The sequence below is a fragment of the Thermobia domestica genome, chromosome 2 (assembly GCF_964235325.1).
Source record: "Thermobia domestica chromosome 2, izTheDome1.hap1.1, whole genome shotgun sequence".
Taxonomy (NCBI): Eukaryota; Metazoa; Arthropoda; class Insecta; order Zygentoma; family Lepismatidae; genus Thermobia; species Thermobia domestica.
Window position 1 is genome coordinate 341,599,534 of NC_137455.1, and position 133,070 is coordinate 341,732,603.

The 133,070-nt window shown below is 36.0% G+C and overlaps 1 protein-coding gene and 1 long non-coding RNA gene across 6 annotated transcripts; both read left to right on the plus strand.

Annotated features, from left to right (window-relative positions):
- Positions 1-28,022: 28,022 nt before the first annotated feature.
- Positions 28,023-43,581, plus strand: LOC145678737 (uncharacterized). The gene is made up of 3 exons (XR_014130427.1): positions 28,023-28,108; positions 33,302-33,518; positions 43,237-43,581. It is a non-coding gene; the product is annotated as an uncharacterized LOC145678737 (long non-coding RNA).
- Positions 43,582-60,139: 16,558 nt separating this feature from the next.
- LOC145678738 (mitochondrial glutathione transporter SLC25A40-like) lies at positions 60,140-121,616 on the plus strand. 5 transcript variants are annotated; one of them, XM_081749189.1, is made up of 8 exons: positions 60,140-60,435; positions 68,932-69,101; positions 76,327-76,627; positions 85,192-85,290; positions 98,502-98,599; positions 104,189-104,270; positions 110,890-110,973; positions 119,297-121,616. In XM_081749189.1, the coding sequence occupies exons 1-8, from the start codon at positions 60,330-60,332 to the stop codon at positions 119,530-119,532; spliced, it is 1,176 nt and encodes a 391-aa protein (XP_081605315.1). In that variant the 5' UTR covers positions 60,140-60,329; the 3' UTR covers positions 119,533-121,616. The 5 variants fall into 5 exon arrangements, with proteins under 5 accessions (XP_081605315.1, XP_081605319.1, XP_081605316.1 ...); XM_081749190.1 differs by lacking the exon at positions 110,890-110,973 and adding an exon at positions 112,782-112,856 and having other exon boundaries at positions 60,141-60,435; XM_081749191.1 differs by lacking the exon at positions 60,140-60,435 and adding an exon at positions 66,370-66,448.
- Positions 121,617-133,070: the final 11,454 nt, after the last annotated feature.

Here is a 133,070-nt window from a genome sequence, read left to right on the forward strand (position 1 = left end):
TTTTTTTATTATAAGATCAATAACTTAAGTATCAAAAGATGCCAAAAGATAAATGATTTGGGAATTCTTATCGAATAATAAATTATTTTAACGTACATGTAGAACAAGTACGTAATGAGTCTTTGAAGCTTCCAGAATTCGTAATAAGGAACACCTGAGATTTCCTCAAATTTCATGCTTTAATAAGTGTATTTAACAACACCCTTGTTAGAAGTAGACTTTATTATCCCTCTATTATTTGGTCTCCTTATATTAATAAGGTTAAAAAGTATCCAAAATAAATTTTTGAGATACCTGTATTATTAGGTTTTTAATATCGATATTAATTCTTATGAAGCAAAGGTATCGTACCAAACTCTTCTGACAAGAGACCATTCCGATTTGATGAATTCAATTGCTAAAAATGATTGCTAGTACTGGATTCAGTATCAAAAGAAAGAGAGAAAAAGAGGGTGTTTAGTGGCAGACCGTATACAGGGTGGGAGATAAATGCGGGCAAAGTTCGAAGATAGAACGTAGAAAATGTCATGTTAATTTTGAAACAAGTAGAGGGATTGAGGTCAAATGTTGGATATGAGGAATACATGTGGAGTTCCACTGAATAGCACTGAATAGGTGTGTGTGAATCACGGAGGACATGTGAAAAGTTGTCATGTTGGACTTAGCGCAAGAAGAATATACAGGAAACGGGTCATGTGACATATGGTTCACACCGTCTATTGAAATCAATAGTGTCCAATACAGTTTGAGACCTTTGTAACAGGAGGCGTTCCACGCTGTGGCAATATATCAATATTTTCGTAAAGGTGATGTGAATGAGGAACTAGAGACAATGTAGTACGGTCCATGAGCACGTAGTATCCACGAGGGATAGAGAGAGATAGAATTCAACCTGGAACATCAAGAAGAATGTTTACAATCTGTAACGGAATGAGAAGTAGTACCACTGGTTAAATGCTGGCGTGTACCTTGCACAAAGACAACTGTCCTAACGTGCCGGTTGTAACACTGGTGACTCTTCTCACAACCAGCTACATATAATTGGCGGGTAAAACATTGTTCACATTACGAATATTCAGTGGAGTTGTACATGCATTCCTCGTGTGCAACATTTGACCTCAATCCCTCTACTTGTTTCAAAATGAACATCATATTTCTAGACATTTTCTACGTTCTCTCCTCGCACTTTACCCTCATTTAACTTCCACCTCTATACGGTCTGCCACTAAACACCCTCTTTTTCTCTGTTTCTTTTGGTGCTGAATCCAGTGCTTACAATCGTTTTCAGCAATTTAATTCACCAAATCGAAGTGGTAACTTGTGAGCATTTTCGGTTGTAGTTCATTGGCCACTAGACACAAGCACTCACTGCTAATTTTCCTTTGCAAGTTAGTGAGTGGAATTGTCGGGAGTTCAGAATGTCTAAGACCATTGAATTTTAAAACAAATTTCAAAAAATAAAGAAATCGATTACTTTTTATTTGCTACAGATCTAAAACTATTTCACATTTACATTCGCCTATCATGTGAGTTTGTCGTCTATATAACAAGCTGGTACAAGAAAATGTGGACTTAGATTTTGCTATGCCTTATTCAACTTAGGTAAAAACTCTTATAAAATAATCATAAGAGTAATCATAATAATCATAATCATAACAATCATAAGAGATTATAAGAGACTTTTAATTCCAACCCGACAATGATTGTGGTATTTTGAATAAAAGAGTGTTTCAATCACGGTTAAATCATTTGTGCCTGTAATTTACGGCTTTTACCCGAAAAGTTAAAAATACACACACTTGGATTTTTTTCTGGTTACATTCTATTTGTGTTTCTTTCATTTATGTCGTGAAGGACTGGGTTTATACTTTCACAAGATTCTATTTGTATATTTGTATATCTTACGAGTGGAATTACTACAGATACATCTTTAGTTTCTGTTTTCTCATGTTGGTACTATAAATAATATATTTTTTAACTTTCTTTTATTTCGTTGTATGCCTTAATATTTATAAAGGTTGAATTTGTGTAAGCCTATTGTAACTTGGATTGTTCGTTTCCTGTGATAGGTGAGCAATAAATAAATAAATAAATAATAAACTTCTTTACCATGTATATATATATATATATATATATATATATATATATATATATATATATATATATATATATATATATATATATATATATATATATCAGGGATGCAAATAACCAAAATTTTATTAACCCAAGAAAAAAGCTACTACCCCACATCTCACAATAGAAATCATTTGCTTACTTTCGGTATGATATTAAATACTCGCCCGCACCGATGAACCACTCGTCCTGGGCTAATGGGCGAGTGCTTATTTGCATCCCTCATATACTAGGTGTTTCAATAAGAACGTACCAGGTCTATATCGCAGCTAATATTGCACGTAGAGCCTTCAAACAAAAAATTGCTGTACCAAATCGTATGTGTAGAATGCAATAAAAAATAGTAGCGAGACCAGTGGCGTCTCTTGAATACCTCCAACGGGGGGCAACTTTAAAATTTGCAATGGAAAGTGGTACAACTGGTGGTATAACTGTATCTGTCTTGTATCTGACTACCCTAGCAGGCCTTTATCTCAGCTAATAATACATATAGAGTCGTCAAACTAACAATTGAACTACCAAATCGTATGTGTAGAATGCAACAAAAATAGTACCTACGCCAGTGGCGTATCGTGAATATCTCCAACGGGGGTCATCTGCAAAATTTGATATGGAAACTTGGATTGGTTGTGCCTCCATTGAAACAAGCGCACAATGGGAGAAACGTCGAGAGGAAACACCTTGGATATGTTTCTCGTTGGCAACAACACGGTCGCATTACTAGGTGAAAGTCAGATGGTGCGAAGGTGTTTCCTCTCGACGTTTCTCCCATTGTGCGCTTGTTTCAATGGAGGCACAACCAATCCCTGTTTCCATGTCAAATTTTGCAGATGACCCCCGGTGGAGATATTCACGATGCGCCACTGGTGTCGCTACTATATTTATTGCATTCTACATATACAATTTGGTAATGCAATTTTTTGTTTGAAGGCTCTACGTGCAATATTAGCTGCGATATAGGCCTGGTACGTTCTTATTGAATCAACCGGTATATAGACTATATAAACAACATTAATACACTTTATTTCGTCAAGAATGTTAATAACTTGAAACAATAAAAAAATAATGAATATTGAAGTTATTCAAATGAAAACATACGTAGTGCAATTGTAGAGGTCGCCGTACTACCCAATATCACAGTGATACACCTACTATTGTTACATCCAAACACCAAGACTATACTTTGAAACATCGATGGAGGTCGAAGTAGAGTTACTATTAAATGTGTCGTAGGCAAATGTCACGAAAAGAAGATAATTCGAGGTAAATTTATGACATTATTTTCGTCCAGTAAAAAATTCTGGGTCCGGTCAGCCTGGCTCCTGGGGGGCCTGGTGCCCTGGTCCCGTCATTTTTTACTATGATACGACCTAGAAGCAAACCAGGGATCTTTTCGCTACAGAAATGTACGCATTATCACTGCGCCACCTGAGATACTAAAATTGAATCAAATTATATACAAAGTGCGGTATGTGTATCTTGAAATGAAACTACACACACAATTGATTCATTTATATGAAAGGACAATTGATGGTGAGGTAAATTGAAAAATGAGGTCAGAGCAGAAAAGTATTATCCCTGACAATGCGTTTCAATAATCCTTTTTCTCACGCTAGATGAAGAGGATTTTTTTTTTTTTTTTTATGTAGGTTTCCATTTTCTTGGCCTGGTGCTGAATCGTCAACTAAGCTTCAGTCCAGTTCCAATCCTCACGTTTCACAATAGTCTTATTTGCTCTGTTCGTTATTTGACTCCATGGCTTGTTCTCTCTCCCAAAAAGCTAAGTTCAAACGGAAGATCACCAACAGCAGCGTATCTCACTATACATTTTTATTACCAGACTTAGTGCCTTAGTTTTCAAAGTAGAGTTATTTTATATTAAGTTTAGAGAGATTATTAGCATTTAACGGGTTAAAAAATACCCAAAAATTATATATATACATACATAGATAGATATAGATAGATATCAACTGATAAGCCCTATTGAGCTGAACAAAATCATATGGTTAGTATAAATCCTCATGCGCAATTTTCGAGAAATTGATAAAAAATTGTAAATCCGAAAATTAATGTATGTGTGATAGCCACGCTATCTATAAAAATGAAGCTGTGTACAGTATGGTTAAAAAGAGGTACACAAAATTATATTTAACTCTTAAACTTTAATTTTTGTTTTAAACAGGGGTAAACGTGAAGGGGGACGCAGGGGGTCGCCGTTTCTCGATTTCCAATATATCTATGGCGTCCCTCTACTTCCTAGAAATTACAATGGGCTAAGATAGGCAACGGGGACGGCCTGATGTCATGCGTCCCCTTACTTTTTCAAATCCATTTTTACCAATGCTTAAAATATTTTTTCGAAAATGACACAGGCATCACTCGATAGACCACATTAGTGTGACCATAATGGCGTGCTTAAAGTTAAATTTTCATGCATAGTTCTCAAGGAAAAACAAATTTTCTTGGCTCTGAAAAGTTTGTCGTTCGTCCCCAATAATAATATTTTTCGCCGGAACATATTGTTTATTTATTGATCTATTATACGTATTATTAAAAAATATATAGGCTACTGTTAAGTAGCTTATTTTGTATTTATTGTTGTATTCTAATTGTGACATGCATAATCGTAACAGTGATATATGTCTTCAAAAAGCAACTTGCCATAACAGCCCATTCTGTGAGGCTGAGGAGCTCCAACGCCATCTGTTAGCGACCGGTTGAACTACCAGCCTATTGACGAGCACGTGATGTCGACCTATCTCTAACAGGTGTATCAGGACATTCCTAGACCTAGTGACCGTCACGTCTTTGACTCACGTGACTCCCCAGTTTGCCTCACAACACTTTGGTAATCACAGACCAGGACCATGTGGACATGAGTCCAACACTCTAACCATTAGCCTATGGCAGGGCGCAAAATTTCCGGTCGCCAGATAGCCATTGGCGACTAGAAATTGAGAGCTGGCGACCAGTAGGAATGGCTTCTGCCTAAAACTCTCAGGGCTGCGCAGTTTGTTTCGCACGAAAATAATTGTCACTGAGTAAGAGAAAACGTGGAATGTGAAGTGAAGTCTTCACAACGGTCTTTATTCCCCGATGTAATAATTTTCTTTGTCAAACCAAAAGTTGGCGGGGGAGGGGATCTCTCATAATTTGTACTTGAGAGATACTAGCGACCATCCTTTTTGGATTGACGAGTGCATATGACTTTGAAATTTTGCGCCCTGGACTATGGTGTCCCCGAGACATATCTAACATGTAATAATTATTGCATCTCCCCATTCTTGTTAACTAGTGAAGAATTCAAACATACCATCGAGTTCCCTCGTGGCTAAGCTTTAAGCGTACTCATGTGGTTTAGATCCCATGTTAAGCTGAAGATGCTAAAAGGGACTCTGAAACCAAATCAAATCTAACAAAAACCTGTCTCGGTTTTCTATCAAAACTATTTGTTTTGTTTGTTTGTTTGTTTCTTCTTAACTTGTTTGGAAATGAGTACTACAAGAGGAAGAACAGATATCGACTTCGACAAAAATCACTCTGGTTTCAACAAAAAAATAAACTAAAACTCTTTTGTTGAAAAATCAGGAAATTATATTGGTGTAAATCGAAGCCGGTTTCGATGATAAAAACCGAAAGGTTTTTGGCGAAAACCAATATATTGGTCTCTCGGTTTTTATTTTTAAAAAATTGTTTTGGACTTCCCTACTTTTACACTCAGTCACTCAGTCCAGAATATAGAAAGAGAATGATCCTTTATGCCGAAATGTTTTATCAAAAGATATGAATCAAAAGTATAGCAATTAGGTTCACTCGTTACGTCTTTACTCCTCAAGTTTTGTCACTAGCTTTTTATAATTAACACTGAGATTTACAACCACTACTGCATATTCCACCAACAGTCAATATTCAGTTTCTTGCATCACATTTAAGAAAAACAAAAATATTAAAGATAAGTGACTCATTCCCATTTTTGGCCTGTCACTGCTAAGGGTATGTGTATCACTGTTGAGAGTAATGGATCACTTAGGTGAAGATAAAAAACAATAGGTACAACTTACTAGCTAGCAATATTTTTATCTATTTATTTATTTATTTATTTATTTATTTGTTTTACATATACAGTAGATAAATAATTAGATAAACATTTTGTCCCAGCAGAGAGAAAACTATCGGATATTTGGGCAATGAGCGACACATTATTTAGCCCCTTACGTACGCCACTGACTATAATAAAATGATGTGTTCTTCAGATTATACATCAACACTTCAGCGCGTACTATAATTTGTTCTCATTGCTGGCTTTTATTGTCTCCAAGATAATGTCATCTATGACGGGTAGCTTGTATTTCTTCATATATATTCAAACCATAGTTTCAACCTCAACACAGTAACATTGAAGCGCTAATGTGCTTCTTATTTAGAAATTGCAAACGCTGCTGTGGTATTATTGCAGTTAAATATCAGTTTAACTTGTTCAAGTGTGTCCCACTACACCACTTCGGAAATTTTCGCCTTTTTTAATGTAGACGAAATTATTTTACGAAATCGTCACAAAAATTTGGCATGGATAGCAGAAAACACAACTGGATTCACTAGATTTCGGCACGTGAGAAAGTAGAACTACTGATTATGGACGAAGTTCCTGCAGTGTTGCTGATAACTATCGCTGTGCAGAATTTTCAGAGATTCCATCTCTCTTGCGGAAAAAATCGTTATATTCAAATGTGTCCTGTTCTCACGTATCTTTTCAGCTTTATTACGATCAACGTTGAAACCGGAAATGATTAATTTCTATCATTTCCGGTTTGAATAGATAGTTAATGGAGTATGTCACCGTATTGTTGAGACGTTGAATCGATTCCAAAAGCCGATTATAGATTATACTTACCGTTTTTGCTCTACTGATATCAACATTGTAATGATTTTGGTAGAGTCAATCATGGACCGAGATTTATTCCCTTCACCAATTTATTATAAAATTTGATAAATACAAAACGTCTTTGATTACAAAGAGTACAATACTGTTTTCTCGTTAATGTCCAAGTAGAGGAGAATAGGTGTTTTGCACGGAGCCTCTTCCCTCACGGCAGTCTCCAAGGAACCTGCTGGAGAGACTTGAAGGATAGCCCCCTCAGCTCAAGGCAGCTTCGCGAGGCTTGGTTGTAGAAAGGACCCCTAGTCCAGTGCGACCCCGGGGAGGATAGGTGTACCCCTAGTCCAGTGCGACCTCAGGGCGGTGTAGGTGATTTGATCAGTTGGACGACTGATGCTGGTCCCTCGGTGGTCCTCCTTTTATTTGTCCTCCTCGGGTCCTTCCATGAGGTCCGTCTGCTTTCGGTGTTCCTCGGTGTCTTCCGTGTCGGCTTGTTGTCTGCTAGGTTGTTTATAATCATTAGCACGTGTTGAGTTGACACGTGCGTTTGTCGTGATGTGGGGATCCTTGCAATATTAAAATCGAAAGTAGCAGTGAACTTCTACTACTTTTCGTTTTAGTAGAGTGACACGAGTGAATATGTTATCCACTCTGCATATGTTGAATAGATTCCAGAAACCGCTTCAACGTTGAAACTGGAAATGGTTAATTTCTACTTCTGGTTTGAATAGATTACACGGCACACAAATAAAAACAAAAGTTCTGTGCAGCGGACCCCAAGATATAGATTCAATGTATTTTGATACCCAAAATCAAAATTTCGAAACCCTACGACGACTGATCGTGTCAATTTTTTTTAATGGACGAAAAACCTTTGTCCTTCCTATCCAAAATTCGCTCAAGTTTTCCGCCCATAAAAAGGAATTGACATGGGCAAACGTCCTGGAGTTTCGAAATTTGGATTCTGTAACAATATACGTCGAATCCATATCTGAGGTCCGGTGCACAGAGCCTTTATTTGTGTGTGTGTGTGTGTGTGTGTGTGGCTGTGTTATTAATGGATGATTGGAAACTAATCTCCAGGCTCTGACACGGTTCCATTCAGCCGCTTCTCGTACCGTTTTTGCTCTGGATACTTACGCGTGCATAGTTCTGGAAGCCTATAAAGATACTAAAATTACCTAGATAGATATATCAAAAATGAGAGAAAATATATTGACTATATGATGGGTTAAATATGGTTCTTATCTTCCTTTATGGGCAAGAAAGAATAGTTCAGGTTGGATCTCAAAGAACTTATTCAAATAAGATGGCATTTCTTTATTAAAAGAATGTTGATGGAAACATTACGGACGACGATAATATACAACGGACATTCTAGGCATTTTAGATAAAAATTCGGACTTCTTCCAGCGAATACTTAACAGTTCTCAGATAACAAAAGCTTTTAAAAAATACTATCTGAATGTACGCTCTCTACCCAGGGCATAATTCTCATGAATCTACTTGTCATTCCTCACAACATCTGTATATATCCCTTTACAGACAAAAGGCAAAGGCATCTTCATAAAAATCATAAAAGGCACATTTCTTAATTATTTTTTCAATATTTCACACCGTTTGCAAGATTTGAGACTATTCCCGATTGGAGTTTCTAATTCATGTATGATCAGTTTTTTCTTTCTTCTTGCATGCAGTGTGTGATAACCAAATACATTACACACACAATTAATTATATATGGTGTTCATTGGACTAAACATTCCAAACAATAAAGATTGATGTTAGACTGGAGAAATGGTTATCTTTCGTTTTTCATTATCATTTGCCCATGAAACAACGCCAGAGAGATATGCAACCCATGCATGCATATATGTGGTGTTTGAATCTATGACTCTTAGAATATAATGTTTTACTTTTTAAAAATTTCAATACTTCCACTCTGCCCCTAAAAATGTAATAAAGAAATAACGGCCAAGTTTTTTAAAAAAAATATTCAGTTATAACTAAACAATCTACACAAAATTTGCAATTAGTGCAAACGCAACTTTCTACAGCCTATGGTTAACGAGAACTCATTTTCGAAAGAATTAGCCACAAACGTATAAACGTCCACAAACATATAAACTTTTCTAGCATTTTAATATATAGATTAACGGACTTTAACAAAAGTGCTAAAAGTAGAAAATAATGAAAGTGCTGAAAAGCAAAATAATAATACTAAGCCTAACTTTGGATGGTAACTTTATGCGACATTAATTAGGTTGTTAGGCTTGGCACATATTTCAATTTTTAATAGATAAAAGTAATGAATTATTTTTTGCTTTTTAGCGCTTTTATCGAAGTCGGTTAATGTTATATATATATATATATATATATATATATATATATATATATATATATATATATATATGTGTGTGTGTGTGTGTGTGTGTGTGTGTGAGTGTGTGTGTCTTTGTGTGTGTGTTATGCTTTTAAGTGCCTTCTTGAAGTTAGTTATTTTTAAGTTTATTTAATTTTTCCAGTTTTTCGTTAGTTAGTTACCAGTAGTTAGTTAGATACTTAAACTATAGATAAGGTACTAACTTCATACAAAATGGCCTGACCATATATATATTGTCTATTTATTATGTAGCCAAAATCAACTGGTGAAATTCTCACACCTAAACAATAAAGTCCATATGAACGTAAGACGAAAAACGCGTTGTTTCCAAATTTACGAGATGCAGAAATCGAGAAAATTGTTAACTTTGAGGATTTTCAGTAGTGACCTACCATCAAGACGCAAACTGAGGAGCTACTTAACTCAAATGGTACTTTTTTTTAGCCTTTTGTTTGTACAATCATGCTCCGAGGCTAAAGCAGACGGTGATGTTGGGTAGTAGCAAAATGGTTGAATGAAGAATGGGGAAGGAAACGAGAGAACCCTAAGAAAACTCACGCACATTGTAGAGATCCGCTACAGCTGACACTACAATTAAAATTGCCTACACTACAATTAATATTATTAGTTATGTTAACACGTCCATTTTATTTAAATCTGTGTCTGTTGTTATTTTAATAGTTGTTCATTCATTATTATTTTTAAAATATCTGTTATGTTTAAAGTTATGATTTTACAAATGGAAAATCAAATTGCGCTAATGAAATAAATTTGCACCTCAAAAAGAAGAGGAAGTTGTAATATAAAATAAAACAAATGAATAGATATACCACAAATAACGTATGGAAAAAAGAATATTAGTAGGGATGCGTGGGTGAACATGGCGGCGATTACAATGGAAGATGCGCTTGGTCATTAATTAGAAAGATAGTTATTGATTCATTGTGCATAGGCAGTCATAGTTTACACGTTTATTAGTGAACGACAATCCACAATATGTGTTCTATTAAGAAGTGAAAAATTGAAAACAATTAAAATGTAAAGTGATATTTTTTGTTGTGCGCTCAGTTACGTTTGATAAAACGAATTGGATTGTTCTAGAAACAATGCAATGCAAATTGTAGGCTTTAATCTAACGGGCCCTCTTTTTATATAAAGCAAGCTGCCATATTTTAAGCTAAGTTAATAGTAGTAAGATTTTATAGTAAATAATTTTAGATATTGTAGGTAAGGGTTGTAAATATAGTAGTTAAGGTATTAGGTTTAGATCTTTTCTTTATTTCTTGTTAGTGTTAAGGCTTGCATGAAAATGGAGTAAAGTATGCAGGTAAATAATAAGCAATCGACTGGTACACACTTGGTTAGCTCAATAAGCAATTCTTCTAGTAAGGACAAAAACAATACCATTAAAGAAACAAATATGGAAGTTTCATATGAAAATGATAACGATAAATCAAAGAATAGTAAGTCAGACGGTGAAATACATACTAACTTATATCAAAGACACCTTCTCGCTCCGTATTTTGTATTCCTCAAATCGAACGATAAAGACTTGAGAAAAGTGCACCCAATGGGAATGATATTATAAAGAATAACAATTGGTCACCGACACATGCTATGTCATCAATGGGGATAATTAGAAATGTAGCTCCAGATATTAACACGGACGAACTATTAACAAATATTGATTGCTCAATAGGAATTTCATCTATTAGACGCATATTTAGAACCGATAAAGACAAAAAGAGGGTCCATTCGGGAATAGTAGTGTTGACTTTCAATACGCAATAGCTACCGAGAGACTGTAAACTTTATTACCAAAAACTAGACATAGTCCGTATATATCGCAAGTAAGACAATGTTCTAAATGTCTCTTATATGGCCACATCCAAAAAAATTGTAAATCTAGCAATACACGTTGCAAAAAATGTGGGGAGACCCATGACATTAATACTTGTACTTCTTTATTAAAATTCTTTCATTGTGCAGAAACCCACGAGGCCGACTCTAAAGAATGCAGGGAATATCAAAGTCAACACAATATAATTCACTTAATGGCTACAAACCGTATCTCATTTAATGAGGCAAGTAAGTTAGTACCAACAATTTCATATCGAAAAATTACAACTTCCAATGTATCGGTTAGGGTACAAAGTTCTGTAAGCGGCATGATTCAATCCACTAGTAATCAACTGACAAAACACAATTATCCTTTCTCCAACAAACAAAACAATAAATTCACTCAAAAAACACAATCTTCCTTATAATCAAACAACATAATTTTTAATACAGAAAGTCAAAGCACTAATACCCAACTCAAATCGTTTAAAAAACGTAAAGTATTAGAGGAGGACAAGGGGAGGGAGATTCTAATTCAAACTGACACACTTTGGATGGTTTTTAATCGCCAAGGCCGCTCCACTTCCAAATCTCTAAGACAAATTTTACTTCGCAAATTAAGAAAAGAGGGCTACACACTTCCTATAGTGAAAAATACAAAAAACAAACATTCGCTTTCTAAAACAAAAACAATGATCAATCTTCTTATTACAGTGTAAGTAATTACTCTAAACAATCTGATAACTCTTCTCCTAGTACAGAAAAATTAAATAAAATTAAAGAAGGCTTATCAAAAATTCTTAACACTTCTTTCTTAATACAAAATATAAATCAGTCCCCAGATCACATTCAAAATATAATCGAACAAATTCTTCTTTTGGTTACATAATGGCAATAAAGTCAAATAAAGTCTTAACTTTTCTACAGTGGAATGCACAAAGCCTAAAGGGGAAATTACACTTATTACAATTACTTATTAACATTTATAATCCTCATTTAATTCTTATCCAAGAATCATGGGCAAAGGCAAACTCCCCTCTAAAAATTCTAGGTTATATTATCTATGAAAATTTAAGATATGATGATTATGGGGGTGTTAAGTTTGATTAAGTATTGGTATTAAGTTTGATATCCCACACTCGAATATAAATTTTAACAATTTAGTACTACCACAAAACACACAAATTATAGGTATAAAAATATCAAATATTTCCTTTATTAACATATACTCTTCACTTAATGTCATTCCTTTAACAAAGGTCTGGAATTATATTTTTAGACAAATACAAAAGCCATATGTAATAGTGTCTGATTGTAATACTCACTCGATCTTATGGGAGAGCTCACATACAAATTCTGCTGGACGAAATCTTCAAACTGCATTAGTTCAAAATAAATCAATTTATCTAAATGATGGTACACCCACTCGACTTACTTTAAACAATAATAGTGTCCCTGATGTAACTCTTACTAGCTTAGATTCATATCTAAACTGTAACTGGAGTGTTTTCTATAATTCTATGAGTAGTGATCATTTCCCTATCATTACTCAATTAACATGTAATAACAGCACTCAGTTATCCCATACCAACTTGGTACCCGACAGATTGCAAAAAGAAAAACTTCATTATATATCTCTTGCCTTAAATTGGTCCATATATTCTTTTAATTCCGAATCTTTCTTTAGTAATCATCATACAGCTAACAGTAACCAATCTATAGACAAGAGTATTAATAAATTTAATGACATAATTAATCATATTGCAGATACTCCGGAGAAAAATTCTTCAACCTGGACTAATAAACGATAAACATAAACAAACAAGAAATATATACAAAAAAACAGTTTGGTGGAATTCTCAATGTCAAAAATGGATAAATTTGTGTCATCTACATCTTCGAAATTATTTTAAGGCTAAAACTAGTGAGAGCTTTGCAAAGTACCAAAAAATTAAAGCAAAAATTAAACAGAATCTATTAAGTATCAGGAAAAAACATTGGGAAGAAATTTGCAACAATCTCTCACCATCAACATTTTGGCCCAACATTTGGAAATACCTTAAGAAACAAACACATCCTCTTCAATTAGCGATAATCTCTTTTGATGAAAATAATAATACATGGATAGATGAGTTTCACAGGAAAGTAACACCATCTTATGTAAATCCCGATAGGAACTTAATAATACATGCTCTCAAATAAAAATCATGATATAGATAACAAAAACGTAACGACATCTTTCTCGATGGATGAAATTCTCCTTGCACTTCAGCAACAAAAACGGGTTTCAACTCCTGGGCATGATGGAGCGAGATACTCACATATTAGAAATCTACACATTTCAGGTATCAAAGTTCTTTTGAATATGTTCAATAAAATTTGGGAATCTTCGTTTGTCCCAAAGTCATGGAAAAAATATTAATAGTACCAATAAGAAAACCAAAAACCTGTAGGTCAGGCTGATAGTTACAGGCCTATAGCCTTAATTTCTTCTATATTCAAATTATTTGAACAACTATTATTAAATAGACTAATGTTGTACATAGAACTTAATAATATATTTCCTCCAAACATAGTAGATTTTCGAAAACATTTTTCTACTTTGGATGCAATAGGTTCATTAATATTAGATGTTTGTCAGCATTTCAACAAAAACAGTCGCTAATAGTCATAAGTTTAGATATTAAGGGAGTATGACAACGTAATTTTAGAACATTTAATTAATTGTATGCATAAAATTAAAATCCATCCAAAATTTGTACGTATTGTACACAATTTACTCATAAATAGAGATATATCTTTCAAATTAGACAGATATTGTAACGCTCCTAGACAGATATCTAAAGGTGTAAGCCAGGGTAGTAAACTTAGCCCTTTACTATTCAATATCTATATATTAGAATTAATTAATCCTATAAAAAAACACATTAAGGTCTTTGCTTATGACGATATCGTCCTTTACATAACTACGTCTAATATTCAAAAAGACTTGAAAACATTAGAAATAGTCATGAAAGATATTATAGGTTGGTGCGATAATAATGGTTTCACCATAGACGGGAACAAAACAAATCTTATTGTATTTTCAAGGGAAAGAAAATTCCAAATATCGGTATAAACATAGCTAATATAGAAATAAAACAAAAATCTAATATCAAATATTTAGGACTTATTTTAGACTCTAGACTTAATTGGATGTCGCACATCAATAATCTTAAAGTTGATATTAACTATGTAATTAATGTGATTAAAAGTCTAAGTTACAAAAAATAGGGTACCAACCCTACAGTTTTACAAAAAGTTTATAAACTATGTGTTGAAGCAAATTTATTGTATGGAGGCATATTTTTGTCACCCCGTCCATATAAGAATGTTTCGTCTATGATAAAAATTCAATATGATGTTCAACGAATAATCGTATTACAACCTAGAAATACTCCTCGAAATGCACTCTTAGAAGAATCTGATACTATTCCCATTGATTTGATTATACAAAGTATGGCAACAAAATTTATACTTTCTCGTTTAGTGAACAGCACAACTATAATCAACATAAGCCTATTGAAATTGGACATCTTAATCTCGAAGTTAACCAATAAAAAAGGGAAGAAAAATAAAATAAATGAAAACTACTTTAAAAACTACCATGGATCTACTTGGCATACAAGAAAATTCATAATTTAGCATCTTCAATCCAAAAGTTTCCTGTACTTCCATGTTTTTCGGTAAATTATCACACTAATCTTCAAAAGACAAAATAATCATTCCAAAATATCCTCCGACCATATATAAATCTTCAATTCCTTCAGCTTTTTACTCGGTATGGCCCAATTATATACATAAGTTACCAGGATATACAACATTTATATTTACTGATGCCTTCAAAAGTAAAGGACTTCCAGTAGGCGCTGCTGTATATTTACCTCAGAAAGATATTACACAAAAGTATAAGCTTCCGTCTAATACATCAATATTTCAAGGTGAGGCTTTTGCAATAAGACAGGCATTATTAATTGTATACAAAGAAAAATTAAAATGTGCATGCATCTGTTCAGACTCATTAAGTGCACTAAAAAGCCCAAAAAATACGAAATGGAGCAAACAAACTTCCTGGATAATTTTAAATTGGAAATCTCTTATTACTAAAATCAATAAAAACAAATCTTATGTAACTTTTATTTGGACAATGGGTCATACAGGGTATTATTTTGCATAATGAAGTTGATAAATTTGCAAAGGATTCATGTTATAATGAAAAATCCACTAATATTAAATTACCATATCATATTTTTTCAATTTATTAAAAAATCATGCTGAGCCATGTACTTAAGAAGAAAAACCTTATATCGTTCAGGCCCAGTAAACATTATTGGTCCATCAAATCTCTTAATTATATGCCATATATCCCAAAACTAAAAAGACAATGGAATAGAACAGACATCATACAACTAACGAGACTTCGACTGGATACTGCATTGACACCAGTAAAACTTTATTTGATGAAAAAACGGGATTCCCCATTATGTTTACTGGAGACTGATTCGCTCGAACACATTATTTTAGAATGCAATCTTTTTAATGAATTTAGAGAAACTATGTTCAATCTATTCTCTATTTACTTACCTTAAGGTCCTTACAATATTAAATCTATACTAGCAAGTAATAAATTAGAAGTATATAAGATTCTCACATATTACCTTAAGAGGAAGAATCTAAAATTTTGAAAAAAAATCTTACTACTATAAAAAAAAGCAAAACGTAGGGATTATATATAAGTTATATCATAAGTCTAGGAGGTTGTCTTTTGTATTAATTATATAGTCTGAGATACACTCTTAATTCATAGTATAAAAAGGGTCCTTCTTATAATCCCTACGCAAGGAAGTGAAAAATCTTAAATTTTAGTGCAAAAAAACAAGAGAAGAAGAAACGTTTGTTTAAGCAGGTGAAATGGATCATTCCCACACCTACTACCCTCTCATTGTATGAGAGGGACAAGAACAGAAAGAATATGAATAATTTTATTAGTGTATAAAATCTGTTAAAATCGTTGATTGCATCATAGCGAAGACTTTAAACTACGTGTGGACTAGTTAAAAGAAAGAATATTATCCAGGGAGTAACATAATTATGTAATATTAGAAAAAGAATCAACGTAAGGTATTATTACTTTTCCTATACACATTTCAATCTAGATTTTGGAAAGAAGATTGCTATTAAAATGCAAGTTCACTAGAAGAGTAGGTTCGGAGGGTGGAAATCTTTCCCCCTCATAATTCATTAGTCACTCAGAATAAAGATTAATAGTTAAAAAACTTAATTATAAACAAAATTCGCAGTATAACTCTCAATTTGGCATTACTTGTTGCAATCAACGTCACGGCAATATGTTCATTCTGAAAGAAATTAATATCTAGCAAAATTCAGGAACTGGCGTAGTTTATGGCATACTTTAATCAAGTACGTGCTGTGATATATGTGATATCATGCATGCAAAGATGTTTATGTGGGTAAGATAGCAGCAATCGTAGTATGCACTACTTATAGTTTCATCTGTTTTGTCATCTCATGATCACTGGTTATGTATTAAGTATAATCAGTAATCTCGTGATGCAACGATGTATGTAAGCATGCGTAAGCGTTATATAAAATAGAGTAAAAATTATATAAATATGACGAAAGTTATAAAGTATAAAATAAGTAGTAATGATGAATATGTAAAAGTAAAGAATAAGGGAAAAGAAATTACGTAATTAATAAAAATAAAATGATAATATTAATATATAATAGTAATAGCAATGCTTATGTGTAAATAATTGCACGATTGATCGAGTCTATTGCCGGGAACTAAATGAAGAAACGAGTGAATAAAGTGCGTTTTTAGAGTAAATAAAAATTACAAATAGCAATATGTACTATGAACAATTCAATGTTATTATAACCCATAAACATCTCAGTTTTCTTATCAGGCTATTAATGTGATTGTTCACTATTATGTATTCCACTGTGACGTTATCAACTAATTTTGCAAGTAATACAAACATTGATGAATGTTGTGAAGCTATTGTCAAATGCTATTTACTTACCAAATTTTTAAAAGACGTTATGTTATTTATCTTTTAACCTATTGATTTCTTTTGTTCCATGTTAAATGTACAATTTTGTCATATGATTTTAATCTATCGATAATATAATATCACATGGAAGTTTGTTGTTAAGGTTATTTCAAAATTATCAATTTTGTGTTTAGAGTGTAATATTGCTTTCATAGAATGTGCCAACGATAATAATTTACAAGTATGTATGTTCTAATCGGAAAATCGAATTCACGTGACGCATTTATCCCGCAACAACGGATTTGGATTGCTTTAACAACATCTTTTCCGCGGCGATCGCTGCGGTGGCAACCTTACATCTGGGCTACTTAATTTAAGTTTCTCTCCGGAGATGCAGGTGATGGAAGGACGAGACTGTTCAGAATAGTTTTCAACGTTGCGCGAACAACACAAAATAGTTTTAGTACAACACACGGTTTGTCCACCACAATGTCTACTTGGAGCGAACTGGAATCGAACTAGGGATCCTATACACAAAAGGTGAAACTGAGACATTGTGGCCAACATTGAACTTCACTCTGCGAAGATAGATATATAAAACATTTTCAGTAAATTAAATAAGTACCTAGGTATAACAAATGTATTTTTTAAAAAAATCGTGACGATCGTAAATAACTAGAAATGAAAATGATTAAAGCCTTTCAGTTTAACGATCCATGTCTGTGTTCTTGAGGCTAAGGGAGACGGATGAATAAGGTAAGTAAATGGTGGTAGAATAATTAGTAGAATGAGAATGTGAGAGGAAACAGGAGTACCCTAAGAAAACCCACGGACACGATGTTGTCCGTCACAAACTTACTTGGTAGGAGATCGAATCGGGGACTCAGGTAAGCACTCTATCACTGAGCTACCATGAACCCGTAATTAACTATAAACCTTTCAGACTCTTTTTCCGACAGCTGCAGAAAAAAAACAGTTCGAGCAAGTTTGTTTTGACTCAATTTTTGAAAGATTCGCACACAAACCAAGTTTTTAAAAAAGCGGTTAAACGCAAACATTTCTCTTAAATTTTCTCCGAAAGAGAAATATTTGGTGCCGTTGGTTGGCAACACTGACACCTCACAAAAAGTGTAATGTGAGTAGTTCCACCTTACGCCAACACCCAAGCAGTAATAGATAAAGTTTAACAATGTATTCTGCTTTTCCATAGGTTATAATGGGAATGGTAGAATCCTTGTTTTGTTCTGGAAACGAGTGGTCACTACAGTTAAATGAAATTCATTATTAAAGTTTGTTGTTTATTTCAACCCTTATCAACAAATGAAGCAGATCTGTTATGACAGAAACAAAGTAAGAAATAATACAATTTTAGTTTTAGCATTAAGTGAAGTTAAGTTATAATAAGGTTTGAAACAAATTAAACTAGTTTTCTTTCATCAAAATGTCTAGCTTAGCTATTGACTTAAAAAGGGAGTTTCACCGCATCTGCTAAAATTATACCGTAATTATCTCTTGACTGCGTGTTTCTCCATAATAAGGCAACCAATTCACTTGCTTAACATAACTCAATGGAGCCACAAAGTCAGCAGAATAGGGGTAGGGGTATTCCATTTTTTTTCTTTGTGTGGTTCAAAAGGGTACATAGAAACAGGAAATTGGATAGCTGGAGTGGAGGTATGGGCTGAAAATTAAAATAAGGGATACGAGATATACAAGAAATAAATGACTGTCTTTACTAACTCTTTAACCTTTCTACGCCAGCCAGGGATTTCAAAAAATTGTAGACTCTTACGTTAGGGACTCTGGTGAACCCCCTAATTATCACAGAGTCATAATTGATATAGCATTGGAAAGTTTATGGAACATAGATTCCAACAAAATAAAGATGTGTTCAAATTATTAGACTCACGCTCGAAAAATGCAAAATTGATATAGGAGTCCTAATTCCAGAGTTCTAGAACATTTAATTTAGTAGTTAAACCACCAATATAGAATCCTTCATCTGTTTACTGTACAGTTAAAGTGGTGATACCACCGTTGAACAGCAGATGGTATTAGTGAGGGGGGGGGGGAGAATTCTGAAAGTGGTGTTTCAGTTGTAGATAGCTATTGTGGTTCCTATCAACAAGTTACAGTCTGAAGTGTTGTGGTGCTTTCGTAAGAAGTTAACGACATTCAAAGCGTTCAACAGTTCGAATGGGCCAGTTTAAAATGATCGTGACGTGTTTCGTGTCTCAATCTTTTATTCTGTGTAGTTCTGTAATTGCAGCATAATGAGAAGAGCAAAAGACCTTTCTCCGCGTAAAATGGAAGTTGACAAAATACTTCTGGTGGACATAAGATATACAAGGCAATATATTGCTAGTAGAGTTGGGATAGAACAAAAATCTGAGAATACAATCTCTGTTGAAATTAACAAGAGCCAAAATAGGGTTGGGAAGTGTGAGCGAAAAACAAAGCTATTGGTTAGAAATATTGGAAAACTAAAAGATTGGCTCTGGGAAACAGAAGTGCAACTTCTAATAGACTTAAGTATAAAAATAGCTGAGTATGGCGCAGACATTTGGCCTGAAAGTGTTCGAAGGACTCTTTGTGCCGAGGGAATAAAAGCACACGGTCAACAAAGAAAACAAAAAATAGAGTCTACTCCATTCATAGCAAAGAAGCGCCTCGAATGGACACCAGGCCTAGAATATTGGATTGCTAACGATTAAAGAATAGTGTGTTTCAGTGATGAATCATGTATCTTTGTGATGAAGAATGTGTGCGACGTTGACCTGGGAGGAATCCAAGTTGGAATGTCTTTAATAAACCGTGAAGCATCCTACTTCAGTCATGATCTGGAGTGTGATCTCTGTCTTCGGGCCTGGAAGACTAAATAGTAGAGAGGACAATGAAGCACGACCAATACCTACAAGTTCTTCAAGAAGAACTGCTTTCCCAGACTGCACTCTGATTTCATGACGTACAATTAATCTTTATGCATGGTGGAGCCCCATGCCACCGGGCCAAAGCCATGACAAAATTCTTCGAGGACAACGAAATTAGTGTTCTTCCGTGGCCAGGCACTAGTCCTGATATAAACCCAATTGAAAACTTTTGGAGCTTCATGAAAGAAAAGCTAGAGAAGAAGCACATTAGAACCAAACTTCAATTGATCAAGGAGATCAACAATTTGTAGTATCACGATGCTGAATTGAAGGCAAAATGTGCTAAACTCGTACATAGGATACCACAAAGGATAAAAGACTTAATAAAAAAATAAGGGATTTCATAAGAAATATTAATCTTTGTGTGAGAGATAATTTTCTTGTAAGTATTCCATTTCATTTTTTGTTTCCAATTTGGATATACACACTTTATAGTAATCATATTTGAATGTTACGTACGCATTTGTTTTATTGATATTGAAAAGCATATGCCACACCCACTAAAAATTAGGACAGAGATACAAAGTAGTAATTTGGACTAAGTTCGAACGTATTTTCTCACGTAATATTGTAAGAACGGTAAAATATTCAGAAACTGAATGTTGAGTCTAATAATTTGAACATGTCTGTAATTTGTGCAATTTTCCTGTTTGTCTTTCCTAATACAAGGTAAAAAATAAAAATGTATACTCTTAAAGAACGGAACTGCAAAACTACTGTATTAGACTAATCCTCACTGAATGAAATATGTAATGCTGTCATTTCACTCACAGGCGTACCAGAAAGAACTTCAAATAGACCTAGACTTAAGTTTAGCTTATTTATAGACAGTATAGGTTACATACGTACGTAGGACAGGAACTACAAACAAAGGAAGAACTTTCTTTAATCGGAAAAGAAATGATCACAGACAAAACCTTCTTTCACACATTTCTTGAAATATGCCCTCTCGTCACAATCCACGTACCACACCCACTCCCTTCCATAATCTTTATATACCATGAAACATATTAAGCAAGAGTACACATCACCATCCGATGTAATTAGTGTTATATCCTTTCGATGCGAGATTTCTGTCCTGATTCCCTTCTGGGTATTTTTCCTGTTTCCTCTTCCGAGTTTGTCCCCTGGTTTCTTCAAAATCCTTCTATTTAATTTCTATCTATATAATTACTGTGAATCAGAGATGGGCACCCTCACTCATTTTTCCCCTCAAGAGGCCCGCCCTCACACTCATCTACCAAAATTAAGGTGAGTGAGGGTAAGTGTAAGGGAGTCGATTGAGGGTGAGTGTGGCTGAGGGTGAGAGCATCAACAATATTTGAGTGTGAGGGTGAGTGAGTTTGAGCGTGAGGGAATTGATTAAAAGCGTGAGTGAGGGTTAGCAAAAATGCCCATTTCTCCTCTGAATCACACGCTTAAGACAGTCCTGATTGAAATAGTAAGCCTATGATATGTAGCATACTAATATAAGTTTATTGTGTCTTAGTATCTAATTTTCTGAAGCCTTATAAGCTATTATCACCTATTTCACTGCAATATTCTAGGAATAAACAGCAATATGTATTGCAGGTAGAAAATAGAACAATTACACAATGGAATAATATTAGAGGAATTGTTTTCCCTCACTACCAGTTTTATTACAAAACTTCCTGATATAAATCAGTATAATACAGTTCCCTTAAAATAAGTATAAAGTTCTCTAATAATTAGGATAAGTAGGTGTCCCAAAACCAGATGGCCAAGGGAAGGATTCCTCACAACTCTCCGCTGAAGCTGAGTGATGTGGGGGTAGGATTCTCGGTGCTCCATTGCAAGCAGAAACATGTTAGAGTAGCACAAGCTCCACTGCAAGCTAGACGGGAAAGGAGAACTACGAGGCTCCACTGCGAGCTGAGTTGTTTTGTGGTAAGGAATCTCGCATAGCTGAGAGAGATGTTAGAGTTCAACAGAGCTCCGTTGCAAGCTAAGTGGAAAAGGAGGCCTCGAAGTTCCATTGCAAGCTGGGAGACTGGTGTTAATTTAAGATTCTCTTATAGCTCCACTGCAAACTAGGAGAGAGGATTTGACCAGCCAAAGACGTTACAATTATAATGACATATTACAATTTCTATGTTTATTGTCACCTCTATTGCTGCTAAAATTCTATTATTTCCCGTAGTTCTTCCAAGAATTCTTCTCTATTTCATTATATATATATATATATATATTACATCTGAAATTGTATTTTTTTAAAAATAATATATCCTTATTTTTCTTCGATTTTTACTTTCATTGTCTAGTTTTGAAAATTTCTTTTCAATTTGAAGTCTAAATGAGTTTCAACTACTAGTATCGGAAACCCTTTCGGAAACCTTTCCGATTTTGAATTTATAAAATGTAAGATACAAATTTTGTTATCTTGAAGGTTTATTCTGCCTTTTTCTCTATTATTAGCTTAATTTTGTTTTTACTTATTTATGATTTTAGCTTTAATCAATTTCGAAACTCTCCAGATGTTTTAATTCTTTTGTCAAACATATTACTGTTTTCTCCTTCTTCAAATTGATTGGTTTTGTATATATTAGAATGTTGTCACTTTTATCCATAGTTTATTCTTGATACTGTTCGTTCATATAGAATTTCGTAGGTCTGACATTCATTCTATTTTTTTAGCCGTACATTTCAAATTTCTAATGAAACAAAATACTAGTATATGTTTGGCCTTCTTCCGTACATTGTATAAAAATTGATGTGAGATATACATATTACTTTGCAACATATTTCACACATTTTGAAATTGATAATGAGCCTTTTGGTGCCAGTGGTTCATAAAGATAATACAATTTCCCACAGACAAGAGCCTTCTTTCTCTAACTTACTTCAATTACGAAATGAAAATGAAATGAAGTCTTTGAGTTTTACGTCCCACGGTTATGCCGGTTAGGCTAAAGGAGACGGTGATGATGAGTAATGAATGAAATGGTGGAATGAAAAAGTGGGAGGAAACGGGAAAACCCCGGGAAAACCCATGCACAAGGTATTTGTCCTCCACAAAGTTCACTTGGCGGGGGCCGGGATCGAACCCGGGACCCCAAGCACCAGAAATGAACGCTCTACCACTGAGCCACCGCGGCCCTTACTTCAATTACGAATTGATAGCGTGCTTTGTCCCTGGTCCTCTTCTAAAGTGTCCTTTGATTTATTTTGCATGTTCTATTGTGTTTTCCTCAAAGTTTTGTTCTACTCGTATTATTTTTTTCCATAATTTGATCATCATTCACGTTAGAAGGTACATTGTAATATATGATCATTAGAAGATTATTTTTCATTTCTTCATCTATTTGGAATACTGTACGTATCTTTCCATTTTTGTCCATGTCTTCTGTAGTTGCAGTTTTAATTATTAATTACGTTTTTATTGTTCTTAGTAGAGCTACCTTGTTTTCTTCTTTTGTTAGATTCTTTGCCATAGTTAGTTGTTTGGTATTAAGAACAGTATTGTATTTTTTATTTTTATTTACTTGTTGATTGCTCTTGTGCTTTCTTGCTGAGAAATTCGTGTTTCTATTTCATAGGTCGTCGTAAGCGTGGGAAATTCTGTTACATTCTCATCGGGGTAGTTGCGTTCCTTCTCTTATTTTAATCTGCTTTATTTCTTCTTTTGTTTGTACACGTATCATTTATTTCTTAAGTTTCAGATTTTCATCTTTTAGTTTCTTATTTTGATCTTCTATGTGCTTCCTTTTCCCGTCAAGTTGACTACACATGTTAAGTTATCCTTTACTGTTTCTGTCTTTGCAATTCCTACTTTTGTTGATTTCTTATTAAAACATCAATAAATTACAAAGTTTCCGTGTACGTGTCTTCTATCATGTGAAAGAATTAGTCATTTTCTTCACTGGGTGATTCCTCTCATTTATATTTCGTTTCTCTTCCAGATTTTGACTGACATGTGAATTGGGCGGATTTCTCTTCAACCTAGGGCTTCCTGGAAACTATGTTTCTTTCTTGAGAAATTAACCCTTTTAAGCTGATTCCAGTACCAGATGTTAGAGTCGTATTTCTATGTGAATTTTCACCTTAAATCGTACCTCAGTTATTCTGTTCAGAACTTTCTATATTCGTGTGTCTTCAGATCGATTATCACTCTTCCCGTATTATAATGTTAAGTACTGCGCCTAAATGGTTAGTCCACCCATATAACAGCTAAGTTATATAGGTTGCCTATCGCAAGACACTTTTGGTTTAACAGTAAAATGAACTTTAAGCTTACATTCTTATTATTCTTTATTTGTTCCAAGGAAGACAATTGACTTGTCTTTAAATCGGAAGTTAAAGATCTATTAACTCCAGTTTAGTCTTCGTACACGTAAACACATCCTATAGTCTTGCGAGTCTCATCCTTATTAAACGCTGAGGCATGAGAAAGTATAAATGACGAGACTTTTGGTTAGCTATGCTGTGAATACAGTGTATTTATAACCCCACAATATTATCTGCGTTTAACGAGGAAAAAATTATCCAAAGATGAGACATGTTTCAATCAATAGATCTTACTGAACAGAACAAAATGATATAAGTCGCTTTAAATTCTTATGCATAGTTTTTGAGAAAAATCTAAAAATGTAAACCTGAAAATAATGCTGCATGATAACCACGCCAAGCCACCAACTAATAATGAAGTATACATTCATCAAATTTTTAATTGTGGCACCAGCAGGATAACGTTATGCAGCATGGTTACTGAGATATAACTCAAATTTATGATTAACTAAGAAACTTTACTATTGCCCTATATCAATTGATAGTTTACATTGGGCTGAACAAATGGTATTCCTAGAAGTAAATTCTGAAGCATGGTTTTCGAGAAAAATCGAGTAGCATGAACTTTTAAGACGTTAAAGTACGTCGTTCGTTGCGAATCTGATATTTTTTTCATATTATTTTATTCTGCTGAAATAGATTATTTACTAATTTATGTACTGTTTATGAAATTATATCCACTGCTAAATAACAGATCATATCTATTGTTGTTTGATGTATCCTAACAGTGACACACAAACTCATACCAGATTCACAGATACACCTAACTGTAACGTACGTACTACTTGTAAAGATTTGCTGAAAAATCAATGAAAGCAAACCTACTAGCAGTACCGTGCCATGGAAAATCAGCACCCGGGACGACGGCGCCCCCCTATATATGAGTGAGATCGACAGACCAGCCGCAAACGGCACTATGATTAGTACAAAGCACAATAAAAAAAATCAAAATTCAACCTTGCTCTCCATTGATTTTGAGCCCTTTTTATAATTGTTTTCTTCCATTTTATATATGTGCACATGCATTTTCCCAACATGAGTACCACTATAGGACCACTCCTATAATTTTTCCTTTTCCCTTTTCCTTTGCTTTTTCCTCCCGAATTTTGCGAATCTTACTTCAGCGCTCGTGGTGCCACCCCGCTCGCCGCCCACGGTACGGCACTGCCTTATAGTTCTCACTTAAATCCAAACTATTCCATTCTAATTTCCTTCATATATCATTTCATGAAATAATTTCAAACCAAAATTTGTGAACTAAGTTTATCCTATTCATCTATTCATTAACTAGCGTAAATTACCCACCTCACTGGTTTAAAAATAAAAATAATTAGTAGTATGTTCCGTTCGTCAGTCACTTTCTACTATCACTTAAGCGCTATCTGATAAACAATGTTTTTTGTCTTAAAAATTAAATATTACTATTGTGGGCTGAATTTGGAATTAAACGGCATCAGAAGTATCACTGTTCATCTCAACGACCCCGAAACCTATAGATTTGACACTAATATAGGTCATTTTTAACATTTTAATATATTTGTTCTTCCCCCTCCCAGTTGCGAGGCCGAAGTTGGATTTAAACGGCATCGGAAGTATCACTATTCATCCCAGTAACCCCGAAAACTATGATTTCCACTCTAATATCGGTTATTTTCGATCATTTTATATATAGATCCCCCTCCCCTCCTCCAAGTTGTGGGGCTGATTTCTTTTTAAACGGCATGGGAAGTGCTACTATTCATCTCAGCGACCCGAAACCTATGGATTCGACACTAATATGGTCAATTTCGATCATTTGTATATATCCCCTTCCCTCTCTCCTAAGTTGTGCCGTCAAAATGAAATGATAAAAACCATCCTAAGTCCGAACCTTATCTATGTTGATAATTTGATCCAGATCGGTCGGGTGGTTCAAATATATAGATAAAGTTCGAAGTATTTTGAAACCATTTTACAATCTACACAGGAAACGACAATATGACTACATTTAATATATTAAATCAGTGATTCCTAACCTTTTTTGGACATTGTAAAGACACACTTTCCTGAACATTCACGACATACGATACACTTGTTTCATCTTCTATTAATATAAAGGTAACCAAGAAAGTTCTGCCTTTTCGCCCACCACCTAAGACGTGCCTGGACGATCAAAAATAGTCCTCACCAGCATCGATGACCTTCTGCCAACGTTCTGGAAGGCCATGGATTCCATCACGGTTGAACTTGATGGGCCGTGAAGCGAAGAAGGTATCAAGTGCATTTTGCACCTCTACTAGGAATTTGAACTGGCGTCCTCTAAAGTGATTGTCCAAGGAATGAAACAAGTGATAATCGGGTGGCACAATGTCCGGGAAGTATGACAGGTGCAACAGTGTTTTCCATCCAAGGCGTGGAATGGTGCCCCGGGTCATCCTAGCGTTGTCCCATAACAGGAGGACCCTTTTGCGATTCAGAAGTGCTGGCTCCAGAGTTTTGAGTTTTTCTTGATCACGGTTCAATGCTGATAGTACACAGTTGCATTGGTGCTCTGATCAGCTGGTAGTAGTTCCCGATGCATGGTGGGCGAGCAGTCCACCAAACACACAGGAGGATCTTCTTCAGGTGCAGTACTGGTCACTGGTTCGGTTGTTTTGGAACCGGTTCGTGCGATTTTAACCAATGATGACGGCGCCTTGGAGCTTCGTACAGGACCCACTTCTCATCACGTGTCAACACCCTGTCCAGAAATGCTTCCTTCCTCAGACGAGTCAGCAAAGAAATAGATGTCTGATCGTGTTGCCTTCTGGCCCGGAGTTAAATCATGTGGGACCCATCGACCCAACTTGTAGTGCTTCTCAAGTTGATGGAGGTCTGCCGAATGGTTTCTCCACTCACATTGAATTTGAATAGTTCCTCAAATGTCTAGTCACTATTCACCTCAATTGATGCCTGAAGATCTTCGTTTTGTACATGTATTGGTCTTCCGATACGTGGTCCGTCTTCTAGTGCTTCGTCACCGTTCTTAAACTTGTTAAACCACCGCTGTACTGTCCGAGTATCACGACACCCTCACCAAAGGCCTGGCACACCTTCCACTCCGCTGCAGCAGCGTTCGACCCCAGTTTGAACTCGTACAGCGTACACGCCCTTATGACGCTCTGTTTAGATCCTATGTTCACTCTGTCCTTAGGCAAGTTCACGGTGTAACTGAACTGCCACAACCAGGTAGTATGTTAGATATACCAACACCAACAATTGATCTTAACCTTATCTCCATTCGCATTCAACTCGCGGTGTGAGGGCCAATGGAACACAGACCTCCACAAAAAGCGACAGAACTTCCTTTCTTAGTTTTATAATAATATAAATTAAAATGGTCTAAGCTTATATGTTTCTATAAAGTAGTGTCTACGTAGTAGTGAGCCTTGTAGCTGCCACTAGATGTATTGACTGATACGATCTGTCTTAGCATTCATTTTTTATCAAATGCTTCATAAATTTTAAACTCTAAAATTTCAGGGCCCGTCCAATGGGATTGCAACTGGCGGGCATCCAGTGTGTCGAGACACAATGATTGGAAATCACTATATTACCAGTTAAATGGTAATGATGTTCATGAATTATTATATTTTCAAGTTTCAAGTTTAAACTGTACATCATTAAAATTACAGGAGGAAAATTTATTAATAAAATTAATTAATTAGAGAAAAATCTTTAGAATGGAGAATAATAACAAAAATTAATTAGGATTGTAACTTATGTTTTGTGTATGAACACGTGGGTATGTAATATATATATATATATATATATATATATATATATATACTCTCGTTAAAATATGCTCTCGATATTCTGTTTCCAATTCGTTTTAATTAAATAATAGAAAATTGCCCCTCCCCCTTAGAAAAAGTTATTATTCATATGTGGTAATAGCATATCGATTACAGATTTTTTTACAGCAATAATACATCTGCAGCAATAAACTCAATATGACATCTCTCTATTCATGATTTAATTGCTATAAGCAGAGAGAGAGAGATTGAAAAAAGTAATTGTGAACATCATGGTATAAGTTAAGTTATTTAGTAATGTTAAAATAATGTAAGTGGGAGGATCACATGCATCCAAAATATTTTCTTCTTCGGGGAATTGGAAAAATAAAAATGTATTAATACAAATGAAATGAGATTTCTAATTAAGCATCTTACGCTTACGCTCTGAGGTAAAAGAGGACTGTGATGGTGGTAATAAATGAAATAATGAATTAACGAAATAGAAGAAAAACAGAGAACTCTAAGAAAACCAATGCCTATAGTGTTTGTGTCCATTACAAAGCATACTAGACGCGAGATGGAATCGAACCAGAGATGCACTTCACCAGAAGTAAGCGCTTTACCACTAAGCCTCCGCGTTTAATGTAACAAAAATTCTCAAAGGTATATCATTAGCGTTTAATGAAACAAAAATTCTTAAAGGTATTTCAATAGCGTTTAATGAAACAAAAATTCCCAAAGGTATATCATTAGCGTTTAATGTAACAAAAATTCCCAAAAGTATATCATTATCTTTTAATGAAACAAAAGTTCCCAAAGATATATCATTAGCGTTTAATGAAAAAAAATTCTCAAAGGTATATCATTAGAGTTTAATGAAACAAAAATTCTCAAAGGTATTTCAATAGCGTTTAATGAAACAAAATTTCCCAAAGATATATCATTAGCGTTTAATGAAACAAAAATTCCCAAAGGTATTTCAATAGCGTTTAATGAAACAAAAATTCCCAAAGGTATTTCATTAGCGTTTAATGAAACAAAAATTCCCAAAAGTATATCATTATCTTTTAATGAAACAAAAATTCCCAAAGGTATTTCAATAGCGTTTAATGAAACAAAAATTCTCAAAGGTATATCATTAGCGTTTAATGAAACAAAAATTCTCAAAGGTATTTCAATAACGTTTAATGAAATAAAAATTCCCAAAGGGATATCATTAGCGTTTAATGAAACAAAAATTCCCAAAGGTATTTCATTAGCGTTTAATGAAACAAAAGTTCCCAAAGGTATATCATTAGCGTTTAATGAAACAAAAATTCTCAAAGGTATATCATTAGCGTTTAATGAAACAAAAATTCTCAAAGGTATATCATTAGCGTTTAATGAAACAAAAATTCCCAAACGCATTTCATTAGCATTTAATGAAACAAAAAATCCCAAAGGCATTTCATTAGCGTTTAATGAAACAAAAATTCCCAAAAGTATATCATTATCTTTTAATGAAACAAAAATTCCCAAAGGTATATCATTAGCGTTTAATGAAACAAAAATTCTCAAATATATATCATTAGCGTTTAATGAAACAAAAATTCTCAAAGGTATTTCAATAGCGTTTAATGAAACAAAAATTCCCAAAGGTATATAATTAGCGTTTACTGTAACAAAAATTCCCAAAAGTATATCATTATCTTTTAATGAAACAAAAGTTCCCAAAGATATATCATTAGTGTTTAATGAAACAAAAATTCTCAAATGTATATCATTAGACTTTAATGAAACAAAAATTCTCAAAGGTATTTCAATAGCGTTTAATGAAACAAAATTTCCCAAAGATATATCATTATCTTTTAATGAAACAAAAATTCCCAAAGGTATTTCAATAGCGTTTAATGAAACAAAAATTCCCAAAGGTATATCATTAGCGTTTAATGAAACAAAAATTCTCAAAGGTATATCATTAGCGTTTAATGAAACAAAAATTCTCAAAGGTATTTCAATAGCGTTTAATGAAACAAAAATTCCCAAAGGTATATAATTAGCGTTTAATGTAACAAAAATTCCCAAAAGTATATCATTATCTTTTAATGAAACAAAAATTCCCAAAGGTATATAATTAGCGTTTAATGAAACAAAAATTCCCAAAGGTATATCATTAGCGTTTAATGAAACAAAAATTCTCAAAAGGTATATCATTAGCGTTTAATGAAACAAAAATTCTCAAAGGTATTTCAATAGCGTTTAATGAAACAAAAATTCCCAAAGGTATATAATTAGCGTTTAATGTAACAAAAATTCCCAAAAGTATATCATTATCTTTTAATGAAACAAAAGTTCCCAAAGATATATCATTAGCGTTTAATGAAACAAAAATTCTCAAAGGTATATCATTAGCGTTTAATGAAACAAAAATTCTTAAAGGTATTTCAATAGCGTTTAATGAAACAAAAATTCCCAAAGGTATATAATTAGCGTTTAATGTAACAAAAATTCCCAAAAGTATTTCATTAGCATTTAATGAAACAAAAATTTCCAAAGGTACCTATATCATTAGCATTTAATGAAATAAACATTCTCAAAGGAGATACCTATACCAACTCATAGATATCATTAAACTGAATAAAACGACATATGTCAGTATAAAAAGTCATGCGTACTTTTCGAGAAAATCTAGGACGTTTTTTTTTATCTTAAAAGCTAATCCTGAAACCCCTTCCTTTATTTAATGTTTGCTATTATGATGTTGCTATATGTTAAGCAAATTGTACATTTTGGTTATAAAACAACATGACAAAAATAAATAGTCTGAATAACTTGTGATATTTTCCATCAAATACATTTGTAGAAGAAATATAAGAATTGTACAGAATTCTTAACTGTAACTAATTAATGTGCCATCTAGGTTTAAATCTGGGAGTGATAGTAGGCATTCGGTTTCCAGGTGCTATATCTTTATTTTTACAAGACATCTTTAACCAATAGATGACTGAACTTAACTTAATTCATGTATTTGATTTTATAAATTCAGAGAGATTTGTAATCTACCATTTATTTTAAAAAGTTTACAAAATCGTTTCTATAAACAATTAATGTAAATGCCTTGCCTCTGAATATTTCATGTTCCATGCATATTTTAATTTATCCAGTATATATATATATAGGGTTTTCATAAAGTCTGGACGGATTTAATTTGCTTGTAATTTTCATAAAAATGCTCATAATGAAATCAAATAAAGTGCAAACGGTACCAGAAGGATTAAATTTTTAGTTGGCAACACTGTTAGATAAGCGGCAACTCTGAACACGTTGAGAGAGGGAGAGGGAGGGCAAAGGTCAGTTTCTTACCAAATTCCATCCATTGTTGTTTTCATTGTTGTTTCAATGTTGACTGTTAAAAGTAAGTTGTAAGCTGTATTGGTGTGTGTGTCTTTTAAAGAAATAAATAAATGAAAAACTCCTCTGAGAAGACTATTTTTTTTACCGTATCAAAGATGGCGTCGGTGAAAGAGAAAGCGCAATGTGTTCTGTGGTACGTAGAGCTAAAATCACCAATTCTGGTGTGTCGAAAGTTCACCAAAGAGTTCAAAAAGCCGGCACCGACTGAGAGTGCAATCCGAAAGTGGCATGCTAAGTTCTTGGAGACTGGAAGCGTCCTGGACCGTCCTCGAAGTGGGAGGCCGCCAACATCGCCTGCAACAGTGAGCAGAGTAAGGGAAAGCATCATCAACAACCCACAGAAGTCGATTCCTAGACGGTCCATGGAACTCGGAATTCCACAGACAACCGTGTTTAAGATAGCCAAGAAGACGATCAAGGCCAAAGGTTACAAAATCAAGATAGTCCAGGATCTGCATAATGAAGATTTGGACATCCGGTTCAACTTCTGTGACGCCATGCTCAAGCAGTTGGAACATGGCAACGTTCTCCTTTCAGCCATCATGTTCTCAGATGAGGCAATCTTCCATGTCTCCGGGAAGGTTAACCGACATAACTGTCGCGTTTGAGGCACGGAAAACCCAAAAGAATTTGAGACACATGAGAGAGATAGCCGTAAAGTGAACGTTTGGTGCGCTGTGTCCTATGATCATCTGATTGGACCGTTCTTTTTTGAAGAGGAGACCGTGAATGGAGATTCGTACCTGGATATGTTGCAGAAATACCTCATTCCGGAACTGGAGGCACGTGGAATCCAGAACGACATCGTGTTCCAACAGGACGGGGCACCCCCTCACTATGCAATCAAGATGAGATAGTTCCTTGACGAGAAATTCCCTAACCGATGGATTGGCCGCGGTGGCCCGACCGCTTGGCCGCCAAGATCACCCGACCTTACCCCCTGCGACTTCTGGCTTTGGGGTCATGTGGAAACGGAAGTTTATGCAAAGAAGCCAACTGGTTTGGAGAACTTAAAGGACAAAATCAGGGCGTCTGTGGCTGGCATTTCGGATCAAACACGGCGGAACGCTGTGAGTGGATTCCAGCGCCGCCTACGCGAATGTGTGGACGTAAATGGCGCCCATTTGGATGTGTGGCGGGGGATAAACTGAGCTGGTGCAGATTACAGGTAAAAATTTAATCCTTCCGCTACCGTTTGCACTTTATTTGATTTCAATATGAGCATTTTTATGTAAATTATAAGCGAATTAAATCCGTCCATACTTTATGAAAACCCTATATATATATGTATATATATATATATATATATATATATATATATATATATATATATATATATATATAGTGACTGGTAATTTGATGCATTCCTTGTAAGGCGATATTCTACAAGTACTTTGGAACATTTTCACCCATACGAACCGAGGGTCGCAAATCGATAGTTTCTCAGTAATTTGCACATCTGTGATTTCTTTGAAATTTAACGGTTTACGAGAGACGCGGGTGAAACTTTCACCCTGACCCACTTCCAAATATCATAGAGTGATGAAATTTTACATGTGTAATCCTGCATACCTATGTAGTTCATGTGGTAACTTACAGGTTGTAACTCTGTACCGTTGCTGTGTTATAGGTCCTAAAGTGAAGTAAGGTGTAGTGGTCCAAAATCCATGACTACGCCTCAGAAAGCAGCGTGGCAACATCGCATAAGAACTTCTTCCAAGGAAATGACTACATGGTTGGGAAGAGATTGAATGAAGGTGGTGTGCGGTCAAGAGAACAGGCGAACTATGATGGATTTCATACGCAGGTTCGTGAGCGTCTCTGGCTAACATTCGAACAAGGAACAGGTGCGTTGTTTTCCAGGAAGCGATGACGTCATCATTTTTTCGCTACAAGCTAAGGGTTAGAATTAGGATTATGATTAGAACAGATTTCTGGGCTTTCGGCATGTATGGCCATATTAGCCCGTCAGGTATCAGGGATGACGTCTCTCGGTGAGCGCACTAGCCGAGGAAAGGGAAGGATGAAAGGGTTGGGGAGGGAATGAAGCGGCGTGGGACCTGTATGTTATGTACCATCCCAGCATTTGCCTGGTGTAAATGATGAAAACCTGATTCAGGATGGATGACATGAAAATCGTTTACACTTTTTCGACCTGGTATTCCCATCGGGAATCGAACCCCTACAAAGTAATAGAATGAAACTTACCTAATATCTTAATCCATGTGTACAATTGTTGTACTCAAAAATTAAGACATTGCAAATTAAGTTTCCAGCACTAAAATTATTTTTTTTTCTTGTGTGGCCTCCCTCACAAGTCGCCGTTGGTCAAAATACATATGATGTCCTTAATTATGATGGAAAAAATGAAACCTTACAGTTTTACGTCCCACGGGTATGCCGACTATGCTAAAGGAGACGGTGATGATGAGAAATGAATGGAATGCTGGAATGAATAAAGCGAGAGGAAACGGGAGTACCCAGAGAAAACCCACGCACATGGTGTTTGTCTATCACAAAGTTCACTTTTGATTATAACAGCATGACCAGCTTGGAGCAAAGTAGTTTCTCTCTATTAATTGAACAGTTCTTTGTTACAAAATATATTTGGTTTCTTAAAAGGGTGAGAGTAAATGGTATAAAGTATCTCCAGTAAATAGAATTGCTACTGAGAACATCGAGTTTCAACATCTTGATGGGAAACAAGAATTTGAAATAGACTCGCCAACTTGTTACTGCTACTCTGTCATTTGTCTGTGGGAAGCTCTCTCTCTTTTGTATGTAGCAATCGCCTTCTCGTAGAAGAGAGTAACAGAACCGAGGCGTCTGGGCGAGCGACAAATAAACTAATGACGTCAAAAGTCTTCCTTCTTCCCTATCTGTTGACCATGCAGATCAAACAGAACGAAAATTGAGCACAATTGCTGAAAATTAGAAGGAACAGGAGTTCTCCCTTTTCCAGCGAACAAGAGCCACACGGGTAAAGAAGATGTGATACAATGAATAGCCCACGTTTCACCAAAACAGTGTTAAATAGCATTGAAATTATAGTGAATATGAGAATAGTTTATTTGCATATCAAAAGCTGCCAGAACGAGAAATTGAAGTAAATGTTCCTAATGAACTGTACTACTTTTAGACTCCAAAGTACTGAAAATATTGACAAAACTAAAAGATAATTTCTGGTGGGTTTTACCAATTATCGTTAAAATTAACACGTCATTAATTATTAATTAACTTTCCGTAAGTGTTTAAGTATCTTACACAAGTCCTATTCATAAGATAAAGTTTTAATAAATTCTAATTTTAAACATGTGAGTTTGAAAATGAAATGAAATCTTTAAGTTTTATGTCCCACGCTTATGCCGGGTAGACTAAAGGAGACGGTGATGATGAGAGATGAATGAAATGGTGGAATGAAGAAAGTGGGAGGAAACGGAAGAACTCCGAGAAAACCCACGAGCATGGTGTTTGTCCACCACAAAGTCCACACGGCGCGAACTGGGATCGAACCAGGGACCCCAAGCACCGGAGGTGAACGCTACATGTGAGTTTGGTTTCACAGTGTGAAACTACAAGTACACTTCCAAACTATGTGGACTCAACACTCAAACTTAAAGTATAGAGGTAACCAAGAAAGTTATGTCGCTTTTTGAGGAAGTCTGTGTTCCATTGGCCCTCACGCCTTAGTTGAATGCGTAAAAAGCGACGGAACTTTCTTGGTTGTATTTATAGTACAGTACATCTATACCGGCTGCAATAAAGTAATAAGATACAAGATAGAACCTCTTTTTCGGTCGTTGAATCCATATCACAAGGCCATTACTCGCTATGCCTTATTGTTTTTAAAATATAGCGATAAAGTTTGAATCCGAAAATCGCTAATTTGAACTACTTCCGGTTTGAATAGAGGGTTACCAGAGGAGTTGGAACCTATTTTCGGGAAGCTGAATTGATTGCAGGAAAAAGAAAAGAAATAAATAAAAAAGAAAAAGAAACTTCTCGATCTTTCTTACAATTTTTGCTCTACGAAATTCAGATTTGAAACCAGTAAATATCAACCACCTCCCATTTCGGTAGAATGTTTCAGATTGTAATGACATGTACTTTTGAGACACTGCGTCAATTGCAGAAAACAGTTTGTCGCTATTTGATTTCAGCCACTTCTGGTTTGCAAAGAGGGTTTACGGGGAGGATAGAACGTATTGCAGAACCTCGAAAGCTGAATCGATTTACAAAAAAACAGCATCTTGATATCTCTTACCGTTATTGTTCTGTGGAAATCGAAACCAGAAATAGTAGTAAATTTTAATCACTTCCAGGTTTGATGATAGAGTGCAGCTAGTTGTGATGATATTTTCACTTGAGAACCTGAATCAGTTGCAGAAAACGACTTGTCGCCATTTAATACCATGTTTGTTCTATAGAGATAAATGGTGAAACCAGAAATAGTTAAATTAAGCCGTTTCCGGTTTGTATAAATGGTTAACATGGCAGATGGGACATATTCTTGAGATGCTGAATCGATTGCATCTCGACACCTCTTACCGTTCTTGCTCTATGGAAATCAGTATTGAAACCGGATGTAGTAGTAAATTTAAACCATTTCCAGTTTTGGTAGAGTGTTTTAGATAGTCAAGATATGTTGTCTTGAGACAATGAGTGAATTGCAAAAAACCGCTTCGCGCTATCTGTTACCTTTTTAGTTTCATAGTGGTAAATGTTAAAACCAGAAATGGCTAATTTGTACCACTTCCGGTATAGTGCTAAGGGAGAAGATGGAATCTGTTTCTGGGACTCTTAATCGATTGCAAAAAAAAAAAAAAAAACTTATCTCGATATTTCTTACTGTTTTCGCTCTGATACCTGTCAACAGACGGACGAACGGACAAAGCCGTTCATTAAGAAAATGAAATGAAATCTTTAACTTTTACATCTCAATGGTTATGCCGGTTAGGCTAAAGGAGATGGTGATGATGAGAAATGAAGGAAATGGCGGAATGAAGAATGTAGGAGGAAACGGAAGAACCCAGAGAAAACTCTTGTCCACCACAAAGTTAGCGTACTGGGATCGAAGCAAGGTCCCCATGCACCACAGATGAACGCTCTACCACTGGGGTACCGCGGCTCCCCGTTCTATAAGAATTCTGACACTTATGCATAGCATAGTTTGCAAGTCTAAAAGTCTGGAATGACTATGTTTTAAAGGCTCTCCATGCTCAGTCCAGAGATCTGCGCATACTTACGGCATTTGTTAAGCATGTAAGTTGTTGTTGTTGTTATTATTATTATTTCTGGGTTATTTTGAAGTATTAAAGCTCATAACTCCAAAATCATTTGAATTCTAAGAAACGCTCACATCTTTTTTGACCAAATGTAAGTAGGCTATACTTTGTTGCGTAGGATCTCGTTTGATTTACCTGTTCATGCAGCAAAGTTGCAAACTAATTTCTTTGTTTACAAGTGACGTCAGCTGCATTTCTGGGTTGCCAGAGGTACCTCTTATATGTAGTTCTTTTTTTTTTTTTAACAAAATCAAAAGGATATTCTGAACCAAATCAAATTTAATGAAATCAGTCATGTATATAGGTATATCTTAAATCGTTGTGCGTTGAATATGCAAAACTATTCAACATGGAATGAAACACTAAAGCATGTAGATGGCTGCAAACTTAAATTTCCCATATTAAATTTGATTTGATTTTCAATATAGTATCCCTTTCAGCAGCGAGGCTGTATGAGACGTGGAGAGATCTGAAGGTGAGAGAAGGTGAGAAGTACAGTTAAAGGTGACATCTGAAGTACATAAGCTCCCGCCGGAAATAGAACGGGGGTCTCGCACTGTCCGCTTAGCCACGAGAAGGCTCGAACTTCCGATTTTAAAATAGAACTTAAAGAATATCAAATAATATCAAGAAAAATTAATTTAATACGTCTACAGTAATGGCGGAGCCAGAAAAACACCATGGAAGTAATAAACTGCTATACCAAAGAAGCACAGACAAGCATATACACAGTGGCGTATTTAGGAGGGGCTTCCGGGTATGTATATGAAATATCTTGCAGAATTTTCACATTTTCAGGCAAAGCTCCCCCCGAAAGTTAGCAAGCCCCTCCCGAAACAAAATCGTAAATGCGCCACTGCATATACATATATACTGGAACATTAGCCGCATGGAAGGACAGATGTTCATGTACTCTTGCGATATACCACATTAAGAATTTCATTTCAGTTCACAAAGGTGAATCAGTGTTCGTAGTTTTTAAGGGAAATTTCCCTAATCTAGGGAATTTTCATAGGTAAATTTAGCAAAAAGGGAATTTTTCAATAAAATGTTGAAAATCCAGGGAAATTCTCGTGCTGATTAACCAATATAATTTTTCTTTGTTTTCCAGAAATAAACCAATACAATAACAACAGTTTGTGTGTGTATGTGTTCAAAGTAGTGTGCTTTGCAACCATTGTTGGCCGGGTGTATTTGTGTGTATTTTTTATAGAAAAAATGAAGGATAATGTAAAGGAAAAATACAAGCAAAAACCAAGTGAATAAAACAAGTGTGGTTGACACTTCCTTTTATATAGTCAAATTAATTCTTATCACTTAACTTCTGTCGTAGGAAATGGACAGTCATCAAACTAGGGAAAAATTGATAAGAAAAGGGAAAGTTTTTACTGGTTTGAGGGAAATTTTCTTACGAAAACCTATGAACACTGAGGTGAATCGAATTCCGAGGGAGACATATAATAAAGAAATATCATTCTTTTTGGTTTTCTTTTCTAGTCAAACGGGTTTGAAATACTAATGAAATTAATTAACAGGCAGAAAGAAGAACTCAACTCATTGCTAGGGGACGCGGTGGCTCACTGGTAAAGCGTTCACTTCCGGTGCTTGGGGTTCCTGGTTCGATCCCAGCTCGCGTCGTGTGGACTTTGTGGTGGATAAACACCGTGCTCGTGGATTTTCTCGGGGTTCTCCCGTTTCCTCCCACTTTCTTCATTCTACCATTTCATTCATTTATCATCGTTACTGTCTCTTCCGGCATCTAACCGGCATAAGCGTGGGACGTAAAACTAAAAGATTTCATTTCAACTCATTGCTGCTACAATTCTTGAAGAACTACTGCTAGCCAAATATAGCACGTTCTTGGTGATCCGTGGTCAGTGCATCAGCTTTCAAGTGGTATTTTCTCTGACTTTCTGGCCTGAGTTCGCTATTTCTTAATTCACGTATTTTCCCAATTGTCTCGTGATAATGAAAAATTAAAATTAAATCCTTCAGTTTTACGACCCAAGATAATGTCATAGAGGCTAAGGGAGGTGACGATACTGAACGAAATGGTGACATGAAGAAAGTGGGAGGAAACGAGAAACCCACACAAAGGTGATTATCCACCACAAAGCCTACTTGGTGCGAGGTAGGGACCCCATGTAGCATAAGGGAGCGCTCTACCAGAGAAGCTGCGGCCTATAATGATGATGGGTCAACATGAGTAAATTTGCATTAATAGCAATTGACTTCGGATCGACAGCATTGACAGTTTCTCAAATATTTAGCCCGGTCCAGACTTTGTATTTCACTTAACGAATATTATCTTTCAATTACTTCGGACTTTTGGACATTTTCCAATATGGCGAACGAAGAAATTGTGGGATTTTAGTATGTCACTTAAATAATCTTTACCAACATATATGTCAAATTTTAACTTGTTAATAATTACTTCCTAAGTTCAGTAAAATTGTAAATCAGTTTGACGGTCAATTTTAGAATTTTAGAATTTAGAGCTAAATATTTCTAAAAGTATGCGTTTTATGAAAAATTGTTTCTCTATAGAAAATATTGTGTTATGTTCTATAAAGCGACACTAAGTTTTTCTCTTTATCTTCAACCATAGCGAAGATATTGCTATTTTAATCTGGGTATTGTTCATTTGGCACTTCCAGCGGCCATTTTCCAATATGGCAGCGAAGGTCACGTGGGATTTCAGAAGACTTTTAGTATGTTGTTTAGAACATCATTCCTAACATCTGCTCCAAGTTTTAGCTTCTTGCTAATTTGTTCCTTACTTTTTGGTAATTTGACTGCACTAATATCGGAATACATTTTTTTCTTTTTATTTTCCACTTCAAATCACAACGATCACTTTAACGATATTATAACACAACAATGCAATAGATGGTATGTCTTAAGAACAAGAACTTTTAGTACTCGTATGTTGTGCTACCCTGTAAACGTGTAAAGTACTGCAGAAAAGTACTCATACCTCTCCATCCGACAATTCTTTTAACCAGTAACATGATATAAACACATAGCAGCAACTCCACAAAACAAACGAATGAACCAGAGTTGCCAAGCTCAGAGAACAAAATTATCGATTTTCGTCTTTAAAATTATCGTATATTACAGAAAAATATGTCTTATATTAGTTATACACGTAATAATATTTAGAAACACGTATAATACTACTAATAATAACAATAATATATAATAAACACATCTAGTAATCTTCAGTTTCGAACTCGAAATCAGAGTCACTGTCCTCACCATTAAAAAAAAATCCTTATTAACACTACCTTGAACAACAATACTTCCATCCCTCGTATACGCAATTTAGTTTAAACAATGGACCCAGGGTTACCATTTACCACTTCTCAAATCGTTATTGATTTATTTTAGCGGAAATGACTGTTAAGAATCTCAGTATGTGTTTTTTTTTTATAATTATTTAATGCATATCTACAATTTATTTGCATATTCAAAAACTGCAAAAAAGTATGCGTTCTAAAATTATCGTAGCTATATCCCCCTATTATCGCAAGGGCAGTATCGTATATACAATTAAGGCTTAAATCCTAACTATAAATAAAACTATATGAACTGACATAAATTAAAGCGGGGTACTTCCGGTTGACGTGGAAAGCTAAAATTTGGCATGAAATTTGGCAATTTTCCGGGACTAACCGACAGGAAAATTGTCAAAAGTGAATATTTTTAATTTTTAGGTGGTTTAAAAGCGGGATGAGAAATTCCTCATTTTACTTAGTTTTTTTTACCTATAATCTCATATTTCAGGTACTTGGAATTAGAATAAAAATTAGAAATTTGGATGCTTGTACTTTTTGTTAGCAATACCTAAGTAAATCAATAAAAATAAAAATTGCCGACTTTAGATGGTTTTATAAGTAACTGAAAAATCTTTCCCATGTTATTTATATGGAACACCTTTTACACCTCAAAATTAATTTGAGATGACTATAGCTTTCCGGGACTAATCGGCAGAAAAATTGCCAAAAGTAAATATTTTTATGTTTAGGGGTCTAAAGGGGAGATAAGAAATTCCTCATGTTATTTAAATGGGCATTTTTTTTTAAACCTAAATCTCATATTTCAGGTACTTGGAATTGGAATAAAAACTTTAAATTCGGTATGCTTGTACGTTTTGGTTAGCGTTACCTAATTGAATCATCAGAAATAAAAATTTCCAAGCGTAGGGTGGTTTTAATGGGGAAATGGAAAATCTTTCCCATGTTATTTATATGGGATATCTTCTACAACCCAAAATGTTTAATCACTTCCGCTAGGATTAGAATGATGAAATGTAGCAAGATTATAGCCTTCTGGGACTAACCGACAGGAAATTTGCCAGAAGTGAATATTTTTAGTTTTTAAGGGGTCTAAAGTGGGAATGAAGAAATTCCCATATTCTTTAAATGGGCGTTTTCTTGGGATACAAAATAGATGTTAAAATAGGAAAACAAATTTGAAATTTGGTAGAATTGTAGATTTAAGAGGTGCGAGGCTGTAAGCCGAGCAAAGGCGGAGGTGTGAGGACGAAGCCCCCACTGGGCAAATTCAGGAATATGAAGAGTAAATGCAAGGAATTCACCGTTGATACAAAGACTGATACATAAGAGATGCGAGGTCGTAGGCCGAGTCAACGCGGGTGTCTGGGGGCGGAGCCAAAGACTAGTTATTGTATATTACGATAAACTATCTTATGCTTGGCGAGCCTGGCACAAACTCGTCAGCTAGGTTATAACAAATAAGTTTTCTTTTTCTTTTTAAGAATAAACGCAATACGAGTCATTGTTATATAGTCGTACATGTCATTGTTATATAGTATATTTATTTTACATGTTTTCGTCAACTTACGAGGTCACTACGAAAGTTTTGAGATGTGAAATAACTTACATACTTAAAATCAATTTAACACTTACATTTTCTCAAAGTATTCACCATTACACTGTACACACTTTTGCATCCTCGAAAACCAGTTTTGGAAGCAGCGTTGCCAGTCTTTTTCTTCAAGTGTTGAAAGTTCATTCTCGTAAGCCACTACAGCTTCTTCAGGGCTGCAAAATCTCTTCCCATGCATGCGATCTTCGATTCTGGGGAATAAAAAAAAATCACACGGGGCCAGGTCAGGGCTATACGGCGGATGAGTCATAAGTTTGACCTCCGTAGATTCTAAAATCTGAATTATGATGTTGGCAGTGTGTGCGGACGCGATGATGAAGCAGGATTCCACGCAATCCAGTTCTTGGACGCCGTTCCCGAAGCTTCTGGAACACTTTTGTTAGGCAAAAAGTGGTGTACCACTGAGCAGTAACAGTCATTTGTTCTTAAAGTGGAACAGTTGCAACATGGCCAGATTTGGAGAAGAAAGTTGCGACCATCTTCTTCCCCACACTTCGCGGTCGCTTCACTTTCGTGGGCGGATTTTCGTCTGGAAAGATCCAAACTGTAGACTGGCGTTTATTTTCAGGGTCAAATTGATAGATCCAAGTCTCATCACCAATAACAATGTCAGAGACGCGTCGAGAATTGCCTCCATCAAATCTTACAAGCATATCTTCACACCATTCCACACGCATACGCTTCTGCTATTCAGTCAAAGTGTGAGGCACCCAACGAAATTAAACCTTCCTGAGCCGAAGATGATCATGAAGAATTTTTGTTACTGCTGACTATCCAATGTTCACTGTAGATTTAATGTCCTTGAAAGTTGTTCGAGGATTTTCTCGAATCATTTGTTCCACAGCAGCAATGTCTGATACAGCTGTTGCCGGACGTCCAGCTCTCTCTTCATCTTTAAGCGGTATCCGGCCTCTTCTCAATTCACCAAACCACCGAAAAATTGTAGCACCGGAAGGAACAAGATCCCCAAATGCCCCCTACAAACGGTCAAGGCTTTGTGTCTCGTTCAAACCACTTTTGAAATCGTAAAGGATCATTGCCCGAAAATGTTCCCTTTCGTGCTGCATTCTAGACAGCCAAATACTGCTCACATCAACAAACAAGTGAAGGCGATACGGCCACGCCGATAAGCGAGGCGAGTTGAAACTTGCTTCGCTTCTTCCCTCTGGATACCACTACCGAACACAATTGTTGGAATTCAAATACTGTGCCACAACAATGCGTATCTCAAAACTTTCGTAGTGACCCTCGTATTGATTGCATACTATTGCTTTGACTGGTCGTAAGATTTACAAACTGTACAATTTCACTCACAAATATATACAATATAATTTTCTCAATTACACAACAAATATTCTATTTTACCTAGTTTTACCATAAATACTGTCCCAACTTCTGGAGGTGGCCGTACAAGCAAGCGACGTCAAGAGTGGTATCTTGAAGCGTGAGTCACTGCTGGGTAAGCTGAAGAAGTGTAAAGGTGTCAGTTGTAAGTGTTTAAGATGGAATGGGGGTGAGTATGAAAACTGTGTGACCGTGATAGCATTGCACATGGTAGGCCACAAAGATTTAAGGATTGTGTGCATTCTAATGGTGGCCATTTTGAATAGTTATTTGTGATTTTGATTTATAATGCGTCTATGTAACTCATATTATAAGGTTATTAAAATATCTCTATTTTGTGTCAATGTACTTAAAACTTCGGGACACTACTTACGGCAACACTGGGTATAAAGATATTACAGATAGATTGTTAGTAATATTAATATTAATAATAATAATAATAATAATAATAATAATAATAATAATAATAATAATAATAATAAAATGTCATGTATTTACATAAATCATTGTTTTAATAAGTAGCTACTTCCAAGGTCAGCAACCTTCTGATTATTTGGATGCATCTTTTCTTTCTAGTCTTTCTTATTATCTGACAAACTTTTCATTTCCATGTAAATTTTTCTCCCTACATCTTATATTATTTGGACGATAAATTTCAAACGCGGCTTTTCTCTAGGTATTGTTTCTTCTGTCATTCCCTCCATATCTAATGGCAAGATTCCTTCATGTCTCATAACGTGTCAAATCATCCTATTTGAAATAATCTTCAATATATTCCTCTTTTCTCCTCCCATTTCCATAATTTTTTTTCATTTGATATCCACCAACCTAATTTGTATATTTTTTTCGCCCTACCCTAGCGACCTATTTCAACCCTAGCCACCTATTTCAACTTGGTCACAAGGAAGCAGGTGATATTAGATTTACATCGAAGTTGGATCACCCGAGTGTGACGTATTATTAAGGGGGTCAAGGTGGAACTAGACGAGCCCTGCAGGGTTTCTAACTCTCTTCGCTCGCTGACGCTCGCTCACCTATTTTATGACGTGGGTAAATCACCTTTTTTATCAATAAAGTTGTGTGTGCAAAATCCTGCTCCCTGCTGGTGCCTCCAGCACCTCCCACTCTATCTCCGAACTACCCCCAACAACCCTTCGCTTGGCGAGGGCCACGCTTCTTACTCTCCTGTTGCTGACATGAGATTAGTTCTACAATATCCATTAGGACCACTTCCTTGGCTAATTGTGATGGAACAATGAAGAAAACAAACAAGGCCACTCTTCACAGATATCTTGAGAAAAAATTGTCTGCTGTAGAAAACATGTCGAAACCGTCAGCCTGTATAATTGATCAGATGTGTATTGTTCACAAGATTAACGGAGAGCAAAAGACTTTTGAAGCGGTATAAAAGAGCATATTTGCAGCAGCCTTGCTAGCTGGATTAGATAGCGAGAGGATTGACGTATTCGATGTATACGATGATAAATCCGTAAAGGATGTAGAGAGGATTAATCGAGGCAGTAGTGCCCCCCCTTATGTCCATGACGCACCCCCCAATTGTCTATCCGTAGGTGTTCTTCCATGAAAAAATCTTCTTTTCGATTAATTTTTACACCCCCCTCAAACAAATTTTAAATAGATTTTAACCCCCCAAATATTTCAATGACGCAGTTTGAGTCATAGCCCCCCCCCTCTGTGGGCACCCCTGAATCGAGGGTCCACCTCTGGTTTGCCGTACAAAAACATAATGTCCAATCAAAAAATCAAACAGTGGAGAAAGTTACTTGCTTGTTCTGCAAGTAAAACAGCACTCATCGAGTTTCTTGTTAAAACCTGGAAATCTCCCAGATATCTCCAGAAATATGATGATAAACAGTTTCTTGTCACATTGAAAAACGAATGCATAAAACTAATTTGTAAAGAAAGTATGACTTGCTAAGATCTTCAGACGTCTCAGACGTCTCAGGAAGAAGCTGACACCCGAATTCTTCTGCATGTAAAACATGCAAATATTGATCATCCATCTCTGATCATTGATTCTGATGATAGCCATGTTCTTGTTCTCAGCCTTTTCTTCAGTGAAGATATTGGTAATGTGTTCATAAAGTGTGTCACTAAAACAGAGAAAAGTACATTGATGTGAAAAGTACATTGATGTAAAAAGTACATTGATGTGAAAAAGTACATTGATGTAAAAAAAAAAAAGTACATTGATGTGAATTATCCCCTCATTGGGTAAAGATCCATGCAGAAGTCTTGTTGGTGTACTTTCATTCACCGATTGTGATTCAGTCAGCGCATTTAGTGGCCGTAGGAAGATTGGAGGCATTAAATTTATAAATACTGATACTGAACTTCAAAAAACAATGGTAGCTCTTGGGGGGAAATGGCACCTTACATCAAAACTCTTCCAGAAACTCCAGGAATTTACTTGTATTATCTATGCACCGAATTCACCTATCACCAACGTCAATGACCTCCAGTATTAATTGTTCAGGTTGAAGAGAGGTGACATCGAATCTGGGCAATTGCCACCATGTGCGGATACACTGCACCTTCACGCTAAAAGAGCTCATTATCAGGCAGCTATCTGCAAGAGAAACCTCGAAAAGCATTTTAACATTCCCAGTCTAAATGGTCATGTATGACTATTCTAAGATGACCAGCTACAAATTGAACGGATGAAAGGTCCTCCAGCTCCAGATGTAATTTTGGAGTTCCTTGTGTGCAAATGTACCAAAGAACGTAGGTCTCCTAGTTGTCAGTTTATTAGCAACAACCTAAAATGCACATCTGCCTGCAAGTTTCAGACATGTAGTAACATGTTAGAAGAGAATAATCTTTACAGTCAGGAGAACATAAATGTGGACAGTGAAGACATGTAGCATGATAGATTGGTGCATCAAAGTGTATACAATCCCACATGGTTCATTTAGAAGTAATATCAAATGGAAAAAAATATGTAGATAAAATTTCGTATAGCAACATATGTATCGATATTGGGTGTGAAACCAGATGTAGTAACGTTCATGTAATACTTGAAAGCGTATTACAGGTTCGAGGCACAGTAAATTAGATACAGAAAGTTTTCCCGTATACTTTAAAGATGATTTCAATACATTTGATTTTTTTGACATAAAAATATTTTGGGTTGTTTGCGTATATCATGTGTGTAACAGCAATAAATAAACAAGCTTATGACAAAAGATAAAAATAGTTTAAAATAGTATATATATATACTTTACAACATATGACTTGAAACATTTGTCAGTGTAAATAGGCCTATATAAAACTTTATGTACGAGATTGTGTGTGTATATGACAGAGTATAGAGTTTATGTTTATTCATATAAATACTCTTCAATACTGACTCATAAATATTTTGTACCTTCAGTACATAAGAAATTACGTCATTTACGGTTACATAATTTATTCATATTCGCTTAGTAAATTTTACTGTATATGTGTGTTTTCTTAATTTCCTGTATAGTTCAGTGCAATTAGACCAAAAAAGGGCAAAACCCGGACATTCAGAAAAAAAGTCGAAACCTTTTCTAAAATGATAATGATACTCTATACCAGCATTTCCCAACCTTTTTCAACTTGCGGCACACTACGGGTGTAACGAATTCTAGCGGCACACTCATTATTTGTAAATATAAAATACTGTGGTAATATTTTTTTCTGTGATTACTGATCTTCTCACAGAGATGAAAGCTCGATCACTGGTTTTCCCCTATGCTAATTCATTATGCTTATTTTTTTTATTCTAATTTAAAAATAGAAAAGAATTGCAATGAAATATAGGACTCAGATTTTTTAAAATATGCTTTCTTTTTCGCAAACTGCATCCAACCTTTCACTAAGAAGGAAGATCACTAAATAACGAACGAACAAATAAATATCTTGTACTTTTAATTTTGCTGTTTTAACCAAAACCGGTGCATATTATTGCAATCACACAGCTTGCGATGCGTCGAAGTCAAAACAGCTGTTAAACAAAGTGTTGTTCTGTCATTCACGTGCGAATGAGTGTTCTACGAACGTTCACTTGACGCGTACCGTACAAGTGCTTCCATTTCTCGGTATTAGTATGACTCTCAGTTGAAGCGTAACATAGCAACTAACCGTGGAAATGTGTACAAGCTGAAATACTGTCTGCTACACAGTAATAGATGTAGAATAATATATTACAATTACAGTAATTTTTTTCATGGTAAAATTCATAGTAATGTGAAATACAAAAATACACATTATTTTCCTATGTCTTGCAATTTGGTTGCTATAGAATTAATAATTTTGTTTCGATTTGCTCGCGGCACACCAGCAGTCCATTCGCGGCACACCGGTTGGGAAACGCTGCTCTATACAGTAACTCACTGAAAGTCCCAAAAAATCCCTGGTCGGGTTTGGTCACTATCGCCGCCATATTGGTTAACCTATTTCCAATGCCAAACTGTTGCGTGGAGTCCTAGCATTCAATTTAACTGACTATAACACAGGTTGTAAACACAACAGAGATATGAACCATACCTCGTTGAAAAGGTATTTAATTAGTTGTTTTCATTGTGTGAAAATTGAGGGAACTTACTTTTCATGAAAGGGAAATAAGGGAAATTCTACACAATTTCTCAGAACAGAAGTGAAAAATTGAGTTTTGGGATTTTTATTACAACATTGTAGGGAGAACAAACAAAAAAACAACCCGAATCCTATTCTAAAATGATCATGGTACTCTATTCAGTAACTCAGAGAAAATCCCAAAAAATCCCGCGTCGGGTTTGGTCATTATGGCTGTCATATTGGATAGCCTATTTCCAACGACAAAAGTTTTCGTGAAGACCTAGCATTCACTTTAACTGACTATAATACACGTTGTAAACACAGCTGAGATATAAACCATACCTCATTGAAAACATTTAATTAGTTGTTCTTATTGTGTGAAAATTGAAGAAATTTACATTTTCCCGAAAGAGAAAAAAGGGGAAATTCTACATAATTTCTAATATCAAATGTGAAAAATTAAGTTTTGGAATTTTTATTATAACATTGTAGGGAGAAGAAACATAAAATGTGTACAAAATTATTGGCTACACCGTAATTAAATTACTGGCTACACCCTAATATTAATATCTTCTAAAACTGGGATTTTGAAGATTCATATAATGAATTAAATTCTCTTTTGATCCATATTGTAAGATTTCCACCTCTGTATCCACAAATTTTGAGTGAAGTTAACAGTGGGTAGGTATTTGCAGAGGCTTCAATAACCTCTACAAACCTAAATATTGGCTTCTTTTGAGAATGGAAGAACGGGAAATTTCTTACAATTTGAGGGAAATTTTAATATATATATTGCATGTAGGAAAAATCGGAAGAAATTAATATATTTCCGCAATCATTGGTTAATTCTTCTTCAGTCAGAAAGTCAATCTAATTCCCAGATTGATACTTTTTCTAGTGGTTGTAATATTGATTAAATTTTTAAGTAGCTCATACTTATTCATCCACTTAGTCATCATCATCCTATGGAAAGAAATGCCAAACCACCATGCCCTAGAACCTTCAGGTCAAAGACTTGCATTCAGGCAGAACATTACATCATCATTATCTTCAATTCAACTAATGATCCTGTAAGACTAGAATCTAATTTACTAAAACAAGAATTCCCGAAGTTTGTAAAACAAAGCTACTTAATAGTTAGACAAAGTGTGAGGTTTTGGTTCGGAATTTGGTGTGACCTGATGATTAAACAAACTTTGATGAGAGCTATGAAAAGTAATGGTAGCCTCACTTGGGGACGAGAAATTTTGCCTCAACTATTAGTACATGGGTTCATTCCATGCCTGCATATTCAAGAATAGTGGAAAGTGAGTAGAAATCTACTGATGTTATCTCCGAACAACATGTTGACTTGCGAGAATCTCGTCAAACTCGTGAGGCCAAAGATGTCTCTGTTTCATCAACTGGCTCCGAGAACATAAACCATTCGAGATCATCCCAACTTACATCAATATCTAGTGATTTGCTAGCAGATGAAAATGTAAATTGTGATAAAGCATTAGAAGTTAAACTTGCTGGGCGGTATTCAGAGAGAATCGTTAATCGAAGGTTAGTAACAGACTAGTTAGTAAGAATACTAATTCTTTACTAAGGAAGGTGCACTTTTTGGTATTCGGAGTCTACTTTGAGTACAACTAAAATGATGATTTGGGTATGATTAACTTATAGAACCCCAATTAATCGGTGAGCAAAATAAATGTGGCAACTACGGAAAAGTAGATGAGCACATGCGTAGTCTGTAAAAATGAAAATACATGAATTACAAAATACGAAATGTCGTGTCGCACGCTAAACCGTGGGTAAAAGATTAGTCTCGGCTCTAGATTAATTAGTCACATGTGATTAACGTCGTCCAATACTACGTCCTAATCAGAGACTCTGAAAACAATTTTGATAACCATCCTTTAGTCAACCCGTAGTATGGTGTTAATCAAACGTCAAAACGACTCTGCATAAGGCCCGCTGTGATGAAGATTGAACAATTCAGTGAAATTCATCTGAAACTCAAGTCAAGTTTGAAGTCTTTGGGCAGCTTAACAAGATCAGTAACTGTGTGTAATGAAGCAATGTGTGTAAATCCAAACTAGCTTTTGCACTGCATGGTATGCATAGTTAGCTCTGAAGAACAGTTGTCTGAGATCTTCAAATATGAACTATCTGCGTATCCTCCCTCCTTATTTGATGAAGGAGGTCGAATTAAGAAAGGTACAAAATCATCGACAATATCCGCGTTATCCCTTATTTTCGACCCAGAAAACAACAAGTAGTGCCGCAAAACAAGATGTATAATTGATGGTGAGCACCTCTGGCATAGTGTTGTCTGGCAGCGTCCTGTCACGTTCAAAGAAATATGTCGGCAATATACTGCATACGTTGTTACACATTACGGAAAAACTCTCGTCGTTATTATGGAAATAACGAAAGTATAAGGACAAAAGATGAGGAGCATCTGCGACATGCAGGAAAGACTTACCACGTAGACATAGAATTAGAAAATAATATTACTGCTACTGTAGGGCAGACTGAATTTCTTTTAATCACAGGAAATTCCTCCATCTTTAGAGTAAGCATCTTCAAAAATCAGGATGCAAGGTACTCCAGGTCATGGCAGATGTTGGTATGCTGATTGCAACCACGGTTATTACAGAGGCCAAGAGAGGCCTTAGAGTTATTTTGATTGGTGAAGACAAGGATTTATTCGTTTTTCTAGTTGCCCTTGCTCCACTAGACACATGTTTGAAGATGAAGATGCCAGGAACGAAGACTTCTAAGACAACATTCACCGTATTGGAACTATTCAAGATGGTATAGTTCATATGAAGTACTTTCTTCTAATTGTACACGGCTTCACAGAATGCAATTCAGTTTCGTCAATTTTTTTATCAAAGAGGTAAAAACTCTGCTTACAAGAAGTTAGAGTTATAAGAAACCTAAAGAGTATATTCAATAATTCTCGAGTGTCAGCTGAAGCTAGCTGTGGCTTAAGCTAGTAAATCTTTCTTTTTGTCACTGTAAGGTTCAAAAGATATCAGAAACTTGGACATTTTCTGTCACCAACTCTATGAGAAGACAATTGCCAAATAGTCTATACATTTACAGTTTAACTTAGCTGTACTTCCTCCTACAACAGGAGCCGCTCGTGAGCATTCACTCCGAGTCTTTTATCAAGTGCAGCAATGGCGTGGTGTTAACATGGGCACTTTACGCCTAGGTTTGAAGATAGTCAATAGTTATCTACGTCCCATACCAACTTCGAAGTCCGCTGCTTCTGAAGACTTACTACATCTTATCTCTTGTTCCTTCACCGACGACTGTGAAGGAAGTTCTGAATGCCGGAGAGGTATGTTAAAATGCTCAATTATGTGTATGTATGTACTGCGTATGACATGGACGTAAGAACAGGAACATAGAAGATGAAGTAGAAGCGGATGGAGATTTGCTAGTTCCCAAAAAGGATATCGAAGAAGAGACATTCCAAGATGCCAAACATCCTCGTCTGGAATAAATCAAATTCAAATAAACATAAGTTACTTTCAAATGAAAATTATCTAAATTCGAAACCTTTACATAATAAAGAATTACTTTTTATGCCTTTTTCTAGCTCAAACATTACGAATTCTTACACGTTACTAAACATGACTTTTTTCAACAATTTTGTATACGTGTCAAATTCCTCCGACTAACCTGGCTTGCTATGAATAGAACATTTTATTCTAACATTCCTAAAATTGTGGGATTTTTCCTTTCCCAAAAATAGTCAACATTGGTGTTTGTAAAAGATATTGAAGCCTTTTGAAATCCCTATCCATTGATAACTTCAGTCAAAACTTGTGGATGCACAGGTGAAAATTTTACATATTTGGACAAGAGGGAATTTAACGCATTACGTGAATCTAGGTTTAAAACCCCAGCTTTAGAAGGTATTCATATTGTGTATTTTTAACGTTGTGTCTAGCCAACAATTTGCACAAATTTTATGATTCTTATCCATACAATATTGTAATAAGGATCAAAAAACAAAATTTTTCACTTCTGTTCTGAGAAAGTTTGTGGAATTTCCCTTTTTCTCTCAAGGGATAGTGAAATTTTCCTCAATTTTCATACAATAAGAACAACTAGTTAAATATCTTTACAATGAGGTTTAGTTTATATCGCTGCTGTGTTTACAACCTGTATTATAGTCAGTTACAGTGAATGCTATGGTTTCCACGAAAACTTTTGTCATTGGAAATAGGCTATCCAATATGGCGGCCATAGTGACCAAACCCGACACGGGATTTTTTTTTCTGAGTTACCGAATAGATTATCATGATCGTTTTAGAAAAGGTTTCGAATTGTTTTTTGTTTGTTCTCCTTACAATGTTGTAATAAAAATCCCATAACTCAATTTTTCACTTTTCCTCTGAGAAATTTTGTAGAATTTCACTTTTTTCCCTTTCAGGAAAATGTAAATTTCCTCAGTTTTTACACAATAAGAACAGCTAATTAAGTATCTCTTCAATGAGGTGTGGTTTATATCTCTGCAGTGTTTACAACCTGTATTACAGTCAGTTAAAGTAAATGCTACGTTTCCACGAAAACTTCTGGCGTTGGAAATAGGTTACCCAATATGGCGGCCATAGTAACCAAGCCCGACGCGGAATTTTTTTGGACTTTCTCTGAGTTACCGAATAGAGTATCGTGATCATTTTAGAAAAGGTTTCGGTTTGTTCTTTGAATGTCCGGTTTCAAACCTAATTGCACTGTACTATTAATATTTTAGTGCAGATTGCAACTGTAATGTAAGAAATGCAATAAATGATAACTACATATTTCTGCCGAAATCAATATCACAAAGTTTCATTCATATCGTAAAATAAAAGTCAGAGTCATATCTTGACAGAGTCATAATTCTGATATTTAAATTCTTAGAAACCTACATCTAGCACTGCATAAAATGAATTATTTCCGTTATTTGTAAAGATACAGTTATGATTCAGGTGGCATTCGAAAGCTCTTAAAATGCACAATATTGTTTATTTCATAATGTTTTTGTGTACATATAGCTGTTTCATAGTTATTCACAGTGTGCGAATTAGATAATCTATATTGGGGGGGATAAAATTAGGCCAAAGGACATAGTCTGAAGGTTCAAATTTCAAAATGAGACAATAAATGCCTTACCCCCCTTTTATACATACATATATATATATATATATATATATATATATATATATATATATATATATATATATATATATATGTGTGTGTGTGTGTGTGTGTGTGTGTGTGTGTGTCATCTGTAATAAATAAGAGATTTATTAATTTAATAAATCTACCGACAATAACTATGCACATATATATTGTCTGACATACACACACCCCACTAAACCTTTCTGAACGTGTTTTAATGTTGTACTCACTCTTGTCCCCGTAGCTCTCTAAGGTTCATTTAGTTAATAATTTGGCTCGAGCGATAGCCATGATCACAAGCATATGTTAATTTTTCCACTCATATTGAAAGCTTCCACTTTGCCTTACTACATACAGGTTGCGAAAAGAAACCTACTTCAGTCTTGTGAAAACCACTAAAATTATCAGTTAAACCGGACTTTTTTTTAAAAGAAAATCTAGATATTAGCCTATCAAATAACAAATGGATTGTTGCTGGTCCCGATTTCTCACATCAAGGTCAAATCGAAGGCCAAATATTTAAAATATCTCAATTCAAATTTCGAGCTTGTGCTTCTACTTCCCGCTAAAACTGTGCTCATCACGACTTTTTTTCTCCAAATATCCATTCTGTGATGCGCACGGAAAGTCAACACTTAAAAATTACTTTACTGTTAGGTTGAAGATGAGTTGATTCACTATGGGCTACGTTATTCAAATAAAGTAAAACATTACACTGAAGTTTTTCAGACAACATTAATTGCGTGGACAGCAAACTGTACAGCGAAAAGATGGAAAAATGAAGGGTTAACTTAAAAAAAAAAAAAAAAAAAACGCTCCAGTTGAAATGCTTATACAGACACGGACAATGACACGGAGAACCAGTCGTATTAACAAATGCTGAAACAAATCTTGAATTATTCGCTTATTCACTTAAAAATCACCTTCATTAACATGTCTGCTCACTAGGAGCGTATCCCCCAGCGTGTACGTTAACATATACTTACGAGAGAATACCTATATCTCAGATTTTGAGTACAGTTTCAAATGTTCATTTCCGTAAACTGTAAAAGCAGTGATTACTATGCTAACTATCACAAATTAAATGCAACTTTTGAGTTGCATACACACAAACTACTAGGGAATGAAGACCATGTGCTAACAAAGAGTACACATGGAAAATGAAATAACATGTTATAACAAAAATTAAAATAAGATGATAATCGATACAAATATAGAGGATGAATATGACATATTCGAACTTCGCCAAGTATGGTAGAAGAAGCTATTTGTTTACTTCTTCTTGGCCAACCGCTAAGAACATTTATAAATCTATATGTGGCTTTGTTATACGCAATTAGTACATTCAAATTCACAAACGATGACGAACTGAAGGGTACGAAGGTACAGTTGCAAGTAACAACCGTAGTCATAATAATATAGTTCTACTAAACAACGTTGAAAATAGTGGGTAATTAGGTGGTAAGTAGAAATGACCAAAACTGAACAGTTTACATCGATCATTTCGAAATACAGCTAGAAGATTAAATTTACAAGAAATAACAAAAATCAGTGAAATTTGGAGTTATACTAAGCATAGTTTGAGGGGGAAAGCGAGCATCCCCGGTGGGGATATTTCAGCTGACTTCTTTGGGGGGGGGGAACAAAATGTGATTGAGGGGGAAAAATCCCCCTCATCCCCCCCGGTAATTCGCACCCTGGTTATTCACCATTAAAGGTTGCGATTGAATGTGTGACCATGACATTTCTCCATTTTCAGGCACTATATTTCAAAATGGCGGCAAAGATTAGGAAAGTTTTGGTGTTAAAATGTAGGCCTTATGTATATTATCGACAATAAAGCAAGAAGTAAGAATTAAGTTTCTATTTGGAACGATAGTGCAATTATAATCGTTTAAAATTGCTATGGTGAAAGTGCTAGGCTGCCATATTGATGACGTCATATTTGGCATAAAGCTGTGCCGGACGAAAGTCTACCAAGCAGTTTTGACATACTGGATCACATATCTGTTCAAAAAGTATTGGGGAATTTTGCCCCCTCGAATGGTACTGTTGACCAGATGACCAGGTTTTAGGGATCTGGCTCATGGACTACGGCAATCGTTGTGCTCAATCGACTCGGTTTTTATCATGCTTAGGGTTGCATTGCGTTCCACATTATTTGCTAAGTTTGGTACGGATGAGGTTCAGACCGTATTCCTTCTAAATGGCTGAAGATCACCCTAACATTTATTAGTAAATTTATTACTGGTTGCTACATGGATGCTCCGGGGCCCCGGAACCCGAGTTTGAACCCGTTTCTCTTGCGTTTAATCAGCCGTATTACCGACCGAGCTAGGGCAGCCCCAACTTATTCTTAAACTACCGGTAAATTTTACTTAACACAGCATAGGCTTTTATGACAGTGATCATAAAATATTTTAACTAAGAATAAATCAATCAAACATCGTGAGTTCCCTGAAAACATAGGCTAATACGACCCGCCATTGATATGCACCCACATAAATTTTAGAAAGTCGGCGCCATTGGGTTGTTAACCTTTATTGTGGTAACTATTAATTGCGGGAAGTTCGGCTTTTTTTTCTCTACATAGCTCTGGGCAACTTCTGTACAATTCTTTGCTAAAACTTTAGAGCGTAACTCAAGACATATTAAAGAAAATCAATTATGACTGTATAACGAAATATTGGATAGGTTAATAATTACCTGTACCTTGGGTAGAAAGTGCTCATACATAAGCACTATACCTTATAGAATGTTAATTTAATAATAACAAAAGAAGAAGGTTTTTAATATCTGTAAGATATTAGAGAGTATTATATAGTTCGTTGCTATGTAATTGTTTATGGATACCTAATTCTCGTGTATGTGCACGACAGTGTGAATGAAAAATACATTAAAAGTGTATCAACTAATAAACCATTTAAAACCGTTCATCTACTTTATAATTCTGATAGAGAAGGTGAGAATAGTATTATATACATAATTATTAAAAATATTTTTACATGAAAACAGTTACTACCACTCAAGTTCTTTATATCATCGATCGAACCAGGTTGACGACTACCCTTGGTGAGTCGTTATAAAAATTTTGGTTTACCTTACCCGGGATTTCTTGTAAATTCACTACCCGAAGCAAAGTAAGGGTGAATTTACTTTTGTAATAAAGTTAATGAATACAAATTTCACAAGACTGAGAGGTGGTAGAATAATAATAAGAAAAATGAACGGTAACGCTATGGAGAATGAACCCAATGATAGTGACAACGGTGAACATAGTGTAACACCAGGAATGACACTTGAAGACCGAATCTTGTTAGCCTTACAGCGGCAAGAACAATATCGTAAAGACGATTCGGAAGCTATGAAGCGACTGGAACAAAATTTGGTTCATATATCCAACAAGCAATACGAGGAATTGAAGCAGACGATAGAACAGAAGATAGAACAGAAGTCCGAAGAAAACAACAAGCAATACGAGGAATTGAAGCAGACGATAGAACAGAAGATAGAACAGAAGTTCGAAGAATCCAACAAGCGATATGAGGAATTAAGTAAACGAATGGAACAGAAGTCAGATGAAACGAAACAATCAATTATCCAGGCGATGGATGACATCACCTCGCAGTTCGAGGAAAAATTAAAAAGAATATCTGAGGGTTGTCAGGATAATCACGACCACATTATCCAAGAAATCAGTGATGTAAAAAAGGATTTAGAAGTAATGGAATTTTCTGTTCGTCAGCAAAAGGTTCAGGTCACCAATAATTCAAACAACATACGTGCAAATACACAACTGATAGCTACTCTACAGGAGGAAATGAGGAAGCTACAGGTCAAGGACAACGCACACCACAATAATACGGTCAGTGATCATTTGGAGTTTCCCCATTCACAAGAGATGACCTCGCCTCCACCCACATCTGATGAGGACCTTATTTTGGAAGAAATTCATCCGAAGAGTACTGATGGACGGATAAGAGACGGTACAACAACACATCACGTCATGGATAGGAATTGTCACCCAATAAGTACTCGGAACGATAAAAGGAAGGTAAAGTTAAGCGTTAAGATGAGTGAAATACGTGCCATGAGTAAATTCAGTGGTAAATGTAATCAGAATGCTACTTCGTTCCTGGAAAAATTTCAGGACGAATGCAATATAATGTGTATAGATAGATCACAATATATGAAGCTAATCCCTCATTTATTACTCCCACCATGTTCCTTATGGTTTAAGGCAATACGTGATCACATCAATACATATGAGGAATTCAAGGCAGCGCTGATCGCCAATTATGAAAATGATTTTTTGCTTGCAAATAGAGATGCCACGATTAGAAATCAACATTTCAATCCTCGTTTACACAAATCTGTTGTCGAGTTTGTTGTAAATACCTACAACGAATTAAAAGTTGTTAATCCATTGCAGTCGGAATCTAGAATAATAGCATCCATTCGAAATTTGCTTCCATTTAAGTTACAACAGATCTTGTTTTCTACACAGTGTATGAGTTTCAACCATTTGTTAATGCTCGTTCAATGTTATGAAACTCAATACCATGCTTTGAATCAACAAGCAGGTGTGAGTAAAAATAAGAATAATTCAGATCATTTTGTACCTGTTAGGAATCTAGATATCCGTAGTATGAACGATACGGAATACAACCGAAGTCGAGTAAATTCTAGCAATCCAAACGAGCAAAATAGGCAAAGCTATGTAGGAAATCAACCTAACCTAACCAATCACAACAATAATTATGTCAGATCACCCAATCAAAGTAGACACAAAAACAATCGAAAGATATGGCAAAATTCTAGGAATACGACAAATTACGTGGATAGACATAATCGCGGTTCAAGAGATGGCACTTCGTATCAAAATCAGAATCACGATGCAATACATGTACAACATATGGTGGAACCTAATCAAGATTGTGCCGTACAATGTACCTTATTAGAATCATATGCTAGTACAAATTTAAATTGATTCTAGTTAATGAAGTTAGGGTTAAACCCATATCAGTTATATATTCTTGTGAATTTTTATTTTTAAGTTTATGTGTTAATATCAATAATGAAAACAATTCTTATAACTTCGGTATACAGACAATATGAGGAATTATAATTCGGTTCATAATTGATTAAAAGCAAAGATTATTTATATTAGATTGATTTATGTTGAAAACTTAATTGTCAAAGATTATGTTAAGTATAAGATTCATTCTTTTAAGCTAATTATTCAACGACTATCTTGGATAAGATTCTTCATTATTCTGATGCCTTATAGATCCAATGTTTATTTTGAAATATCATCTAAAATAATTAATATATATAATGCGCCCTGCATCACGGTGACTCATGTATTAAAACGTAATTGATTCTTACGATTTTGACTTCGTACCCTTCAAAAATTATATATTAAGCGACGACATTTAATAATAAAATATAATAATGTAATAAATGATAATGAAATGAATATAATTAATGTAATAAAATATAAGTAGTAATGAAATGAAAGATTTGTTATAAATGTATCTATATATGAAATGTAATGAAGATATACGAGGGACGATCAAAATGTAAAGGACATATGTAATGTAAGATCACTATTGTAAACGGACCAGTGATTCTTGAAGATAAAAGCCAAGTTCGTTTATGACTTTTATATTCAGTCCCATCGTCGGGCGACATTTTTATATAACGAAATATTGGATAGGTTAATAATTACCTGTACCTTGGGTAGAAAGTGCTCATACATAAGCACTATACCTTATAGAATGTTAATTTAATAATAACAAAAGAAGAAGGTTTTTAATATCTGTAAGATATTAGAGAGTATTATATAGTTCGTTGCTATGTAATTGTTTATGGATACCTAATTCTCGTGTATGTGCACGACAGTGTGAATGAAAAATACATTAAAAGTGTATCAACTAATAAACCATTTAAAACCGTTCATCTACTTTATAATTCTGATAGAGAAGGTGAGAATAGTATTATATACATAATTATTAAAAATATTTTTACATGAAAACAGTTACTACCACTCAAGTTCTTTATATCATCGATCGAACCAGGTTGACGACTACCCTTGGTGAGTCGTTATAACTGTTAGGCCCAGCCTTCATTGGACCCGAATGCGAATGTGAATTTCCCAGCAAATGTAAATAAATTAGAGTGCCTTGACTAATTCCGACCTGCGAATTTCGAATGCCGATGAAAAGATGCGAATGCGAACGATCCCAACCAGTTGGGATAGTTCGTCCGAATTCGTGCGAATGGAGAGTCGTGAGAAGAGGAATTGAGCGCTACGTGAGAGAAGAAAGTTTGTTTTGCGTGAAAGCAGACGACGTTGCGAGATGCGGAGATAAAAAATAAAAATAAAGATGGAAATAGATGTTGATGCTTGAATAAATTGTGTTTTTGATAAAGTTCCATTGTGGAACCAAGCTCATCCAGATTACTACAAACGACACTCTCGAAAATTGGAATATGTTTCAAGTGGAGGTGAGATTTTGTGAAATATGCAATAGAATGTTGCAGGTATCATTCGAAAACACTCGAAAAACTTTTCTTCTTGTTGCTCTAGCTGAGACAATAAATTATATGCTCCCTCATTATTTCTTGATAAAAATATGTCATTTATCCACATTCGTCTTCTTCGTGCTCTCGTCTTTCAAATGAATTTTCAAGCAAAACATTTCACATTGAATCTTTGAAAGAAACATTGCAACTTGATTCGCATTCGCAAAACTTCGGATCTAGTAGATGCACATGAATTCGCAGTTCGCAATCTCATTCGCATTCACAATGGCATTCGGAAGCAACGGAGGTCGGCCTTTGCAAACTGATATTCTAATTTAGAGTTTCATTGACGCAAACCGTTACATAATGAGTGCTGGTCAAGTTTAAGCACCCCCCTGCAATCCCACAAACTTTGTCTTGCCCCTGCTCGGTTAGATACTTTATATTGGTCTCCTACCATAGGTATAGTCCGGACGCTGTGCTTATATACAAATCATGAAAGAATTGTAATTTACTACAATTACTTCTGGTGGGCCTCGTTGACATTTATTTAGCCCAAGTGGTGTTTTCATCTGTCGCTCAGCCCAAACCTTGTGGTGGATAAGAAAATATGTGCTGGCAACGATCACTAATATCGATCAATAAAAGTATCTGGCAGCACTAGCGAGTCACGATTCAGCTGTTAGCCTGTTACAGTCTCCTTTAGTGAATCATGGCGGCGTGTGTTGGGACGTAGAGGCCACATGTTTCAAAAAACCATAAAATTTGACCCGTGTCTTTTTATAATATAACTTCAGAAATATGGAAATAATGAACGTAGAAATCGGTTGATTGTTCCTTCGTATAGTTGTCAATATGGCAACTCAAAATAATATTGACGAAGACGATCCACGTTTTCGTATCACGCCAGTCCAGCAAGTATTCGCATCATGCACGGGAGCATTGCTGACCTCGGTGATGGGTAAGTTTTTTATAAAACATTCTGGCTTGAAGACAAATATGTATATAATATATTTTATTTTGTGTGTCGGGAAGTTGTAGTTTTTTTCCCCGCATCCTAAGGTTTTTATTTCCACGAGTATTTAAGTGGAGAGCATTAGCTTCCTGTAAAAGTGTTTTGGGTGAATTTTAATTACAAGCAAGCTAATTTGTCAGAGATTTTCTAAGCTCTTAAGTGATTTCAATCCATTATAAGTTTTAACGGTTATTCTTCCTGATTGAGAGTGTACACTTAGTTCTTTTTATTAGGAGGAAACTTGAGCATAATTAGGAAATAAATTCTGAGGTTATTTGTAAGATTACGTTTAATTTTATTACATTGAAAGAAGAAAAGGTTTGTAGTTAAATTTTTATGCTTTGTTAAACGCAAGTCTATTCCTTCAATCCTACTCGAATAAGATTCGAGCCAAGGAAGCATGTTGCAATAGCATTGATTTTTGGACTTACGTACCCGTTATATAACAAGGATAGCATTCATAAACAGAAGTATAATTTTGCCATCGGGCCTCAGGCGTGCCGTTAAGTTTGTACTACTAGTAGCACACGGTTAAATAGTTCTGTGCATAACATCACTCATTATTGGTAATCGTTGAAATGTTCGGAAGTCCTTGTCTTCGATAACGTACGTCAGTTTTAAGGAAAGACTTTACTTTAGGCAATTAATTCGACAGTAATTCGCTTCTTTGGTTCAATGATTTTATTTTTTTAAAGTAAAATCTGTACCACCCCTAACATGGAGCATGGAGTTATACGTTTTGTTTTGAGCCACGTGGTGTCAGTTGTTAGTTACTCAGTTCTCTCATACGAGCTGAGTAGTAAATATCTATGCGTATTACTCAATTTGTATGGAGGATCAGTGAGGGTAATTGAGATGCTGCCTATGGATGGTAATTGTGAGACAACCTTCACAGATCTTCAACCACTGTATGATAAATACAAATTAAGAGCACAGGCATTTAGTAACATCCTTCACAATGCTTTGTCTACATTTTTAAGTTTTAGTTTGCAAAAGTTTGGATGTACTAATTCTTTTAACAAACTCGTTCAGAAAAAATTGATTTGAGATCCTATCCTTAAAATATATATCTATTCGTGCAGTAATACCACTATTGTGAAACCAATGGGTATTGGTAGGAGCCTGGTAGGTCAGCAGTTATAGGTTAAGTGGAATTTGTCCCTTGGGCTTTTCTTTTAGTTAAATATTTTGTTGTATCTCATTTTGCTTATATGGAGGTTAACTGAGACGCATTCTGGATTAATGTATTTGAGATATAACCGGAATCTCTCTGTATACTAGTATGTTGTTTCAATAAAAGCTGTAGTGTAAACTTTACAATACGCACTCAAGCTGTGCATCGATAAGTAACGGGTTAGGGATGAACTTTACAAAGCCCGCTCCAGTTGTAATACAATGGCGTAGGTAGTGATCTTGCGCATTTGGACTATTTTCGGCTGAAGAAACACACCGCTATATTTAAAACAAAAACATGCTCACCAACACATTAGAATATTTCAGAAAAGAAAAAAAAAACAATTACGGTAAGAAATGTAAATTACTTGTGCTTTCTGATACCTACAAAGAGAAACTGGAGCGTGTATTATAAAGTTTATCCCCCGGGGTTAAAGTTTACAGAACCCGCTCAAGCTCTAACCCAACATTCTAGATAACATCCTTTCCAATGGAGCGTGTAATATAAATTTGTCCCTCGGGGCCAAAGCAGTGTTGCCAACAAGTTGATACAAAAATTCGCTAAATTGGAGATGAAATGACTCCAATTTTGGGTGAAAAGTCGCTAAAAAAAATTCGTGGAATTTTGCCTTTCATATATATATATATATATATATATATATATATATATATATATATATATATATATATATAATATAGGATATATAATATGTTTTTTGTGTATGTGTACGATACGTGATCAATTCAAGCCGTAGTACTATCTACGCTACAAGAACGTATATGAAAGATTCAAAGACATGTACAGGGTGTCCGAGAAGTCCTTCCCTGATGACAGAAATTGATAACTCAGGCTAGAAATAAGATAGAAATATGAAACTGGTGTTGAATTGTTTACAAACTATAAAAGTTTTGGTCACATCAGTACACTTCCACATGAGCACCCTTGGTAGCACGTAGCACATCTAGGCTATATTCAATCCACCGTGTCTGCTGAGGTTCTTGGTCGACCAGACCTCGGAAGGTCAGCAACCGACCCTGTGTTCTTGAACTTCTCATGCCAGGCTTTAATGCTCTTGACATTAGGTGGAGTCCTCCCAAATGTTGTCTGGAACTGTCTCTGCACCGTGGTTGGTGATCGTGTCTCATGGTACCACAGGACACACTGTCCCTTCTCCTGGTTGGTTGGCATGGCTTCTTGGGCTTCTTACTTACGTACTACAAACCTAAAACAAACAAAATTGAGACTTGGTAAAACAGAACAAACCTAACACAGACAAAAACTTTTATAGTTTGTAAACAATTCAACACCAATTTCATATTTCTATCTTATTTCTAGCCTGAGTTATCAATTTCTGTAATCAGGGAAGGACTTCTCGGACACCCTGTATAACTAACAATAATTTCACTTTTATATATTTTTAACTTTGATGAATTTTGCTTCAACAAAATTAAAGGTCTAGAAAAAATCTTGGTCTAAAAGGTCTACTCACGCTTCTACAGATAATCTGTTTGCTATCGGTAATATATTAGCGGTTGATGGCACTGATGTCACCTGTGCTGTGGTTGGTTGGTTATGTTGAAGTCGCTGATTGGTTATATATTCCTGACTGATGATCTATTTTCGAATGTTGTATGTTGAACATGCGTCGTTTCGATTCCCTTTCGTTGTTCTAATATTGTTTCGGTATTCGATTTTTTATTTTTTATTTTTTTTTTTTTTTTTTTTTTTTTTTTTTTTTGTTCAAATATGTTTGTGATATTGAAGTGAATTCTCATCGTTTCGCGATATTATGTGGACGGATTAATATTGAGAATTGTAGTAACAGTTGAGGTGGACGAGAGTTTGTTCGGCAGACACAAATTTAATGTCGGTCGAATGCGCCATAGTCAGAAGTGGATAATCGATGGTATTTGCCGTGAAACTAATGAAATATTTTTGAGTGGGTGTAACGAGAACTTTCGCAGTACTGATTTCCTTTTAGAAATTATTTCTAAACATGTACATCCTGACTCCGTTATTATCACTGATTGTTGGAAGGGGTACGTGGGTTTGGATAAGGAACAGTGGACTCATATGACTATTAGTGAAATGTATTTCATTTTTCTTCGTCATGCTGGATTGATTTATAATTAGTGGTGAGTGTTTATTATTTTGCAGTTATTTTTTCATTGTTAGATTTATAGTAGTGGTTTTATTATTTGTCTTGGATGTATTCTTTCGGTTCTTGAGCGGGGGATTTAGATCTTAAAATTGATTGTTACTGTTCTACCTGAATTGGTTTCTTGGAATAGTCTACCGTCAGTTCTCAATGATATTTCCATTATTCATAGCAATTGAATAGTAAATTTTTGGTGAAGAGTAAATTATAGCATAGAGGATCTGCCCGTACAACAAAATCGAGAAGCCATACGTCACAGTTTCGCCAGACCTACTCTGCCCACTCCGCGCCACTAAGATTGCACTGTTTCGAGCCACAATCATGGCGGAAACGAGAGTAGCCAATCAGACGTGCCGGCTCAGACGATGCTTGGTTGTTTTTTGGCTTCACTGAGTTCATATGCTGAAGATACGTAAGGGCAGATCCTCTATTTTATAACATCCTTGTTCCGTATGGTGCAAACTTAATTAACCAGGTAGCTTTCGGCATTTGTTATATATACATAGTTTTCTGTCTTTAAGAATTGGGCTTACATTCCACCAACCAAATGATCACATATCTGTTCAACCTTGTGTATGCAGAATGGTGTTGAGAGTAATTAAGTGTTAACTGTGTGCATCACTGCTTACTTGGAACTAGAAAGATTACTTCATAATTAAATCCATGCGTATTGAAGATACGATTCACATTAGTTTTTCATATTCCAGTTATTCTGAATTCTGTCCAATGATGAATGACGCGTTATTTGCGTATGGGAGCCTTGTAGTGTTTGAAGTTCTCTGAAGCCTTGGATCAGCGACAAGCTTGCTCATGGGAGTCACATTCAGAGTACGCTGTTACTCCTTTTTCTCCCGGGAAGGTCTGAGACAGGGCCACCAAATGTCCTAGCAGGGCATATGCTTCTAATGAGCAGTGGGATATTAGAAATAAGTCTGAGTGGACAGTGTCTGTGATATTCCGCAGTCTTTTCTACTGTGGTTTGGAGACTATACTGTTGCACTTCAGTTGGAATAATCCCATGGCCAGCAGTTTGAGTTCAATAAGCAAAGTGTTTATTCACAACTCAATTCAGACTACTCTGTTGCTGGTGCTTTTGGTTGACGAGGATTTCTGCATGAACAAGGATGTTGCCCTAATGCAATAAAAGTTTCTCCTGAGGACGATATATATATATATAGTAAATTTCTGTAAAGTAGGTGAATGCCTGTGGTTCAAGGTTACACATCCAGTAGTTCGTACGTGTAAGCAGGTAGTAATTTCAGAAATAGTGTTAAAATTGTATCTAGGTCATCTTGTCAGGATTACAGTTTCGTGATTGAAGTCGGATTTTATATACTTATAGTTTCATTATTTTGAAGTAGTTCTTTTGTAGTAGATAAAAATTACGTAGTCTTGTAGTTTTTAGGTTTTTTAGTGTAGTCACGGGATATTTAGTACGTCAGGATGTGGCACCTCCATTACCCAGTTCTTCGAGACTGCAGTCAGCCACTGGTCGTCCAGGTTTGAGTTGTGTTGGGCTGATGTCCCAGCATTGAAAACCTGCGATCGAGGACAGTGTAAAGATAAGCCTCGGATGTGGACTGCTTTGTCTGGACGCCAACCTCACTATTGTTTGTTCGGCTTTATTTGTGGTTTGGATGACGCACGGAACCTGAGTCATGAGACGGAGTGAAGAGCATGCTTATACAGCAGGACTGGATGGGTTACGATTTGAAAGGAAATGTTGGGAGTCTGCGATGAGTTAATCTCCAAAGAACCATTTGTTCCTAAAAGGGGTAGACGTGGATAGTCTCGCCAGTACTCACCAGTCGGCGGTGCAAGTTGCCCTGCCTCCTGGTCAGTTTGACTCGAAATCACGCTTCATCGTGTGACAAGCGTCATCTAGGTACGTGCGGGTACCCACCTAGAAAACCATGAAAACATGGAAAGGTCGGGAAATTTTGAAAAAACAAAAGGAAAAAAGGGAAATTCTGCTTTGATGCGAATATAAGTACAGTATTTACTATCTTCCTACTGTTCCTAGCGATTTAGCCTTTTCAATTCAAAATCCTCACGGTCTCTGGAGGCTTCGCCCCCAGACTCCCACTCACGACAGTAATGAATCAATCAGTATTTCGGTGCAAGCGGAGAGGACGGAGCCAGTGTTGTCCGCGTGACCTTCAGCTAGCCAATACAATGGTTGCAAACATAGCCTGTCTTCTGCTGTGTCAGAATAAGTAGACTGTCGCATGGTTAAAGGAAGAGCGCTTTTTGTGTTCTATCGTGCGTATTATATAGTTATATTAAATTGATTACATTTTAAATTGGGTTGTCTGAAATGGCATTGTAAATGCATACATACAATCACAAATATGCGAGTGATTATTACCATTTCCTATTGTCAGTTTACGGGGCTTGGGCGTCATGGCGACGTTTGACGAAAGTCACGTCGGTAAAAGTTGAAATTTCATCGTTACGAGCTAAGGGTAGGAAGTTTCATACGTAAAGCTCTATAAAGGAATTAGCACATCAGATAGGCTTTCGTCCTTTAATTTTTACCGGTGACCTTTTAATTTTTATCAATATGATTTCCTTCAAGAGTATTTTCGATTGTTACCGTGCCATGCTGGATCTCTATATCATTAGCGGTGAGTGTTTATTTTTTGATAATTTTATTGATTTTAATTACGAAATCTTTTAATAGCGTTCATTTTATCCAGCTGCTTTTTAGGCTGGGTTGGGGTGGAAGCTACCCATATATTTTCGAAAATAAGCATTCTACATTTTAAGTTTTTAGCTGAGAAATATCGTAGTTAGAAATTATGGATAGTTTGGATTAGTTTAGTTTAGAATCTGGTTTTCGCTTCATTTAAAGTGTGGTTGGTTTTTAAGTGCTCATTTTGCAGAGCTTTTAAATTACGGTTGTTTAAGAACTGATTTATCTGAACTGGTTTACGAAGCAGTTTGGCAAACAGTTACCCGAGATGTTTCTATTCTCCGGAGTAGTCGGAGAGTGAGTTCTTGGTAACAGCTTGTCTGTTTCTAGTAACTGATTCCTAGACTGCTCTGATGAATTGAATCGTTCTTGGGAAATTATTCCTAAACTGCTCCGAAAACCGGATCAGATGAATTGATTGCAGTCACTGTCCTAGTCAAAAGTAAAAGCTTGCCGTTGTCTCTTCAGACAAGATTTGCACGGTGCATTTATGCGAAAAACACCCACTTACGTGTACTAGATGGTTGCTGCGTCCAATCCACCCCTACAATAATCAAATTTGAGGTACGAATTATTCATAGTACGTTTGACCGGACCTTAATTTGCCATTTCATTCTCGAGTTATGGTCGCTTTTTTTCCCCGTTGCGATGAATTTTCGGTGGTTTCAATGTCCGAAAAGACGCACTTCCGGACACTTGTTCCTGTTCTCAAATTCTTTCGTCGCCTATCATCACTCTTGAGTTTATCCCCAGGTCACAGAAGTATATAGAAATGTAAATTTGTATGTAAATCTCAACTGGCAGGTTTATCTTTACAGTGTGTGTGCTTAAAATACTGTTTGGGGAGGGGGGTGAGTACAACCAAAGCATTGGAACGGTTTGTTTACTTTTTAAACTAGGAATGCAATGGATGTATCCGATTGCAATGAAATGAGCTGAGCGAGCTTAAACTACGTAATCATTCCTGGCCATTATGCAATAATAAATGCCATTTTTAATTGTTGACAAAAAAGTCGCGTGAAAACTTTTTCCCCGTGTTAAGTCTATGCAAGCGTTTTTCGGTGATTATTCCTCGATGGTACATCGGATTTTTGATTTCGACCTATGTTGTCACTCAGCACGACATACTCTATCAGCGTGCTAAGTTTCTTTGAGATCGGCCAAACGGTCTAGGAGGAAGCGTTTTTCGGTCATTATTCCTCGATGGTACATCGGATTTTTGATTTCGACCTATGTTGTCACTCAGCACGACATACTCTATCAGCGTGCTAAGTTTCTTTGAGATCGGCCAAACGGTCTAGGAGGAGTTCGCGGACAACCAAACGGCTAACCCGAGTATAAGAGCTTCGCTTCGCTCAGCTCAATAACTTTTAGACCAAATCAAGTACTGTACTTATTCTTGGCGTTTTTAAATACTCGTGCTTTTTTAGCGGTTCAGTTAACACAGAAATTTGATTCAGCTGGATTGTAGTGTACTATGCTTTATTGCACATTCGTTACTGAATTTCACATTGCAGTGTAATGCACCCAAACCCAATCTCTCTCTCTGCCCGAGAGAGAGTAGTAGAGTACTTACCTCTGGTGCATGGTGTCCGGGTTCGATCCCCGGTCAAGTTAGTTTGGCGGATAATGTATTCATGGGTTTTCTCGGAGTACTCCCATGTCCTCCTTCATTCTCATTCCACCAATTCTTCCATAATCATTCACTCGCCTTAATCATCCGTCTCTTAGCCCGACGGGCATAATCGTGCCGTGGGACGTTAAACTGAGAGATTTAACGGTTGTTTAGCCAGAAATTTTGTAGTGCGTAGTTATATGAGTAATCGAAAGTAGCGAATGAACGTTCTGTTGTAGACTATGTTAAAGTCCGGCAGTTCATAAGAAAGGAAAAGAAATTGGATATGGTATTAGGATAAAATGTTTTTAACGAGGAGGGAGAATATTGCCGATAGACTGCGTTACAGATCGAAAACTGATATGAGTGCACCCCAGTTCCTTAATTTTCAGCACCCCTCTCAAATTAACAGCAAAATTATTCTTCGCTCTACTTCTGATCCATATTATGGCTCTCTAGGTAAACCAGCTGGAACTGCCCTCAGGCAGTATTGTTGATCATCGGTAGTCTCTAGCATGAGAAGCCTCATTTTTCGACGAATCTTTATAAAGATCAGTTATATTGAAGACAGTTTAGTACTGAAGTACTCTTGAGTATAGTTTAAAACTCAATCTTACCTTGTACCCGTTACTTCCATTCTTGTTTATTATTGTTACAATATTTCAACTCTCTGGGGCCATCCTGAGGGGATCGAAATACTGAGGATAATGGGCTTATACACGAGTGGAGGTTGGGGCACGAGATGTAACCTTATAGTTATTCTTTTTTGTTACTGGCTATTAATTTGTCATCTATTTTAGTGACGCCACTAGATGTGGTGAAGATCCGTCTTCAGGCTCAACAAAAAGCAATGCTTTCTCAGAAATGTTTCCTGTACTGCAATGGGCTTATGGATCATCTTTGTCCGTGTGGAACTGCCCCGGGAACAGAAGCGTGGTACCGACGGCCTAGTCACTTCAAAGGAACCATTGTAAGTACCCATTTTGCGATGCTAATTATTTATTATAATTTTGTTCTTAGAAGAACATAACAGTACTTTTCACTCCCGTGTAAACGTATAGTTAGTGCCCACAGTTTCGGGTGCTATTCCTGGTGTGACATGTTTTAAAAGAAATTAATGTTGGAATAGGATAAAAGAATAGCCTTTCCATTCAATTTTACTTCAGTTTGTTCTACCTCGCTTGATTTTCTTCTAAATATTATTATATGACCATGGCGTCTGAGTCATTCTTCTCTTTTTCATGTAATAGCACAGTGTGACCCTCTTTATCTCCTTCAGGTGCGGAGTTTTCGGAAGCTTGAATATATGTTCTTATTTTTAATGATGTTCTCTTATTATAACTAATTTCATACTTCCAGCATAAGGAAATCCTTACTTTAAGCATTTTCTCAAATAGTAGGAGATCCTTTGCTAGAATTTGTCCCCCTGCTCCGTTTTGGAAGTGGAATTTTCGCACTGTCAAATACGTATTTCCTTGTTTCAGTTCATGTAGCAATTTTCACTGATTCCTTACATTGGCCACTTTTTCAATGAAAGGAAATTTCGATGTTACAGAAATGACCCACCCACTCCTTCGCCTCTTTAGGATCGGAATTTTCGAAAAGACTGAAACATGCGTTCCATTTTTAAGATTTTATATAAATAATTTCAAGTCTTCAAATTTAAGCGAATCGCCACATTCGATACTTGGTGAATAATGGTAAATCTCAATATTATAGAACTTTCTATGAGAGGAATTTTCGAAATTTCTAAAGGACGTCCAGATTAATGTAAAATAAAGAATATTAGAACCCATATGCACAAATTTGTTCGATGACCTGCCATGTTTTCCGGCAGCACTAAACACGTCGTTGTAGGACTTCTGATTTCGGATCAAATAATTGACATGTGGTTTTTGCTGACCTTTTTTTGAAACTAACAACACTATTCGGAGAGCTTTGTATTAAAATTCCCAATTTCTGACTTCTTAAAGTTGTATAGTTTGGCATTGTCATCGTGGTGTACAACACTGTTGACCAGTTCTTTCGTTTGACTTGTTTAGATGCACTTGTGCTAACTGTCGACAGTACAGGTCTGAATCTATTGTTCTGCCCAGTAGTAGAAGCTTGTGATGTACGATACCATCTCAGTCCCACGAACACAGCATAACCTTTCTGGGCGTCAATGTGTGTTTTGCACACTGTGGAACTTCTCGCTTCGACCACGACCTTTTTCGCACATTTGTTGTCGAAGGTTATCCATTTTCCATCACTTGTGATCAACCCATTCATAAATGGCTCTAGTTCGTTGTGTCTCAATACATTTGTAGATGGAAATTCGATCGAGTAAATGTTGAGTCGGGTCATTTGGCACCCAAACATAAAGATTCTTTTTAGCCAGCTTTCTCTAAATGATTTAACACTGGTAATTGTCATGCCAGTCTTATTCGACCTTTGCCAGAGTATCATCCGCTTCTGCTATGGTTGGTCACCCACTTTGACATCGAAATTTCGAAAATGAAAGCGGCTGAAAGATTTTTGTGACTTGCTTTTGATAGCTTATCTTGCCCATGAACAGCAAAATTTCTACACAGCATTTTCACCTTTACCGAAATAAAATTGAAAAATTTAGCTCACATACATTAGTCTCACTGTCCAATGTCTAATGACGTTAAGTCTAACCCACTGCTACTCATACCCTGAGATTTAGGATACTAACTTCATCAGGGGCGTGAGAAGCTCAATACTTTTTATGCCTTATATATACCTTATAATTATTTTTACGATATTTTATTTAAAAGTAATTCATATTTGTTTTCTCCATTTTACAGAAAGTACCATCCATAATTACGTAACACAATAGTATAAATAATTTATATTCTTACTCAGTTATCAAATTTTATGTCATTGGCATAGAAGTGAGACGTGTTGTTTAATAAACAATAGATACGTATCGTATCTTATAAAATGAGAGTATTATAATTTAATGATAAGAAATGATAAGGTGAAGATTCTAGCTAGAAATATTTGACAAACTTAATTGATTATACAAAAACAATGAAGGAGCTAGAATGTTTTATAACAAAGGCATTTTAACAATGAATATATTCATTATAGCTTTATGTCTTTAGCAACTTGAACATTCTGTCACTACACAATAAAATTTACATGATTCTAAATTACATGTCATTTACAAATTCAAGAGACAATTGGAAGTATAGTGGTATATCTTATTTATTATAAAAAAAAATGAAATGTATAATAATACAATGAATGCCTATCGGGAAACATCCAGTCACAATAAGCCTAATCACAAATTAAAATATCTAATGAGGAATAATGATACGGTAAACTTGCGTTACTCCTGGAGAGTAAGCCGTTGTCCAAATGACGATGCTGAGGCCTGAAAGAAATCCAGAAATCGAAGCAAGTCTGAGCGGAGATAGATTGAATAACTAGTGGTTCTCGAGCTCTATACTTATACTTAGAGGCTTTAACTTTCATTTTCAATATGTTATTTGTTTATACCATTTCTGTATTCCTCTGATTTTATTTAAATATCCAAATTTCTGGTTATGAATTACATAGTATATTTTTTTTATATATTTATTACAAATAAATTATCTGAATACTTTTATTAAGCATGACAGTAATATTATACTACTAGTACCACTATTCTTAAGCTACGTTAAATATTGTAAACTTCAGATACGAAGGTTGTTAGAAACCAGAGCTAGTCTAATGACGGAATTCCATTTATAGCACTGTAGTATAGTGAAATTGTGGTGTCGTTTCAAATGAAATTGTGGTGTCGACAATGATTCAAATGTCGTTGAATTATTAAAAGTACAGACCAAGGGCTAAATTGCTACATATTAGCAATGTGCTAAATGTATCTTAGCTTTTCTTTTTTCTGAGGGACTAGTCACTAATCCTCGCTATTTTTATTTTATTTTTTCCTATCCTTCAATGTCCATTCTTTTTTTCTTTGTTTCCTATGTGTTTAGTCTTCTCCAATGAAGCTTAGCTGAGGAACCTTGCTATGCTGTTTCTTCTAACGCAAGCTGTGTTAGCATTTTCTTTCAGCAGTGTGTGCAGCAGTATTGGCTAGGCATGGAGGTGTTGGTATTCACCAACATATTCCAACGCCTTCCAGTATTGCTGTACATAATATGTAGGGTTCCTACACGCTTGCTGAAAAGCCTAGAAATAAGTGTGTCGGGGAAACGCCCTGGAAAAGTTACGGAAACCAGGAAAATTCTGAAAATCCTGTAAATTATTTATGAACTGGAAATGTCCTGAAATTTATGTTGTATAACAGTTGATAGAAGTGTATATATTATCTGCAGAGCTATGATGAATGAAATACTGTTACATTATTTTAGAATGAAATACGTTGATCAAATAATTCAATGTTTAATTAAATTCAAATATTTCATTACAGAGAAATAAGTTATCAGTTTTCTTTTTTCATTAGAAAGATACAAAGTAATGAAGAATGAAGTTCGTCTGTAAATAAAAGAACTAAAAGGATATTAGGAAGATAGAGAAATACTTAATATTTTTGCGTGTTCAAAATTATGTATAAATAACGACATGTAAAAAGTGTTAAATGCCTTGGTAATCCTAGAAATAAGAGTTAACTTTTTTTTCTGAAATAGTGCGAATATGTTCTAAATTCTAATATTATTGAAGTTGCATTTTTTAATGTTTTTACCATTTTCAGTGTCTTGTTTGTACAAAAATTATAAAAGAAAAAGTAACGTAAACAGTGTAAATCAGAATGTATGGAAAGGTGGTATCCTTAGAAAAATAATTTCAGTTGCATTACTAATTTGTGTTTGTGCATTGTAGTCAAAATTGTTGATACCCTGGAAAATCTGTAATGAATACTGGAAAAGTCTTGGAAGGTTGCCGGGTGAAGGGTGGCCTTTTCTTTCAATACATTTATATATACCGGGTGATTCAATAAGAACGTACCAGGCCTATATCGCAGCTAATACTGCTCGTAGAGCCTTCAAACAAAAAATTGCAATACCAAATCGTATGTGTAGAATGCAATAAAAATAGTGCCGAGACCAGTGGCGTCTCGTGAATACCTCCAACGGGGAGCAACTTCAAAATTTGCAATGGAAAGTGGTATAACTGTTGGAATCGTTCGAAAGGACATTAAATGTCATGCAACTTTTAGAGGACAAACTTTGTCATATCCTTTCCCATTTAGCCGCTAGAAGCGTTGTTGCAGGCTTGTATCTGACTACCCGTAGCAGGCCTTTATCTCAGCTAATAATGCACATAGAGCCGTCAAACAATTGTACTACCAAATCGTATGTGTAGAATGCAATAAAAATAGTAGCGACACCAGTGGCGTATCGTGAATATCTCCAAAGGGAGTCATCTGCAAAATTTGACATGGAAACGAGGATTGGTTGTGCCTCCATTGAAACAAGCGCACAATGGGAGAGACGTCGAGAGGAAACACCCTCGCACCATCTGCCTTTCACCTAGTAATGCGCATCTGCCTTTCACCTAGTAATGCGACCGTGTTGCTGCCAACGAGGAAGAAATATGCCAAGGCGTTTCCTCTCGACGTTTCTCCCATTGTGCGCTTGCTTCAATGGAGGCACAACCAACCCCTGTTTCCATGTCAAATTTTGCAGATGACCCCCGTTGGAGGTATTAACAAGACGCCACTGGTCTCGCTACTATTTTTATTGCATTCTACACATACGATTTGGTAATGCAATTTTTTTGTTTGAAGGCTCTACGTGCAGTATTAGCTGCGATATAGGCCTGGTACGTTCTTATTGAATCACCCGGTGTATATATATATATATATATATATATATATATATATATATATATATATATAATATATAATATATATATATATATATATATAATATATATAATATCTGTGCTTCAAAGCGTAATATTTTATTGTAGAAACCGAACTGTCCTATACTTTTTCAATGTCCTGCTGGGAGGCCTGTGTAAGGCATATTTCCAACATTTGTGAATAAATGAATTAGATATAGAACTTAAAACAGTTAAAGCCTAAAGTAAGGACCCTGAACGTAGTTCTAATACTCCCATAACTGTAGACGTTAAAGCAGAAACAGGAATGAATTAGCAATTTTTTATTTATGGCCTCCTTGAATGAAGTATAATCAAATCTCTTTACAAGTTTGTAGAAATAACTTTGCCAAAATTGATGGCTCTACCTTTTCTATAGGTAATCTTACATATTTAGCACTTTAATATTTCATTCATGTTCAAAACTTGAAGTCAAAATTCCGTTAAATAATGCTTGTGAATCTATCTATAATTGAACTTAATTATACCACTGGATAATTAAAGTGTCTTCATATGGAGTCAACCTGATTAGGCCCTGCTTCAAAATTCCCTCTTAGATTCTTGTGATGGAAAGCAAAATCTTTCCCTTTACCCAGTTTACCTTTGAACCGGGGCCTGTTGATTAAAAGCAGAGCAAGCTATATTGCAGTTCCTATTACAGGTGTATTTAGTGTAACTGCTGGGATTCGAGCGTCGGAAGATTATAGTTTTTATTAAAGTTTAGCCAGCTTAACTTGTTAAATAGAATAAGAAAAGTCATATTTTAAGAAACATAATCTAATTTCTGATGAATGAACGTAATTTTTCCCTTACATATTTTCCAATGCAAACTTCAATTACGGTAGAAGTTACTCCTACGCATACTCGCGAACTAATTTTATCCGTAAAATCCACAATATGGATGGTGTTCATAAACCATACCGACAGACTACATGTGATTCCTCACATCAAAATAAGAGAAAAAGTTCATAAGAACTTGTGGGGGGGAAAGCGCATAGTATGTCCAAAGTCATGGAAAAGCTAAATTTCAACACGCACAATTTCGAATTCGAAAAAGCGTGGAGTGGCGGTCCGCGGTAGCGTAAGGAAGTCATACATACGTAATTCAAAAATGTAGATTTCATTAACGTGCAATGGATGGTAAGAAATTCTTTGCAGGGTGTAATTCCCAGACGTGCTCTCAACAGAAATTTTCAGGTATGCTCTGATTTCGAAGTGGGTCCGAAGTAGGCAAAAGGTGGCTTAACATCTGTACCTTTTGTGTGCTTTGACCCACCATGAAATCAGTGTCTGGAGAATCCATTGCACATCGATAAAATATGCATTTTTGGATTATGTATGGCCACTCCACGATTTTGGACACTGCTAGCACTGAAACTGCTCTTTTTCTCCACAGATCCATATAAATTTTTTCGACTTATTTAGATGTGAGAAATCGCCTGTCAGTTTAACATCCTGTATATTAAAGTATTAGTGAATTTTATAAATATTGTAACCAAAATTAGGCTGGTTACAAATTAAGCTGTTGAATTGATAGCAGATTTACTTACAGCGTATTATGTAATTGAACTATGTCCATGAGCAGCCATAGCATTTCGTAGAATTGCGCTGGCTGCAACCCTGTGTAGTTAGTATCTTTCGTCTAAAGAAGTAAAAGTACACAAAATCCATGTTAAGAAACTTTTATGGAGCCATTTCATAAGGACTATTAGCCTTGGATTAAATTCAGATGAAGGAAGCTTCAACAATGGGATTACATAATTCGCTGAAACAATGCTTCTACCAGTTTATTTACCTTTTAAAAAATAAAATTTAATCAGCGTTGTAACAGTAGCAGTAATAAATTATTTTAAAGCTTATTTATGTTCACCAGCTTCAGTCTTACGTGACAAGTTTCAATACAACACTGTAGCATTTTTCTAGAAATATAGATGTCCTTAGTTTGATTTGGCAACTAACAAATATATTATCTATATATTCTAAATTCACGAAATTCTAGCTGTTTTTTCAATGGTGTTTAATCTATACAAGACAGATCGCACATGCTTTCGAAGAGTACTGTCCCGATTTGCAATTATGATGCACATTTAAAGTTTTTAGTCACTAAAGTAGACTAATATACCTTTGAATCTAAACTCAGTAAGACTAATTTCTGGGTTGGTCATTTTATCTTTTAAAGATGCTTGTAGTTACGTGAGGAACGAAAGTAGAATATTATGATGTGCACACCAGGAATTCGCCATTTAAAAAGGAAAAAAAAAAAAAAAGCTGCAATGCCACGCTTTAAGAACCAAAACTCTTCTATATTAGTATACTAATTTTATAGAAATTAAATTCTTTATTTCTTATTTTATTCCCAGGATGCGTTTGTTAAAATCTCACGCAATGAAGGTATAGCTTCACTATGGAGTGGACTATCACCTACGCTTGTGTTGGCTGTACCTGCAACTATAGTGTACTTCGTAGCTTATGAGCAAATTCGAATGAAGTTAAAGGACATGTATAACAACGGACGTGGAATTACGGATCCACAGAAACGTGTGCAGCCCGCGTGGATTCCTCTCCTTTCGGGGGCAGCAGCAAGGGTGTGGGCTGCAACATCTGTTAGTCCCTTGGAATTAATTCGAACTAAAATGCAGTCCAAAAGGCTAAGCTATACAGGTATGTCCTGATTTCTGTATAATGTCTGATCGTCGGACTGGTCCTGAATCTAATCCCAGTTTGGAATACTATTAATTTCCTTATGGTACAAACTTAATTAACTAGGTAGCTTCTGGCATTTGTTAGGTGTATAAGTTTGTCTTTTCTCTCTTTAAGAATTGGGCTTAGATTCCACCAACCAAACGATCACATATCGGTTCAGTCCTGTGTGTACACAATGGTACTGAGAGTAATTAAAAATATTAACTGTGTGCATCACTACTTACTTAGAACTAAAAAGATTACTTCATAATTAAATCCATGCATATTGAAAATACGATTCACATTAGTTTTTCATATTCCAGTTATTCTGAATTCTGTCCAATGATGAATGACGCGTTATTTGCGTATGGGAGCCTTGTAGTGTTTGAAGTTCTCTGAAGCCACGGATCAGCGACAAGCTTGCTCATGGGAGTCACATTCAGAGTACGCTGTTACTCTTTTCTCTCCCGGGAAGGTCTGAGACAGGGCCACCAAATGTCCTAGCAGGGCATATGCTTCTAATGAGCAGTGGGATATTAGAAATAAGTCTGAGTGGACAGTGTCTGTGATATTCCACAGTCTTTTCTACTGTGGTTTGGAGACTATACTGTTGCACTTCAGTTGGAATAATCCCATGGCCAGCAGTTTGAGCTCAATGAGCAAAGTGTTTATTCACAACTCAATTCAGACTACTCTGTTGCTGGTGCTTTTGGTTGACGAGGATTTCTGCATGAACAAGGATGTTGCCCTAATGCAATAAAAGTTTCTCCTGAGGACAGGATATATATAAAATTATATATGTAATTCTGTAAAGTAAAAGCTTGCAGTTGAAGGTTAGAGATATAGAACAATTTGTGCGTGTAAGCAGGTAGTAAATTCAGGAATAGTATTAAAATTGTCTATTTTGTCAGGATTATACAGTTTCGTGATTAAAGACATTCAAGTCTAATTTTATGACTTAGTTTCATTATTTTGTACTAGTTGTTTATTGTAGTAGATATACAATTGTATAGTTTTGCCAGGGTGTATTCACGGAATGTGGCCCTCCATTGCCCAGTTCTTGGAAACTGCAATCAGCTACTTGTCCTTCAGGTTGGGGTTGTGCCGAGCTTATTTCCCGGCATCTAAAACCTGCAAACGAGCAGTCTAAATATAAGCGGCAGATGTGGATTGCTTTCTCTTGACGCCAACCTCGTTATGGCCGGTTTGACTGGATTTTGTAGTTTTGACAACGCATAGACCTGGGACCATGAGACGGAAGAGTAAAAGCTGATGTGCATCTAGCTTAAACAGATGGAGTGATGTACTGAAAGGAAATGCTGGGAGTCTGCAGTGCGGGAATCTCGCAAGAACCATTGATCCGTCCGCTTACATGGTGGCAAATGGATCCTCTCACCAGTACCGTGGTGCAAGTTGCTCCACCTTCTAGCCAGTTTTACTCGGAATCGTGGTTCAGCTGGCTGACAAGGGTCATGTGTTTAGAACTTGATAGCCTCGTTGACCACCCCGAACGAAGATGGGGAAGGGTAAGATTTTGTGATTTCAGATTCACCTCGCAGTACACACCACTTACGAATACTGCCACTATCTACACATCAGAGGAAAAACTTGGTCTCGAACCAAGATATTTAGTTACCAGAGTCGACTGACACTGGAGCCCTCATGGTAAATTGTGCGTTGGCCATTACAGTATATTGCAGCTGGCACTTGTCCATCTGGGTATACGCAAATTGCAAAATAGTACCTTGCTAATTCAAACTGTCTCGGACAGACAATTCCGTATATTAGCTTACTCAGTTAGGGCCTGTCCCTGCTGTGGTTGAGGCTCATCGTTAGCTTAATATAAAGGATTATATCATATTTCGACCTGAAAGATTTGCCGGAGGTGGAAATTTGCACATAATTTAAGGACAATGATGTCATTGCTGTATACCGGATTTCCAGAGAAAAATGGTACATTGCAGTCTACAAACTGTTACATCGTTACCTTTGATTTGCTCATTCTTCCTACCCACACAAATATAGCTTACCACCGTTTAGATACAGCCTTATTATTCTACTTTACGATGCTTGCACTATCAATATTGTGCCCATTCAGCCTCTCGTGTAAGGATAGACATACCGAAAACATCTCACCATCGAGGTTAAGGTTTAAGTCGCGGGCGCTACCTCGATGTCTAGACCTAGATGGATGAAGGGCGCACATAGCACAGAGGTCGCATCCTCGCTGTAAGTTCTCAGTTTGAGGAGAAACGTTGCTGTGACGCGTATGAAATTATTCCGTCAGTGCATAAAAATCACTGCCAAACCACATTTTGAAATTGAAAGGACCAAACAGTTTATAAATAGGGATGGACTTGGGACGGGACATGAAATATACACAGTCTCGTCTCTTGCTTCGCAAAAGTATTTCTTATCTCTTGTCCATCTCTACTAATAAATCACTTTTACTTTTTTTTTCTATGAAGAAATGCCCTCTTTCAGCACTCAGACAAGAAATCATTTCCCAGTAAAATAAAATAATAATAATAAAAACATCTTCAGGTTTCAAGGTGGAGGTTATTAACTTCAAATTAAGTTTCGTCACTGCAATTCCATTATTCGACGTTGCCTCCCTATGTCTTTGCAGGTATTTCTTTACCTTATATCAATAACGAATTTAAGAGATTGATTTTTTTATTAATCTCGTAATTGGGGGCGTGAAGTTTTTAAGCATAAATATGATCAACACTAGCTTTTTTTTTTTCCCTTTAGAAATTCCCGAATTTAGAGACTTCAGCCCTAAAGTTTCCTCCCTGTAACCACCACTGCCTTATATAATAGTAAGCCACAGTATAATTCTCAAATATGAATAACTTTTCAGACATTGCTGTTTTCTTCCATTCTCTATTAGAACGTGCCTATTATGATGATTTGTGCCTCTTATCCCATATTGCTGGAACATTCCTCATTAGTTTTACTAATGTCTTTCATAATCAAAGTGCAGCAAAACCTCTTGAGCATAGATACAATCCTCTGCAGACAGAATTCTGAACAAATGGAGATTTTATTCCGTGTAACACTTCAGGGAGACAGAACCAATGAGAACACGAGCCACAGGGCACTGAACATCGACGTTAAAATAAATTAGATTGTTTATCATCGCATCCACTAATTCACCATAGCACAGAGGTCGCCTCTGGGTCGCGATGTAGCGTACTTCTCTTGCGCTTACCCATTTGAATCCATGGGTTGGTCGTTATTGACATAGCGCTCTTGACTTGAACTTCAACCTCGATCGCGAGGTATCTTTGATACGTTTTTACTCTAATCCTTCGACCATCTGTGGGAACTGTAATACAACGGTTCATGGTAAGGGCTCATGTACGGTGCCAACTATTTGTGTTAACTGGAAAGGTGGTCGTCCAGCCTAGTCATGTGACTACCAGATTTCTGGCCGAGATCTACAAAATGATGGTCCTTGAAGATTTCAGCTGTTGAGGCCAAGCGGTCTTCAGCCGAAGGATTCCTTAAACACCAGCTTCTCACGTTTGCAGACACTCGATCTCAAGGTACCCACAGTTGATATTTCCACTCAAACTGGACCTGATGTTCCCGGTGTGCCTGTGTCTTCTAAGTCCCGTACAATTGCTAACTCTGGTATATCGTTCTCTACACCCAAATCTTCAGCCTAGCAGCCCATACTTACACAGGATGCTTCTCCCATTCAACGGACGACTAACCCTACTTCTGCGTCTCAGCCACTCTGGCTAAAAGCTGGCTCTACCCAGAATACTTCTACTTCTCGTTCGTTGACAGACCAGTTTTTGAAACATTCGAACAGCCCGACTCCTAAGCAACTGTGCTTCTTGGACTAAAGAAAGCAGCTTCAGACCAGACTCTTCAAAGGTTGCCTCCAACTCGTCAGCAACTGTTTCACTTAACGAGCACACCCAGTCTTCTGGCCCGCCTGGTTTCAAGAAACATTCATCACGCAGTATACCCAGTGATGACTAGTCCTTCTTGAATGGTGTAATGGAAGAGTTCTTGCTAATTTTTCTCTTGCTGAAGATCATACAAAGGAAAGCGCAGCGATCAGCTTCTTGCTCTTGATACTTGTTGAATCTTTCTCTCCTTCAGTGAAATAGGAATGGCTATTCCGTGTACTGAAGAATTTAAACATCTGTTCACGTGGTTTCAACCTGCAATCTTCTGTAAAACGTATTTCACTGCTGCTAGCAATTCAGTTTTCTCTGGCTGCACTCTTTATCGTCATGATCAGATTCTGCTAATCGTGCTGCAGGTGGTGCGACAATTGGTCTCTCTCCTGTCACTCTGCTCTTACATGTGAACAGCACTTTGCAGCTTTTAGTTGTCTTTTTGAGGCAGTCTGTTAGTATCTGTTGTGCGTACATTACTCGTCATGACGTCTTTACTGCTTCAGGTTTTGAACTGGTTCGCCGCCAGCTACCAGCTCCATTTGTTTATGGGTGGTTTCAATTCTTATCGTGCACTGTGGGGCTGCTCTTGTACTGAGCCTAAAGGTCGAGAGATTGCCACTTTCTGTTACAATACTAACTTATTGCTCCTCAATGATGATAGTCCTACTCATTTTACTACTGCTATGGGTACTTACTCTCATTTTATAGCCCATAACTTGGAGCCCACCTACTTGGAGCGAGTGTATAACTATCTCTGCGGCAGTAGCCATTTTCCTGTTATTGCCACTGGACTCTGCTCATCCCTTATAATTTATGTAGAGCTGATTGGGTGTCTTTTTCTACGAATTTTCGATTTATTCTCTAATCGCATTCTTCTGTTGATCATTATGCGGCATTCCAGCGGAGTAAACTGGCATTAGTACGACTCTTTTCCTATCTATGATGGGTCTCGACATATACGAACAGTTCTTTGGTGGTCTGAGGAGTTTCGCCACGCTATTCTGGCCCGACGTCGACCTCTCTGTACTTTTCATCGTGTTCCTACAGATAATTCGGCTCAGTTTAGCCTCCATGCTTCCACTCTAATTAAGAAAGTTAAGTACTCGCCTGAATTCAGTGTGTGCAGTCTGGTTGCAGCTTCGTGGTTTTCAGTATTATTTTTCTTCTGTTTCGGTTCCTGGTGTATTGGTCACTGATCAAGACAGGATTGTCGCCGAATTGTGATGTCATTTTGCCGCTCAGTTCTATTCACTACACAACGGATTTTTCGCACTCAGAAATAACGTGCCGTCTGTGCAAGACTTCAGTTCCACTCTTGGAATACTGAACCATACAATCTACCTTTTACCGCTGCTGAACTGGATACTGGCTTTCGGCGCTTTCCTTCAACAACTGATCCTCAGGTTTATCTTGAAAGTGTTACTCAAGATGCATTTCATCATCTGAACATCTGGTAGCTATCTTCTTTGTCCTAGACACCGCATAGCATTATGGCATTTTGCGCCAACTGCATTTCTGGGCCTTACGTGACCACTTGGTTCTTTTCCTCCAGAACTTTCTCCAAAAACAGTGTTTTGGAGTCAAGCTTGGATCTACTATTTCTGTTTACTTTCCGCAGGAGAGTGAAATCCGCATTGCTGTGGTGGTGAACAGCGTGATGTCGCAACTTTCCACTCCTGCTTCTTGGCTGCTTTGCGTGGATGATTTTACGATTTTCTGTCGCTGTTGTGATTTCATTACTATTACTCAACAGTGGCAGTTGACCCTAAAGGGGTTTCATCAGTTGTCTTCCAGTACTTGTTTTACCTTTCATCAAAACACACTGCGTTCATTTTTGTCGCATCCTTTACAGTGCCTCTGATCCTCAGGTGTTCTTGACTGTTCTGTGTGGACGTTGTTCCTTTTCTGAGGTTGCAGTTTGACAGAAGACTTATCCGGGCTGTTCATATTCGCGACCTGAAGTACCATAATCTTACTACATCTAATTTCTCATCTTTCCTGGGATGCTGATTGTGTAGTGATGCGTTCACTTCTGGTCCATGAGGTTCCAGGTTTGATCCCAGCTCGCGCCAAGTGAACTTAGTTGTGGACAAGCACCGTGTGCGTGGGTTTCCTCGGGCTTCTCCCGTTTTCTCACACTTCCTTCATTCCACTAGTTCATTCATTTATCAGTCTCCTTTAGTCTAGCCGGTATAACCATAGCACGTAATACTCAATTTAATTTTTCTATTGTCGGGATGTCTGCTGCGCTATTACGTTCATATTCGTGCACTACCAGACCATCCCTCGGCCTTCACCCATCAAGCTCAGTTTAAGAAGTCTGTCACTAGTAGTTAAGAATTTCGTCGCAAACTGTTTGTTCTGCCTTCATTGCGGCTGATCATAGCGCTAGTTTCAAACCTCACTCATGGCTACCTTTTGTGAAGCCAGAATCCGCGATCCTGTGTCCTTTGTTATGAAATGCTAACTATTCCCAATTTTCTCGTAGTGTCTGCATCTTGCTCCTGAGCGAGCCCACATTGAACTCTATGCTTAGCTTGATACCCAGATGATTCTAAGAGTTCTCATACCTGCTACTTGCCCAAGTCTTGACTGCTTTGTTGACCTTTTGCTGATTTTAATTTTTTTTTCTAATTTTATCCACTGCCCATTTGTGCTGTTAGTCTGTTTTATTTTGTCACTGCATGTCTTTTTCTTTTCTATCCTACACAATCATATCCACTACTAGCATAATTACTCGCTTCGCTGGGTTGAAATGAAAATTTAAATGCAGTACTCCGTGTTTTGTGTGTTTAGTATCCGTGAAATATGCTGTTTTTGATTTTAATGGCATAGATTTAAACAGCATCTGAAAGATCATTGATCATCTCGGTAACTCCGAAAACCATGGATTCGACATTAATATTGGTGATTTTTCGATCATATACATGTTGCGGGTCATGGCATCGAAGTGTCACCGTTCATCTCAGCGACCCCAAAAAATGTGGATTCAGCACTAATATCGGTAATTTTCGATCATTTTTAAATATCTCTGCCTCCCCCTCCCCGAAGTTGCGGGGATGAATTTGAATTTAAATGGGATCGAAAGTATCACTGTTCATCTAAGCAACCCAGAAAACTAAAATTCGACACTGATAGTGGTCATTTTCGATCATTATTATATATAGCTCCCCCTCTTCCGTGCTGCGGCACACGGCATCAGAATTCACTGTTAATCTCAGCTACTCCTAAAACTATGGATTCATCACTACTATTAGTCATTTTCGATCATTTTTAAATGTTTATCCCCCTCCCCTACGTTGTACTATCCGCTTCCCCAACTATCAGGGCTGAACTTGGATTGAAACAGCATCAGAAGTGTCACGGTTTCATCGACCCCGAAAACTATGGATTCAACACTAATGTCGGTCATTTTTTATCTTTAAATTTGTCTCCTCGCCCCCTCCCCTGATCTATGTTGAAAATTTGATCAAAATTGGTCGAGTGGTTCAGGAGTTAAGTGTTATTTATTTTTCTATACCCCTCAGTTCTACCATTAAAGTGAATAGCCTCAAACCTCATCCATGTTACAAATTTGATCGAGATCGGTCGGGCGGTTCAGGAGATTGTCACAAACATAGTGATTTTCAATTTTATACATATAGATTAAAGGAGGGAGTATAGAACTTGTTTACCTCTTGCCGAACTGCCCCGGCAGAGATGATTAACATATCTTTGTGTTCAAGTTTGCACATTTTTTAAATGCTGAAATTTTTATCTCCTAAATGGAATGATTGTGATATAGTTTGCACTCAGAATTTATCATTTTCCTGGGATATTGTGCGTTCTTTTTTTTTTCTTTCTTTCTTTTTCTTTTTCTTTCTTTCACAGAAGGGTGCAAAAGACCTCGTTGTTGACGCTCCCAGCTACACCCTTTGAATCAATTGCGGGATATTTACTTCAGCATCTTTAGAGGATTCAAAACTGAAAATTAAAATAATCTTAATTTTACATTCCATGGTTATGCCGTGTATAGGAAACTAGGATAATGAATAAAATGGGAGAATCACAGGAAAATCCCTACACGCGGTGTTTGTCCACGACAAAGCCCACTTTGCGCGAGCTGTGATCAGTCTAGGAACTCCAATCACTAAATACCATTATTCTGCCACTGAGGCACTGCAGGTCCTGAAAATTCAAATATGGTACATTAACATGAACACATGCCTGATTCAAATTATTGTACAATATAAAGCCTCAGAGCAATTTATGAAACTGGTATTAACATATGGGGCACTCGGTATACCTAGGATTCAAATTAAATTTTGATCATTTTGAAAATATTTAAGATGTTTACCTGGAGCTCGTTTCAGTGTTTGAAAGATTAATTTTCGAACATTTGCTATAACTCTGTTTAAGTGTTCACTTTTCCATTATTAAACTGAGCTTTTTTCCCTTCAACTTTGATAATTGGATTTGAATACCTTGTGCTCTGGATGCCCCATATTATCAGTTGAAATATCCTAAAATTCAGTATATTAAATTCTTAGGAATTATTTATGCCTATTGTCGTAACTTGAATTGTAATTGTACCTTTAATAGTAACATTAATGCAGAGTTTTCTTTATTTATGGTGTTTCGTAGAGGTTGGCGAGGCAGTTAAAATACTGGTACAGCAGCAGGGTGTACGTGGATTATGGAAGGGTTTGTCTGCAACATTGATGAGAGATGTACCGTTTTCTGGTAAGTACGCCGAAGGTTCTTTTGATCCCCTCGGATTTTGTTTTATATATATATATATATATATATATATATATATATATATATATATATATATATATATATATACCGGTGTATATATAATATTCCAGTTTTACTTTTTGTGATAGTACAATTCATCTTAATTGTACTTCCTCTTTTGGACGTCTCTCTTCAAATTACTTTCACGGTGTGGAACACTGCTACACATTATACACATACTCTTGTTTGGTCATTTAGTCACTCTTGTGTGTCTAAAAGGAACAACTGAAATATTCGCCCACACCGTAACAAAAGGAATTAACTAGAGGCTTAATTTGAAGACATAAAGCTTATTGCTATCACATCTGGAATGATGATAAACGCATTGATTAGTGTTTGAATTTACCATGATTTCACGAATTCCTGTGTCAATGAAAAACACAAAAGTTTATTATTATTACTATTATTATCATCGTTGTTATTCATGGCATGGACAATAGAATGAAGTAATTAGAGACTAAATCCCAGTAAAATTCTTCGATACACAAAACACTTCCTGAAGTCTACTGCTACCATACAGTTGTTAGATACGGTTTTAATCCAATCTCAAATGTACTGAAGCGCAGTGTCTATTACATTGTCAGGAAAGAAATGCCATATAAAGTGTTCCAGCGTAAAAGAAAGTTATCTTGGTACGTAGTTCTGCTTTTCAGTAACTTACTCGTATGAATCCTAATAAGTAAATAGCTTCACTGTTTGACACTGAGTAGTTTCTAAATACTATTCACTTAATTTGAACTCTCATGTGTAATTCTTACTATGAGAATTATTTTGTGCATCTTGTTCGAAACTTGTATATATATATATATATATATATATATATATATACCTTTACTCACACAACAACGCAGCAAAGATATTATTTCATTTATGATTATGTTTGACATTAGCATCACGATATCTCGCATGTCTGTTTTCTATTCAGCATTTTTATCGAATAGTAAAGTCAAGCATACAAAAACAAAAGTAGTTAAGATTCGACCCCGTCTGCTTCGTGGAAATTCGTTACGCTAACCATCAAACCATACCAAAGTCTGGTAAAAGTTAATAATTTTGACCTCTCTCCCTGCCTGATTCTTTGATTGTAAGTAGTGTATGTAACTGTTAGAAATATGTCACTGTTAATATTGTTACCGTAAAAAGAAACATTACATATAATATGTTTAATAGCGTTTTTTCATATAGAATCTATACAGTACAAAAATGAACTCTTAATTTTTATTGGCAATGAACGACACGCTTAATACCATAGAAGTTTGTTTTTAACACTTCTCAAACTATACATTAGAATTGACCTTGAGGCATGTCGTTCTGTCCTTGTCGAAGTCTTCTATCTATTGATGTTAAGGGGTCTAATCACTGCAAAATTGAAATTCCACTAATTTTACAGTAATTGCGATATCTTCAAATAGGTAACAAATTAATTGAAATGTGGAACAAGAGCACTTAGACAAGAATAGTTTGCATGAGGTACCGTCATCTCCAGTCAGCTAGTAGCTTTCCGTTAGCAGCCATTTAAAAATGCGAAAATAAATGCCGATTTTCTAAATGGCTGGAAATCAAAAGCAGATAAGTGAGTCGTGATAACGCTACCTCATGTAAAATAATATTGTCTAGGGAGCTTTTGTTCCACATTTCGGTTATATTTTATTTATTTGAAGATATCCCGTAAATACTGTAAAATTAGCGGTATTTTAATTTCGCTGTGATGGGGCCCCTAAAGTCTCATCTTTGTACACGTTGGCAACGTGCATGTGTACAAAACTGGGATGTAGCGGTTTAACATTTCGAAGATTTGGTAGGTACACACATGTTGCTTCTGTGAAGAACATACCAAAATTCAAAGTAAATCATTGAGATGAAATTACGTTAGTGCACAAAAGATGGGCTTAAAAGCTCAAACGAACAATGGATGAGTGAGAAATATTCCGGAACACTATTAAGTGTCTTAATTTGTTTTCAGCCTCCTGTAAAACTTTAAACTTCTGTGGAGGAGGAGGGGAGGCTGGAGTGGGTATGGAGGACGGATCGCCGCTTCAGCGATTTAATTTTATTAAACTAGTATCGCCACATAGTTCACAAATTGCAGTACCAAGAATTTTTACCCTCTTTATGCCTTGAAAGTAGACAGAATAGCGTAGGCAGTAAGACGTCTGCCTTCCAACTTGAAGGCCCGGGTTGGATCTCAGGTATGTGCTGGATATATGTTCTTGTATCTTCATTCCATTGCGGATGAGGTTCAAGTAAAAACATCCTTCGAAAATCAAGGGAAGGAAAGGTCGAGGAGGAGTGTTCGCAATCTAAATTACATAACTCTGGAAAAACAATTTCGAGCTGGCCGAGGTACGGCCGTTATAACGAAGAGTGAGCGAATTAGTTGTACAAAAAAAAGGGAAGGGAATGAGATGCTTGGGATGGAATAAAACTACTCATGAAGGGAAGGGTTCAGTTACTCATGAAGGGTAAGGCAGTGAATCTAAAAGCCCACGACAGCGCTTTGTCCATGGTTTACTGCTAATATGAATAAAATGTAAATTTCAGAGCATCCAGTTAAGTGAGACTGGATGTAGAGAGTATTTAAATGCATGCCCTAATTCTAGATTCACTTCAATTTCTAGGGGAAAAATGGAGACTAAAAATGTTCAATATAGAATGAATTGATTGTAGCTTTTCAACTTCCTAAAATTGAAGTTAAGAAATGGGATTGAAAATAACTATATATATATATATATATATATATATATATATATATATATATATATATATGACTTCAAATAATAAAAAGTTACGAGTCATCACACTAAACTTTTCCGCTGCTATTTGCAGTCAGACACTGGGTTTGCGCGAATAATTAGGTGTTACATAACGTATTTTCGGAGTGGCCACAATAACTTACATAGGACAGATTTCAATTCGTGAATTGATGGGATTTTGGAATGATCGTTAATAAAAGCAATAGTGTAATAAAATAACTCTGGCATCATCTTGCGTTACGCTCCTGTAGTACTACATATTTTGATCAGTTTTCTCCATTTAGAGAGAACGTTATAACCGTTGTTCCTTGTCGAAAACAACTACTTCCTCCTGTTTTTCCGAAAAGTCCGCTACACACTGCGTTTCGAGGAGCGTGATATCTTCAATATACACGTGAAGAATATAAGGGTAATTGAAAAGGAGCATAAATTTACCGTCATAATTTGAGATCTGTAGTGAATATAATTTTAGTTTGTAATTCAGGTTATTCTTAATCAAAGATATTGGAAGTTATTCGTAAATCACTTTCCCCTTGTGGTCTGACCAGTGTTTCGGATGAGATCTTCAGTATTTCAATAATGTTCTGGAACTATCTCTATTGTCAATAGAGATGCCGTACTTCTTTCATGTAACTGCCTGGGCAAATCTACATATGTATGGTTACCATACTTCCAAGGCTAGTCTTCATGCCCGATGATGATTGACGCGTTATTTGCGTATGGGAGCCTTGTAGTGTTTGAAGTTCTCTGAAGCCTTGGATCAGCGACAAGCTTGCTCATGGGAGTCACATTCAGAGTACGCTGTTACTCTTTTCTCTCCCGGGAAGGTCTGAGACAGGGCCACTAAATGTCCTAGCAGGGCATATGCTTCTAATGAGCAGTGGGATATTAGAAATAAGTCTGAGTGGACAGTGTCTGTGATATTCCGCAGTCTTTTCTACTGTGGTTTGGAGACTATACTGTTGCACTTCAGTTGGAATAATCCCATGGCCAGCAGTTTGAGTTCAATAAGCAAAGTGTTTGTTCACAACTCAATTCAGACTACTCTGTTGCTGGTGCTTTTGGTTGACGAGGATTTCTGCATGAACAAGGATGTTGCCCTAATGCAATAGAACTCAACACTGAGGGCTTATATTTCGTTTTGCAATAGTGGTAACTTAAACAATGTTATGTTTTATGTAGCGATAAAGTAAGTTTTCTCACTAATGCTTAAATGTAATATTTGTAGCATTTTCGTCCTGAACATTTACAGTTCAGGAAGTTAGATTAAGAACTATGAAAATTTTTATTAATGGTATTATTAGTCATAGATTAAAGACTCAAAAGTCTCTCTACAAAACATTTGAAACGAATTTTTGACCAGAAAATATCTCTTGTATATTTTCTCAGTCTCTTTCTATTAATGTGGTAATATTGAGGTTCTCGAAACACTTGAATTACGGAATTCCCAATAAGAATGCATTAATGTTTAGAAATAAAATCCTATAAATATTTGAGACGTTCATTCGAATGTAGAATTGTTTCTTAGATATGAGTGCTTATGTCTAGTTGCCAATGAACTAAAACAAAAAATACTCAGAAGAGTTTGCCATGATGCCTTATCTTCATAAGAATTAATACGTTCAATCTTAACCCATAACTGCCCGAATTAATTTCTTTCCTGATCTTATATTTTCAGTTACGTTTGTTCCATATGATCGTAGTAAATGTGAAAATAACGAAATTTTTGTTGTTGTAATGTGTTCGCTGTGAACCGTGTCCATATGGACACGCTGGGTACTTACGGGAGCCTTTTGAGCAGATTTCCAGCTGATCTTAAAAATTATTCTGATACTTATTTTAACATGTGATTTAGAACTTGTGCCCATACATTCATTCACTCACACACACACACACACACACACACTCTCTCTCTCTCTCTCTCTCTCTCTCTCTCTCTCTCTCTCTCTCTCTCTCTCTCTCTCTCTCTCTCATGTGTTTTTGCGTGTTTGCAAACACATACACTTAAACACATAGGAAACATCAATATAGTAATCTTTGAAGAAGTCTGTTTTTGTATGAGTACAAATGAATGACCATTTGACTACAATATATTTCCTAACGCTGTTTAGTGAGCATCGCTCACACAATGTATTTCGCATCTACGCAGTTGTCTCTGACAATGTTTTTTCACTATTTGGATATGTGAAAACTGGCAACACATTCAACGCACAATCCAACATTGCACTTCACACAGTATGCGAACTGCTGATGACTTCTTGCAAGCATCACCAGCGCACCTTTTCTTTTCATTGTTTTGTATCAGATTGTTCATACTATCAAAGCGGATACTATCGGAAACTCGAACATGAGGCAGTGAAATGAACGGTTGGGCATCCAGCTCGTTTTGGAACACTCATATTTGGAGTAAACCCACTGAGATTATCTATTGTTCCCTCAGCAGTGGCGGAGCCAAGGGTGGGCCTGGGGGGGCCAGGCCCCCTAGCGCCCCCCCCCCCCTCCACACACACAGTGATACTGCTATAGGTCGACAAACGGTGAATTAATAGTGGCCGCAAGTTAAACTACTACCGAAACATATCTCGACAACAAAGTTACCAACTGCAGAATATCGTATGTTGCAATAGTCTGCATTCCGAGCAAAAATCTTCAGGCTCCTTTTTGTTTGGAGTACAGCAAGATCTAATTTGTCCAAATCTGTAAGATGCATGCATTGACCTTAGCATCTGAACGTTCCTTTTAACCTCTATCCCTTATCTGGTTGTCTTCTTTGTTTTCGACAAAAAAAAAAAAAAAAAAAAAAATCAGTCTGCATTCTGATTTGCTTCAATGTTGAAAGTCATACTAAAATAAGATATGCTCCCTTACAAATAGCATGCACTGCAGTTAAACTTTACACTTGATGGACCTATTCTATTAACTAAAGCCTGGGGAAATGAGGCTAACAAAAATCAGTGATTCTTTATAAATAAATCTTTCAAAAGTATTTTCTTTTAAACTATTTTAACTGTAGCTTAATCCCAAAACTGCTACTACTAGAGAAATTCCGAAATTTATCACAGAGCCAGTGCTACAATCTCCTGATTACTAACCACCGAGATGATACAACTTGGTCGTGGCAGTAATGTTTTGCAAAAGTGCAAAAGTGTAGTTACTCCCATGACCAGGTTGTATCATCCTGTTATCTGATGTTTGTGGGACTGGTCTACAGATATTTCATTCAGTAAGTTCAGCCAGTGAATACCAATTTTTATCACAGGTTTATATTAATTCTGCGTCAAAATATGCATTTCTGAGAAAATTAAGCATTAAGCATTTCTGAGAAAATTACATTGTAGGAATTATGCAGAACAGTAAATCAGTGGTGACATGGATTTTCAACAGGATATACTAATTAATGCCCCTCCTTCAAATCTAATCTCAAAACTTACAATATTAATTTAGCATCGACTACAGGATAGTAGCGTTATTTCAACTACATTTGAATGTATTTTAAGGCTTTAAAACATCCGAGACTCAGAGGATAGAAATAAGGGAAATTAATCAATAGGGCCACCGAGGAAGAATATTGGTAATCTCAGTTGAAATTTTTATCCACGAGGGATCAATCACGCCATCTTCCGAATCTTAAGCTGATGTTCTACCGCTGAGCTTTGACCATTCGGTGTAGGTGTGAAGTGTTTGTGTATTTGAATTCATGTCAAATTCTAAAAAGTAGTGAAGGTAAACAAACGAAAGAAAGAAAAGGACCACGTATACTTCTTTTGCTGTAAGGAGTCCCGATTAAATGTCTGTTCTAACACTATTTGATATTAGGGAAAGAAAAACATATTTCCTCTTTTTGCTTCAAAGAGTGCTCACTTCATTTTAATAACGTAAAGGCACATTCATTACTCAGTTTTAGAGCTCAAGGGTAAAAGTAACAAAAAGTAATTGAACTACGGCCAGATCAAAACAAGATACTGGAACGGGGGCAGTTGCCCGGGCGCCAGCAAACTAATATGTGTGTTTATTGGTGTGGATGTAGATGAAACGGGTACTAATCGCAAAATTTGCCCTGGGCACCAAATGTCTAGTTTCGTCACTGATTAGGCTACCATTTTTTAGAGCGTGAAATTTTGACATTTTTCTGAAATATTAAGAATACATGATAATTATTGGCAGTTTACTTTAGAGTGAAACTTAAGCTTCAAGAACAAGGCTTATAATTTAAAGTAGGTGGAACGGCAAATCACTGTTCTGTTAGAGTTCAGTTCCTGTTTCTGTGCGACGTTTGTTTCGTAAGCACTTTTGTCCTCGTACATCACATTTTACTTTATTATTATTATTAATACAGTTTATCTACCAAACAACTATTTATATTATTATGCGGTATTAAACCAAATCTGGAACTTGTGATATTTATTTACTTCCATCATTCCACCCGGGAAATAAATGTCATCTATACGAGATGGAATGTTTCCGGGTAAAATTTAATATTACAGCTGCCATGCTGTAACTTTGAGCTTCGCCTTATTTCAAGTAGATGCAGACATGTCGGAAGGTTTGATTCTTGTAGATTCACTAGTTCAAACGCTGTCGAAAATGTGGTCTGGAGAATATGACTCTCAACGAACAACATTCGAACAAATTTATCAAGAATATTTGTCGATATGCATAGAAAATGGTCTTGAAATTCCAGAGCCGGAAACAGATAGGCTATAGGGGTTCCTTGTGGAAACGAATTACACATTCCCCATCGAAATATCACAAATTCATTTTGGATGAATCTCTTCCTTCATTGGAGACAGAAAACGAATTTTCTAAAGATAATATATTAAGAGACCTTTTTCTTCCTACTATTGATAAAGCAATCACTGAGACGGAAAAACGCTTTGGATCATGTAGCAAAATCATTAGATAAATCACCACTCTACACCGAAAAGGTGAAAACTTTCTAAATTACAACATTGTGGAGCATATGGTCCAGTATTATGCAAGTGATCTGGAAATATTTAAATGTAAACTCAAAATCCTCCCAGACAATTAAGTTGTATGAAGACGAGAGAAAACCAAAGTTGATTCCTTGGTGAATTTCGTTCATCTTTGCGTCTACAAAAACGCATTCCTAGAAACCAACAAGATGCATATAATCTCTATATAAGTTTCTAGTGCTACATGTGAAAGACCATTCTTATGTTTGAAAAGATTAAATATATATAGGCAATTCAATGACTGATGATAGGTTGAAAAACTTAGGATTACTTTATATTGAAGAAAATTGCTAAATCGTTAGATCTTGAAGTTGTTGATACGTTTGCTGCTGCCCACAAGAATAGAAAGATCATCTTTAAGTCGAGGCATGAACCTCTAAGTTATTTTCTTGACCTGTAAAAGTGTATTTCTCTGCTTCCACTTAAATCTACCAGTCACACATTTTAAATGCAGCGATTAAATTACTATTTACTTATATTGGAAATCGATTGTATTAATGTATCCTAGTTGTTTGAAGTAGTAAATTCTTACATTTTCACCGTAAAAGAGTAAAATCATGAACAACAAAGATGAAAACATTCACCTTGAAAACACACACACACACACACACACACACACATATATATATATATATATATATAATATATAAATTCATTCATTCATTGGAGATGGCCCCCTCAAAATTTTCTTGGGCCCTTCATTGCCCCCCCCCCTGAGAAAAATTCTAGTTACGCTACTGTCCCTCAGCGTCTTCATCTGCTCTGCACTGCAGGATCAGGTGGAGAGATGGAAAGTGAATGAGCTACTGGAGCAACTGTACTTAGGCCTATATTTTTAGCAATTCTAAAAATTGAAGTGACCTCTGGGGGGAACCTGCTCTGGAACCTACCCCCCCCCCCCCCCAAAAAAAAATAGCTGTTTCCATAATTATGAGTACGTAATATTCTTCCATAATTGAGTACACAATATTCTTCTATCTTGTTACTCATTTAACTACAATAATTACAAAAAAAATAAAATATATAGGGTTATAAATTGTTGTAATAATATATTGCTTTAAATGCATTAAGAGCAGATGCTTCTGTGAACATTGGTTGCAATAATTTGACTAGACCCAAATTTTACTTTATAAAGTGCACGAGTTACGCACGTATTTCTATACTCTATATACAAAAAGGGAAACTGAATTTACAGTTTTCATGTGGCAATTAGTACAAAACTATTATGAATCGAGAAACTAACATTTTGTGCATAGTGTACAAGGGTTCTATTTTCTGATACTCATACACGGAGTGCGTCATATAAGGAATCACTTCCGGTTATTTTCGTTCATAATTAGACCAAATTGACATCATTACTGCCAGCGTGTCCATACGGACATGCATCAATTTGTTTACGTGCTGAATGCACAGGATTATGAACAAGCTAGTTCTAACAGTATAACATGTTAGACTACAATGTTGGTTAATAACATACAGTTATGGCCCAATAATCAATTGTAATAATTACATATCTGGTATCTAGTCATACTTTCCCAGTGTAAAGGAACGCCGCCAGAAGTATTCAAATGGACTGGTTTTAACTGCCTTCTTTCTAGACTCTGCACTATGCAAACGAGGCACACATGTTTAGCCACTCCTAACAGAGAGCCAGGTCAAAAAAATTCCACATACAAAATCTCCCAGGCATAAAAGTTATTCCTATTTGCGTGTCCATATGGACACGCTGGGCAGTTGTGTTAATATAGCCGATTGGTAACAAGGAGCCACATTGAGATATAATCAAGTCTACTTCTGACAAGTGTTAAATACAGATATAAAAGCATGAAAATTGTGGAAGTCGGGTGTTCTTTATTACGAATCCTGAAAGTATATATACCTAGGTATATATATATTTGGTCTAGGAATTAATTCGTGCGGGTGGACAAGAGATGGCGCAACGAACGGAGCGTCCCACAGTTCCGTGTATCCACACATGTGTTGCAAACCCCTGTCATCGCGTATCGTTCGTAGTATAGGGCAGTGGATTAAAGCGTCAACAACACCAGTTTGTAGTTAAGTGAACATGGCGTAATTTGTGCCTGATAAAGTGTTTTTGCGGGGTGTCCTGCTGCATTACTTTAACATGCAGAAAAGTGCGACTGAAAGTCATCGTATTTTGGTGGAAGTGTATGGTGACCATGCTCTAGCTGAGCGAACGTGTCAGAGGTGGTTTGCACGGTTTAGAAGTGATGATTTCGGCTTGGCAGACCAAGAGCGAGCTGGACAGCCAAAAAAAATTCAAGACGAAGAATTGACAGCATTGCTCGAGCAGGATTCGTGTCAAACGCAGGAACAACTTGCAGCAGCATTAGGCGTTGATCAAACAACAGTCTCCAAACGCTTGAAAGCCATGGGAATGATTCAAAAGATGTCACATTGGGTTCCACATGAATTGAAAGACAGAGACGTTGAAAGACGAAAAACCATTTGCGAATTGCTGCTTCAACGACAGAGCAGAAAGGGGTTTCTGCATCGAATTATTACGGGTGATGAGAAGTGGATCCATTACGAGAACCCTAAACGAAAAAAGGCCTGGGTGAAACCAGGTGAACCAGGTCCATCACAACCAAAACGAGATATTCACTGTGCATATGGTGGGATATGAAAGGTGTGGTGTACTATGAGCTGCTGCAACCGGGTGAAACTATGAATGGAGAACGTTATCGACGACAATTAATGCGTTTGAAGCAAGCTCTGGCCAGAACACGACCAGAATGGGAGAAAAGACATGATAAACTTATTGTTCAACATGATAACGCTCGCCCACATGTCGCAAAACCGGTCAAAACCTATTTAGAAAATGTCGGATGGGAAGTTTTACCCCACCCGCCGTATTCACCAGACGTTGCTCCTTCGGACTACTACTTGTTCGATTGCAAGAACAACGATTTGATTGGACAGCGGTTTACTTCTTCAGAAGATATCGAAACATGGGTCTCTGACTGGATCGCTTCCAAGGATGAGGACTTCTTTCGCCACGGAATCCGTACATTGCCTGACAGATGGGCGAAAGTGGTGGCTAGCGATGGACAATATTTTTCTTAAGGTATTTACGTATTTTGTGTTTGTACTACAGCTTCAATGTGTGCGTACCAACCGCACGAATTAATTCCTAGACCAAATATATAAAATAAGAATTTACTATTGATGAGAATTTCCAAATCATTTACCTTTTGGCATCTTTTGATACTTAAGTTACTGATTTTATAATCAAAATAAATGGGATTATTTTTTCTGGAAAATGTGATTGCGATACATTTATTTATATTGAAATGCACTTTATTTTGAAGTTTTCAGTGACAGCGATTGAAATCTTGTAGCTTCCAAAAATCATCAGCCTCTTATTTGTCTGTGCAGTTTCATATCTTCGGTGTACAATAAACAGTTTTAATATTTAACAGACTGCAAATCATTGGTAAATAACTCAAAAACTAAATACGGCTATACCTCTCATCAGTAAATTCATTATATATACCATTGCACTTCGAAGTTTTGGTCAAAAGTATTGTCGAAATTAGCGGTTGGAATACCTGTATTCAGTTTGTAATTCGAGTAACCCAAACGTTTTGGTATCTTGGTATCTTAAAGTTAACGAGTGATCATTTCTGCTAGTCTTACGTTAAACTTGATCTCGGAACTCATCAATAGTAATGACTGTATATACAATAACAGGTGTTTGATATTGCCTGGACAGTCAAGTCAAACGAAAGCAATTTTTCTCAACTTTTCTGGCCTCACTAAAGACTATTCAAAGGTATTATGTTACTTTAATATAGTACCATCCACTGTTAGACCCTCAGATACTTACAATCAGGGTTGGCAAAAACCATGGTTTTTATTTAAAAAAAAAAAAAAAAAAAAAAAAAAGTTTTTGGTTTAAACCAGGTTTTTATGGCTTAAATAATTTGCTCTATGTAGTCATATCATATATGGACAGAAATAAGTGTATTTTGCCTTGATATTATGCAACAACCGGGTTATGCTGGAAGGGGTCACATAAGCTTAAAGCGGAATAAAAACCGCTTCTCGAGTTACATCCGAGAGAAATTGTCCTCCATTTGAACTCGGAATCAGGACTAATTGGCCACAAATGCGATACGTCTGCTGACTCACTCACGAAGGAATCCTGATAAAAAGATACGTTGTACTGATCTTTACATGCTTCTTAATATACCTGTCAAGAGTCATTTCAGAAGAACAAAAAGATAAACAGTTGCACAAGTGAAACCATTACACAGAATTACATATGAACAATTTCAAAGTACTGCTGAGTACAGAAGAACTAATTTAGTTCAAGTTAGTTAACGACTTTTATTGGTCCAAATTAAAGAAATACACCGACTTAATCTGCATATCAATAAGAAAAGTGAATAAAGATGCGAATTATTTGAGTCCACTTTGGTGCAGACTCATTTATACATAAATAGACACCAAAGATACTTATTTCACTAAATGCCTCTCGTGGGGTCTGTATGACCCCCCCCCCCACTCACACACACAAAGTACGGCATTTTCGATGTATTTTATCAATAGTAAACATTGAAACGCAACAATATTTAGAATTTTTCTTCGATTGCAATTACATAACTACAAAAAATCACAAAATAAACATTTATAAAAAAAAAAAGTTGCTTTTGTAGTATAATCTTTTTGAGTAATGAATGGGGAATTTAGGTCTGAATATAATACGAATAATATACGGGAGTGAAACGTGATAACCCACAAATGTGTGTTCATCAAGATTTTACAAACACACTTTCACGAACATTTTTTTGTTTTTTGGTTTAAACCAGTTGGTTTTTTTGAAAAAAAAAAACAGCTGGTTTAAACGTTGGTTTAAACCACCTTGGTTTTAAACCAGCCGATCCAATTGAGATTTCTGCTTACAATTGAGATTTCTTTTAATTTTTCCTTTTGCAATAAATGTATCCTTATATGAATTCCTAACAAATTGACAATAATACCTGATTCTAGATTTTTTCAGCATGACATACATCTTTACTTGGTAAGACGAGAATACGTGTATTTCAGCGATCCATTTCATCTATTTGAACCTTTAATTTATCGATCTCTCTTTTAAGACAAATTTTGGTTTTGTAATTCTTCAGTAGTATTCATGCATTTGTTCAATTTCTCAGTTTGAGATTACAGCTCAAGTTTTTCATAGATGGTGTTTAAGAAAGAGTCTTAACTCCTCCTCCAGTTTGAGCCCGTAATGTTATTCACTAGCTTTTTAATTGATAATAACAAATTATGTACTTTGAAAAAGTTGGAAATTTTTCGGCCATGTCCATAGAACTGTCATCAGATGAATTTCCGTCTGATGAGTGACTGCTTAGTATCGTATTTGAATTTCTTTCAGTAATTGCAGTTTTTATATTTACAGCTATATACTGGTTGAATTATGAAAGCTTGAAAACCGCTTGGGGTCAGCCATCACCACCTTTGCCTTTTAGTTTCACAGCTGGTGCCATATCAGGAGCGGTAAGTGTTTTCATTATAAATAGCTGAAGTAACTTAGATTGAATTTAATACACGTTCACAGTTTGAGTAAACTACTGCTAAGTAATCCAGGTTATCATATTTTTGATGCAGAAATTTCCTTCCACACTTTGACAGTTCCAGGTTAAGAAAAATGTCCAATTGTTATGTCCCTCACAGGTTTTCAACGTCATTTGTATAACCAAAGGTCATCAACTATTTCAGATCTCAATCAGCTTCCTTAGCAAGTTTTTATTATTAGTCTGTCTTTTAACTTGCTTTGAAGATGAAAACAAGTAGGTCATAGAAAGTTGTATGGAATGTAATTTTAAATCTATTAACAATGGCCTATTGTGATATCCCGAAGCCGTCTTGATATTTAATATTTTACTTGTTTAATGGTGATTTGAATTTGGGTGTTATTATCCTACTAACTGAAAAAAATATATAAGAATTAGTGGAGAAACTGAGAAAATTTGGCATGTTCTTTGATCAGAATTTCCACCCAGTAAAATTTTTTCATACCAAGTTCTGTAGTAATTAGAGCTACAGTTTCTTTCGGTAAGTGTATTGACATTAAACGTTGTTTCGTTTGAAAATAAACCTCTGCTTGTATGTTTGTCGACTTCGAACTTGAAGGAAAAGCATGTAATATGGCATGAGCATTTGGTACGCGTTCAGTGAAGAAGTTTTCCAAACCATTGTTGAATGGTGGACTGGCAGAGGCAGGTATATGTAGATATTTGTGAAGGAAAGTCAAGCAGTAAGACGCCTGAGAAATTCAGATTTTTAAAACTGCCCCTAACGAACATAAAATGATCGGAAACTTAGGCAAGAAATCCTAATTTCAACTTGTCATCCGCCGTGCAGGGTCCATTAACGGTCCATCTGGTTGCAATAATGTGAACAGACTTTGGAGGAGATGGCTGAAATTCAGGGAAGACTGTCTAGATTCTATATTCGAAGAGCAAATTGTCCTAAAATGGATGGAACATAATCAAAAAGCACGAAACATTAATGTCAATGGAAAATAAAGAAAATGAAGTCCAAATATCTACAGAAACTAATAAAGAGGTTGGCGAATGAAAGCATATTCGAAAGATCTAATGAAGAGCTTAAAAACGATGTATAGCATGTATGGTAAATATGAATAGGACATTGTCGAAAGTAAAGTTGAGTAAATTCAATGATAATGATAAAGTATATGCATCATCTTTGAATTACCCAGAGCGCCCTACGCGGAAGTTTTCCTGCTTGAAATATGTCGCATCTGGATTTGAAATCCCTAAACTCGATTTAGCATGCAACATGACCTAATCACGTGACAGTCTGGTGTTCATGGCAAACCGGATAGGCTCTTTTTCCTCTAAAAGTGGAGAGCATAATAAAGCTTCGTGTATCTTTTTTTTTTTTTTCCTTTTTTTCTTTACTGAAAAGGAAGAGGTTCCGTAATATTTCTATATTGAAGGGACAACTGGATTACAAGCATATATCATTGCAGTAGAATGGATTGGATAATTTTGAGTGCAACTTCCTGTTGAGCATCGAGCCGTATGAGGCGTGGGCCTACAACTTAAGTGGGACCCGAACCACGTGAACTTTCATTGGATATCTAACTCTGGTCTCCTGCGCAAAAGGCGCGTACTCTGACAGCAGTAGAATTAAATTGCTGTCTTATTTAAGACTGCCATATTCTCTGCTGTGACATAATGCTTTGCTCTATTACTTCATGAAGACAGTGCAATTGCACATTTAGGAAATTCAGTTTTATTTGACAAAATTAAGTAGTATGACTACGGTATGAATGCGATATTTCTGATGTAGATTTAACAGGGTGCCCATCCAGTCGTGAATAGGCGTGTCTTTCGTATGCCGTGAAAAAACGTGAAGGAAGATGTAAATTTCATTATTAAACCTTTAAAATCCATAAAATGTTCAAATTAATATTTATCAAACTTGAGTTGTTTTTGTATGGTTAGTAAAAATTGCCACATACGCTCGCATACCCGCACTTATTATTATTATTATTATTATTATTATTATTATTATTATTATTATTATTATTATTATTATTATTATTACTAAAATTGCGACATCAAAATACGGATGCGGCTTTTACATGGGTCGTTCAAAACTGTGGTCTGTGGAATCCGGAAGTTCAGTGCCACGTTCGCGAAACTATTGACTTCTGTCCTTAACCACCTGGATCCAGTTTCTACTTTGTATTCCTATTTCTGCGAGATCCATCTTAATATTCTCCTCTTACCTGTGCCTAGGTCTTCCTAATTGTCGTTTTACAATTGGACTTCCAGTTAAAAGCGTTTCTACCTTATATTCTGGCTACATGACCTTGCCTACCTGAGCTCCTAGACTTGATGACCCTAACAGTGTTTAGTAAACGTGTACATTATGTAGTTCCTCATTGCGAAGTTTCCGCCATTCCCTCCATTCTAGTTCCTCTTGGGTCAGAATATTTGTCGAAGGATTTTCTTCTCCAATACTTAGTCTATGTTCTTTCTTCAGAGTAAGTGGCCGTTTCGCAACCATATAAGATAACAAGCATGATTATCGTTTTATATATTGTAAACTTTAAATTCCTCGACAGAATTTGAGCCGATAAAGTATTTTGCATTGAATAATAACACGAATTCCCTGCTTTTAGTCCACATTCAATTCCGGTTGTTCAGAAACCGCGCATTTTTGTCATCGATTTTCGACATAAATATCACTTCGTATTCCTACGTTACACCGGTAATTAATTGAAGGAAAATCAAATGAGGATTATTATAACTAAATTTTCTGGTGCCTATGGTGAAGCGCCAAGACATGAAAGGTTACACAAAGTGAATATATTCTTTTTCTTAAAGATATATGACGCGTTTTTCTTTTCGCAGAAAAGCAACCGTTCGTATGACAAGAGGAATAGGTGGTTATATAATAAGAATAAAAGTACGAATACCCAGAACTTGTATTTTCATATAGAGAAACTGTAAAATTTGGGTGTAGACATTCGTGAACGTGTACGCTATTTTTATACTTTCGATCGTGAAACTGAAAACTGCGAGATCGCCATGAATTCGATCATTTAGCACTCCTTATACATTTCATAATGTGTAGTACTTAGGCACATCGGACAAAAGATTAGTCACTTGCTTCAGAACTACCATTGGTATGTTTCTATGGTAATGGAAAAGTTTTTGCTCTTAAAACCAACCGCCACTGATGTGTGACTTGCAGTTGAGGTGTGCCAATCGGTTGTATAGGAACAGCTCAAGATAGGTCGAAGCAAAGATGGTATAATCGCAAGAGGAGGCAGGGTAATTGTGTTCAGCGGTACTCATGAACATACAATAAATGACGTTTTCCGATTTGTTGGTATATCAAAGCGAACTGTCCAACATCTCGACATGAAATAGCTTAAACATGCTTCTAAACGCATAACTTCATTGTAACTGTAATCGCAAGAAGATCGTAACCCAGAAGGACCGCCAGCGAAGTTCCACAACATCAAGGAAAATGGTTTTCAAACAGGATTACTAGTTATGCATGCAGGACTATCCCAACCAATTTCCGAAAGAACATAGCAAACGGAGTTGAGTTCAACGTCTCACGATTGTGCACCGAGGCAAAGGGAGACTGGGAAGATAGTAGATAACTGTGGAATAAAGTGAGGAAGGGGAAACTTAGATAATCCACGCACACCTGGCTGGGATCGAACCAAGGACCCCACTCTGTACCACTGAGCCACCGCGAAGAACTTCAAGTAAAGAATATTTGGGTTCCAGTACAAGAAAGGAAAAAAGTATAAAATTTCGTCTTTGATGACCTCAGGAACACAGGCGCTGAATTGAATCGAATTAAAAACATAAAGTCTGACGAGTGCACAGAAGGTCCTGTGAAGCATTTCATTGCAGTATAGTTAAAGCTAGAGGTGGTTCGTTTTTTTTAACCCTTTCGAAGAGGGTCATTTTTGACGTTTTCGTAGACTTTGTTAATGAATTATAAGTCAGACTATTTACCCGATTGATATGGTTAAGACTTTTTTTTTTTTTTTTTTTTTAATAGAAGGATACAGCAATTTTATGGCGTAAGTTTTATTAATGTTGCCAACGAGAGGGAAATGTAGGGGTGAAAATTCACAAGAAATTCCCCCTAACTTTTTTTTTTTTTTTGAGCTGGCACCACATGGGTCTATCTATAAAAAAGAAAAAAAAAAAAGTTGACAACGCACAGTGAAAACGTGAAGTCATTGGTTGCCATACAAAGGCAGAAATCAAAAATTCTCCCTCATCGTACACAGGAAATTTTGACACTTTTTGCGCCTCAGAAGGAAAAATCAAGTTATGCGCTGCAGCTTCCCTAATTATCCAATTGAAACTTTCTATGGTGCGTTGTGTAGGCCAAAGACGAGGCTTTCATGTACTGGTACGTCTGTTGCAATGTAACCAATAGAAGGGGAGTTAGTAAACGAATTTGTAAACATAAATTTCAAAATCTTTTCCAAAAAATTGGAAAATTTTAATTTTCCTAGTTCACAACACTGATTGTCCAATTGGTCTAAAAAGAAAAAATTGCCATATGAGGTATATACCTAACAAGTCCTAAGTAGATCTCTGTAAAACGAAGGAAGTTATACTAAAAAACTGAAAAAGAAAATTCGAAATTTCTCGATTTTTTTTACCTTGGGCTCAAATTTGAGGGGGTAATGCGACACACACACACACACAAATCAGGATAAACTATGATCCAATCATATTTAGCATAGAAAACAATCCCGGTATCTTAGTGTTCACACAGGAGAGAAGTATGTGTCACTAGCATTATGACACTTTGGCCACCCTGTCTCGAAAGTGACTGCATCTACTCACACAGATGAATGTAAATATGAATCAGTATTTACGCATGGATGAGTGTTTAACATTTGAGACCTCTTACCTGAACATCCCATATAAAATTTTTAACACAAACCTCCAACGCTTTTCTCACTTTTTTGGTGTGTATCTTTACAATGCGTTGCTAAACTTGACAAAGCAATTTTTCACCCTGATAAACAATTTTAATAAAATACCCGTTGAACTTAAATCCTATATAATTTCATTCCACACTTCCAAGTTATATAGAACAAAAAGTGCTAAAGGAGTCCGCGTATTTATTGAAATTCCCAGGTGTTGCCATTTCTCTCAAGATCATGGTGAATATGCAGTGAACACTTCTATCTTCCAAAATAACTGCCGTATTTACAGGACTCAGGCACCTGGTCTGCCGGACCAAGCTCGTAAATCCACTTGAATATGTTGCTCTGTTTGGAACTACTGGACTTACTAATGAATGGTTTCAGTTCGACGTGCCATACCTGCAACACTTTGTGGGAGCATTTCCAAATAAAATATAGGTAATGTTATGAGTATTCTGTAAGTTCTATGGAGAGGGGTAGGTTTTTTGTCCAGTGTGCTTACCTTTTCTCTTTGAGTAGATATCCAGTGTTCAGAAAAATAATTCTACTAACAAACTGTAATACAACAGTTTTTATGTTACCTTTCGATTTGCATAAAATAAAAATGAACGTATTGATGAACTGTTTTTCTTCCACAGATTGCGGCTGTCATTACGTTACCCTTTGATGTAGTTAAGACGCATAGGCAGATAGAATTAGGAGAGAAAGAAATTTATTCAGGTATGAGTAATTCATGTCTTGATCATTAGCATGTTATTGTGTGGGATCTTTCGGGAAATGTGGGGTATTGTCTTTGTGCTACAAGGGGCAAATCGGTTATATTCGGAACACTTTTGATATCAAGCTAGTGTAATCTTAGTGTCCGTTAATAAGCGAAACTTTATGGCAAAACTCTTTTAAGTGATCAAGAAGCTGGGAATCACGTAAGTTCTAAATGCAGTTATGAGGATATTTAACAGTAGAAACCTTATTATAGATAGTAACTTCATTATTCCAGTGTTCACGTGGTCAGACTGAAGGAATAAGATTGCGAGCAGCATGTTTCGAACCCGAAAATCCGTTTGCGAAGCGATAACTTGGAAAATTCATGTACTGCCATTCCGTGAAAGAAATCAGTAGGCTAAAGCATATCAGTTTGATTTCTTAGGCTCGATGCTACGTATGGCTATCTTTTGCTACTAATGCTCATAAAATATAGGTAAATAAAGCGTGTGTTGGAGTACCACCGACGACAATAAGCAAAACATACGGAAATGACTTACCTAGAAAAATCTGTTACATCTTGAAATTATTCGTCTAGAAGACTTTATAGGCTCCTTCGAACTCTTGGTATAGTGTTTTCCTCGTGTCAGTAGCTGTCCAGTATCGCCGCACCGTAGGTGGCATAGAATGTGACGAAACTCAGTGTCGAGTATTTATGATCAGTCGCAGTCGATCAAGTTCTTTTTAAGTTTCTCGTGGGGTGGAGGATCGTGGATTTTGAATCAGTTTTTTTTTTTTTTGTAAAATTGAGCAATTTCAAAGGAGGTTCTTAACTTACAACCTTTAATATTTAACAAAGGCAAGAGAACAATGTTTCGATCCATGTTAGATCATTTTATGGTTCTATATTTTTTTTTAAAAGTTCAATTGTTTTGGTGTGTCGAACATACGGCAACGTCGAAGAACACATTGACAAATAGTGTGCCAATGGTACTCTTTTCAGAGGGACACCATAGTCTAGTGGTTAGAGCGTTGGACTCACGTCCACGTCGTCCCGGATTCGAATTCCGGCCTGTGCTTCCAAATTTTTTGGCGCTCACCCAGCGTCGTGAGACAAACTGGGGAGTCACGTTAATAAAAGACGCCACTAAATCTAAAGAGCTCCTGGCACGCCTCGTCGCTAGGCTGAACGTAGTTCGGCCGGTCGTTAATAGATGGCATTGAAGCGGCTCATGGCTACAAAGGACTGTTACGCCAAGTGGCTTGGTACTTTTTTCGGTATGTTACGAGGGACGGGGATTGAACTAAAACCGGTTTCTAGAAAAACGATATTTGTTTTCTCCAAAACCGGTTCGGTTTTCACCGAAACTGGTTTCGCTGAAAACTTCTGGAAAACACACAGAATTATTTCTGTGGAAACGGAATCGCTTTCTGGAGAGCAACGAAACACTATTCTGGACAGAAATAGAAACAATTCTGGAAAAAGCCGAACCGGTTTTGAAGAAAACTGAAACCGGATTCTGTGAAAAACGAACCGGTTTTGGAGAAAAACAAAAACCGCTGTTTTTGTGCCCAGTACTAGATTGAACCATTAAGCTTCTGAAAGTATGTAAGGAAAAACTGCGTATGCAAGTTTAGATTGCATAGTCTGAATACACGCTAGATGTTGAATCGTTCTACGAGGGTATTTCCAAAAGTTTCCAGCCTGCCACTGGAATATGTGGCACTCAATAAACCGTTCATGGCATATATTGCCATAGATAGGGCAAATAATGTAATACCAGTTTCAACTGTAGTTGCTTCTGTTTGTTGGAATTAGTCGTTTGAAGCAGTTGCTAGTGTTCCAAAAATTTTCGTGAAAATTTCATATCTTGGATATTAGGAATTCAAGACAAACGCGGAAATAAATCTGCATATAAGCTTCTGTTAGTAATGTCAAGTCAAATCTAACTTCTTATGTTCAAAGTACATTATTTGGTGCACTTTTTGTTAGAACCAGAAGTGAAACAATCAACTACGAATTTGTTTGTTCTTGAATTTCTGTTTCCTGAATCCATTGTTTAAAGCTATAAGAGTGTGAATTATTACCAAGTAGCTTCCATAGGAACGTATTCAGTTGAAACTTGTGTGATGTGTATGGGTCGTACATCATAGTGAACAATGTAAGTAGCTAATCTTAATGATGCACTAAGATAACAATTCCACGAAAATAGATTGATTTAGGAATTTACTATATGGTAGAAAATAGTCATCTGCATTTAAAATAGTTGGCACATTGGGCGTTGTACTTTTTTTTTTTCTGAATTGTTATAGCACGGCCAACAAGAGATGATCTCGGATCTTACAACATGCGGAGGGACAATATAGCCCCTAGTTTGATACTACTTTTACCAACCACGGTCACTCTTACACCATTAATTAAATTGCCACTATAGATGTACGTGAGTAGTTAGTTAAAAAAAAAAAAAAAAAAAAAAAAAAAAAAAAAAAAAAAACTTGACACGTGAGTAGTGGCAACGTCACTGCGACCTGTCAGACCTTTTTCTGCTGGCCCTACTATAGGTCGCATGTTGGCATGTCTTAGATCTGTTGAGGTGCAAGTTTTGATGACCAAAGCATTTATGAGGCAGTTGAAGAGTTGTCATAGCTGTTGGTCCAGTTCAGTTTCTATTGTCACGTAGTGTATTGGGCAGGAATATTATACAGATTTGCAAGGATTTAGTTTTTGGAATGTTCAAAATCCTGGACCAGCAAGAAGTTTATGAGAGCCACATAAAGAATTAATTGTTTATTCTCCCGGAAAAGTCGGAGAGGTTCTAGTAAGCAGGAGGATATTAGAAATAAATTCGAATGGACAGTATCGATGATATTCCGCAGTCTTTTGTACTGTGGATTGGAGACTATACCGTTACTCTAGTTGGAATAAACCCATGACTAGCAGTTTGAGCTTGATGATAAGCATTGTTTATTCACAACCTAATACCTCACGTTTACTCTGTTGGTAATAATTTTGATTTAACAAGGATTTTGGTATAATCAAAGATGTATTCTATACATGAAGTCTCAATTTTCCTACAGCATCAAGTAAATATGAGGTCACTAGCCTTGATGTTTGATTTCTGCACAATGGTATGGTATTTAATAGTTAACTCCTGACTTCTCATCATTACTTTTAATTACGTAGATTTTGCTGTTATTCCAGAATTTATTCAATTTTCAGATCACAAGTCTTGCCCAAATGCATTGATTGAATTCGGTAGACCAAATTTTATAAGTAGTGTAAATTCATGAAGAATGTTAAAAACGCGTTCGACTGAAATGTTTATTAAGTTTTGCAAAAAGAAGCGCTTAATCGTAATACGAAATTCACTTTTTCCACTTTATAGTATTAAACACTCCCCCGCCCAGTTTAGAACTCTAAAGATGGTAAACTTTAACAGCCAAATAACACTTTTTCAGTCTTGTCATCGAGTGTCATCTCGTGAGGTTACGAACTTATCGAACATTCCTTGTCAATAATAATTTCAGTGTAATGGAAGGTAGGTAACTTATATATATATATATATATATATATATATATATATATATATATATATAACAAGATGTCTAAAAAGCTGGAAAGCAGGACAAATTTCTACAAAGATGCGAAGTTCTCAGTAACATTAACTATTAGATGCCATACCATTGTGCAGAAATCACTAACGTCAAGGCCAGTGATCTCATATTTACTTGATAATGTAGGAAAATTGAGACGATGCAGAAACCAAACCTGCTCAAGTGTATGGAGCCAGGTTACTGGGTATTGACAAAATCTGAAATAATTGCTATCTAGAATGTTGACGTTGGATTTAAACTCGGAAGTTTCTTGGAATTAACAGACATTCCGTTCAAGAGTAACATAATTTGCAGTTTTTGCGTGAGGCCGGTGCTTTCTGATTTGGGAAATTCCGAAACTTCAACAGAGAAGACATTTGAAATACATAACTGCAATGCATAGGACGATCGATCGGCCCAATACGACAAAAATTAGGAATAGGTTGGTAACGAATTTAAATCGTACCAGATGCAGACTAAACCTTATTGGAAGCTTTTTGAGAAAATTGTAATAAATTACACAAGAGTAACAATTAATTCATTGTCTTCATATTTCTGCCCTTGCCTTAAACGCGCTTGGATCAGTGGATGAAATTATTTATTAGGTGCTGTTCCACACTTACTTACTATTAGCAATCAATAGCCTTGATATCAAACATTGTTCCGAAGTGTAATATCATGGTGATGCTTGATCTAGTGATTTGGTTTATTGATGGGTGTTAAGGAAAACTATCAATGAGCATGCAATCACTCCTATTTTGTGTAGAATTCTTTATACATGTATACACAGATGAGAACTTACGGGAACAAGTTACTGCAAGAGCTATCTCGGAAATTAAAAAAAAAGCGGGGTGAAAATGCAAGTATATTAAGGTAGACTTATTTTTTTAGCCGATATAGTGTTGTAATGAGGTATATGAACTAAGCCATAGCCCTACGTAGTGCTTATGCAAGTGATAGAAAAACGCCCCAATGCAGATTATACAAGTTAATACAGACATGTGGACAAGAGCAACTGACCTCCAGTAAGCTGTGTACTTTCTTTGAACTACTAACATCACTGTATGCTGCTTTGACGTAGACTGAATAAGCTTGTCTATTATATCCTCGGAGATTCTTCGCCATCCCCTTAGATGGATTGTTTCCCAGCTCTATTGAAGCTAAGTTGAAGGTCGCGACCGAGCCTCAGTACTTGTTTTTATTATTATTATTATTATTATTATTATTATTATTATTATTATTATTATTATTATTGGATTAAGGTAACTAGGAAGAGGTGAGCTTTACCTTTTTTCACAGTGCTCTCCTTGCAGCATGTTCTCCGTGTTTGGTGAGAGGTTTTGCATTGTTGTCCACGAGAAACGAATTGCAGCAGCCAACGATGGATAAACCTGAAGATCTCTCTATATCATTGGGCTGCCAAGCTGGCTCTCTGGATAACATGAAGGTAGGTACACTCATGTCCAAAATGATTGCCACATATCTATAACTGTCTTCTTGTAAGAATAAAAGTTGATAATGATTTTGCAGGGTATTTTTAATACTGATATTATGTGTATAATCGGGAAATGTATAAATACGAAAATTAGAATGAGTAAAACAAAATGTTGATAAATGGACAAGAAAGTTTTATTGTTCTTATTTACTACTCTTTTGACATGAAATTTGCCACATACATGTCTTTGTCGATTATACACATACTAACATTAAAAGAAATACCGGGCGAATTCGTTATCAAATTATATTCATACAACAACAAATTTATAGACATGCGACAATAATTTTGGATATGAGTGTACGTTGCCTGCTAGAGATCCCTGGATTTTCCATTGCCGCCATATTGGGATACTTCGCGAAAAATAGACGAAACAGGTAAAACTTCCACGATCTCTTCAGAAGAGAACTCTGCTCGCGATGTTCAGCAGCACAAGTACTAAAAGTCCAACGCTTCACTGTAGATATAAACAAATTATGAAGGCCTTCATGTATAGAGACCACCTTTTACGGTCGGTTGTGAATGGTTTGAGTTGATACCCAGTGCCTTGTGAGAAGCTTAAGTTACCAGCAGTTTTTTGCTACACCGACGTGCCGTCTCTTGGTGACTGATGTGCGTTGAAACAGTGTTCACAGTCGAAAAATGAGACAAATGAAAGGTTTCTGTTGCTTAGAATGGAGTTTCTGTTCTGCCAATAGCTCTAAGCCATAGACTGCTCTAAATAATCCTGTTACTATTTTGTTGCTATTCAACACCATTGCGCAAACTCAGATCTATCCTTGATTTTCATATCTTACCACCAGACTTCACACTCTGAAGGACCATGGTGGTTCAGTAATAGGGTGCTTATTTTTAGTACAGAAAGTTTTGCAAAATTTCCGGGATCGCATTTTGTAGCTTTTGGCTTGTTCCCCAAAATGTTTTGATCCTTCAGACGTTTGAGAAGATAAATTTACTTATGTATGGATAAAACTAAATATTTTGTTAATGTAGCTAATGTTTTTAATAAATGAAGTTTGTAACAGTCTGTTGTGGCATTTAATATTGAGTAAATAGACAGTAGTTTCATAAGGAGCTTTGTGGCACAAATGGCACTTACCCTATATTCAGCATTTACATTCTTGAGGATACACTATTCAGATCAGATCTAATACAAAGGATTTGATTCTAGAGCGTTTAAGTTTTTGCACAAAATAGTCCATGAATTACCTGGTTCTTCAATCTTTCATTAGCTTTCGTAATTTTCTCAGCCTACAGGGCTGAATAACTGAACGTCAAAGACTGCATGAAATCTACTGGCGTTGCTGAATTGTCAAAATATACATTGTACAGTTTAGAATTTTTGCAATACTGTAAGCTCATAGAGATAAATTTTATTTACCGCTAAGGAGTTGATTGATTTGTTCTGTACTGTGCACACTTACTGATGTAAAGTGGAATGCTTCCATAAAACTTAAATGTAGTTTCTGTTAACTGTATTAATATTGTTCGTAAATACTGTTCGCTTTATTAATATCAACGTTACTTCCTGGTTTTTTTATAATACAGTAAAGTGCAAGTTAATTAAGATGCGTTATGATGTATGGACAGGAAAACAGCTTGGAAGATATTACGGCTGTTATTTAGTAAGAGGTATATTTTCTGCGAGTTAAATTCGGCATTATAAATTGGCTTTGTAGATAATAGTTGTATCAATGTGAGTTTGTGTTTGCTATTGTGAACATTTTTTTTTTATATATATATACTTGTTAGATTGTAATCATTTCTAAATTATAATTGTAATGCCATTTCTGTATTTGTAATATTCATAGTGACAGTTGGTAATATTTGGAGTGCGAATACAGCATCTTGATACGGTCAGAATTTTCGTAGATTGTTTTCCTCAAATATTTACATCATATAGCATTTCCTAGGTAACTTGTATAAGCAAAAATTCCATTTAGTTTTGTTTCAACTGTTATTCAGCAAATGAAAACAGCAGAATTTATAAACAAAGGTTAGATTGTTCTTTAAATCGTGCTTTTCATGAATTTGAGCGACTCTCACGGTTCGATTTGGCGAGTCGCTAAGTTCGGTAGGTTTTTACTCCACTGAGTGCAAAAATGTATATTAAAATAGGCCTAGGCTTTAGAATGTTTCAAAATTATTTTGAAAGCGAATTACAAATCTAAGAAGTTAGATAAATACGCATTTACCTGTTGCATGTTTATGGCATGAATATTTAATTTTTGCCTCCTAAAAGTAATGTTCAGTAGATACGATATAGCAGTGCAGTGCCAGTGCATGGTAGTGATAGTAGTTACCTCTGCTGCTCCGAATCAATTGTGTGCGTGCTTCCGAAGTTTTTCTTTCGTACTTCGTTTATCTATACATAGTTTCATAGATTTTTCTCAAATTACAAGCGACTTTTGTACCATCAGAATCACTATAGTCTGGAATGTGATGCAAGTTTCAAGTTGCAGAAGGGAGAAAAACGTACTAAGTCAAACTAATTCCGAATGATATCTTCGATCCATAAGCAAAGATTTTAAATAGCTAGAGATGTTCCACAATTGTCACTGCAAATGAATTAGTCGATGTTAGAAAAATTCAATGCTGACTTTCAAACGAAACAAACTATGGGAAGACCAGGCTTGGACCCCCTTCTCTATTTATATATATAATATGACCAAAATGGGTGCACAACTGCTTCCTTTCGGAGTTATAGACTGCCGAAAACATGAAGGAAAAATAAAAAGGTCCATAGCTCAACACTATGGGACCTACCATAATCGGGTCAAGACTTCACGTAAGAACTAATATGTGCACTACCCAAAAATACATGTTTCGAAATCCTAAGGTACTCACCAACTACTCAAAATTGGTTGCGGAAGTATCGCAGGATTCTGAATCATGTATTTTTGGATGGGGCACATATTAGTTCTTACGTGAAGTCTTGACCCGAGTATGGTAGGTCCCATTTTTTGTGTTATTTTTCCTTCATGTTTTCGGCAGTCTATAACTCCGAAAGGAAGCATTTGTGCACCCATTTTGGTCTATACTTTGTATTCTCTTGGTGTGAGGATCACCTCCCAAACGTTGTCGGTGCTGTTTTATGTATACAAATATAGTAACTTACAAACAAAAGCCGGTACCTATTGAAATCTAGTAATCCTAGTGATGAACTCTGGAGGCAGGAAAGTTCATAATTGGAATTATGCATTTTGAAGTGTTATCTTGTTTCTCCAAAATTCAGGTATTTTCCTTATATAATACTAACTACGTGTTTTCTTTACATTTGCATGCTAGCTTGAACACTAACAACTTAGTTTTGCCAGAAGTAATGTATATTTAGATTAATAATTGTAGAACACGTTATGCTAACATGTAACAGGCTTTTGCTTCATTCGTAAAGTATTTATTGATTGTTACCTTATTGTTACTTAATAATATGATTACAGCGAAACGCAACGCAATAGCTATTGGAACATTGAGAATGAAGATTTATGGTTTCATCTTTGGACTTTTCGAAGCAGGTACAACATAAAAAGTCATTTTTTTCCTTTTTTTTTATATCAGTGAAAAAGGTTGTTTATGTGTAAGGTTAATGAATCAGGACTATACCGTTGTAGTACAAGTCAGTTTAGTATACAAAAGCACTATCAAAAGTTATCTTCATAATATACATAGGTCGACGAACTCTTCCTTTCAAGGAGGGGGAAGGTGGCTCAGTGGTAGAGCGTTTACTTCTGGTGCATAAGGTCCCTGGTTCGATCTAAGTTCGCGCCAAGTGAACTTTGTGGTGGACAAACACCGTGTGCGTGGGTTTCATTGGAGTTTTCCCGTTCCCTCCCACTTTCTTCATTCCACCATTTTCATTCATTTCTCATCAGTCTCCCTTAGCCTAGCCGGCATAATCGCGGGACGTAAAACTAAGGTTTTATTTCATTTCTTCCTTTCAGGTCTGTTTTGCTAACAGGCACAATTTTCTTTAAAGCAATGAATCGAATCAAGGATTTCAAGAAACTACAAGTTCTATCTTAATATCTATTTTCCAAATGGTAGCAAACTTATACAGTGGATTTTAAAAAAGATGAGTAATTGCTGAAAGTGTTAGACACCCGTTCTTATCTCCTAAAGTTTCGCTGTGTATGTGCAACATAGCTCGCATACATCGATACTTACACTGTTCGAACCCTTGAGCTAGGTCCCGAAGGTTTATCCAATTAAGATTGCTTAAATTTCTAAGTGTTATTGTGATACTTATTCATAAGCTCACAACTTACCTCAAAAATAGTGAAGTTGCATACTCTGGTTGAACCACTGCATCGACGCATATTTTTCTTGGAATATTCGATACTAATTGGGCGTTTTTTTTTTTTTTTTTTTTTTTTTTTTTTTTTTTTTTTTTTAATGTACAGAGCGGTACAATCACCAGCAAAAAGTGGTGTACAAATGCTCAGCTTCCAAATAGTTTCTAGCATTATACAGATTTGACATTCTTTCTGCAGACTGAAATGAGATTGTTAGATAGATCAGCGTAGGGTATCAGGTAATGCTGTAATGGGTTCAACGAGCGATTTAAAATATAGTCTCTCTCTCTCTCTCTCTCTCTCTCTCTCTCTCTCTCTCTCTCTCTCTCTCTCTCTCTCTCTCTCTCTCTCTCTCTCTCTCTCTCTCTCTCTCTCTCTAAAAGAATAAAATGTATTATTAGAAACCCTTTCAAAAGACAGTTTTATACCAAATGTAACGGTATAGTCCTAATGGGTGTTTTAAGCTTGCCAGCAGATGTGCATACTTCGTTTTATGAGCGAGTAGATCAATTCTTTAGTATTAGATATAAATTGTCTCGTAATCAATTATAAAAATATTATCTCGAATGTATAACCAATTAAGTTTCGAAAGGAAACTTGGGTTGATCAGTTTCTTCTAGAAATGCTTTAAGCTTCCGTACGAATTTTACCTTTTTTTAATCTTTCTGACCGAAGTGTAGTCATGCTGCATTGCTTCAGTTTCCAAATTTGAAACTGATAACACGTCATAAATTTGAAGAATTCCGAAATTCTTCCGGTCCAGTTAACCCTGTCTAGATGATTCAATCTTTGTTGGTCATTCGCAGAAACAAATTAAACCTCAGTATTTTATGAATTGTATGTAATGGTATTTGTATTTTAGTCAGCTTAAGCATCGGGTTTTTATTTTAAAACTTTTCACTGATTGTATGGTAAATGGTCGAAACCGAATTACAACTTAGTAAAAAGAGAATTCGGAAGATTCGTGGGAAGTAACGAAACTAGACCTATAATTTTTTTTCTTTTATTCCTTCGAGATATAATGAACCATGTGAAGGTTAGCAGCTTAGTTGGTTATACAAAGGAGGCCGGCATGAATAGTAAATACATAAATTTTTATAGTGGATCAATTTGAGTTTTCTTCGTCATAATGCAGTAGTCTGTAATATACTTAACTGCACTCAGTGGATCAATTTTTCCGAAATTAGTGATAAAAGCAGGAACAAGTATGTACTTTTGCTGGTGATGTTAGTTGTTAAGCGTAAATATCTCGTGATTTTGCCTAAAGAAAGAAAGAAAAGAAAAAAAAAGCCAAGTCATCTGTAGCTTGATTCTCGTACATTAAAAAATCTTGTGTGAAAGAATTTGAAAGGTAGCTTTAGACCAATTCTTCAGCATTCTCTGCTTAGCCCAATGGACAATTCCTTGAAATTCAAGCTAGTTAACGGGTTTGGTTTACCAGAAACTCCTTTATATATTTATCTGGCCGTGCGAAATACTACTTGGTTGATCCACCAGTTTTGACGAGGATGTAGAGGGTATAAAAATAAGAGTTCGTTGTAGATGATCGATCGAGTTGATCCTCAGATATGGACAACGCTAAAACGGTTCCTCATGTATTCCTATGATAGTAATTATGGATAGCATCCGTGATTACTGTTACCCAGTGCTGTTGAGATTAGCTTGTTAGTGTAATCTTCAGGATACAAACCTAAAAATATAAATATCAAATATTACATTCATCTTAAAGAATACTTAATTTGAAGTCAAATGCTATATGCCCATGATAAAATTTAACTTAAGGAATTTTATGAAACTAGACCCATGCACTTTTCTCCCTTTTTATTCCTTCAAAATCTAATGGGTTACATGGTGTACAGGGATTCTAGTACTTGTTTCCTGATTACAAAGTGATTTACTGCTATCCCACAACTCATTGTTAAACGGAAAAAATAATCGAAAGTCTCTAAGATACAGCCTAAAAATCAGCCCAGTTGAATTCAGATAATGAAACGGCAGTGTGAAGATCCTTACCTTTAGGTATTACGAGATATTTACGACTATTATTTATGCATAAATTTCTTTCAGTAAATTACAGAATCAACTAACATAATAGTTACTAATACCTTTGTGTACATAGAATTTGTTCAGTAATTCGATGTATTAAACTATTGGTAACATTACTGTATAATTATTTTTGCTATAACAGGAGTTTTGATCACCTCTTAGCAAGAGTGTTTCAGTACTACATAATTACTTCTGTAAACTTATATTCTGCGCAATACAAAAAAAGAAAGTATATAGTTGACACATTGCTAATTGCATTGTCGGTACGAGCTGCAGATCTTCAGTTGCAGTGGCATGACGCTAGTAAATGCTAGTATTTACGTTTCCGAGTAAGGATTTTATGGGACATTTAATCGAACAATTCATGGTGGTAACCATGGTCTATGGAACCCGGAAGTTATATGCCGCGTTCACAAAAGCTCTCCATTGACTTCTATCCTAAGCCAAGTAGATCCAGTTTCTACTTTTCATTCGGAAGCCGCGGTGGCTCAGTGGTAGAGCGCTCACCTCTGATGCATGGGGTCCCTGGTTCGATCCCAGCTCGCACCAAGTGAACTTGGTGGTGGACAAACACCGTGTGCGTGGGTTTCCTCGGCGTTCTCCCGTTTCCTCCCACTTTCTTCATTTCATCCATTTCTCATCACAGTCTCCTTTAACCTAGCTGGCATAACTTTGAGACTTAAGACTCAGATTTCATTTCTACTTTGTATTCCTATTTCTGCGAGAATAATATTGTCCTCCCATCTGTGCCTAGGTCTTCCTTTAAGACTTAACTGAAAATTAATGTCGTTCCAATATTGTCAAGTTTACAAATTAGAGTACATTGATAACAACTATTCTGGTAATCTACCAGATTCGTAATGACACTGCATACTTTGTGAAAATAAAACTAAAGAAACGTGTTCTTAGTCTACCACTAGAAATATTAAATTGTAACCATAGAAAATTACTTTTTTCTTCAAATATTGAACTATGTTTCTATTGTCACAAAGGCAGCTGTTGCGTATCCTAGTACAGAGAATTATAATTAGTTTATATTTTGAGTTCAAATTTCAAATCACACTACTAGGTGTCGCACTGACTAAATCTCCGAGAAAAATGACACGATTGGACCAACAAGAAAATAGTGTTTTATTACAATTTAAGGGTATGTCATACTTTCAAGTATACGGAATTGAAAATAATCGGGAACTTACTTCAAGTCAACCGTCAATGATCAGCTGTTCGCGTGTACAGCTAAGATAGGGCGGAAGTGCGAGTAAGATACAAGATGTGGCTATAAATATCCAGGACTGACGTCACAGCACGAAACCGTTCACTCGCCCAAGGGAGACGCTGGTGATATCCGGAAGGTAGTACGTCTGCATATGCACCCCGCAGCGCGCGCCAGTTGGAAACAAAGAGCTTGGCTGGGAAAGACACGTGGAAACGCATCTGGTGCAGTGGTGTTGTGAAAGTGCAGAAATGGAGCAAAGGGTGAGCATCAAATTCTGCTTCAAACTGGGCAGAAGTGTGACAGAAACACATGCAATGTTGAAGCAAGTGTATGGTGAGCATGGTGAGCAAGCATTATCCCGTTCCCGCAAATTTGAATGGTATGGACGTTTTCGGGACGGCCGCGAAAGTGTTGAAGATGACGTTCACACCAGAAGGCCGATTTCCGTGCGTACGCCTGAAACCATTTCGAAAGTTCGCGAGCTTGGAACATCCGATCGGCGACTGACTATTCGAATACTGGCCAATGAACTGAACATCGACAAAGAAATTGTTCGCCAAATTCTGACGCAAGACCTAGGGAAACGCAAGGTGTTCCAGATTTGTTCCGCACTGTTTATCGGACGAACAAAAGCAAATCAGAATGGACCTGTGTGGTGAACTCATCGACAACGCTGACCTTGCTTTCCTGGATTCGATAGTAACGGGTGACGAATCTTTGTGCTACCAATACGACCCGGAAACCAAGAGACAGAGCGCGGATTGGTGATCTTCCAGCTCCCATAAACAGAAAAAGTTTCAATTTCAAAAATCAAAGGTCAAAGTAAAGTTAATCGCTTTCTTCGATAGTGAAGGACTTATTCTTCATTAATTTGTTCCACCTGGCACGACTGTTACAGAACAGTATTACGCAGAAGTTATTGCCCGACTCCGACAAAGAATTCGCAGAGTACACCCCAATTTTCGACAGAATGGGAATTGATTTCTGTTGCACGACAACGCCCACCCGCACATTGCGTTGGCAGTGATGCTTTTTTTTTTTTCTCCTCCTCTCCAAGCATGAGGTCGTGGAGCTGCATCATCCGCCATAATCTCCTGAGCTGGTCCCCGCAGACTTTTTTTTTTTATTTTTATTTTTCCACAACTCAAAACTGTGATGAAAGTTGAGGTGGTTGTGGATGTTGAAGACGGTTTGTGAATGTTCCGAGATATCAAGAAGCACGTGACGTCGACATTGCAGAGCCTTCCGAAAGAGGACTTTAAAAGTTGTTTCCACAACTTATGCAGCCGAGCACAAGTGTATTACGGCAGTTGGGGATTACTTCGAAACATATTGAAAGGGTATGTTTTTCACATAATCTGTTCTGATGTTATTAGAGCAGTCGTGGAAATTAATAGCCACACCTTGTAATATTGGAAAGATGTTATTCAATGTAACTCTCGTAAATGAACATTTTACGCTTCCTTAATATGGATTACGTTTAAATAAGGCTGTGTAGACTTCACAGCTGTTTGACCCTCAAGCGTCAAAAAGACTAAATGTATGCAATTTCATACATGAAGTTACTTCCGCGTCGTATTATTAAAACTTGCTTTTATTAGAAACACGTAATGTTTTCCTTTAAAATTCAAGCAGGAGCGTGACTATTGTAGTTTCCCCTAATTTAAAAAGGAAACATGGAATATTTGTTCTACCTGATGAGAATCTGTTTACAAATATTCTACTCCAATTTTTAGTAAAATGTGACTCCAACTTCATGGCATGTTGGATTAGTTTCAATAAATGGAAAGTTTGGTCATTTTAGGTATCTACAGTTCATAAGTTAAAATATTTTCTGCGATTTGTGATAGTTTCGTTATTGAGGATCATGAAGTATTTTCCTTACAGTATTGATCCTCAGCGTATAATATATAAAGTATAATTCAAATAAGAGGAATAATATGTACTTACGTTGGACATACATGAAGCTTTCTTGATACCAAGAAGTTTACAAATATCAATAAACACTTTAAAACTGTAAAACATTCAGTATCAAGCATATAATTTTTTAAAATGTGTTAACGATTAGTATTCATGTTGTTAAGTTATTGTTAATTCGTTGGTAGGAGATACTATTAACAATTCGAATTACGAAATAGTATTTATAGAAACTGACTACAATGAGTTTCTAGACTACATAAATTCGAAAAATTCAGTTCTGTTACAAAATAATAAGCATGTGTGCATCTTCTAATGTGTTAAGATTTTTAATCAGTTTATTTTAAAAGAACTTGGTAGATTATCATAAATTAATGTAACATTTTAAATCAGTTCTTAATCTGTTTTATTTAAAAAGCAATTTTGTATGTAATATGTGAAGTAGGTCATTTATGTATATAGAAGTTTTAATTTATTTCTACAGATTCACCTCAAAGAAGTACAAGCACTTTTGGCATCATACGAAAGATATACAGGCAACATGGTGTTCCGGGGTTGTTTGCTGGTATTGTGCCACGAATAGTAAAAGTTGCTCCGGCGTGTGCCATAATGATATCCTCCTATGAATATGGGAAGAAGTTTTTTAGAAAATTGAATATTAAGAATTACGAGGAACATGAACATCTTCATTGTCCGGTCGGTGTACATTACCAGAAATAATGGGTGAAGACTAGTGGCATAATATTCCGTAGGACGTAACCTCTGACAAATATGGAAAATATACACGAGGAAGTGAATTTCCTTAATAGTGGTGTGAAAGAAGACTATTATTATGTTCTGAAAACATCTAGGAAAGCTCCTCTTCAGATTCCACTATATTTCTCCAAATGACTACTGAATAAAATGAATTTTCAATATGTAGAATATGTTCTTAAGGTATGCACAATAGAGCCCAAACTAGTATGTTTGGATTTCTTTGGAAGAAACTTTATAATTGACAAAAATATAGATGTATTAAGTGTTACAGCATAATAGTTTTTTAACGTTAATGTAAAAGTAGATTGTTTTAGTTCTGTGTTTTAATGTTGACGTTTTACAAAATACATATCAAGTAGCTGGTGCGTTCGCCTGTTTTCAACATTGAAATGCGTACATGCCATTTTTCAATGTTGGTTTACAAATTAGTTTACTGTACTTGGGTACAGTGTGCAAATAAAATAAAAACTTCGTGAGCTATAAATCAAGCTTGCACATGTTGCCTTTAACAAAGAAATAATACCACATGAATGAATGCAAATTGATTTTCTTTATTCATCCGAAACTAATCATGGTTATTCTAGTATATTAGGTATTAAAAATGCTCCAACATTCTTTAAGTTGAAAAAGTTTGCAGAAGTTGATAACCGTTTACTGTGGCATGAGATACGAAAATTCTTGTTTAAAAGTTAGCACTTCGTATACGCCTGCGTTACACAGGTTTTAGAAATGCGCATCTTGCTAGCCTTCCTTAAGCTTGAATCGTTCATGTATAAAATTAATCACCGTACACGCTTAAATGCTAAACGTATGATTTTTTTTCTTTAATTGTACCAGTAATCGATGCGGGAGAATTAATTTTTCTGGTGAGCACTCTATCGCACGTTAAAATGTAGATTCAGTTTTTTTTAGTTTTTAGGAGATGGCTTACCCTTCAGAAGTGTATATATTTTGCAAAGAAGTGAAAAGACTTAGTCATAGTTCGCTGATGGTTAATTAAAAATGTGTAATAGTAATAATAACATGACTAAAAACTCTTGGAAATTTTAATTTTAGTGCTTTATGTATAAAGTTATAGAAAGAAAATTTTAAAAAACAAACTTCATGGGTTAACCGCTTCGGAACTAAAAAACTATTGAAAATTTAATGAGTAAAACTGGGAGGAAAGACAAATATTTCATGAATAGTAGTATCGTTGTCTTTATCGTAATTTTATTACAGTTGTAGAACATACCAAAAACAAAAGAATCATTGCTATTACAAGACCAGCAAGTTTGTAAAAATATTAAAACTTACGTGGAGGGAGGCATTAGTAAATAGTACATCACGGCTCTTGGGGCAGCATAATAGTTAAGTATCAAGCATCGTGACTGCATATGAACTTACGTCTGTTGAGTATCACCTTTTCCCCAGGTGTCATTTCAAGTCGTGCATGCGGAAGTCTTTGGATGTGCCACATTGCAGCTGTATGCAGAACAGTTGGTCAGCTCACAACTCTAGTGCAATAACAAGTCACGTGTGTCGTTATCGAACTCTGCGCAAAATTTATACCTGTATACGTACCTCAAGTTGGCGATGTGCCCCTTAGGATAGAAATTACACTTCATATATAACTGATGTCGGAAAAGAGCGACTTGTAAGACTACCTTTACTAGACATGTGTGACAGCAAAGGTCAGTTTGCTGTAATGTGTGGAATAAATATTGCTAAAAGTACACGTATATGAAGTTGTACATGTTGAAGCGCCTACATAGTTAAGTGATAGAACTTCTCATAGATGTAAATCTATGAACTATTTGTTTTTTCTGAATTTTACTTGAACTTTAAGTGACCAGAAAAGGATATGGGAACAAACAAATAATTTAGTTATTGTTTTATTATTACAAAGAAGGTATTATATTGTTGCCAGCTTTTGCTTAAAATTTAAATGATTACACTGTTCTACAAATTTTAACTTTTTTTTTCTTTCCAAAACGAAAGTAGGTGTTCTTTATGGTTTCTGACCTGCTGATCACGAATCTGAAGTCAGATATGCTGTATCAGGTCTACCTTTTGAGAAATGTTTAAATGAAAGTTAGAATCAAACTCTATATTTGGTGAATTTATGCATTTTAATAATATTATTACTTTTATGTACAATAGAAACCATTTTTTAAAAAAAATGTAAGCATGGCATATCTGGATATCACAAAGATAAAAGAATGCTTATACATTAGTATTTCATGGAGTTTTTCATTAACAATAAACTAAAATAAAGTTTAAAAAACACTAAAATTCCACATTTGGATTTGAAATGCCTTTATACATTGCCACCCAAACAAAAGTCATCTTTTGATTAAAACGTAGAGATAGATTGAGACATCGTAAGAAACGAAATACCTACGAAGATTTCCTCTTGTGTGATGTGGGGACAGTATCACGGGCCAATGTCCAGCAGTAGTCTGCGAGCATTGAAACACCAGATTTCCCTTTGTATCGCTGCTCCAGGATCTGAATTGATTGATGAAACCTCTCACCATGCTCATCAGACACATCTCCTAGGTTTTCGGGAAAGAAAGACAGGTGACTATGTAGAAAATGCACTTTCAGCGACATATTGCACCCCATAGTGTGTAAGTTTGACAACAACTCCTCAACTAGTTGCGCATAGTTCGCACTTTTGTTGTTTCCTAAAAAGTTTTCTGAAACACTCTTAAGAGAATTCCAGGTTTTCCTCTCCACTTCAGTTAGTTTTCCATCGAATACGTCATCTTTCATCAATTGGCGTATCTGGGGACCAATGAACACACCTTCTTTTAGTTTAGCATCTGAGATGTTTGGGAACTTTGTCTGAATATACTTAAATCCTTGTCCTTCCTTTTCCAACCCTTTAACAAATACCTTCATAAGCCCTAATTTAATGTGGAGGGGAGGCAAAAAAATCTTCTTGGGGTCTACAAGAGGTTTCTCTTTCACATTCTTAACTCCAGGAGTGAGGGATGCACGGGTAGGCCATTCTCGTTGTATGTAGTGCATTTCCCTGGCTCTACTGTCCCACTCACAAAGAAAACAGCAGTACTTTGTGTAGCCTAACTGTAACCCTAACACCAAACCAATCACCTTCAGGTCCCCACATATGTTCCACTTATGCTCATCATACCTCACTTTTTGCAAAAGGAGTTTCAAATTTTGGTAAGTTTCCTTCAGGTTTACGGAATATCCAATTGGAATCGAAGGGTAAGTATTACCGTTGTGGAGGAGAACACACTTCATGCTTGCTTTCGACGAGTCCAAGAATAACCGCCACTCATCAATTTTATACGGTATTTGTAATGCCTGCATCAGTCCTACAACGTCAGTACAATATATGCAGTCATCACTACTGCTGTAAAATTTAAGAAAGTCATGTTGTCTTTCACGGTAGAATGTAACTTTGGTTCCTTTTTGAAGAAGGTTCCAACCTTGCAGTCTTGAAGCTAGAAGCTCAGCTTTTTGTTTGGGTAAGTTCAAGTCTCTAACAAGGTCGTTCAGTTCCTCTTGAGTTATCAAATGTGGTTCTGTGACACGTTCACTGTATGTAGGATCTTCATTCTCACTACTCACACAACATTCATTCTCATCATCACTACTGTCTACTGTCCATACTGCTGGCGGCACAGGCACAGGAAAACCTTCGCCATGTGGGATGGGTCTTCTAGCTGATTGTAGATTTGGGTATTGAACCGACTTTTTACCTTTGGACGTTATTCCCTTTACATTTGAAAGACAAAAGTAACAGTCATGTAAGTGATCATGTGATTCAAACCATAACATTGGTGTAGCAAATGGCATACACTTATGAGAACCACGTAACCACCCCCTTAGATTCACAGCACAGGATTTACAACAAAATTTCGGTGCCCAGGGCTTCCCTACGTCGACCTTTGATGAGAAATACAGTTCGTATGCTTTCTTAACAATAGGCGTTATCTTGGTGAGTTTCTGTTTTGGAGTTATTCGCCCACACACATAACAGAAATTGTCACGATGATTCTTACATTTCCTAGGCATTTTCAAAATTGTAACACTTAATTTCACAATACCAAACGTTTCCAAATGTTAACTACTTTACAATGAAACATCTACCCGTTACGGGTCACAAAAACACACCTTTCAATGTTCTTTGTCTGCTATAGCATTCAAGAGGAAATAAAGCTCACCACACCAACAAGCAAAAAGTAAATATTGATAGTCAGTTGTTTCACCGTCATCCGGTGTTGCCAGGTCTATGTGGGGAAATTTCTTTCCGACGTCCAATTTTCCACTTTTTCCGCCAAATTTCTTTACCTTTTGTGTGTGAGAAGGGGTAGTCATGCGTTTTATATTAATAAAGGCTTGCATTTTATACATCAAGATGTATGAATAATGTATAGTGTCTGAAATATATACATATAAAACATTATTATAATAAAGTTTTTAAAATATATATTTCCCCGAAATAGTTCCACAAAATAGAAAATTTTAACTACATTTCCCCATTTTTCCAGTAACTGAGACCTGATACGCAAAAATGGATATTATTTTCAGATTCAGCAGAAAAAAATCTTTAAGAATCACCTATTAGTTTACAGGAAAGAAATTCAGTGTTGAACAGTGTTATCATATAGAAATTGTTTAAGATTACCCTCAGGATTCCAAAAATCTGCATAATTCCTCAGTAGCAAGTTAAAATGCTATATTTGATGGCAGCGTTATATTATACATCACTTCTTTGTTGATACAGACACGTTCCTCTGATAAGTAATTATCAGCAATATTGTTACCACTGTAGACATACAGAAGTTTTGTAAAATTTATTGGCTGACCTATGTTAGGTTGTTATTGTTGCCTATGTTAGGTAGCAGTGAATGTGAAGAAGAGATCCTCTGTCATGGTGTGGCTTTTACAGTTGTTCATAAACGGAAATGGTTGTTCATTTTCGTAGTGAGTTAGTGTCAAGTCAGTACTTTGAATTCTTAAGAAACAAAGTAAAACCAGTGATATTTGAAGGTAAGATCTAAATATAAGCAAGAAATTTTTGAATTACTTTAGTAATTCTGTATTGTTGAAAGTGAACTCACTAGATTGTTGAAAGATGCTTAAATTTGTATTATGTGAAATAGCGCATTTTAACCGAATTCACAAAATTGTACAACTTGAACGCACTAATTTCTAAACATGGTTAAATTTGAATTATACGTCAAGTAGCATATAACGGATTGTATCATAGTTCCTTTAGATTCGTAGAAAGTAGTACGAATCAGCGTGGTGAAAATCACGCTGTCTTTCATTGAAATCAGTCAAAATTTTGAGACATCAGGAATTAATTCATTTAATGACAATTGGTAAAGATGTTGTAAGAGGTTTTTAAAAAAATAATTTTTTGTAATACTGGACGCATAGCGACATAACTCAGTACCACCGAAAAACCTGTATGGCCGTTCATGGAATACAATGCAAATGAAGAATATATATATATATATATATATATATATTGTAAGTATATAAATGGTGAACTACCAAGGAAAACTTTGAGTTATTAAAAGTTTGTAAGTTGTACTTTAATAAATAGTAATTAAACGTTAACCATTCGTCCTAGGACCCACGTATCTATCTATATTGCAATATGTCTAATTTAAAGATAACGTGGTTTCCCTCAAATTAGTGAATTATACACAGTGACACACACACACACACACCAAGGTTACGAGGGAAAAAAATCTGTAGGTAAGATACCTATTTTTCTGAAGAATGTACAATTTTGTAAGATTAACTTGATATTTGTTTTCTGTGAGCGCACATAAAGGTATTCAGTGCTATTGAGAAATGTATCACTTGCGTCTAGTTCTATATATACACGAGGAGTTACCAATAAATTTGCCCTCGCATGGAGTTATGCCGCAAGTTTAAAATATGGCACAGTGACTATAGCTATTACCGTATAACACATCTATTCAAACTGTTGTCAGCATCAACAATGGAAATTACCAAACACAGATCCCATCAGTAACTGCTCTCGTTTCTGGAAACTATAAGTATGACAGCGCGGAGTCAGATGGCAGATGGGAAACTAACCCGAGGCGGCCCAGAAAATAAACCCTTACTTTCTTTGAGAAAGCTGAGCACAAGTTCATTGGGTAGTGGTTCAGACTGTTTCCACAGTTTACTCGTAACTTCTCTGGGTCATGGTGACTAAACATTCGTCCATGGGTCACAAGACAAAGAGCCATTCTCATTAGGTTACACACACGCCAACGTTTTTAAAGCACAATCAGCTCGTTGTACGTACTCCAAAAAGATATTAATTGCATTCACAGTAGTATGAATTATTGGTCTATTGTCCATTACTAGCCGTTCCTTTCCTAACCTGCCATTCACTGAACTTGGTCTCCCTTCTCTGGATTTCTTTTCCAATCACATGCGTTCACATTTCAGGTCTCTTCCATGTTCCAATAGTGTTAAGGGATTTGACACTTTTTGCCATGGAAAGTTTATCAATAAATCTTCATGGCTTTCATCCGTGTATTTGAAGAACCTTCACAGATCGATATTCTAATTTCACAGAAGTTTCATTCCAAACGCCATACTACCTTCAAACAAGTCAATATTTTAAAACATAGGCACATTTATACAAATACCATACCTACAAAACTTTCTACGAAGCCACGAGTGGCTTAGTGATGGTGCTCACTTGTGGGTAAGGGTCCCTGATCATGTCGTGAGCTTCGTAGACAAACATTGTGCATAAGTTTTCCCGGATCCTCCCATTTTCTGCATTCCACAGTTTCCATCACTAGTCTCGCTTAGCTTGAGAACATAAGTGGAACGATAAACTTTAAAAAATCCATGCAAGAGTGAAATCTTACTGGTAGTCTCATTTGTATATATTATTGCCAGAAAATAGTAAATACAATCTCAACAGTAAATAATAACATAAAAAACACACTGAGTGCTTTTTCACCCTCATTAGAGAAAGATGTAGGAAGGTACGATTTAAAAGCAAGAAATTGAAGCATACAAGTAGACGCCATGCTTCAGTGTTATTTTGTATGTGACATCTTTAACAGTTCTCATTAAATGATTGCTATTTCATTACTAACTCCTAAGGTTTCACAAAAAATTTCTTGTTTATTTTGTTCTATGATTGTGACCGATGGATTGTATGGAATTTTGGACAGTGTACATCAAAATTTTAGTTTAAATTACATAATGTTTTTAGGAAGTACAGTAAATGCATGTATGTAGACTTTAGAGAGATAACTATCCAATAGTAGATCTTTGAGCATCGTTATTATGCTTTGATGCAAGGATATACTTGTAGTACTGATGTAAGCTTTGTAAAAGTGTACATGTAATTTTACTGAGGATCAATCTGGTTATAAAATTTATTTTTTAAACATGAAGTTTTCTTCCTTAATTTCCCAAATAACCGTTGAATGATATTCCTAATTGTTCCCTTCAAAGACAATAATGTTATGCTCCTTTAAAGACTGCTGTGATGAATTATAATGGAATAATGTTGAGAAAATCTACGCACTTTATGCTCAAACTCATTTTTGGGTCACTTCGGAGAGGGGAGGGGCCTAAATTGATACTAGATCTGTTCATTAACTCTTATATTGTGTGGAAACACTTGCGGACAAGCCATAAAAAACAGCATTGTATCTACAATGTAAATTTTTGTTTCGTCAATTGTACAAGATACTCGTATAATCAACCGTTTCGAGTATTTTTATCATTACTAGTAAACCAATGCCTCTCATTACAAAGATATCTAGAGCGTAAGAGTCCCTCTGGTTAGATATTTACAAGGTCTCGAATATTTAAAGAAAACAAATGGTAGAAAAATCGAGTATATAGTTTGCTTTTAGCTTGTATGTTGGAAAATATTATCCTCATATGCATCATAAACAACTTGGCATTGCATTTATTGAATATACAATAATGCAAGAGATGTACGACTACACTACTAGTAGGGTGTTTACTCGCACCTTAAGTTTGAAGTAAAAATATTCACCAAAAAGATTTCCCCGCATAAAAGTAGCAGTCTATGGGATTTTTGTCTTTGAACGAGACTTCCTTCGAAATTGGTCAGTCCGAGCAAAAGAACTCGTGTTTACTGACAACATCGTGACTCATCAGCCAGCCTACTTCCACTCTCCATTTTGCGGACCTCCTCCAAGTATGATTTGTCCCAGTATGGCACCTGTTTACAACTACCTAGTCTGTTCTGGCATTCCATCGTATTGCCTCGAGGGTTTCAAACATCTAATTGATATTCCAAAAGTCACTTCCTAGCTGACAGTTTGAGACACTTCTTGTGTGTGTTTCTTCTTTGTGGGGTTACGTAGTTGTTGTTCGTGTGTTTTCCGATTATGTAAATATATCGTTTTCTGCCAATGCCAAGAACATTTTTTTTTTTCGTCTCCCATGAATCTGTAAATTAAGAGTTCAAATTTTACAAGTTTTAATATTTTACCATATGCAGGCGATATTTAATTTTATGTTGATACAATGCTGTGTATCAAAATTCGAAATTGTTTTGATCGTAGCGATAATTGAATGGCAGAATTGAGCTTTCCTCGCGTACTGGTCGCAGTTGGATTTTCACATTAAGAAATGGTACAAGAAGTGCGACTATTCGAGTAAACACGTTATACATTAAGATTTAAAAATGCAATGGGATAATCATGTTAAGAACAAATTTCATACATAAGTTTATTAAAATCCAATATACGTTGAGTCTAGACAATTTATACTTAATAGCAATGAAGGTTTTCTTTCGAGTAAAAAGTACTATATAAGGTAAACATCGTTAATCTAGAGGAAAGAGGAAAAAACTAGATTCTGCAAAGTACACGGACTCGTCACACATTCGTAAAAATAGTGCTATCTCGACTCATGTATATTACCTACCTAAGAGCATTATCATTGGGAAGGCTAAAGCTAACCAAAATACAGGGAAGTAAAATATTCGCATAATCTGAGTATTCATTTAAGCAAACAAAAATCATTATGTGAAGATGCTAATGTAGATATTGTAAGTGTGGTATTATAAATAATGGGAAAATTTTCAAAATAGTCTTGAACTTACGTATGAAATCGAGTTTTGCGAAAAGGACTGTGGTTCATGATGATAAAGAATTTTCTTTGAGTAGTAAATATATTTTATAAAGACCATAATATTCATGAAGACGATTTATACCTCTTATATAGTATAAGAAAAGTAATCTCGGGAAAGAGGAATCTCATACTCTCACTTTAAGCGTTAGCTTTGCTCATATAATGTCTCGTTAATAATTTTGATATAAATGCATTTTTTTTTACATAAAATATTCATATATTTCAAAGAACTTCCATATTATGATTTACTTCCTATGCTTTACTTCAAATATTTCTAGAATTTTTACACATTTGTATCAGTTATAACTCGAATAACAATTGTATTTTAATATATATTATGTAATAAGAAACAATCATAACCAGGGCCCGGATCTTGTTGACCCAAAATTTTCTAAAAAGTGACCTATAAAATGAAACTAAAATTCCTGTAAAACGACCCTAAAAATCACAAAAATTGACCTTAAAACTTGCGTTTTCTTAAACGTTTATTTCGTTAAACATTGACCTTTTTTAATATCCATTGGATTTTTAATTAACATTTCTCACTCATATTCAAAACAAACAAAAAAAAATGTTTCAGTTAGTTGCACTCCATTGATCAGTCCATTGTATGGCATTGTAGGTACTGAAAACGTCAATTCACTCCCGAGTTGAAACTAGGAAGCACTCTTTAAATAATAAAAGTTCGCAAGTGTAGACTACATGAGAATAATAGTTGAAACCCTGTTTAAAATCTTTTTATGCCTTCTAATCAATTTTTAGTTATTCAGGTGATCACATCCTTTGTGGTCAACAAGCCAAAACTATCTGTTTGGCCACCTACCAACACCCACTTTTCGTTAACCAGCTACACTTTAGTTTTCATTAGCTTATTAAGAATGCAGTTTTTCGTCCCAATAGTCAGGAAGCAAGAAAAGAGATTATTCAACTTGGTCTTTACCACATCTGTAAACCGTGTTCATTTAAAGATTTCGTTATGTAGAAGAGAAAGAATAAAAAGTCCACAAATGACCTAAAAGTTACCTTAAAATATTAAAAAATGACCTGAAACTTCAAAACGGCAAAAAGTGACCAAAAGTTGACCCTAAAAAAGATATTTTTAGAACCTAGAGTTGATGAATAACGTTTTTACTTGAACTTGCCTTGTCCTATGCGTAACAGAAAAAAGTTGACTTGTCAACAAGATCATAACTTATTTCACATTCAAAACCCTTAGTATATTCTTCAACAACTGTCTCAGTTTCAAATAACGAAGCATAAGTAATTACACAAAGGAGGCTCTCTTTTCCTGACAATTACACTCATATACATCATATGTTAATTAAAATTGTCCTATTATTTTCAATATGTTCCTCCATATTAACAGTATGACATCTAGGTCCGTGTTCATACTTTATAACTATGTATAAGCTCCACAGTGATGATCACAAAGTTTTGTGTATCTTCCCTTGTGTAGACAGGAGTATTTATACAAATTTAGGAATAGTCTTAGGAAAGTAACTCCGTTTTCTATTTTTTGCGGATATACATCACGTATTCTAAATTTATGCGATCCGCAAGTAAGAATTTTCCTTCACTTTCTTCTTTTATTATATTATTTATTGCTCTTTTTTCATTAATAGTAGTGCAATCTTTCTTTTTTGCTGTCATGTTTACGGTGTATGATTTCCGAATACTTAAACATTATTCGGCGTAAGCTGTAAACTGCGATAAACAAAGCCACTTGAAACTAAATCTCGCTGATTTGCTGCTGTTCTACCGACGCTTGTACTCCTCCGCAAAATAGTTCATGTGATTGCATTATTACTTTTACTATGAAGCTTCATATAAAACTGCTATATTATTATAAATGACAAAAATATAATACGGATTATCTAATAATACTGCAATCGAGTGTGGCTAATGAAACAATAGAAATAAACACGAAGCATGCGCAGTAATTCTGGCGCCAACTCAACTGTGGACGGGTGTTCTGCTTTCAAAGTCTGAAAGATGACTGGTGAAACACCAACAAGGCAAACCTTTACTCACTAAGCAACAATTATTTACGAGCGAAATTCAAATACTTTTTTTTTTTTTTAAATCTTTGTAGTTTCTTTTCTGCTGCTGCTGTATCTGGACAACACGAGACAGTATTGTCTAAATGCACGTGTGTAATTTGCTCCTCCCCGTGGGGAGTGGGAGTGATACATCACTAGCCAATCGTATTTGTGACAAGCGGAAGGATACAAATATTTTGTTTATCGGAGTTTAGAGCTTACGCTGAATAACGTATACATATATTTAGATTGCAAGTCACTGTTTTCCGCTTGTTTTAATAGCGAGTATTGAATTTACTCATATGAATTCTTAATTGAAAGTCTACAATATGCTGTGAATAGTACTACATTGAATCGATTATCTAACTAAATAAAGAAAAAAAGTCTCAATGGTCACAAATCGCTAATCGTTTGGTCACTACAGGGATACTTTCTTGAAAACAGCCGAGTATAACGGTGCTCTGGATTTCGGTAAGAATGAGTAAAACTGTGTGATATGTTGTAAATCTTCTCATCATGGGAAAATGTCTTAATGGACACAACCATCAATTATTGACAGTTTGGCCACTATAGATCCAGAGTTTTGAAAACAGACAATTGTTATATTTTTGATTTCGGTGTAAATGAATGAAACTGTGATATGTTGTAGATGTCGTGATGATGAGAAAAATTGTCTAGGGCTTCCTTTTTTTTCTTTGTCTCGCAAGATCAACATCGGACTGTTGTCTATGCTTAAATGATGTTAGGCGTTACTCTCCCAACCCCTTTTTCGGGTTGTGAGATAGGACTTTTAGGGTTTCATATAATTCCACCAAAATTCCCAAATATCCTTTCCTTCTGCTGTTTCAAAAAATGTGGCTCCGTAGTTGCCAAATGGTCAGTGATTGGTGGTTGTGCCCATTAAGACTTTTTCTCAGATCACAATATCTACAACACATCACGCAGTTTCAAGTAATTCCACCGAAATCCAGAATACCGTTACCATCTGCTCCTCTTCTTTTTTTGTAAGTGGCGCTACAGTGGCCAAACTGCCATTGATTGGTGGCTGTGCCTGTTGTAATGAAACTATGACATGAGTGAAAAAAAATTTTTAACATTGTTTTCTAGTGATTAAATAATGTATATGTACTTAAGTAAAATTACAAAAAAAAAAAAAATGAATAAACAGTCACACTTATCGTGGACTAATGAGGTTCTCCGGCAATCACGTAGCGCAAGAAGTAATTAAGAGAACAAACAAGGCTGTTACGGAGAACCTCAGGGTCTGGCTAACGAAATTTTTACAATATAAAAAGGTAAGGGAGAGGTCCAAGGACCATCTCTCAGCAACTAACCACAATCTGCATAACATGGATGGAATATCAGCATTCATAACGTAAGTTGTATTTTTCATTTGTATAAACTCGCTGTCATTTATATAAGGTTTCAAGCTGGACGAATGGTCTCCTGCGAGAGAGCATAATCTAAATTTGTATTTTTAATCTTTAATTCATGTAAAATAAAGTCTTGCTTGTTGAAAAGGAAATTATTAATCTGTTAATTAAAATCTGACAGGCAAGAGATCCCTAATTACCTCATTATTTAAACATGGCTCCCCGGCGAGGAATCGAACCCCGGTCTCCGGCGTGACAGGCGGGGATACCGTACAATATATCACGGGTTTCCACCGAAATCCAGAATACCATTAACTTCAACTGTTTTCAAAAGAGTGGCTCTGTAGTGGCCAAACGGTCAGTGATGAGTGGTTGTGCAAATTGAGTTTTTTTTTTTTTTTCTCAGGAACACAATCTATACAATATATCACGGTTTCAAACAATTCTACAGAAATTGAATTTCCAAGCATTGCGCGGGTCCTTTGTCATTTCGAAGAAGGCCATTGCCCCTGCAATCTTTTTCTCACAAAAACGACAAATCATGTATTTCCTACTTTGAAGTCATCTTTGCATCGAGAGAGTTTCGTTTCTTAAATATAACCCTTTTAATCAAGGGGATCTTTTTATAATGACCCTTTGTTTCCCTTAACATGTTTTCCGAAAGAAAAAAAAAGACATGTCGATTTATTTTCGGTCTAGTATATATGTGCCAAGTTTGAAGAGAATTGGACTACGAGAAACCCTTGTGAATCTATGTTCTTTACACTTTTTGTACTTCACGAGTTTTTGCCCCAATGTCTTCAATTAGAGGGGTGGTAGGAGACGTGGAGTGAATTGCTTTGGGGTGACCATTACAACGATAACGGACTAGAAGTGCTTAAAATTAGCACTACCCGAAGATAAAAAAAAGAAGAAGAATCAATTATAATTATTAGAAATATACGTCATTGTTAAAAGTTCTGTTACTTGC

Excerpts from the sequence above, each read along its gene's own strand:
- LOC145678738 (XM_081749189.1), top strand. The coding sequence starts at position 60,330 with ATGGCAACTCAAAATAATATTGACGAAGACGATCCACGTTTTCGTATC. Across the intron at positions 60,436-68,931 it reads ATTGCTGACCTCGGTGATGG|TGACGCCACTAGATGTGGTG; the intron begins GTAAGTTTTTTA and ends CATCTATTTTAG. Across the intron at positions 110,974-119,296 it reads CGGCTGTTATTTAGTAAGAG|ATTCACCTCAAAGAAGTACA; the intron begins GTATATTTTCTG and ends TTATTTCTACAG.